The sequence below is a fragment of the Pteronotus mesoamericanus genome, unplaced genomic scaffold, assembly GCF_021234165.1.
Source record: "Pteronotus mesoamericanus isolate MK-2021 breed Mesoamerican mustached bat unplaced genomic scaffold, CSHL_Meso_final contig_73, whole genome shotgun sequence".
NCBI lineage: Eukaryota > Metazoa > Chordata > Mammalia > Chiroptera > Mormoopidae > Pteronotus > Pteronotus mesoamericanus.
The window spans coordinates 22,457,486-22,570,299 of NW_026555245.1; the positions used below are offsets into that span (position 1 = coordinate 22,457,486).

Below are 112,814 nucleotides of genomic sequence, written 5' to 3' on the forward strand. Positions count from 1 at the left end.
AAACTCTGGGCCCAGGCCCAGAGTTCTGTGTTAACACATCCTCCCAGCAATCTCGACAGACTAAGGTTTGAAAAACCACTGTCCTAGGAAACATCTCTGAGCTGCGCAATGTCTAAGCCAAGATGTCTGTCCTGAAGCCCTGGGAGCCTCTGAAAGCGCTAACATCTCAGCTTCCAAACTACTTGTCCCAGATAACTTCTTGCACCCAACAGTGACAACTACATACTTTATTTGGATGAAAGGCACCAGTCTTGTCATTAGAAAAAATCACCCCTGTATGTGTCTAGAGCTTTATGGGGTTTCCAGACTGGGCCCATGCCCTTTATCACTCACCTGCAAGGATGGTTCTCTGTGTCCTGTGGCCTGTCCCAGGGCAGTGGGCAGGCAGAGGGGATGGCTGAGTCACAAGTCGTGTGTACGCATCTACCTCAGCCCTCTCATCTTCAAATCTGGGTCAAGGGCACATCCTGCACCACATTGGGAAGATACTGGATGCCACTGAACTGTAGTAGAATTTAAAAAGGTTAAAGTGGTACATGTAATGTATATTTTACTACACAAAAAGAGTGCCGTGAATAAAAACTTTGCAAAAACATAAAAAAGGAGTGGAGCCCTGGCTGGTGCGGCTCAGTGTGGTAAGTGCTGGGCTACAAACAGAAAGGTCACTGGTTGGATTCCTGGTCAGGGAACATGCCTGGGTTGTGGGCCAGGTCCTCACTGGGGGGTGTACAAGAAGCTACATTGATGTTTCTCTCCCTCCCTTCCCCACCTCTCTAAAAGTAAATTAATAAAATCTTTAAGAAAAAAAAAAGAAAGAAAGGAGGGGAGCATCCTACACAAAGTCTGTCCAGAGGTGCTGTTTCAAGGCCCAGTATTTTGTACGTGGCTTGAACAGAATTCACAGAAGGCATTGAAAATACTGGTCTCTGTGTCAGTGTCCCTCTGTGAGGTCAAGGATCATCCCTTTATTGATTCAATGCCTATTTCTTTGTTGAGCTCATATTACAGGTAGGACCCTGGCTCAGCACTGGCAATTCACTATGTCGAGATCTGGTCCCTGCTCTCAAGGAACTTGCTCTAATGAAGCAGACAAAAAATACCTCAGGTCAATAGGATAATTACTAACTGTAATTACTCTATACTCTAAGAGTATAGGGAAAAAAAAACCCTGAGTGCTAAGAAAGGAAATGATAAAGCTCATTTCATGGAAATGTGCAGAAGACCTTTTGGAGAAGATGCTGAAAGATGAACAACCAGGAGCCAGCACAGCAAGGATGGCAGGGAGTGCTCCAGGTGGAGGGCGTCACACAGGTAAGGACCCAAAGGTGGGAAAGTGGCACGCACAAGTGTCAGGTAAAAGGCACGAGTGGCCTAGTGAAGGACAAACAGTTCACTTGGACACTTCATCACTTGCGTTTGCCTCTGATATATTTGGGGGGCAAGCAATGGATGAGCTGTTGTGGAAATAACTTTGCTGTTCAACCACTGATGGTGCAGCCTGACAGACATTAGAAAAATGCTGTTCACTTCCACACTTTGTTTTCACATCCTTGTCCTTCCTCAGAAGGGGCCGCTCCATGCCCTGATGGCCACCTTCTGTTGTGAGCCTGGTTTTCAGCACAGGAACGGCAGTCTCCCAGTGAGCAGTGACCTTGGAAGCGGGATAGCCTGCGGGCACCGGTGCGCACTGGAACTGTTCGGCCTGGGTTCCAGCGGTGGCTCTCACTCACCAGATGTGTGACCTCGAGCATCTCTCCACGCATGCCCGTACTGGGCATAGTGCAATGTTAAGAGGTTGCAATAGTGTAGTTTAAACACTTGATACCTGACACCTGAGAAGTACTCAATGGATAGCAATCATTTAATTATGTTAAAAAGAAGCCATGGGTCCCATCACTTCTCCACTGCTTAGTTAGGCTGAAATAAGTTGTTTTACAAACTTTTTTTAAGAGTGAGAATAAATGGACCACTTGCAGAGCATCCAGTAGAGCACACAGACCTTTTGTCCAGATCGCTATCATAACTTGTGCAAGAGGTGAGGAAGCTGCCACTTGAGGAACCAAGTGGGTGGGCTAGAGCACGTGCTTAAAAACCATCAGGTAAGAACATCTGAAGCATTTGCTATTCCCAGGAAAAAGATTTGTGGCGGACAAGCTATTTGCCTACCTGAAACACATTCTTCCCCTTTCTTCTGATTAACAAACTCCTGATTTCTTTTGGGGCGGTAACATGCCGAGGTAAAAGACCTCCCCATGACCCTTCCAGCAAGGAGTGGCAATTTGAACCAATCCCGGCCAGTTAAAAGCAAGCAGAAGTTACCAGGTGGAATCTCTTGGAAAGCATTGTAAAAGAAGCCAACTTGGATGGAATTTGTCTTTTGCCTCTTGTTTTTCCTCTTTTTTCCTATCTGGAATGGGTATGTGATGCCTGGGTATGCAGCAGCCATCTCAAGACTATGAGGATGAAGACTACATGCAAAGGAAGGCAGAACAGAGACTGAAGAAGCCTTACATGTTGGCTTAATACCTCTGGACTTACTGTTAGATGAGAAAAAATAAACTATTTGATTAAACTTCTGTAGTCGGGTTTCAGTTACCCACAACCTAACACATTATAACAAAAAAGGCCAAAGTGGTATTCACTGCTAAGCAAGACATACACACTATCTCTTCAGCCAGCCAAAGATAAAACTGATAATGTAACAATGGCTATTTGGTTAGGTATTCTCATTACCCTTCCAATCCCTCTGACCCTGTACATGGAAGATTGAAAAAATGAACCAAGAAGGCATTCTTCAAATTGAAATGCTTTTATTAGAATACTAATAATTACAGATAAAAAACCCCACACACATGAAAAAAAGAGAAAGACACTCAAAAGCTATTACAGATTAGGCAAATTAAAGAAAAAGATTTCTGCAGCGCATACAAAATGTAAACATTTGCCCTGGGATTTCCCACAGATGGCACAGTCCATAAGGACTTATTTGGAACAAAAATATGTCTACTGAGTCTCCACTATAGCCTCTACAATGTCTGCAAACTTGCTGCATTGAAAGTTAAAGTTCCTAACATGCCCCAAAATTTCTATGCAAAAAACTAAAAATGGATCCCAATCAAGGCAATTTAAACATCAACTGCTACAAGTGCAAGCAGAGGCACTGAAACAAAGCAATCTTACAACTGTGAGCTCCTACTCACTATGCTAATTGTATTTACACTGACCTTGACAGGGATTACAAAAATATACACAGTATATAAAACCCCTACTTGAGTCTGGGGTGGTGGATGAAATATTTCTTGCTTATCAAATGCTCCAGAGAGATATGAAATCAGTCACTCAAACTCAGGGAGAGAGGACTAAGAAGAGGCCCTCTTCTGTTCAGAAAACGGAGACTCATAAACTTCCATGGGTGGGCAGGTACACACCAGGTGCTGATCTCCATAGATGTCGTCGATCCGGGCAATGGTCGGCCAGAATTTGTTCTCTGGTTTCACAAAGGGCTGTTAAGAACAAAAGATGGCCGTGTTCTGAGACACAGAGGTTTCTCTCCGGAGAGGAGATTGCAGTGACAGCCTCACAGCCTAAGACACCACGAGCCCAACAAGGACTCAAAAAGAATTAGAAGCTAAGCCACCGCTTCACTACCATCCCCCCTAATCCAACTTTCGATGCTTGTCCCCACCCCATAGAACAAACTGCGCAACATTTTCTCTTTCATAAAAGAACCCGAAAAGGAAGGAAAAGTGCCTTCGGGCCCTCTCCCTGTTGGGTGATGGAAGGAAACGTCCACTTGACAGGGAGTCCCCTGCGGTCTTCCCCGACCGTGTGCCCTGCAGACGGCCAGGCCTTTGGCTGACACTCCTACTCTGACTTCAGAGATCTGAAAGCCAGTGCCCGTGTTCTGTGGACTCCCTTCGTCATGACCCGTATTTCTCAAGGTGTCCCACATGTGGTCAATATGAGACTATAAAAGTGGGAGCCCTTCAGAGTAGGCGATGGCCCTTCCCATGGACGTGACCACTATCCCAGCCAGCAGTCAGCTTCAGAGGAGAACTTACGATCGGGAATGCTGCCACCTCTCTAGAATATGGCCGATCCCAGTGCGAGGATGTGACGCAGGTCAGGGAGTGTGGAGACATCTGAGACAGACATGGGTGGGAGAGGGATCAGAGCAGAACACTGCCTTCTCCTCGCTCAGGAGCTTCTGATGAAAGCCCGTGGACAGAGAGGGCTGTTTTGTTTCAATTTGGGGGGAAGGAAATCTTGGTAGGAAATTTTTTATTGTGAAATATTTCAAGTATCAGAAAGTTATGGTAATAAGCACATCTACTGCCCAAACATAAATCAATACTTTGTCAAATCTGCTTAGGCTTTTAAAATAAAAAACATTCGGGGGAGTGGAAACTGTCTGTATTTGCCCTCCTCCCCAGTGATAACCTCTATCTTGAGTTCGGTGTTCACCATTCTTATCATGTTTGTATACTACTACTGCACATATTAATAAACAACACACAGTGTAGTTCGGTACATTTTTAAACCTTATGTCATCCTAAGAGTATTATTCTCTACTTGCTTTTTTAACTTGGTATTATGTTCTTTAGATGCCTATGCCATTTTTAAAAACAGCCTAAATCCTGAAAGAATCAGCAGTATCCAGAGAAAAGTTAAGAGTACAAATGATCGTACTATAACCCTTCATAACCCTGTCAAACTCACACTAAGGTGCCTGCCTTCTACTGCCAGCTTCCCAGAACTTGCCTGAGCTGCTCTGAGCATCTCAGATGTGTTGTTGGCTCGGAGCCACAACAACACAATCACAGCTTTCACAGTACTCTCAATTCATGATACCCCACCTTAATAATATCTGGACTTAATGAGAAACTTAGGGCTTTGACCAGATATAAAATGAACATATTTTGGAAAGAGGCAGGTAATGCCTAACACATTTTTCTCCAACATAAGCTATAAAAGTTGTAAAATGTTCAGGCCAAGTTCCAACCTAGTTGTTCTAAGCAGTAACTCTAATATAAGAACTTATCTTTATCCCAAGTTTGTGAGGTAAATAGTATCACTAGAATGCATCGAACAAAGACACAGAAGACTTCCTCAACTAAAAAGAGCCCTTCAGCCCCTGCTCCCTCTTTAGCAACCAGTTGGGTGCCTGTGGTGTGTAGTTCTCACAACCCCCAAACAATTACATAAACAAATTTAAGATATAGAAAATATCTACATTATACCTGGGTAACTTCCAAGTAATAAATGAATCTTCTTCTCAGAAGAATGACCTTAATTCTAGGTAAGAATATCATCTTCTCATGAGAGAGTTCAGGGGTTGCTGACACACTGACCCAAACACTCTTCCCCTCTGTGGGACGTTTGGAATGAAGCACCAGCGCCTACACACCTTAAGCGGGTTGACCCTAGGGTCGATGCGGCCCTCCTCAATGTCAGCGATTTCCTGCCGAATGCTGATCATGGCGTCACAGAACCTGTCCAGCTCTGCCTTGTCTTCCGACTCAGTGGGCTCAATCATGAGAGTTCCTGCCACCGGCCAGGACATCGTAGGGGCATGAAATCCTGCAAGGGAGACCAGGCAACATGTGTCACTAATTATGACCTCCCCAGTTTGGAAGAGGCTTCCCCTATCTTGTAAGTTATTCCAAGGAAATTATTGGATACACTTGTTTATATGTGTATCTGGGTATTCATTTCAGTACTCTTTATGAAAGAAAACTTAGGAAATTGTTTAACATCCAACAGTAGAAGATCAGTTAAGCAAATTTTACAGGTTATCCACACAATAAATATGCAACCATCCAAAGTATATAAATATATATTTGTTAAATTGGGCAAACATTCAAAAATATTAAGAGAAAAAAACAAGCCATATAATGATATTATCCCATTTTATTTAAGAAAATGACTAAGTATTTATATATGTATATTTATGTATATGTATATTATGAGAACACACCTTGAAGAATAAATTCTAAAGAACACCAAAGAATAAGTATTAAAATACTAAAAAATAAATACTAAAGAAGAATAGTAAAATTTTAACAGGTTATCGCCAGAAAATGAGACAGGAATTTTTATTTCTTTGTGTTTTAGAATCATTCTATAATGCTCATGTATTATTACTTGCAATTAAGAGAAATTACAACATTAAAGCCTATCAAAAGTTGGATAATGAGGTAACAGGCAGTAGCAGCCTGGAGTGAGTGTCACTGTCCCCAGGATTTGGGCACTGCATGGGGTGCTTTTGCCCCTGCACTGAACACAGGCTGAGGGTGTTTCTACATTTTCTTAAGTTTTCACATGTAAGGCAGATGCACAAGAAACGTGGTCAAGAGAGATTTCCTGGACAAAAGCCAAAGACAACTTTTGCCTTATTTTATACTTTTTCTGCAAATTTTTAAAAGACGAAGAACAGCTCCGAGGTTAATATACCTGTCAGTTATGTTTGTTCTAGAGAGCAATAGTTTCCAATTCTGGTGCATCATTATGTGGGTACTTAAGCTAAAAATTGTCTCCTCGACATTTTATTACAAAAATTTTCAAATACTCTGATAAGTTAGAAGGAGTGAACACCCAAATACCTTCCACCTAGATTCTACCTACAACAGCAATGTTTCCTTTAGCACATATCTATTCATCCATCCATCCATCCATCCATCCATCTTATTTTTGATCCTTTTCAAAGCATGTTGCTGTCATAAGTATACTTCTCCTTTAAATACTTCAGTGTGCATATCATTAACTACAATTCAATCTCTGGTTCACATATTTTTGTAATAAAATTTACAAAGAGTGAAATGCACAAATCTTAAGCATACCATTTAATGAATTTTGACAAATGCATAACACTATCACCCAAACCAGAAAGGGATTTGATTTTTTTAAAACAAATAGTTGGTATCATGAAGTCTGACCTCAATCCATGTGAGCAAATTCAGCCCAACATATCCTGCTGTAGTGGTTTCCATATATGGAACCATCTGAATTGTGTTGGAAACACAAATTCCTGGATCTTGACCCTCATTCAGTCCATCCAAAGTAGGGCTCAGAAATCTGGGTTTAGAAACTCTCCAGGCAGCCCTGGCTGGTGTGGCTCAGTGCACTGAGTGCCAGCCTGCAAACTGAAAGGTCACTGGTGCAATTCCCGATGAGGGCACACGCCTGGGTTGCAGACCAGGTCTCCAGCTGGGGGCGTGAGAGAGGCAACTGATTGATTGATGTCTTTTCACATATGAATGTTTCTCTTTCTCCCTCTCTTTCCTTCTCTCTCTAAAAATAAATAATTAAAAAAAAGACTCTCCAGGTGATTCCAATCATTAATTGTTTGAAAACTGTGGCCCTAAGACAGTGAACCCCATGCTTCTCTGTTAAGACTCATCCATGAAGTGCTTGTTAAATATACAGATTACTAGGCCTTTAACCAATGAATGCATAAATAAGTGGAACAACAAATTGATGTTTCTTCCTCTCTCCCCTTTCTCTAAAAAAAAAAAAGTCCATAAAAAAAAGAATTTCCAGGGGATTCTTTTTTATATGTGCCCTGACTGAGGATTGAACCAGTTACCCTGGCACGTCAGGACATTTCAACTCAATCCACTGAGCCACACCAGGCAAGGCTACCCAGAGAGTTTTAAACCCAGATTTCTGAGCCCTACTTTGGATGGACTGAATGAGGGTCAAGATCCAGGAATTTGTGTTTCCAATACAATTCAGATGGTTCCACATATGGAAACCACTACAGCAGGATATGTTGGGCTGAATTTGCTCACGTTGATTGAGGTCAGACTTCATGATACCAACTATTTGTTTTAAAAAAAATCAAATCCCTTTCTGGTTTGGGTGATAGTGTTATGCACTTGTCAAAATTCATTAAATGGTATGCTTAAGATTTGTGCATTTCACTCTTTGTAAATTTTATTACAAAAATATGTGAACCAGAGATTGAATTGTAGTTAATGATATGCACACTGAAGTATTTAAAGGAGAAGTATACTTATGACAGCAACATGCTTTGAAATGGGTCAAAAATAAGATGGATGGATGGATGGATGGATGGATGGATGGATGGATGGATGGATGGATGGATAGCTACTTGCCAGAGCCCCCCTGGAAATTCTGATTCAGTAGGTATGACTAAGATCCAGAATGTGCGTCGTCATTTTCATCGTTGTTTTTTTACTACGTCATTCATTCATTCGTTCATTCTCTCACTCATTAAACACATATATTCTGAGTGCCTACTCTGTGCCAGGCTCCTGGACAATTCTGGACTTAGGGCAAGTGTGGCAATCACTCCACCAAATATCAAAATAACATCAAGGTTGAATAGAAAAGGACCTGGAGGGTCTGAGTGGGAACTTCAATCACCAACTCCCTGACGGCCCCTTCACTCCCCCTCCACATGCTGCTGCCATCAGGTGTGATGTCAGAACTGAGCCACGTTACAGGGACAATCAAGGGGACGCTTTGATAAGGTAACTGCTCATTTCATTAATGAAGCCACTCTCTAGCTTCCCATTTATTATCAATGTAACTTTGCATAATAAGATCATTCATTCAAAAGAGAGTGAGTCACACACATGGGACCCCCATTATGATGCAGTAGTAAACCTACTAAATTATTAATGTTCTCACTTTATTTAAAGAAGTCACTCAAATCATCATTAAAATTGAAACAGGACTCCACATCCATTGAAAGGCAAGGTTCTCTACAACAGCGTTTTTGAGAACTGAATGGTCTTTGATATTATTAATAATATGACTAAGAAAATGTATTTTAATAAGGGCTGTGCTGAATGAATATCCAGTAACATACAAAGGGCCCATGTCTCTTACAATCCTTCAAATAAAACTGTATCATCACTGTGAAAACATGTGCCTATTCCTTCATCTCTAGAGGCAGCTGAAACAGCTGTGTCATGACTGCAATGGTTATAAATATGAATCTAGCCCTGGCTGCATGGCTCAGTTGGTTGGAGCATTGTCCCCGCACACCAGAAAAGGTGCGGGTTCCATCCCCGGTCAGAGCATGTACAGGGGGCAACCAATAGCTGTTTCTCACATTGATGTCTCTCTCTCCCTTCTCTCTCTCTAAAAATCAATAAGCATATCTTCAGTGAGGACTTAAAAAAATATATATATATGAATATAAAAGGCCATTCATCTCTAACACTTATACAGGTTACTTGCTCCATCTTTTTTCCCATTACACCAACTTAACCTCCTCATGGACCTCTTTGTTTACCAGGTGGAGAGCAACAATTATTTTCTTTGGGATTTTTTAAAAAGATTTTATTTATTTATTTTTAGAGAGAAGAGAAGGGAGGGAGAAAGAGAGGGAGAGAAACATCAATGTGTGCCTGCCTTTCACACACCCCCAACTGGGGACCTGGCCTGTAACCCAGGCCTGTGCCTGGGAATTGAACCAGCAACCCTTTGGTTTGCAGGTTGGCACTCAATACTCTGAGCCATACAAGCCAAGGTTTCTTTGGGATTTTAATTTTGTTAAATATACAGACTTCTTTTCTTGGCTGCATGGAGTCAAGATGTGTGATTTAGTATCTTTCAATGGTCAGTACAAATGCAGTCATACGGGAGAGTTTTTTCTCTATCACTCTGAAAGTTGCGTAGAACCCTGGGCTCCCCATTTAGCCTATGGCAACTGCACATTTGGTTTGTGCCTCCAGGAGGTGGTCCACATCCAACATGGGCAGAAGGTCAAAGCCCAAGTTCCTCTCCCTACAAGGGGTTGCTCTCATGAGACCACTCACCATAATCCTGAAGTCTCTTGGCCACATCCACAGCCTCAATATTTGCAGACTTTTTGAAGGGTCTTATATCCAAAATAAATTCATGAGCCACATAACCTGTTTGGGAAAATTGTTTCATCTCAAGATTAGCATCAGCTTGTTGTTTTACCCAAACAAATGAGCAAATAAATCAGCTTTTTAATGCATATTAAAATGCATTTTAAGTTTATAGTTGGAAACAAAAGACTTCCTATGATCTTATTACAGATGACAATTTCTAACATGTCAGGCCATTGTATCCAATCCTCAGTGCATAACACACCCAGGAGCCAAGAAGTTAATGGGAGGTGGGACTTTGGTGCCAAGGCACCGCTAGAACATTCAACAGAGATTTCTGGGGGTGAGATTATTTCTAACTCTGAGGCACTAAAATCTACTTGCAATAGTCATCACAGGCCTGATCCTTCTATACAAAATGTTTCTAAAGCTAAAGATCCATTGGTACCCTTTTTTCACCAACTTTGCCCTTAACATCAAAAACCTGTTTCTTCTGTGTATATATAAATATACTAAACGTATCTCCATAAGATACAGAATTTTATGTGATTCTTCAAAGAGGCTTTTGAATTTTTGGTTCCAGACTGAGAATTAGAAATAGGGGCTGTCAAGGAGCACACAATAAAGTGCCAAGAAGTTGTCGAGGCCAGAAATCCCTGTAAACTGATTGCCTCTCTATGCCCAGGCCGCCATCTCCAAAGTGTGAGCTACTGACCAATGATCCATTGTCCAAAATAAATCACCAAGGAAGTCAGCATTTTCATAAAAGAACAACATTCCTGGGAGCTTCCCAAATTCCATGGCCCACACAACTGATGAATTTCCTTTGAGGAAAGTCTCTACCCATGAGATAATAATGTACTCTTTCTTATGCTGCTTTCCCTACTTTCAGCAAACAATGAATCTGCTTACAGGTTCTTGGAGCAGAGGACTCCTCAAGCCTGAGAAGAATAGCTCCAGTCTTTAGCAGCCCCTGAAGATAGTCTGTGAACTGCTCTGCTTTTTATGCAGTGAATACACATGAATGGATTGGTTTTGTTTGAATATAAAAGTTTGAGATCCTGAGACTTTGACTATCATGTCACTGCATGTTTTTAAAACACACTTTCTAACAATGATGATTAAATTTGTGAGGGGTGGACTTCCGGCCAAGACGGAGGCATAGGTAGACATGCTTTGCTTCCTCACACAACCAAAAAAGGACAACAACAAATTAAAAACAAAAACCAACGAGAATTTCTAGAAAATTGAACTGTATGGAAGTCTGACAACCAAGGAGTTACAGAAGAAACATTCATCCAGACCGTTAGAATGGGCAGAGACAAACAGCTGCGTTAGAGGGAATTCACAGCAAGGCAGCGGCTGGAGGGCCAGGCAGGCAAGACAGCAGCTGGTGGACCCGGCAGTCCCACATGTGGCTGTGGATAACCAGAAGGAACAACTGGGGAATGAGACAGACAGCACAACCCAGGGTTCCAGTGCAGGACATAAAGCCTCTAAAAACCTCTGGCTGTAGAAATCTGTGGGGGTTGCAGCAGTGGGAGAAACTACCAGCCTCACAGGAGAGTCCTTTGGAGAGACCCACAAGGTCCTAGGAATATACACAAACCCACCCACTTGGAAATCAGCACTAAAAGGGCCCAATTTACTTGTGAGTAGTGAGGGAAGTGACTGAAAGCTGGCTGGGAGCCAAGCAAGTGGCATTATTCCCTTTCTGACTCCTCTCCCACGTACAGTGCCCCAACACAGCAATGTGCATTGCCCCACCCTGTAGAATACCTGAGGCTCCGCCCCTTACAACGGAACAGGTGCACCGAGACTCCAAAAAAAGAACTAAGTGACAAAGAGATAGCCAACCCATTAGACACAGAGTTCAAAATATGTAATCAGGATGCTCACAGAAATGGTTGAGTATGGATGCAAAATAGAGGAAAAGGTGAAGCCTACAAAAAGTGAAATAAAGAAAAATATACAGGGAACCAACAGTGAAGGGAAGGAAACCCACGATTCAAATCAATGATTTGGAACAAAAGGAAGAAATAAACATTCGACCAGAATAGAATGAAGAAACAAGAATTCAAAAACACGAGGAGGGGCTTAGGAACCTCTGGAACATCTTTAAACAATCCAACATCCAAATCAGGGGTGCCAGAAGGAGAAAGAAAAAGAGCAAGAAATTGAAAACTTATTTGAAAAATAATGAAGGAGAACTTCCCCAGTCTGGCCAAGGAAATAGACTTCCAGGAGATCCAGGAAGCTCAGAGAGTCCCAAAGAAGTTGGACCCAAGGGTGCACACACCCCAGATTAAGATACCCAAGATTAAAGATAAGGAGAGAATCTTAAAAGCAGCAAGAGAGAAGGAAACAGTTACCTACAAAGGAGTTCCCATAAGACTACCAGCCGATTTCTCAAAAGAAACCTTACAGACAAGAAAGAGCTGGCAAGAAGTATTCAAAGTCAGAAAATGCAAGAATCTACACCCAAGATGACTCTATCCAGCGAAGCTATTATTTAGAATCGAAGGGCAGATAAAGTGCTCCCCAGATAAGGTCAAATTAAAGGAGTTCATCATCACCAAGCAGTTATTATATGAAATGTTAAAGGGACTTAGCTAAGAAAAAGATGAAGATCAGAAACTATGAACAGTAAAATGACAACAAACTCACAATTATCAACAACTGAATCTAAAAACAAAAACAAAAGCAAACTAACTAGAACAGGAAAAGAATCACAGAAATGGAGATCACATGGAGGGTTATCAGCAGGGAGGGAGTGGGGAGAGAATGGGAAAAAGGTACAGGGAATAAGGAGCATAATTGGTAGGAACAAAATAGATGGAGAAGCTCAGAACAGTATAGGAAATGGAGAAGCCTAAGAACTTACATGTACGACCCATGGACATGAACTAAGTGGGGGGGAATGTTGAAGTGGGATGCAAGGCTGAGGGGAATAAAGGGAAGAATAAAATGGGACAACTGTAATAGCATAATCAATAAAATAGACTTAAAATAAATTGTTAAGAGTGTTACATAGCCAATATATCTCCTAGGGCTAGGGAAACAAAGGAATAAACTAATGGGACAACATCAAATTAAAAATCTACGTAGCAAAACAAACCATCAACAAAATGAAAATGGAACACACTGTATGGGAGGACATATTCACCAATGACACATCTGAACTTCTACAACTCAATACCAGGAAGGCAAACAACCCAATTAAATAATGGACAAAGGACCTGAATAGACACTTCCCCAAAGCGGACACACAGATGGCCAACAGACAGGTAAAATATGCTCAGCGTTACTAATCATCAGAGAGATGCAAATTATAATCACAACGACATATCACCACACACCTGCCAGAATGTCTACTATCAATAAATTAACAAACAGCAAGTGCTGGCGAGGATGTGGAGAAAAGGGAACCCTAATACACTGTTGGTGGGAATGCCAATTGGTGCAGCCACTGTGGAAAACAGTATGGAGTTTCCTCAAAAAAACTAAAAATGGAGCATTTTGACCCAGCAATCCCACTTCTAAAAATATATCCTAAGAATCCCAAAACACCAATCAGAAAGAATATATACACCCTTATGCTGACAGCAGCATTATTTACAATAGCCGCAATCTGGAAATAGCTGGTGTCCACTTACACAGTGGTGCATTTACCCTTTGCAACAGCATGGATGGACCTGGAGAACATTATGCTGAGTGAAATAAGCCAGGCAGAGAAAGACAAATACCATATGATCTCACTAATATGAGGAATCTAATGAACAAAATAAGCTGACACATGAAATAAAACCAGAGGCAGGGACACTCGGAACAGACTGACAGGTCTTCGAGGGCAGGGGGAGCAGGGGGAGGACTGGGAAAGATCAGCTCAGGGGCACAGAAGACCATGTGGCAAAGGCGGGGGGAGGGCGAGGCCTGAGGGGAGGGGGACGGAGGGAAGGAAATGGGAGTGTATCTGCAATAGTGTCAACAATAAAACACATTGTGAGGAGTGTGATTCAAAAGTAGAAAGTTGTCTTTGTAGGTAGGTAAACTCGGGGGGGGGGGGAAGAGTGCCAGTTGGAATGTCCTGGGGGAAAATCAGGAGATTACAGTCCTCATCAGCTATTAATTCCAAGGATCCTAAATGCCCTACTATGCTACTCCATTTTGGGAGCCCAACCTTTGACCTTCTTTGGGCTTCTGGCATCCGACCCAGCATGGTGACAATGACTTAAGAAAGAAGGCGAATGGAGCTCACTGTTCTGAAGGACACTCAGCAGCAGGAGGGGAGGTGGGGAGGGACCCATGACAGCAGAGCGGACTTGCTCTTGCAGGTGGGCAGAGAGCAGAATCTTTCAGAGATCCAGTAATAGCTGAAAGGCCCCATCAAGCCAAACCCAGCCCAAAGCTGCTAATACCAAGGCTTCATCTGCAGAGGCCCCACCACAGCCGGTGGTTTGGGAAGAGCTCCACTTTCAAAATGAGGTTCAGATGTTATTTTCTAAATCCATAGTCTAGTGCATTCAAATAGAAACTGTAGTGGAATTTCGGCATCTCTCTCTCTCTCTCTCTCTCTCTCTCTCTCTCTCTGAGGCCTGAAAGGGATGAAATTTAAACTTAGTGGCTTTGGAGGCCAAATCCCAAGATGTTCATCTTTGTTTGCAATTTCTAAGGAGAAAAGATATACAAACCTTTTATGGCATATGGTGAGTCAAGGCAATCTGAAGTAGAAATTGTATAAACTGATCAGCGCAAGTATTAATTTTCACTGAGTAGGTGTTTCCGCTGGGCCCAACCATAGGACTCTAACTAACAGTGTGAATAGACACCAAGTCAAGAGAGCAAGGAGAGGAGGGGGTGGGATGATGGAAAAGCAAAATGGAAATGGCTTTGTTCTAGGATTGCGACATCCTCGCTCCCAACCCCCCAGAAGTTTATTATTATCTTCTGAAGTTACAGAATGTGCTCCAGAGAAAGAAGACTTCTCAAAACCTACCTTGAGAGCAGACTTATCCCTAAGCCTCAGAGTGACTGCCTAGAAATACATGGCCTCACTAGCTGATTACTTTATATAGCTTCGGTGGGGAATCAATGCTCAGTCAAGCTTTTGGGTTGCAGCCCAGGGACTACAACTAGCAGAATCAAAACCCCTGACTGCTTCCCTGGGACTGAGGTGGGTTAGGCAGGGACCCTGGCCTCAGGAGGGGTCTCTTCCTAGCCTGGAATGTGAGGGCCCAGCTCCTGAGGCCCATGTCCACCCACTGAAGGTCACTGGAAAGCCTCTTCAGGGACAAGAATTTCCAAGCAGAGTTAGGTTTGTCCAAGGTCAAAACAGAATAGGCATTTAAGAATTTAAAACATAAATAAAACACTGGGATATGAACAAAGTTGTCTAACCCATGAACAGGAACTCCAATTAGCTCGAAAAGTGAGCTTAGCCTCCACAAGAGTAGATAGACACGTGAATTTTTACATTTTTTTTTAAATTTAATGATTTTAGAGACAAAGAGAGAGGAAAGGTGAGAGAAAAACATCAGTTTGTTGTTCTACTTATTTATGCATTCATTGGTTGATTCTTACATGTGACCTAACGGTGATCAAACCCACAACCTTGGTTGTATCAGGATGACGCTGTAACCACCTGGGCTACCCAGCCAGGGCAAAATTTTTTAAGCTCATCCTTTGAAAAGGTATCATTTTACCTGAGGTAATTCCTTTCTTTCCACAGCTTAGCAGAATAAATACGACTGCTGCTCCTCATCCCAATTCTTGCCTGTCGCTTCTTTGCTTTGCAAAACCATAAGCCTCAACTGTTTAGCTCATATTTTTATATCTCTCCAAGAACTGGTTCATAAAGACAGGCCTGGAGTTCATTAAAATTATTGCCTCATAGTTATCGGTAATTCTTAAGTCTTACTTAGAGCTAGTAAATAGAATTAAGATGAATAATGGACTTAGAATATTGCCTTTAGACATTTTGGAATACAATGTGTTTCAAAACATTTCCATTTTGGGCCCTTGGGAGGTACAGTGATAATTCTTTTCTAGGCTCTAAAATACAAAGACTCAAATTGTGTGAGTGTGTTTACCAGGTCAAACATGAGACAATTTTTAGTTTCATGAACTTTGGGGTTGGGTAATAAGGTCTGTGATCACCAATCTTCTGCTTGGGATGAAAAACAGGATTCATTATTTAATCCTGGGGTAAAATGTCTAAACAAATGGAAATTTTATCTGTCTTTTTTGTGCAAATCCCTTTGGACTGGGACCATCTCTGCTGAAAGCAGTCACTTAAATGCTAAGCACGTGGGGGGCACCCGAGAAACACCAGCTCACTTTCCTCGCCCGGGAGCCGCCCGCCCCCTCACAGGCCAGGTCACACTCAGTGCTGCTTTGGAGAAGTGAACCGCTCATCACACAACCCTGGCTCCTACTAAAAATCACTGAACTGTGCATTTTACGCGGGGGGTTTGTGTGTTATATGAATTCTCTCTCAGTGAAGTTGTCAAATACAGTTAATCATAAAGAAATTTTCAATATAAAAAATTTTAAAAATAGGAAAGAACCCCATAAATCTTGTCTGAATTAAAGCAAAAAGATTATTTTTGACTCATCAAATTGGCAAAGCCATTTTGGTTTCGGTTAGTGTTGTGTTTTCGTGCTCACTAGGCCCTGGTGTGATGGTCACTCTCATCTGCTAACAACGGGAAATGAATTGGTATGAAGTCTCTGCGGGGGACAACCCGGCCACATGTATCAAGAGCTTAAATGAATTCATAGAATTCATATCCTCTGACACAATAATTTCTCCTCTACGACTCTAACCTAAGGAAACAACCAGAGATGTTATTTAAAAATCTAAGTAAAGGACATTCATTCATTGCAGCATAGTTAGAAATGCAAACTGAGGGGAAAAGCCTATAGAATTGCTTAAATCACGGCACACTCAAAGAGCCACTCTCAAAGAGCATTTCATGGCACGGGGAAATGCTGACAATATAAGATAAAGTTAAAAAACAGGATACAAACTGTGTTTATAATATGATCTCGACTGTCGAAAACTGAGGTGAGAAGAAATACAGCAACATATTAATAGCAGTTATATCTGCTGGATAGAACCATGGATCATTTACATTTTCTTCCCCATACTTTTTTATCTGCCAACTTTTTCCTGTTGAGTGTCTATATATCATTATGTAACCAGACAAAACAAATACTGGAGCTATCCCTGAAAATCAATACACGGGGAGGATGCAATTCTCAGCACAAGAGCTGTATTTGAATTAGTTAGTAGCTCTAGTAGCTTCTTTAATATCCACTTCAGAAGCATTTCATTGCACTGCTTAGAGGCATGCTGCCCACAACTTTCTTTCCTCCTCTCTGGGGAGCTTTCCTACACAGGTCTTCTGGTTATTTAATTCTTTTCTATTCTTGAGGTCTCGAACCATCCCGTTGGGTACATATTTTTAAGGAAAGACCAGACTTTAAATTAAAAAAATCATACATGTCAATGTACTTTCCTCCTGGGCCAGAGAAACCCAAAGCCAAAGAGGGGCCTCATTCCTATGGCCAAGGGCTGGGCTCACTGCTCATTGACCGCTGCCTCTCTGCTCCAAATCCCCTCTGTTTCTGCTCTTGGGTTCTGAGCCCACAGCCACTGCACTGTGTCTACCTGGCACCACCCCCTCCCGTCACCTCTGGGGTGACTTTGTTCCTCCATCTATTATTCCCTCTCTCACAAGCCTAAGAGACTTAGAGGTTTACCTAAAATTTCTTTTTACTCTCAACTCATTACTAACTCTCACTGATTTTTTTTTTTTAATCTTCACCAGAAGACATTTTCATTTGCTTTTTTAGAGGGAGAGAGGGGAATGGAGAGAAAGAAACATCAATGCAAGAGAAGCATCTATTGGTTGCCTTCCTATGCACCCAGACTGGGGATCCGCACCAGGACTGAGGATCGTGCACGCCAGCACATGGATTGGGGGTGAACCCGCAACCCAGGTATACGCCTTGGCTGGGAATTGAACCCACAACCTTGTGGTTACAGGATGATGCTCTAACCTCCTAGCCACACCAGCCATGGATGATTCTACTTCTAATAGCATGTTCATCCCATGCCACTACCTTAACAATGTCCACATTCTCTTAATCTTCTCATTCCTCTCTTCAAAAACCTTTCTGGCTCAGAGGTAAAGTCTGGAGCATCCAAGACCTTCAAGGCCCCATGACACATCTCCAACCCGATCTTCATCTGCTCCCTCTCCTCCTGTCCCACCCTTCCGCCCACCCAGCACTCCCACACGCAGACCACTCCTGTGTCCCTGGCTTCCTCCTGGGTCTCTGTTTACTTGGACTCTGCTACACTTCCTTTCAGACTCATCTCAAGTGGCTCCTCCCAGAAGCTGTCTCTGCTACTCCATCCTGCCTCTGCCCCATCTGAATTTCTCCACTCTTTGGGGGCATGCCCATATCACTTTGTGAGGTAAGGAGCTTGTGGCATTTATGTGCATACCTCTCACTAACATTGGCCTGGGCCGTGTAGACTAACTTCATCACAGAGCCTTGCTGATGCTGATACCACTGAACTGTTCACTCAATTGAAGTAATCTCTAGTAACTCTACACTTTTCTATTGTATACACTAAGAAACATATGTCTTCCACCCACTTCAGAAAACCACATCTACTAGTTCAAACTTGGTTTGACCAAGGAAAAAACAAAGTGACAGTAGACTAAAGTTAATACTTGCCTCTTGCACCACGGAAAAGAACTCTGTAGTATTTTTCTAATCGCTTGGCCATGTAGTTGGCATTTAAAATAGCAATTTCCGTAGCTTGTTTTAGGCCTTTGCCTCCCATCATCTGCAACAAAGGGGAAAAGAGCCATCAACCATGGAACAGGTAAACCCAGTGGGCACTAAACAAAGACACCCCTGAGAAATCCCCCACAGAGGAAGTCAGCCCACCACCACTCTGTAAGTTGCAGATGAATGGGAAATACTAACAAAAACATCTGTCAGTCCTCCCTAAGCCTAAAATAATTTTTGGTTTTCTTCTTTGAACAGTAATCTCACATTTCTTATTATAATAACAAAGCCTAAAGCAGGGCAAAATTGACTGCTGACTATCGTGCTCATCTGAAAAGGAAAAAGAATTAGTTTTAGGTTAAAGTCATTTAGGGGAGTTTTTGTTTGTTTACTGTGAATTTGAGATGTCTTGATAATTACCAAGAATCTCATGGGATCTTGGCCAAAATCCCCACTGAATCAATTTTGTATGGTTTGTCTTCCAACTGTCAACAGTCAAGGCCATTGAACAAGTGCTTGGTTCAGTCGTACCCTTTTCTGGTGATTCGGAAGTCTCTGTGATTATACGGGGTGAACATCATCACCAGTAAAAGCTTAAAGTCAAGACTGCACAATTTTTATTGCCTACTTTCTCCCCTGAATACATCATGTACGATGGAAGCTTGATACGTATTAAATACAAAACTAATGTAAAGCACATGAGAAAGCATCAGATAAAATATCAGGCACACTGAAGTCCAAAGTAAGGAGAGAATACATTTTGCCAGGTTGGTCAAAGAAAGGTTCCTAGAATAAGAGTTAGAACTTGAGTGGAAACTTAAAAATGGGTAGAATTTGGATAGATGAGAAAGTGGAGTTACTCCAGGTGAGAAAAATGGCAAAAAAGCAAGGTGTAGAAGGGAAGGCACGTGGCTGCAGTCTGGGAGTTACTGTAGAGCATGGTGAATTGTGACCACCTCTTGCAAGCCTCAAACCTTCGCTAGGAAGGACTTGGCCTTGGTTCTGCCAGCCACTGGCTCTCGAGTTGTGCATCAGAGTTAGAGCAGCCTGATGGCCCAAGCTCTACCCCACATATGCTGAATTTGATTCTCTCTGCAGCCTAGGCATGTGAATTTTGGGAGAATCCCCTAAGGATTCCACATAGGCTAGTGAGACCCAGTGGCAACGGCAAAGGGAAACAAGGAGTGGATCTGGGCCCTTGGGGGAGAGAGCAGTCTTGTAGGGAGTATCCAAGATGGACTGAAGCTTGGTGAGGAAAGATAGTTCTCCGGGTGATATGTAACAACAGCCTGAAAATAAGAAAGGGCCCAACGGCAAAGGGGTGTCTGAAACCCTATTTCATTTACAATACTTCACTTTTAAACTGAGGCTCTGTCTGGTGTTCCTGGCCTATGGCCAAATCAGCCTGGGGCATTTGTTTTCAATATGTGGGAAATCATCTCCAACCCAAATAGGTCCGTAACAAATAACCCAGGTTTACAGGACCTTGGCACCAAAAGGAAACTGGGAATTATATTGTTTGCAAAGGAGCAGGCCTTTACTGTGACTGTTTTGGTTGTAGGTATTTGCAAAACAACTTGAGGATCATTTTAGAAAGCAGGTTTTAGCCTCTGAAGTACAGAATTGTTGTTCCAGCTTCCTGGAAAGCTTTCTCTAAGTATCATAAATGCCACACTGCTTAAGAATAACAGGCAGCCCCAGAGAGTCATCCGGCATGATTTGCATAGCTGGGTTTGGGGTTTTGTTTCATCAGAAGCCACCCTTCCTTTAAGGAGGGAAGCCAGTGTGGGAAGGCTGCTCTCATCAGCGGCCAAGCAAGTGTTCCTATCCAATGCACAGCCTTGTCAGCCCAGCAGACAGGCGGGCCAGCGCGAACAAGAGCTGTGTAAACTCTGGCCCTCGTGTTTTTTAGAGAAACACATAGGAAGGAAGCCTGTTCCCTGACAGTCTAATTACCCCTGAGAGTACAGTTCCACAGGCTGTAAAGGCAAAGGGTTTTGGGAAACCACCACATAAATGAATTTCTGCTACGTCTCATCTTATCCTCCATGCTTCCAAGAAATACAAAGCGAGAAGAGACGGATTTCTAAAATTTATCCCAGGATCTCAACCAAGTGTAATAATTAGTATGCACGCTGTTTTTTCACTTGCAAGAGGAGGTACAAATCCTACAGGAAACCAAATGACGTGGCCAGAACATCCACATGACTCATAGAACTTAACTCTGTCTGGAAAAATATGTCTGGTGTGTTAACTTCTCTGACGTTAAACCCACTATGAGAACCCAAAGGAAATAGCATAATGAGGACAAGATAAAATGAATTTCAGCTGAACTCTGTAGGAAGGTTTCATCCATCCGAAATCATCAGCAGTCTTCACTAACCACATCTCAGATCATGGACTTTTTACTTTTTTTTTTTAAAGATTTTATTTATTTTTAGAGAAAGGAGAATGGAGGGAGAAAGAAAGGGGGAGAATCATCAATGTGTGGTTGCCTCTCGCACGCCCCTACTGCGTTCCTGGCCCGCAACCGAGGCCTGTGCCCGAACTGGGAATCCAACCAATGACCCTTTGGTTCACAAGCTGGCACTCAATGCACTGAGCCACACCAGCCAGGGTGACTTTTTACATTTTTAAGTTAAGAAGGAAGTCTGTGATCTCAGTTCCCCACCAACACATTCACAACCCCCACCCCCACCCCGCCACCTAACACACACCCACAGGTCTCACCTTAATATAAGCCCATGAGATGGGCAAGATAGAACTGGAACCCCACGGGGCTGCGCTGACAGTACCCACGGGCCGGGCATCCTCATCTGCCTTTACCGAAATGATAGGATGATCAGGAAGAAAAGGGGCAAGATGCTTCTTCCTGTAGTTTTTAAACACAAATTCAGAAGATGAAAAAAGACCCAGTCCAACTGAACAGGTAAGTGTTGGGCCCTCTCAGGAAGCTCTGTTCCTAACAGAGGAACTCTGCCAGTGGAAGGAGCTGACATCAACGAACAGGCAGCTGTTCAGGAAGTGCTCCTTCCTTCCTCCTTCACTGAAAGTGTGGCTCACCCAAGAACTGTGGCAGAGGATTTAACAGAGGCAGGCAGCCATGAGGCAGCCTGCAGAGCCACGCGCTCCCCAGGATGTGGGGACTTCCAGCCCCACACCCGACACCCCACAGTTTCCCGAGGCATCTAAGGGATTCAGACGAGTGCTGCTGAGAAGAAGCCCATGCGGCTGCACAGCAGAGGCCTGCATGTGAACATTATTCACCCCACTTCCCCGGAGCTGAGGTACTGGGGCTCTTCCACTTACAGTAAATAAAAATCATCAAAAAGGAAAGCGGAGAAAAGGGGGCCAGGATCCCAGCAACCCTGGAGACTGGCCCCTTTGGCACATTTTTTGAAGACTGAAGCTCAGGATATGGCTACTCAGCCTCATTTTCATAAGATGATTCAATTTCACAGTGTAAAAAGACATAAGAGCTACAGTGTATTCCTTTGGTCTTATTCTGACTTCATCCAATTATTTCCAGTAATAAGTTTTGTTTCCTTCTTACTTATCTCAGATCTAATAAGAATTGAGGCTACAAAGTGTTTAACACCTCATATCCTATTAATTTGGGGGAAAGGGGAATAAGAACATTTAAGTTTCACTCTCTTAGCAAATTTCAATTATATAATAATATTGGGTTAGCCAAAAAGTTTTTAGTTTTTTCTGTATAATAGCTCTGGTTGTGCTTAGTTGTCTTTAACTAACAAACATTTGAAACAATTTTGTTAGATTGTATTGTGACAGCTGTCATATCAGTGTGCATTTAAAAAAAAAATTATCACCCTGGCTGGTGTAGCTCTGTGGATTGAGTCCTCGCCTGTGAACCAAAGGGTCACTGGTTTGATTCCCATCCAGGGCACATGCCTGGGTTGCAGGCCAGGTCCCCCGTAGGGGGCATGTGGGAGGCAACCACATATTGATGTTTCTCTCCCACTCTCTCACTCCCTTCCCCTTTGTCTAAAAAAATAAATAAATAAAATACTTAAAAAATAAATAAAATCTGCATTAAAAAAATTTACCAAGTTGGTGAATTTTTGTGCAGCCATTTTAATATTGAAGATGGAAGAAGATATGCAACATTTTTGGCATATTATGCTTTATTGTTTTGAGAAAGTTAAAAAATACAACTGAAAGAAACAAAGGTTTACACAGTGTATGGAGAAGGTGCTGTAACTGATGGAATGTGTCAAAAGTGGTTTGTGAAGTTTCTTGGTACTATTGACATTCTGGTCAAATAATTCTTTGCTGTGGGGCTGCCTTATGCACTGAGAGATATTTAGCAGCTCCCCTGGCCTCTACCCACTAGAAGCCAATAGTGAGAGATAGCCAACATATTCTAAATATCCAAATCAATAAAGTTATTGGTGAAAATGAAAAATGTGTTTGTTATTTTATGGAAAAAACTAAACGAGCTTTTTGGCCAATGCAATACAGTGTTATCACACTGCAGTCACCATATTATACATTGGGTCCTCAGACCTGACTCCTCTTACAGCTGAAAGTTTGTACCTTCTAACCAACCTCTCTCTACCCCTCAACCTACCCTGCCCCACAGCTCCTGGCAGCCACTTTTTTTTACTGAGTTCTGTTGTTGTTGTTGTCGAAGTTAGATAATTCACGTGCAGTGTAACCATCAGCTAATTTTAAAGAGAAAGAAAAAAAAGCTGTTTGGAAGCCTAAGTCTGAAAAGCACTTCCAGCTGCTAATATGCCAGTTCTGATCTATGACACTAGTAAAGCTCCCTCTTCATTACTGTTAATAAATGTGTCCGCTCTGAGAATGAACGGGAGCTTACTGGGGCCAAACACTGCAGTTAATAAGATTTAATTTTGGTCCTCTTTGGACATACCCTAAAAACATCCCTTTCACTGCTCCTCCCCAGTCCCTATAGGCACACCGCTTAGGAAGGTGACCTCAACACTTGAAGACCTCAGTGGGAATAACAGCGAGTTTGGCCCTCCTCTCATTCTCAGCCTCCAAAGCCAAGCTGAAAGCAGCGGCCCAGAACTCACACTCCGATGGGCCCCATGCCAGGGCCGCCACCTCCGTGGGGAATGCAGAAGGTCTTGTGAAGATTTAGGTGTGAGACATCAGACCCAAAGTCTCCAGGACGGCAGATTCCCACCTACCCCAAAAGGAAAGAGCCAAAAGCAAAAGTCAAGAACTTGAAAGGGTGCTGTGGAGAGGCAGCCATGCTGTTTGCCGCGCCCCTCCCCCAGAGGAAAGGCCGGCAGAGCTATTCACAGACATATCCTCAATACTGGCCAAGTTCTGCAGGCAAAGCCTGGCATTCCATAGGCGGCGTGGCTTGTGGTTTCTGTGGAAACAGCAACTGACCATTTAACCTAATTTAGATTCTAAAATACAGATTTGAATATATAGTCAATTCCTAATTACCCACCCCGAGAGCGAGGAAAGAAAGTGCCTCAGCACAAGAATGGAGAGTTTGAAACAGGCCACCACGCCCCCCCATCCCCGGCCCCGCCCGGGGCAGTTCTATCTCCCCCTAAACGGCTGGTTTCAGGAGCCCTGTTAGAACGGGACTGAGGGCTTCCCATGAGGATGCGGAGCCCAGGGAAAGGGAAGCTGACAGTTTTCCTGAGGCCACCCTGATGCCAAGGACAACATTCAACAGATGTCCTAGGCACTTTGGCATTAGGGCTGATTTTGAATATAGTCAAAGATAAAGAATGTATTTATGCTATCGACGCTATAAACAGTCCCTGGACCACACTTACACAGCGAATCAGAAAGAAGCAAAAAAAAAAAAAAAAAAAAAAAAAAAAGAAAGGGAAAAAAAAGGTAGAGTCGGAAATAGTAAAACAAACAAAAAATGAGAAATAAATTAAGAAGAGTCTCAAAGAGATAATAACACGCCTCTGCTCCAATGGCTCCCTGTAACATTCACTCAGAGGCGCACATGACACAGACCACCCACCACAGCACCCCCTTCCCCCCATAATCAGAATCTGCCCTTCAGGACAGGACTGTTCAGCTGTTTCATACTGATGAAGCTGAAGCCAGGTTAATGGCAGATCAACATTCACCTGTGGCCAGAAATGGGCTCTGAATTCCCTCAGGAAGGCAGCCAGGCGAACTTCTTGCCGATACACACGCAGAGGGATCACACCCCTGACAAGCTAAGGGCATTCAGTTCATTCCCTGTTTCCTTTTAACCTCCTTGCCTCCCCCCAGAATCCCCCATCACCTTGTTTAGGATCTGTAAACTCAGTGAAAATGGGCTACTTTCTTTGAAATTGGCAATAAAGTTAGCCTCAATTCTGAATTCAGTGTCATGCTTTAAGGCAACTGTCAACAAGTGAGAGAAAAAACATTTTTTTCACTTAACAGTTTTCTCAGAGAGCCCATCTCATGTTGCCCACCTGAGCGTTCATATTTGCCCCGTCTAGGTAGACCTGGCCCCCATGTTGGTGAATCAGATCACACACATCGCTGATGTTCTCTTCAAACACCCCATTTGTGGATGGGTATGTAATCATGATCGCTGCCAGGTGCTCCTTGTGTTTATCCACCTGTGGGATAGAAAAGGGCACATGGACACAAAGAAGGAGACGTTCTTTCTGGGTCAAACCCTTGCTTTTTATTTTAAAGGATTAAGAAAGATGAAGTCTTAGTCTTTTCACTTCTGAAACTGTCTCAGGGTATAACAACAATGAAAGATCCACAGCCATTGCTCCCTTCATTAGGCATTCCAAAGAAATAACTAGATCCCTGCAGACCAGATCTCTCCGATCTAGACCAAAAAGACTGTTAGGGTGTTTCAGATATTTTGGGCTCAACTCTCCTAAGTGGTTTTCCTTTGATTCAAGTCATCTCAGGAATTATTTCAGATCTTTTTGATTCCAGGCGTGTCTATTCTCACAGCTAATCCCCCCTGCTCATCTTGCCATATCCACCCTTATTCCCTTTCCCTCCTGTTCTGCTGAAGTTAGAATTCCAACAAGGACTGTTCCTGCTCTGATTAAAATAAAATATTTATATATACACCTATATATGTTTTATGTATACCTATATATATCTTCATATGTATTTTATTATATACATATAATTTCCCTCATTTTACTTTTTGACAGAAGGCAAGCATATATAAAAACAAGCATATAAAGACATTCATTTTTCTGGCCAGCAAATCAGAGAGGGCTTGTGAAAAAAATTTTTTTTAAATGTTTTAAGGTCATAACTTATATTGGAGAGACTTAATAGTTACAACTACTGGCCCAGAATATTTGTCAGTAAAAACTTTGTGAGTTGAGGCAACTGGAATAGAATAAACATGATTTAAAAAAAAAAAAAACTTTGTGAAGTGATGGGAGAGGGGAGGCGGATGAGAGAGATGAGCACAGTGTTGCGTATTTTCGGTTTCCCTTTGAAATCAGTTACTTGAAGTTCCCAGACTCCATGCCTAATAACCCTGACAAAATCACATTGCTATTCAACTGATTTCCTTCTCTCTTAAGATGCAGCCTCCAGTCCACCAGTGGAAAGCAGATACGGTTGCTAGGCAACCTCTTCCTGGAGGTTGGGAGGTTGGGAGTGGGGGTTGGTGTTTCAGGAAGGAGGGTGGAATGCCTCCGGAAATTCATCAGGTTATGGCTGGGATGGCCACAGATATTTGCAAAATCTACACTTAAGTTTTATTTCCCAACACAAAGATTGAGAAAAACTGTGACTGCCAGTCTGATTATTTATGGAGGAAGGAGGGGTGGGTTGGGCAGGAATAGGCAGGTCCTGCAAGGAATACCCTTACTACTACCACCACCATGAATAATTCATTCAGTTTCTTACCCATGCATAAATTAGAGGATGGAATTTCAATTTAAAGAACCTTCTCCCTGCGGATGAAGGAAGTGGTAAACTAGACTATGGTCAGCTTTATTCTGGGTCAAAATGTGACTGTTGCTTTTTATTTTTCTTACAGGAACAGTTAGGTTTTCTGATTTTATGTCATTTCTCCCAGACTCACTCAGGAGGAATTGCAGCCTTTTCATTATAATGCAACAAAAGATAATGTTGATATAAACCATCCAGTCCCTGATCCCCACCACCTCTTCCCAACCCAGACATCCCCCATCTGTTAAATGGAAGACCGGTACCATGGCCTTAAGGTGAGCTGTGTCAATATTTCCGTATTTATCCACCTCCACAGGCTGAATCTTCATGCCTGCCATGTAGGCACTTGCAGGATTGGTCCCATGAGCTGATTTCGGAATGAGGCAAAGCTTAGGAATGGAATGAAAGGAAAGAAGGAGAAATAATAATCACAAGGCTATTCATAATGACAGTAAAGTCCTACAACATGCTTGGAGCACAAACTAAATAGGCACCACATCTTTTATTTAAACTGACCACTAGTGCTTTAAAATCTGCTATAATTTCATTGTTACTGTGTTGTAAAACAATGTCCATAAGAGGAGTTTCCATTTGGATCCCCCAAAAATGTTTCCTAAGTACTCTCCTCTCTCATCACAGCACACCAAAATTGATCTGGGCTTATTCTAACTTAGTCTCAGTTATAATATGCACAAACCACTTTACAAGAACAAAAGACTGCAAGCTCAACTCTAGGACTCAGATGCCCACATCACAGCATCGGTGCTCTGCTTGGCGCTGCTGAGAACAAGGAGACGTGATAATGGTAGCAGAATTCCAAGGCCTCCCAGTGTCAGCACACCAATTATGTCATCATTTATGGGCTGCTCATTCTGTGCAACGAATTGTTAGTTTCCATGAGAATCATAAACTAAGCACAAAATCTGGTTCACCCATGCCCCGAGCTCACGTGACTTGCTCACTGACAACACTGCCACACGTATAAATCAGTCTGAAGCCCACAGGTGCTGGAGGAACTTGGAATGAGGGAAGGGGTCACTTCAAGTTGAAAAGATCAAGAAAAAGTGTCTCAAGAGCTAGAGCTTAAAAGTGTATTGAATTCTTATGGAAAGGGGGTTAGGGGTGCAATGCTAGAATTCCCAGATTTAAATCATTTTTATTTACTTCCCCAAATCACATGAACACAGGCCAAAACACATGCTCTGGTACATCTGCCAATGTCCCACTACAGGAAAATGCATTACGGACTTTTTCTAAAGGAAAACAACAAAAAAAGAAGTAAAAAGCACCCTAAAAAAACCCTCCTGTTTTGTTTTGTTTTATCCCAGCACCAATATTGCAACCCCTTGAAAAGAAATGCATGCACATTATAAATGGGCGTACAAAAGGAAAACTTAGCTTGCAACTGTTCCTCAAACACAGCAAAGTCGTCTACTTAGTAAAAATACATGTGTACAAAAAGGGAATTGTAGCCAGAGGCACACGTGAAATTACTTTGTCACTCTTCTGCTGACAGAAAGTTTGTGCCTCTTTCAAATGTCTACTGGTTTCATGCTGGTTATGCTGTGTTGTCCTCAAATCCTTTTTCTTATTTAAATGCTTCCTGTTCGTATTGAATTCTCTTTGATTTCTCAGGACCAAAGCTAGAGTCACTTCTCCTTTCTCACAAAGTATTTTTATTCTACCAAAGGATCTTTGGATGAAAGGATCCTTAGGGACAGGACATTTATCAAGGAACAGAAAGGCGAAAGGCGAATGTTAAAAGTGAATATAAAATATTTGTTAAAGGCCTAAGTTAAGAATTCATATGAGGGAAGTTCTGCTGAAACAAAAACATTCAAGCTAAAAGCATCAGCTGTCCTGTGGTACATTGAATAATGGGCTCCAAAGATGCCCACACCCGAATCGCCAGCACCCATGAATGTTAGCTCACATGGGGCAAATGGGACTTTGCGGCTATGACTAAGTTAGGGATCTTGAGATGAGAGATTAAGGATCTTAATATGGGATCTTGAAATCTGGATTATAAATTGGGCTTCAAATGCATTCACAAGTGTTCTCATCAGAGGGAGGCAGGAGAGATAGGACGATAAAGGAAGTAGGAGATGTGACAACTTAGCAGAGGTTGGCGTGATGGAGGGAAGGGGGCAGGGGCCAAGGAGTGCAGGCCCCTCCTGAACTGGGGCGGGAAGGCAAAGAAACAGATTCTCTCCTGGTTCCTTCAGAAGGAACCAGCCCTGCCAATACCTCAGCTTTAGCCAAGCGAAACCCCGTTCAGACTTCTGGCCTCCATTAACTGTAAGAAAATAAATCTGTGTTATTTTAAGCTACTAACTTTGTAGTAATTTGTTACAGTAGCCACTGAAAACTAATGCATATTCTGACACAAGGAGTCCTAGAAGGAAAAGCCTCAGTGGTTTTGTCAATGATTCTTTTCTATGTTGTTGTTAGACATTTCTAGTTTTCTATATAGGTTTAGGAAACTAATTCTTTTTTAATGTTAATTTTTTCACATTTAGAATTGCGGTGTTATGAGGCACATGAAACAAGAGGACCCAAATTTGATGTTTTAGCTTATCCAAAACGAATCCACTTTGGTACATTTATGCCCGTTTAGAGATGCTGTGTTTTTCTAAGTTCCCAATGTGTCTGGTGTAGACCCAACAAAGCTCATCCTTGAAGGATTCAGGGCAACGCTCCGTTGCAGAGAATTCAATTTCTCACTGACGGTAAAAATCGAACCAAAAGCCATTACTTTGCCTCAAGCACTTAGGAAGAGAAAAATATCATACAAGTTTTGGGGAGGTGTTTTTTGGTGGGTGTGTGTTTGTTTTGTTTTGGGGTTTGTTTGGTTTTTTTGTCAATGTTTCTCCTTTGTATAGGAAACTCAGTCTTTGATTAGCAAACCTGACTAGCAAACTGAGTCATTACAAAGTGTTTAGGACAGTGCCACGCACATAGTGCTTGCAACATAAGAATTTATTAAACAAATTTGTGTTCTCCCAAATTAAACTGATAAATCAAGAACTTGGCCATTGTATTTTAGGAACCCCTGAAGTTTAACTGAAAAGCAAAGTGAAAACAACTTCCAAAAACTGCTTAAAACAAGAGAAATGTCAGGAGCCTGGATGGCTCCATAGCACATGATTTCCTCACATTTCTTATCTTACTGTATTCCATTCGAGTCTATTGTGCAGGAGCAGCTGTCTCAGCCTTCTCTGATGTAAATACGTCATTTTCTTTTCATCTAACTAAAAAAGTTGGCTTTAATTAAAATCTTTAATCTCAAAAGGATGCCAGCATTTCCAAAGGTGTGTGTTCTGTATTTCTACAATCTCAGTGACTGGGCAGCCTTCCCTGCCTCTTCCTCCTCTTCCTGAAAGGTGGGGCGGGTCCCTCTCCATCCTTCAGAATGGAAGAGTCCTCACGCAGTCGGTGATAGCACTGCGGACAATGGGGCCAGAAGAAACACCACAAGCAAGGAAACAGAGAGAGAAGGGAGGACTGGAAAACACAAAGAGAGGGAAAAGGAGTTGAAAAGAATCTGTGGGTCACAGAAGAACTCTCTTCGGGCCCCGTCAAAAGGTCTCTCAGTCTTTTTCTTTGGCCTTTCCAGACCTTTCCAGCCTGGCCCCCAACTCATGAACAGTCTCAGATACTTCTGGGTGTCAGGCTGGAGAACTGGGAATCGATCAGGGGTGAGAAGCATCACAGAGTGATGGAACCTGGATTTTACTGGCCCTTTGTCATTACCTCTTTGCCAGCATCCTACAAATACCATAAAGCAGGGGCAGAGCGGGGTCTGGGAGGGGAGCATCGTGGAGCTGGCCGCACAGGATGAGCAGATCCTTCCCCAGAATCCCCAGGCATCCCGTGGTTAAAGAGCATAACAACTGGTGCGGAGCTTCAGGGGCTACCTCCGTACATGGAGGCCAAGGAGGAAAAACAGAAGAGGGAACTTTTAACATCAGTCATCTGTTATTATCCTTTCACTGGACAACTGGAGCCTCGACATTTCCTTTCTGACTCTACGACAGTGCTGAGACTCTGTGGTCCAGAAACAATTATATACTTCTAACCTAACCCTTCCTTAGGAAGCTGAAGAATTCAAAACCACAAGAAAATGCAAGTAAAAAAAAAACAGGTTGGAATGTGAGGGGACTGTGTCTCTGGACTGGTGCACACAGTGCCTTGCATGTAGCCAGTATTCAATAACTTGTTCAATTAGAGAATGTCTTGGTTTTCAAAGATCTTTGAAAATAAATTCCCCAACCAGGTCAAATGTCTGTGAAAACACACCTGTGGAATCAGAATAAATAAGCAAGGGAACAAGAGAGAAAATGTTCTTATTTCCACCCCCACCCCCAACACTTTTTGAAAGGGAAGTGAAACAGTTTTTAGATTCTCTCATTGCAAAATCCAGGCAACTAGCCATAAACAATCCCAGTTTTAATAAAACCAGAAATGGACTACAATCGGGCCACCACCTATCATATCATATCCCACTTATTTAGGCAGCCAGAGCCACCCGAGCACCATTCTCTCTCTCTCTCCTGGGATGGGCAGGCAGTTTTGTCCTGCTCTTGACTCCTAACCACTGCTCCTTCTCCAAATCCCACCTCTGAACTCGGTGGAAGTTCTAGCTTAGTATTATTGGTCATCACCAGAATGAAGGCCCCAGAACACAGACCTCCTTCACCCACAACGCAAAGCCTGTATCAGATCAACTGCTAAAAGCACTGCTTCTGGAGATCAGGGGGCTCTGTTGAGCCCAGTACTACCTGCTGGAACCTACGAGGACGCCCAAGAATGGTTTGGACCCTGGAGACTAGACTCTCATACATAAAAGCAAATGTTAAAGCAGAACCAGGAACTCTGTTCCATGTCTTATTTGGTGCTTAGAGCTGACAGTCATTTATTAGAGCATTTATTGACTCAATAAATATTTTTTGAGCATACGTATGACCAGAACTGTGCTCTGGCACAGTAGGAGTTACAGAAGAATTGACGCGCAGTCTTTGCCCTCTGTCCAGGCCCGGGGCCAGGGCTGAGCCAGCGAGAGAAGGCCTGGAATGGCAACACTCTGGCCCTTACTCCCTCCACTCCCTCAGGGGAGCGGTTTCACAGCCAACTGGCTGACTTTTGCAGGCAGGGTTGAGCAAAAGCCTTTTATCTCTGCATGTTTCCCCTCAAAAAGGTCCAGTGAAGTGTTTGGAGGCAAGAATCATAATGGCCAACCCACAGAAATTTGTTTCCTGATTATATGTTCCTGCAGCTGCTTCCAAGAAGTCTTGGAGGGAGCGTGCCCCAGAACGAAAGGGACCCCGGGAGGTAGACCCACTGCCACCCGGTGGTGAGCAAGCACCACCTGTCCATACTCACCGTTCTATGTCCCTCTCCTTTCCCTTCTAGGTAAGCTCGGATAGTGGCCAGCCCAGCATATTCCCCCTGGGCTCCGCTGCGAAGACAAGGAGAGAAGGATCAGGGCTTTGGGCCTTTTTGCTTTCATTTATTCATTCAATATTCACCGGACACTGGCTGCATACTCACCAACATGTGACAAAAAGTCACTCGCGGACACCATGGACGGCTCACAGGCGTTTCTGCCTAAGCCTACAGGCCTTGAACCGCACCCAGTCTGCACACTAAAGCTCACCCACTCCTACTCAGAGATGGGCCTTTCGACGCTCGCTCAGAACCATGAACCTAAAAAATCTTTTCTGTTATGGAAAATTTCAAAATTATACAAAAACAGAGGAGAATATTAGGAACCACCATGTACCTGTCACCCAGTTTTAACAGCAGTTATTGGATTATGACCAATCTTGTTTCCAACTCTGGCCTTCGCTAACCCTCCTCACTCCAAACTAGATTATTTTGAAACAAAACTCAATCATATCATCAATTCAAACTTCAATATGCATCTTTCAAAGGTAAGTATTTTTTTTAAAATGTAACTATACATTATCATACCTAAAGCCGTAAACTATGATTTCTTAATATCACCAAGCACTTAGTCAATGATCAGATTGCTCCATATAACTATTCACTTTGAATGTGGCACCATTCCTGCCAGTCTAGGGGCCGGCTTTCCCAGGTCCCACATGCACACAGCTGCTAGCGGCTGTCCCTACCCATCAAAACAGTCCTTAAGGCACCGCTTTTAGAGCACACTTAATGACTAACATCCAGTGAGCGGTGCTGAGTCAACCATAAACTGTTACTTAATTTTCTCAGTAGACTCTGCAGGAAGGAGAGGGAAGTGAGTAATAGGCTTTTTAATCCCATTCAAAACATACATATTTCCTTCATTTGCGAAACTACACCATCCTTTGATTCTGTGGGAGACCCAGTGGCTTGGCATTCATCCCTTCTGGTCACCCAGTAATACTGAGATCATACTCTAAAAGCACAAGGCTTAAGAATAAATTAGAGAAACTTTCTTTTATTTAACTAAAAGCTAAAATTTTGAGCATTGGAAAGTTCTTTTAAATCTTATTTTTCTATTACAGTTTACAATATTATTACAATATTGTAACAATAGTATTATTACAATAATAATAAAATCCAGTATTATTTTGTGTTAGCTTCAGGTATACAGCATAGTGGCGAGACAAGAATCTTATTTTGAGAGAAGCTGACATGAAACAAGCCGGACCTGAAATGTTTGCGAACTAGTATGGTAGGGACATTGATGGCCTGGTGTGAGCAGACGGCAGAACTGACAGCCAGGCGTTCAGCAAGGAATAAGCACAGGTAAATGGTAGCCATGTTTTTGTTGCCACCAACATTTTATGTCATCCTATCTAATCCTCCCAATACTCCCATGAGGTAGGTACCATTACTCCCATTGTGCAAATGAAGCAACTGAGGTCTGAGTACCATACACCCAAATAAGCAGCAGTGACAACCGGAGTCCTTGGTACAGGCAGCCTGTCTCAAGGAGCCTCATACCTCCCCTGTGAGCAGTGCAGCCCCTCTGAGAATTGCGGGGGCAACCACGGGCTTCCTTTCAGAGAACCGTTGTCTAACTGATGGAACGAGGAGGCTCAGGCACGTATAAAAGAAGGTCTGACTTCAAACGACCAGGGGCACTCAGTTCCTTGTCTCGCCCACACCAAGTGAGCTTTGCTTTGCCTCTCTGTGCTGTCTTCCAGGGAGAGAATAAACACTGATGTTCTATTTTCTAGGCTTCGGACAAACTGGTTTTAGCTCAGTTGGTGTTTTTTATTTTGAAAACAGGAAAACAAATATGCCACGCGTCAGCAAACCCCTCACACCACTAGTTACTCAGGCTTTCTGCGCCTCTGTGTTCTCATCTCTAAGACAGGGACAAGTGCACCCATATCAAAGGGCAGGTGTGACGAGCAATGAGAGGATCACAGTGCCTAGCACAAGGGAAACATTCATCAAGTACCAGCAACTGTCAGCACTGTCGTCATCCTCAGCCTCATCTCCATCACTACCTCCTTCATCGTCTTCAGGAAAGCAACCCTGACCTTTTGGAAACGCAGGCACTGTGCGTTCCCTCAGCGTTTGAACGAGCACTTCCACCACCCTCAGCCTGGATCGCCCTCCCTTGACCCTCCCACCAGCCGGACTCCACCCCTTCTTCAACTAGTCCCAACTCACTACCTGTCTGTCCCATAAAGCCTTCCCCCAAAGTCATCCTTTCCTCTATGGGAAGGGGTTTCCACAAAAGGATTTTGTATTTCCCTCGGTGTTTTTCTCATGACTTGTAGTCATCTTCTTTTGCTGGAACACTAATCAAGGTGTTTAAAGTGGGAATAAAAGAAGAGACTACACTAGATCTATGAGCCAGTAATCCAAGAGAGTTAATATGCTAAAGACTTGATCAGAAATACTGGATTTTTCCCCCCTGAGACTTCTAAAATCAGCTGTTTTGACTCAGAAAGTGTGAAAGATCTAAATGTCACACACAGCTTCCTACTAGTAAATTAAAGGGAATTATTAGTGCCACCTGTTGGTGAAAAAGTATTACAAATGATAAGTGCTTATTTTTGAGATTTTATTTATTTTTAGAGAAAGAGGAAGGGAGGGAGAAAGAGAGGGAGAGAAACATCAATGTGTGGTTGCCTCTCGCATGCCCCCTACTAGGGACCTGGTCCACAACTGAGGCATGTGCTCTGACTGGGAATTGAACCAGCAACCCTTTGCTTCGCAGTGTGGCGCTCAATCTACTGAGCCACACCAGCCAGGGCTCTATAAGTACTTATTTTCATAACACAGATTAAGAGACCATCATAAAACTACGCCACGTGGATTTCTGACATCTCTTTAATATGAAGCAGTTAGGGGCCTGGACATCAGAGCCAGCCACAGCGAGGAGGACTTCAGTAGATAGAGAGCCTCAGACCCACAGAAATCCCAAGTGAACAGAAGATTAAGCTATTTTAGAAAAGCAAGGCCCTCCAGTCATGGCATTTCCTCAGGCTGGTGAAAGAACTGCTACATGTGACACTGTTTAACACAGAACAAATGAAAACTAACAGACAACTTTTTCTATAACGCAGAATCATTCCACACAGAATCCAGAGAATTCCTGTAGACTAAAAGAAGCTAGAACAAGTACAATGACTCCCAGGGAAAATACTGGAGTTGATTCAACAGTGTTGTGATGATTTAAACCTAGACCCTATTAGTAGTTCAGTGTAAAACCCTAAGCATGGCAATTAAGCCCTAGCTCGTGTGGCTCAGTGGACTGAGCCCGGCCTGCAAACCAAAAGGTATGGGTTTGATTCCCAGTCAGGGCACATGACTGGGTTGCAGGTCGGGTCACCAGTTGGGGGCTTGTGAAAGGCAACCAATCAATGTTTCTCTTGCACATCAACTTTTCTCCCTCCTTTCCTCTCTCTCTAAAAATAAATAAATAAATAAATATTTTTTTTAAAAAAATATGTGGGAATTCAGGGCAGCCAGTCAATGTAAATTTAGGGGGGAAAAAAAGAAAAAAAATGGGTGGAGGATAGGGAGTGTATGGTGGAATCTGAAGATCCCATGACAGGTCTAAGATCATATTTCAGCTCTTTCGCCAAGAACAAAAGTTTAAATGCACAATAAACTTCAAAGATTTTATCATTTTACCTTACCTTTGTTAAGAACCTGGGCAAATAGTTTGCGATTTAGAAATACTGCAATTTAGTCCTAAGCATTAAATTTTCTAACCTTTAGAACAAATTTTCATTGGACTATCACACAAGCTCAAACCCAAGGGACATTTGGAACTTTCTGCTAGATTAAGAAATATGATTGCAGATGATATGTCTATCCGTGATGAACAAGGAACATGGCAGTTTCCTCTAGATGATTTTGCAGAATATGCATGGCCAATGGAAAGCATAGCACTTCTTAAGCATACAACTTTAGGTAGATTAAGATTATAAATGAACTGCATCCTATAAATAAGACTTTTTGGCCAGTTCCTGTGTGTATTTGTCACTGATGTACACATAGCAGAAATCATCCTTGATCTCATGAAATAAACTCTTTATATTCTGCTTAAGGAACATGGTGACTTACTTCATAGACACCATAAGAAATTCCTCAGAAGTTGACTGCATCAGAATATTTGGCGATAGAGTATTATAGCTGCAATTTTTACTGAAAAAGTAACAGAAACCATAGACTGCAGAACATGCTATAATTCATGGTTGAAGGTAAGTCTCAGCAGTCACCAAAACAATTGCTGAATTTTATTTTAATTGTACTGAGAAAATAGTATTTCTGTTCTCAGATAGAATGTTGTATTTATACTCATCAAAGGGTGTTAAAAATGGACGCTAAAGAAAATGATCATGTTACAGATCCTAACGTTTTAAAATTTTGGTGCCAGTAATTCAATATTTATGTAATAAAAAAATTATCTACTATCTAGGTTTACCAGATCTATTCTTGTTTTAATTTTCTCTAGATATTCCACTGAAAATCATTTTATAGTTTTTAACACATCATTACAGTGTGCACACTGATGGCCACATTTAGTGTGTGACTTCAAAGAAGTTTTTTAAAGCTGTTTACAGGTCAGTGGGCCAATTTTATTTCTAGTAATGTTTTAAACTTCCTAAGAAGTTTCTTATAGGATGTTGTTTTAAAAAAAAAAAAGTTTTATTGCCCTGGCTGGTGTGGCTCAGTAAATTGAGTGTCAGCATGAACCAAAGGCCACTGGTTCAATTCCCAGCCAGGGCACATGCCTGGGTTGTGGGCCAGGTCCCCAGGTCGGGGATTGCAAAGAGGCAACCAATCAATGTTTCTCTCACACATTAATGTTTCTTTCCCTATCTTTCTCCCTCCCCACCTCTCTCTAAAAAAATAAAATCTTTAAGAACTTTTCTTAAAAAGTTTTAATAAATGACAAAGTATAAATTTAAATATGAAGTAAATCAATTTATTCATCCATCTATAATATGTATATTGACTGGCATCTAGCCCATTGTACAAATTATAAATTTGGAAGCTAAAATATACATTATACAATAAACCAAGATTTTTGTAGATATAGATAAGATTATTCTAAAACTTACATGTAAAGACAAAGTAACTGAAATAGCTATACTCTGAAAAGAAGAAAATGAGAGGAATCAGTCTATCTGGTGCCTTACTCTACAGCTATGCTAATCAAGAGGCGTGTATTACTGATGGAGGGATATGCATAGATCAATGGAATAAAATATAGACTCCAGAGATAGATTCACATAAATAAATCCAACCAGTTTTTGACAAAGTTGCAAAAGCAATGCAATGGAGGAAAGAACTTTTCAATGAACAGTGCTGGAGCAATCAGACAACAATGTCAGCCCTAGGTCTCAAACCTCATACAAAAATCATCTCAAAATAGATAATGAATTTAAATGTAAAATATAAATCTTTGGAATCTAGGGCTAGACAAAGAGTTCTTAGACTTGAAATCAAAAGCACAATTCATAAAAGAAAATAATTGTTAAATTGTACTTCATTATAATGAAAAACTTTTGCTCTAAAAAAGACCCTGTCAAAAGGATGAAAAGACAAGCTACAGCCCTGGGCTGGTGTGGCTCAGAGGACTGAGCACTGGCCTGTGAACCATAAGGCCACCAGTTCGATTCCCAGTCAGGGCACATGCCTGGGTTGCGGGCCAGGTCCCCAGTTGGTGGCTTGCAAGAGGTAACCAGTCGATGTTTCTCTCACACATTGATGTTTCTCTCCCTTTCTCCCCGCCTTTCCTTCTCTCTAAAAATAAACAAATAAATTTTCTTTAAAAAAAGAAGACTACAAACTAGGAGAATGTATCTGCAATCCTTATATCCAACAAACAGTAAAAAACACAAACAACCCAATTAGAAAATGGTGCTGTGGTGATCAGGTATGTAAATGTGCTTAGAAATACAAAGAATGGATTACATTAGGATATCGGAGATTTGTTGGGTTTTCATTGTTGCTCTTTTAATGGATGTGTATGTGGGAAATGCACAACCTTTTATTCCCTTACTCTTTGAGCGCATTTTCCCCTTTTAGGGGAAAAGCCACGGTTTTAAATGTCATTCCCAATCACTACAAGTTAACAAGGTGCTGGGTGTGTGACCCAGTCTCAGCGCATAGGATACATCAGCCTGGGACCTAATGAATCTGGGGAGAGTGATCCAAGGAATGGACAGTCACAGATTATCCAGAGAGGTAGTGGGTACTCTTACTCTTCCCCTGGAGTGACCCTGATTTGGCCTTTGCTGCCAGCCTCCCTTGGGTCTTGCTCACTTTTGAAGCCTCATTCTCTGGCTTTTCCATTTATTCTGCAAAGCACTCAATATCTCCCCTGTAAATTGCTCTTCTGCTTAAATTAGCCCAAAGTATTTTCTGTTGTTTGCAACCAGGAATTGTATGCGGGGTTATCAGATCTTCCCTACAACGCAGCATCTTAAAGTCATGCATTCCAAGGCAGGTCTAACAAAGAGATAGTTGCTATAGCCAGCCTGGTGCTTCTCCTGCCTCTAACATCAAAGCCTTCCTTGAGTCGCCATCCCTTTGCAAGCAGTTGGGCAAGGAGCAAATCTCTCCTCTGGATCTTAGTTGCCTCATCTGTCCCATGAGGATATGCCACCTAATTCACAGGTGCAATTAATACTTTTATTATAAAAGTAATACATTTAAGTGATTTTAAAATTTGCATCAGTGCCAAAGAATATGAAATTTAAGGCAAAAAAAACCCCCCCAAAAAACCCAAAACAAAAACCAACAAAAGCAACCCCTCCTATTGTTCCTAGTTTCATTCTCCAGATAGAAACACTATTACATTTCTTATGATAAATAATGTTTTGATGTTGGACATTTTGATGCCAAACTCCCCTCATCCAGACCCTTCTTTATTTTAAAAATACCATCATCAAGTGGTCAGGAACAAAAATGATCTAAGTGAAACATTAGCTAAAAAACTGACATTATGGGTAGAAGTAAAATGATCAATGTAGCCACTGTGTTGAAATGACCCACATCAGTTTATGGTAATTTCATTAGACTACTCCCAAGAAAATTAAGTAAAGATTGGTGCCTGGTTCCCTTATTTTAAAAAATTTCTTGAGAAAGAAAGGGGGTAAGGGAGAGGGAGAGCAGTACAGAGAGAGAGAGAGAAACATCCAAGTGCTCGCTGGTTGACCCTTGCATGTGTCCAGATTGAAAATTGAACCTGAAACTACATTGGGACAACGCTCCAACCAACTGAACTGGCAGGGCCTGATTCCTATCTTACAGGTCGGGAAAACAGGGTGACTGATAATTTACCAGTGCACGTACCTTGGAAGGAGCATGACTTTAATCAAATTGTTGCCTCCCTTAAGAACCCCAAACACTACCTGGGTATCTACGCCTATAAGCTTAATATAAAACACCCTCAACAGGTCATTCTGAAATGTTTTTACCAAGCTGAATCTAATTTGATATAAGCTAAATGCTATATTTAACCTTTGAATTCTGGTCAAGAAACATCTGGATAAATCCAGTGGCTCTAACCCTTCCGATACCTGAAGACTACCTTAAAAGCTTCTCAAACTGGAGATCCCCAAACAAAAGCATCAGCATCACCTGGGACCCTGCTGAAATGCAAATTCTCGGCTCCCGCCCAGTCATGCTAAATCAGAATTCTGGAGATGCAGGCAAGTGTGAGAGCCTCTGCTTCACAGCCTTATCAACTACAAACATCAAATTATACTTTTGAGAGTTAAGGAAATTGGGGAAGGCAAGACCCTTCTACCATTGTACCAAATACTATGTTGCTTTGTATTTCCCCCCAAACAGCTCTTCTTCCTGAACCATTCTTTCTCTTCTTCCTGGCATTCTGAGTGTTTCTTGGAAAACCAGTTTCTAACAAGGGGTCTCTAGTATCTGAGTCCTCAGAGCTCTGTAGGGGAGGATTCTGAAGTTGCACGAGGCTCAGTAGGAAAGCATATCAGAGGGGATCAGTGATGTCAACCATGAGCTCAGGAAAGGAACGGAGATGGCAATTATCAGGCGTTTGACTCTCTGCTGTAAATATGCATATGACCTGTGGTGGACTCAAAGGCCAGTTTCAAAATTCAGTCCTCTTCGGGGTTCCTCCAGGCCAATATGCTCTCTAACTCAACGGTGCACTTGAGAATCAACTGGGGAGCTGTGATGCCCGGGCTCCACCACAGGAGATTCTGATGTAACTAGTTTGGGATGTGGGGAAGGGGTGGGGGGAGGGGGCAGGGTGGAGTATCAGTGCCCTTCAAGGCTCCCCATTTCATTCAAACACACAGCCTGGACTGAGAACCCCGCAGCCCTAGTGGTTTCACAGTGTGGTGGCCAAACAGCGCGTCAGCACTGTCAGGGAATCTGTTAGAAATGCAAATTCTCAGGCCCCATCCCAGAAACTGAATCAGAAACACTGGAGGAGGGGCTTAGGCATTTAACAATCACCACCCCTCCCCCTCGCCAGCTGATGCACAATACAGTTTGAGGGCCATTAACGATGCCTGTTCACACCTTTGTTTAAGAACCTCCTGGGAGGAGGTTCTGGGGAAGCAACTGCCAGGTCTGTCTACATTCACGATTACAGCTTGCAGTATTTAAACATAAAAACAACTTCTTCACTCTTAAAAGCCAAGTGAGCTAATAATAATTTTAGACTGTCTTTCATTTTGGATATCCTTGGAAGATGTTAATTACTGTTTCTGTGTGCCTTAAACATTGCATTATACATAATTCTAACCTACCAATTCCTAGAGTGTGTTTGTGAGCTGCTGAATGAATTTGAGAGTGTCACAGTGTTGTGAGAAACTAGTCAAAACCACCACCATGCTGGGCGCAATAGGAAATGGAAAAGTAATTAAATATTGTTTGATTATGTACTCCACTGAGCTGGAAAAGCTGTCTGGGTTTGTAGATTAAGCAAATAAACAGGAAAAATAGGGACAAGCTTCCTGACATTTTTGTTTCAAACCTTTAAACTCCCTTCAGATCTAACTATCCCAGAAAATAGAAAGACCATGTGAAGGCTTGGCTACAGGAACAAAGGTTTTCATGCCACTATTTGTGGATATAAAATCTTATCCTCATCCATATTTATTGGCCATTCCTCAATTACAGCATTAACATAGCATTCCCGTTGTTGCTGTACCAAAGAGAAACCTACATCACTACTTAAGAAGGAAGCCGCATTAACAGAGCTTTCTTTACAGGCCTCATATGTTTCCAGTTCTAACCTTTCCTTTGAGGAGCCGAATTCCCTCCCAGAAAAAAATCCACTGAAGAGAAAGGCCTTGCGGCAGTCTATACTTCGGCAGGAACTGTTAGAGAAAGGGAGAAAGAATAAAAGCCTTCTGTGAGCATAACATGGAACCACACTGGATCAGAAGACAGTATATGGAAGGGTCCAGCAGTGGGAAGCAGAGGCATTAAGGCCACATGCAGAAACATGCAGGTTCATGCCTGAAAATTGCTCTTCTCTGACTGAGGCATTTTGGAGCCAGAGAGTTGTATGTTGAATTCATTTGATGTTAAGTATCACTTTATTCTACAGAACTTGAACTGAGCATGACTCCTGGGTCCTCGCTTTACTTTTGAGTACTGGTTGCTGCTAAAGCAGGAGAAGGCACCCGCCTCCAAACCCAGGGCACACCTCGGAGCCGTCACCTTCCAGCCATCAGCTGGTGGAGGAGCCTCCGACATCAGGACACCCAGCGTGGAGATCAACCTGTAAAGCCTCTCATCATACCTTTCATTGTTCCACGATATGTATGTTCTCCACAATAAAAATAACTTTTTGTTGTATAAATAACATGTATCACAGTTTAAATTTTTTTTGGCAATCTAAAAAAAACATAAGGACAAAAAGTAAAATCATCTGAAACTGCCACCTAGAGATAAATACTTATGAGTGTCTATCCTTTCGTATATCTACTTCCATCTATGTCCCTGCATAGGTGTGTATAGGAGTATGGCAGTTTCTCAAAAAAATTAAACAGAGAATCATGATATGTCCAACAGTTTCACCTCTAAGTATATACCCAAAATAATTGAAAGTAGAGGCTCAGACAGGTATTTGTGCACCAGTGTTTAGAGCAGCATCATCCTCGGCAGTCAAATGGTTAAAATATCCATTGATGAATGCACAAAATGTGGCACATACATACAATGAGCAATTACTCACCTTAAAAATGAAAAAAACAAAGAAAAAATGAAGGAAATACTGACACAGGCTGCAACATGGATGAACCTTGAAGACATGCTAGATTAAATAAGCCAGACACAAAAGAACAAATATTGCATGATTTCATTTATATGATGTACCTAAAAAGTCAAATTAATAGATACAGAAAATAGAATTGTGGATGCTGGGAGCTGGGGGAAGGGGGAAATGAAGAGTTATTGTTTAGTGGGAGCAGAGCTTCGATTAAAGAAGATAACATTCTGGAGAAGGCAGGTGGCAATGGCTGCAAACAAAGTCAATGTACTTTGTGCCATTGAGTCGTACGCTTAAAAGTGGTTATAAAGTGGTAAATTTTATGGTATGTATACTTTACCACAATAAAAAAATATTACTTCCTAAAAATTACCCCATATTTATCTTTTCATTTTCACAAAATAACAAAAAAAGAAATAAAATATTTTTAGATTCAAAATCGTTTTGGTGGCTCCACTTGTGGAGAGAACATTAGCAAAAGCAAACCAAGACAGAGTTGTAACGAGCTAAAAATAAAATCGCTCACATACAGAATAGGTAGTGCATTCCGTCCTCTTTTCCCCAAATGATGACATCAAATCACCCCACTCACTGAAAGCAGGGCCCCTTGTTTTTCAACAAATAAGGCAGCATTTCCCCATCTGTCACAGCACCCACTGCTCAGGACCAGAAACATGCCTCACCCAAGCCATAACAGCTCGTCACTCTCCTGGAAATGGGGCTTCTATCTGTGAATTGCTGGAGCTGGAGAAGGCACCACTGCCAGGAGCTACACGCTAATAAAGATCTCTTTCCCTCCTGCAAGGCTGACATGGGTTACTGAATCTTGCTGCCAATCCTATGAGTGAGGAGAGCAGGACAGAGAAAGGACATTGGGTGTCCTGAGGAAAACAACAGAGAAACCCCTGAGATAGTGGTTCTCAACCTTGTCTACAAGTTGGAATCCACTGGAGAGCTTTAAATACTCCCGCTTGGTTCCCTTTCCTCAATGTCTTTCCCAATTGAGGTTATGATTGAATCTGGAATTGTGATCTGAACATCAGAATTTTTATAAACTCACCATGTGAGTCTAATTTCCAGACAGGGTTGGGAACCATTGCTTTAAGGGAAGGCAACTTTCCTCATCCTTAGGTCAACCTACTGGCTGGGACCTCAGACCTCAATTTACTGCAACAGGAATGACTTAAAAGTTAGTCTTAAAAAATTACTCTCCAATATGACACTGAAGATGTGATCCTATTCCATCACTAGAAGGCAAAGTTTCTTCATTGTCAACATTTAATAAAATATTATTGCCTGAGGTTAAGAATTCAATCAGGTTCCTCTCATACTTAAAAAAAAAACAACTGACTGATGACATTTTAATGAAAATATGCCAAAGTCTGACTTTCATGAATGTCAGTTCCTTCCTATTTGTGTAATGAGGTTGAGAGGCTATTATTAAGAGAGCTCCATGTCCTTTCATTTGCCATGTGCCCTTTCTCAATGGTTTGTGTTTTATAGGGTACATTATTTTTACAAAGTACATGGTTTTATCACAAAACAGGAGGAAGAACTTGATTATATCTAATTAAGACCTGATTACATTGTTTCAGAAAGTAAGACAATAAATGTCTCCATTTTTAAATCATTTGATTTTTGTAGCATACGGTCATAATTCTGCTTTTCTAACAAGCTCCTAGGTGATGCCAATGCTTAGTCTACCAGTGGAGAATTACACTCTGAGTTGTGGGAGGTAGAGAACCTAGGGGCAGGTACCAGCTCCTCTTCTGAAAGTATCCTAAGATATTAATTGACACACTGATATCACGTCTGCCTGCCTGTCTATTTATCTATGTATTCCCATGAAGACAGAGTGCTCACAAACACAATGGATCGCAAATAGGCTGTATTTCAGAATCACTTGGTTCCTTCTTAAAAATATTTTTCATCTTAGCCTCTGAAGATTATAATTCCTAGTTCTGGAGCAGGGCCCAGGAATTTGTATTTTTAACAAGTACCAGGGAGATATTGCTGTTTGAAAATCACTGTTCTTCAAAGTTTTACTTTGCAGACAAAAAGACCAAGGCCAGAAGAGGGGAAGGGAACTTTCAAAATGAGTGAGAGAACAAGCCAGGATCCAGGTTCTCCTTGCCCTACTAGATTGAGACATTGCTGCTTCATAGGAATTGACATGTGTGCTTAATCTATGTCATTGATGGGTGTAGTAACCAGTTTCCAAAGATGTCCCACAAGGAACCATGACTCTCACTATTCACACCCAGGAGTTCTCCCCTTCAATATTCAAGCTGGGCTGGCACTGTAACTTGCTTTAACAGACAGAATGCTCTGGAAGTAAAGCTGAGTAACTTCAGAAGCTGAGCCTTGAAGTTTGCAGCTTCCACATCCTTCCATTGGGGAGCACTCTCTTTTGAATCCTGGCCTCATTCCGTGAGGAGGGTCAAGCAGCCACATGGAGAGGCCCACAGAGAGAAGACCCAAGACCCCAGTCAATGTCCTCAACTAACTTCTCCCAGCCGACAGCCGTCACTAACTCGACAATGTGGATGAGGCCACTTCAGACCTTCAGTCATCTACCCCAGTGGAGTGGAACTGCCCACTCAGCTCTCAGAATGATTTGAAATTATTTGTTATTTCAAACCTCTAAGTTTTAAGATGGATGTTATACCACAAGCAATAACTAACAGAACAGAAGAAATCCCCTTACCTGTTAGGTTGTAAACAGATTCGGTCATAACCTGTGAGCTCACACAAATCCTTCTCAAGCTCTCGGAAAAGCTGCTGGTACCCTTGCGCTTGGTCCAAAGGTACAAAGGGGTGGATGTTTGCAAATTCACTCCATGTAATTGGCTGAAGAGCAAGAAAGGAGAAAACATTGTAACAGCAGTAACAATATTAAATTCAAGGAGGAGGAGGAAGAATAGGAGGAAGAGGAGGAAGAGGATAATGATGAAAGCGGTATCTAACAGAGTGCTTACTATGTGCCAGCACTGTTCTCAGCACTTAAAATATCCTCCTTCATTTAACTCTCACCACAATCTTACAGGATAAGTGCCATTGCTGTTTTCATCTTACGAGTGGGTCACCGAGTCCCAGAAAGGGAGCATGTGCAAAATATAACCTTTTTCTATCTTTTTAGGGGCAATAAGGCTGGAAAATAGATTTATATGCATGAAACCCAGTGAGTTGTTTCAAGTATAGTTTATTCAAACTCTTAATAGCACATATATTATTGTCTCTTCATTAAGCAGAACAAAACGACAGAAAAGCAAATGGAGGAAATCTTCCTGTCACAAAATAAAATAACTTATTTTGCCTGATGTGATTTGTCAATCTTGTGAAATAAAAAGAACAATGTAACTTTGCTAAATGGATCCTAGGAGAGGTCTCCTAACCTAGGAGAGATGCTTACCAACCACGGCAGCAGGTTACACAAATCCTCTGTTGACACAATAAATTAAAACTTCAAATCTCTACCCTTTCTAGAAAGAAGGCTTAAGATTCTTCTGAGCTGAACAACTCAAATTAATAAAAATAAAAGCCTTTAATATGGCAGGTTTAACAAAAGAGGGTGGAGAGGGTAGAAAGGTATAATACTATATAGTTATTTTAATATTTAAAAATAATTTGACTCATAAATTTAAATGATCAGGTTGTGGTAAAATTAGGGTTTCTGCCAAGATTGTTGAACAGCAAGGTAAAGGATTATTAAAGTAGTTATTAGACCACAGTCCCAGTAGCAGTTTTCTCTAGCTGTATGCAAGCTGGAACAAGTTCCTTTTTAATAGACGTGACCTACTTACCGTGAGTTCAGATGCACTGTTGAGCTTCATGGTACAGGACCCCTTTAAGAAGCACAGCCAAAATGTTATGTTAGTGATTTCTTATGGCCCATATGATCAGCCTATTGATCTGCCCACATGGCCATCCATCCCTCTCGTAGCATCTTAGATGTGACCCAAAGAGGTGGGATTACGTTGGAGTTGAAAGGGGGGATAAAAGTAATAATTACCAGTGGAATCATACTGTGAACAAGGGAAATGTCTTTGTTTTCCAATTTCTTCATGTATCGAACAATATTAGTTTCTGAATGATAGCTGTGAACACAAAACACATGACTTGGGCCAATACAGTTAGATCAGAATCCACACATATCCTCCTGAGAGATCAGACACACTGAAATTGACCTTTAACAAACGGATCAAATTGGGCCATGCCAGCCTGCCAACAAAGCATCACAGGGAAGGGTATGGAACCCCCACGAACCTCAGCTTATGTCCCAGGACAAAAAGCTGTCTTTGGGCATGAGGGGAAGGTTGGAAAGAAGAAAATGTTGACTTCCCGGGTATGCTCTCCAGCCTGGTAACTGTGCATCTACATTCCCTTCTTCCTGATGAGTAGAATTAGGGGTTACATTGCCAAGGGAGCAGGGCCAAGAGGAAATAACATGCGCTTTGCCCAGATCAGCAATGGGATCCTTATGGTGATGATTTATTAGTAAGCCACAGTGACCTGGCCATATCACCTGAAGTCAGAAGCCATGCAATACAGAAGTCACTCTAGCCACACAAACCTGTTGAACACTTGATTTGTGAGGAACGGGCTGGTTCTCTTGAAGGCCGTGGCTAGAATACCTCTCCGTTCCTCACCCATGCTTTCAGCAACCAGCTCCTGCATGGAGAGACCACCGAAACTAAAGGGCAAGAATTGTGCGTAGAACCACATGTGGATACCCACACCTCTGATCAGTGTCTATTCTGACAGAGCATCAGAAATACCCTAGCACAGCCCCTCCACCCAGTCATCCCCCGCACCCCAGGCATCTGGTATGGGTGTGTTGACCGGTGTCAGGAGTTATGAATTGTGGCAATTCCCCAGAGCACTGGTTTTAAGTTCTGTTGACCTCAGCCACAGAAAATAAGAAAAACTGCACAATTTTTACTGCAAAAAAGGTGACATCTCCATCATGTTCCTTGAATAATGAAGGAAGTTCCAGTAAATTATTTTAAAAGGCTATCAAAAAAGTTACCAAGATAAGACTCATGTAAGTATTCTCAGTTCACGCTGCTCTTATCTTTGAGAAGTCTAATAAAATACAAGTACCAAGACCATTTAATGGGGAAAAGGACAATCTACTTGACAAACAGTGCTAAGAAAACTGGGTATACACATGCAAGAGAATGAAGTGGCATCCTTATCTTACATCATATACAAAAAGTAAATTAAAATGGGTCAAGGACCTAAATTTAAAAGCTAAAACTCTCAGAAGAAAACAGGGGCAATTCTGCACAACCTTCGGTTTGGCAATGGTTTCTTAAATACAAAACCAAAAGCATGAGCAACAAAAACTAGACTCATTAAAATTAAAAACTTTTGCATATCAAAGGACACTATCAGAGTTAAGAGAAAACTCACAGTATGGGAGAAACTATTTGTAAATCATATGAGTATATCTAATAAGTGTTTAATATATAGAATATATAATTAAATTGATGGCTTAATCCTCATTCTGCCCCAGTGGTATTATAGCCATCTAAAGGCTCCCGTGGGCTCTCATAAATATTCCTCAAACATGTGGAATGAATAAATGTGATTAAATTTAGTGCAGAGTTCTAGAGGAAAGACACTTACTCAGTCTTGTTTGTTAATTAAAGTTTAAAAGAGAATAATGTGATTTACACTTATCATTTGATACTGATGTGCTCTCTCAAAGGGGATATATACAACCAGAATAGCAACATTCAGCACTCTCGAACCTATTTCAACTTCCTTAGTAAAAGCATTTACTAATCCTTTCATGGATTCATTCAACAAATATTTATTGAGTACTTTTTATACACCAGGCTGTGTACAGTGTTATGATTAACAGCTGGCCACAGGTCTAGGTAGGTACTGACAGCTCTCTCTTTCATTCTCATTCCATGGGATTGTAAACTCTCACATCTCCCTGTTGTTTCATTTTCTAGAAACCAACTCAGTCACACTGAACTGCTTCTAATTCTCAGTAATCTCTCATCTCCTAGCCTTTGTGTCTGTTTTTCCCAGTCTGGGACATCTCTGGCCTCATGCTCCTACTCAATTATGCCATCTAAGTCTAGATAACTCCTACTCATCTTTCAGATTCAGGACAATTTCTTCCAAATCTTGGTGCAAAGTCCCTCCTCATGCTCAAAGAGCATCCTCAGACATCACCCATCATAAAATCATATGGATTGGAATCTTGAGCTTGTTTGAATCCTCATTAGAATATAAGCTCCATGAGTGCAGGAATCATGTCTAATTAACCACTATCCTCAGGGCCTAGCATAGTACCTGGAACTTATTAGGTTTTCAATAAATATCTGTTGCATGAGTATCATAATTTTCCCAGAATCGACATAACCAATGTGCCAATGTCATAAATCTCTGTATTAGGGGCAATATTTATTAGTGCCATTAACCATCCTTCCAACTAGCCTAGGTGCATGGTCCTAGCCAGGCACATAGCAGTGACCTCTATCAGCAGTCACGGCATAATTTCAAGGGATAGTCAGTGGCATAATTTCAACAGCAGGCCACCCAATGCCATACCTACCCCCCTCCTCACACACTCAGGCCAACAAAAGGCAAACCTATCTTTGACACCACCTCAAATAGTCATGAGAAATTCATGTTATTATTTTACTTACTGCAGATGATTCACAGCCAAAGATCCACAACAAGTCATCCAGATCTTTTTCATTGACTGTTTCATCAAGAGAAATACCAAGCTATGGAAATGAAAACAAAAAAGAAAACATAAGCTCTAAACACCAAGATCAGTGGAGAAACCCTAAAGAGGTCAAAGGGGAGAAGGTGCTGGACAAAATTCCCAGTTATTTTAAAATATCAGGATACCAAGTTGGTTACCAAATTGGCCTTTCGGTGAAGGGGGCTTAGACCAGCCCCAGACTTCACAGGGTTTATAGTTTTATAAGCCATTTCTGGACTCTTTAATACTCTGATGCTTGCAGGGTACTCTTGTTGGTACTGAATATGCTCAACAGTTTCTTCCTCGACTGCTTTATTATTTCATTTATCACAGCCTTTACCTTGAAAAGTCATGTTGTGAAGAGAGGAGTAAGAAAATATGTGCCTAACAGCCCCATATATGAAAACACAAAGTCTTAAGGAGAGGCGACGATGAAACATCCTTTGAAGAGACATAATGTTCCAAACTGGAAATAAAAATTGTTTATAAAAATAAATTGTGCCCAAAGTTCCACTATTGGTTTTTTTTAATAAAGAGGAAAACTTATAGTGATAAAAGTCATGAAAATATAGAGAATTCATTATTTTTTTAAAAAAAAGGAAACTGTGGGGTTGACTTACTGTGCCATCTGCAAAAAGCCGAAAATTGATTTTCCTCTGAGCAGCCCTGCCCAAAACCTCCTTCAGTGAGCAGCCACACTGAATCTTCAAAGTGTCAAAGAACAAGTCATGCTGCAGTTGATGCCCGGCTCGCTTGAGACCTAGAGAAGAGAGGAGATCCACCAGTTTCCAAAACAGAAAACGGCTCCTTTGCCACTGACATTTCAGAGAGATAAAGAGGTAAATCCTTCTATAACATAGTCTGTTCCTGCTATTGATATCATTATTTTTAATGGCTGTATATGGTCAAACTTACAGATGTACAATAATTTAACTAATTACTTATTATTGGACATTTAGGCTATTTCCAAGATTGTGCTATTGTAAACAGTGTTTCAATGGAAACCTATTACTTCTCTATTTGATTATTTCCTTTGGATATATTCCTGGAAGTAGAACTTCTGGATCAAATTATAGGTGCATTTTAAAAGATTTTGATACATATTAATTATGTAAGTGCCCCTATGTAAGTCATACCAATATCAGCATTCCTTTTAATCTTTGCCAGTGTAATGGGAGAAAAACTATTTTATTGTTTCAATTTACATTTGAGTAATAGTGAAGTTGAAATTATATATGATCATTGACCATTTATTTGTGTACTTACTTCTTTTAAAATTACATTTAATGTCCTTTGCCCATTTTTCTCTCAGGGTATTCATCCTTTTTGGGTATGGGATGGAGAGGTAAGTAAGAGCTCTATATATTAAAAGTATTAATTTGGTCAATCACAGAAGTTGAAAATATTCTTCCCAGTTTTTTATTTGACTTTCAATTCTGTGTAATATTGAACATGTAGTCCAGTTTCACTTCCTCATGTTTATCGGTCTTGTTATGCCCAAAAGTTTTAAAAAAGATATATGACTCACTCACCTTCAGACAAAATCAAAGTGGCATTATGCACCCTCCTAGCGATATGCTCCAGCCCATGGGAGCCATGGTAGATTGCAAACATGGCGGCCATATTCGCCAAGAGAGCCTAAGAAGACAAGGGCATTTAAAGAATCAACTTCAACAATGTGAGAGAAGACAATTAGTAGAAGGGACTATTATTTTGACTTGAAGTGCCAAAATTAAAAACAGGGACAAAGCAAAATAATCACATTTCCTGCATTCTCTGTGATAGTCGGGGACCATTTATAACATGCCTGGACACCTGAGGGGGAAACATGGCATCCCAGGTACCATGGACTCACTGTATTAAACCTTGAAATGGGACCATTATAAAGGGGTTCTCCATGGATAAAAGCAACAAACTTTTCAAAAACAAAAGAACTCAGGGAATATAATTCTCCTGAGGCCTTAAATAAAGCAGGAGAAGCTGAATTTCAACAACCAAGAGATAAATGTGGCAAAGAATTACTAAAAATGAAAATTCAGGATGGCAGGGGAATAAAACCAAAATGAGTTGGCAGGAGTATATTAGAAAAGGAAAACCAGAACCTATTGGCTATTCCCTTCTGACAGCAAGGTCACTTACTGAGGTAAATATATATCTTTTGATCATTGGATTGAGAGTTCATGAAACTATTTACACATAAATATATGTCCTCATGTGACAGAAAACCTAAAGGAATGCCATTGGAATCTCCTGGAGGTAAGGAACACAGAGAGCTCCAGGGGTGTTTCAGTGAGGAAGATCGACGTGGGGAGCAAGAAAGGGACCACCAAGATGGCACCTTGGGCTGGGGGTGAGGATAAAATGAAGATGGTTAGGGTCAGAAACCAAAATGAGTGTCAACTTGGGGGAAGGGAGGAAGGCTCACCTCCTGCTTCTCCTCCTCTTGGCTCCATACCTAATCTGTTTTTTCACCTTAGATCCTGCCAATAAGTGGTCTCCTAATGATACAATATCACACTAGCAACTTGTCCAAATTCAAGTCTCAGGCTCCTCATCTGTCTAGTCCACTTGATTGTCTCACAGCAGCCCCCACGCCATGATGCAGACCAGGGTTTCTCTGAGATTTCTAGTCCCACTAGACTGGCTTTGTCCTAATGTGCTAGGTCAGCAGTTCAAGATCCACCTTAACAGCCAATTACCCACAGTAGGAAGGGGCACCACACGGAACACATTCTACCCAACTGAGAAACACAGTGCTTTCAAGTTGGTTGGTGTTCAATATCAGATCAATTTTGTTAGGTACACATGTTCTCTGCTAGGCTGCTAAAAGGAATCTCTGTGGGGCCACTGCAAAACAAGAAACTCTGAGAGAGAACGTTCAGCAGTCAAAGCAGAAAATTAGGAGTAAAAGATTATCAGAGCCCAGGAATTGACTTTCTTACACCAAAAATCCCATAGACACTTTTGTGGACTCTGTAGAATAATTAGAAATAAGCGCAGAAACACCACAACACCTTACAGCCATGGAGAGGTCAAGTCTGAAGTAAACTGTCCATGACACAGTATATCCAAATGTTCATGGCTGTGCTGCTGGGGAACAGAAATGCAGGTTCTGTGGAAGCTTCCCATCACAGTCGCCTTGTGGAGGTTGGTTCAGGTCCCTTTTTAACCTAGAGGTCATTCTTTCCACAAACTAGAGACTCCATTAAGTGACTGGAGACTCTATTAAGTTCTCAACAAACTGATAAGAAGTAAAATATTACTTTAAAAAGTCTTGGAAAAGTATTAGAACATCAAAGGAAGTTCAGAAAAACAAAGATAGAAACCAAGAAAACTCAAATTTCTTTGATAATTTGAACAAACTATAAAATCAGGGTACATAAAGCAATCAGAAGTTAATAATGAAAAGATGCTCAAAATAATTTATTAGGAAAATACAAATCAATACCACAATGAGATATAACTTTATACCCACTAGGAAGACTATAACCAAAAAGATGGGCAATAACAAGTATTAATGAAAATGTGGAGCCATTAGAACCCTCATACACTGGGGGTGGGAATATAAAATGGTGCAGCCACTTTGGAAAACAGTCTGGAAATTCCTCAAACATTCAACATAAAGTTACCATATGACCCTGCAATTCTATTCCTAGATGTATACCCAAGACAACTGAAAAAAATATGTCCCCACAAAATCTTATACATGAATGTGTGTAGCTGCCTTATTCAAAATACCCTGAAGTGGAAACAACCCAAACATCCATCAATTGATCAATGGATAAACAAAAGGTGGTATGTCCATACAGTGGAATATTTATTCAGCCATAAAAAAGAATACAGCACTGATTCAAGCTAAAGTATGGATGAACCTGAAAACATGATGTTAAGTGAAAGAAACCAGGCACTAAAAGGTAACATATTGTACGATCTCATTTATATAAAAATATCCAGAATAGGCAAATCAATAGACACAGAAAAACAAGTGGTTGCCAGAGGCTTTGGGGAGGGGAGAAGATGGGGAGTGGTTGTATAATGGGAATGAGTTTCTTTTGGGCATGATGAAAATGCTCAGAAATGAAATTCTGGTGATGGTTGCAAACATCATGAAAATACTATCAACAGTTGAACTGCATACTTTAAATAGGTAAATTTCATGGGGAGCCATGTCTCAATAAAAGTGCTAATAAAATGCAAATTATGCCTCAATACACCAGGCTTTATAAAAGGTAATAAAAAAAATGCTTGTTGGGGTAGAAGCTGAGAAACAGGGACTATAAAGAAGACATGATGCAAATTCAGACATCTGTAGAAATGTCGCAAGTTTATGTAAAGATGTTTTAAATAGAATTCAGTAACATACTTTCAGAGATTTAAAAAAATTAGCTCTGCACCATCAATGATGCAAAACTAATAGAATTCAAGTGTAGACCTTCACGCTCAAGAGGAAGAGGGAGCCTGGAGCAGAACATAGAACAGCTGCTACAAGAAGTAAAATCTGGAGTCAAAGACACAGAGTGTTCAAGGAGCAACTCGAAAGACAGCAGTCATCTTTAAACAAAAGAGAATAATTTCAAGCTTACAAAGAGAATCACACTGGAGTTACAAGCAATTGTTTCATGAAAGCAATCTTGAAAAGGAAACATATGGAATGGAATAGACAATAGAGAGTTAAACGATCTCCAGAATGAGAAGCTGAAAATCAGAGAAGACAGAGTACGGCTATCTCCAGGGAAAACATTGCTTTAATAATTGCTGAAAAAGAAATCTTTTATAATCAAGTTAAATAATGAAATATTAGCTCTACGTGAACTGGAAAAGTAAAAAAACATGGACACAATTTGTTCATTGTAGACAGCCCAAGTTCACTGCAAAAATTAGAGAATCCTAATGCACTTATAATCAGACAGACACTTTTTGGAAGAACATGAACAGAAAGGGTAAGACAGGAGCACAGTCAGCTTCAGTGGAAAGGAAAATATGCAAGCAGAGAATTCAACAAGGGGAAACTAAAAAAGGTAAAGGCATCATGTAAAGATCCATTAGATGTCAACAGAGGAAATGTCTTTGATAACTGCCTCCTTCCTGTGAGACTAGATGAGCTCTTACCTGAAAACAAGCAGCCACCTTCCTGAGGCAAAAAACAATACAAGAAAACAAACTGAAGAAACAGCCCCAAAGACCAATGGCTTTAAGAACTAACTATAAGAAGCCCTTATCATCTACCTCCCTGGAGAGGCTTTCTAGAACCTGGTGGTGCTTTGAGAGGAAAGAGCACTGTTCCGCCCATGGAGGCATCAGTGAGATCTCTCCTTCTCTGAGCCTGAAGGAAAGAGCCAGACCCAGAATATAGTATATGCTCAGAAGTGGCCCTCCATCTGATCCAAGAAGTTGGCTGGATATTGGAAAGTACTGCTCCCTCTAACCTGAGCCCTTGGGCAACTTCCCGTTAACTCCTCTTCTTTTAACCCATCCACTTCAGGAATGTCTTCCATGAGCTCCCAGTAAGAGTACCCCAAGACCACCAAAAGCTGCTGATAAGGACCATCCCCTCACGTACAGTCACCTCAAGCACCCTCACATTGACTTCTTTGCTCCAGCCTGCAGGGCCTCCATCTCAGCCCAAAGAGAAGGTGCTCAGTCACCCCCTATAATAAACCTGCCCTGTGGACAAGAATGCTAGAGACGCTGAAAGGTGAAGTGTGCGCACACACAGAGTACCAGTAAAATATACTGTATTTTGGTTCTTACAAGACCACAGGGCTTCTCTACCAATAAGATCTTAATGTTTCTGGTTGCACACTGCTCAGTGGGTTGTGCATAAATTAATGAACAACTCAGTGAATGAATGAGGAGCTCATTTCTGTAGACTGTAAAGCATTCAGGGGGCAGGCAGGTCAGGTAGGTGACCTACCTGAGCTGTGCAGATGTTGCTGGTAGCCTTGTCTCTCCGGATGTGTTGCTCCCTAGTTTGAAGAGCAAGACGATACACTTCTTTCCCAGTGGCATCTCTGGGCCAAGAATAAAACATCCAATTAGCACAGGTAACCATAGCGCCAGAAATTATCATAAATGGACCTGCTATTTTGCTTCCCCGCTTGAAGTGAATTTAGCAAATTTACTTGGGTACAAGGCCATAAAGAAACAATTTCCAAATCATCCTCTTCTAAATAGGACTACTAATTTTTAGTTTGTACTTTGAGGAGTTGAGGCACCGAGATATATAGAATAAGGCTGGGACCTTGAAAAGACAATCTCCAGGAATTACCCAGCCTACCATAATGATGGTGATGAGGATTAACTTTCACTCTGAGCTTCTTGGCAGACTCAGAAAGAAGGGAAATATCTGGCAAAACAAACAGCATCTCTGTACTAGAAATCTGAAGTGATTATATGGCTGTAAATTAGAATGATGTTAATCAACTTACCACTTGTCTCTAATAAACATTTCCCCTAATACAATTTAAAATTTAGATCAACACAAATATTTAGCAGTCTTATCCTTTATTTCATCAAACTCTGGGGTCCATTTTCCAGCAAGGTAAGAAGTTCAATATAAAAATAAGCAGACAATAACTGATACATTAATTTTTTTGATAAAAAAAAAAAACCCTGTGCCTCATCTTCTTTGGTGAAGAGACATCACTGAAAAAAGCTAATGGAAGAATTCTTGAAGAAAAGAAACTTATTTTACACTAAAAAACAAGGAGTCTTTTGCTATCCTGTGGCAAATTGAGAGAACTTTCAAACCTCACATCATGATCACATCATTCATTACTTCACACTATTAACTTACATTTGATAGATCAGCTTTCATGAAGGGTCAAAAGATCATGCTAAATTTACCAATAATAATCATGGCATTCATCTAAATTCTTAATCTGAGGAGAAGCCCTCAAGAAAGTGCTTTTGGAAACTACTCCAAAGACCAAGTGGCAGGCCTCTAGGATATCGTGTGCGTGATAATGGCTCATTGCACGTGTCTTTACATAACCCTGTGGCATGATAATACTTTCAAGAATGAAGCTAGTAAGATATAAAGTACACCTAAAATATTCAGTCTCTCAAGGCACTTCTTAAACCTAAATAAATTCATTTATGTAACCTCAGAACAAATACGTTATGAATTACACTCATACATTTTCAAATATGTACAAACTCATGGCATTTTAGAAGAGGTACTAACCAGTTCATACCCCAAACAGATTGTCTCTTCTGAATCTATGTTATACATTTTTTTTTAATCAACTCCAAATGACCCAGGTACGTTTAAAGACCGCAACTTTTGTGATCAACTAACAGAGCAGGGGAAACCACAGCCACAATAAAAGGGGAGAAACATGAGCTGCCTTACCTTGTTACTCCCACCATTCTTCCAGGCATCAACCTCACCAAGCTTTCTCTAACCGCAAAAAAGGCTGCATGTGGTCCTCCATAGCCCAGTGGCACCCCAAATCTCTGTGAGCTGCCCAGGGCAATGTCTACCCCAAATTCTCCAGGAGGCTTCAAGATACACAGAGCTAAAAGGTCAGTAGCACAGCAAGCCAAGGTCTAGAGAGGAAACAAGAGAAAATGGACAAAGTTGTTACTGTCCTTGAGAACAGTGAGAGAGTAGCAAATTACATCTATTGTAGACAGACTAGCAGAGTTGGTTCATATGTGTGAACTTCACTTATTCCATTCACTTAAAATATTTACCAAGTGTCTATTATGTGCCAGGAATCAATAAAAAAAAAAAAAAGAAAGAAAGAACTTGAAGAAAGGAGGAAGGAAGGAAGGAGTTTTACTATTCCAGGTAATACAGGTATGTGAATTAAGATACAACCAAAATAATAATAATAATTCGAAGTTGAGACACACCTCCATGGGCCCCACAAGGAGAGGCTTGCCTACCCCAGTCTGATGGGCTCTCTCCACAAGTTCAGTGAAGTCTTCCACCTTCCCCTCGGTGTCCGGGTACTGGAACAGCACTCCACTGACGTCTTTTCCACTGAAGTCCATTTCATGGAGTAACTTCAGCTCAATGAGGACTCCAGCATATCTGGAAAGAGATAAGACAAAAAATAATCATGTTTTTGGTTTACAAGGGAAAAATCAAATTACCTACAGTTTCTTTTCCCTAACAGCATTCATATTCTGTGTCCTTTCTCAATGCCCACTAGCTACCTCAATCCAATACACACACTCATGTGATACCCAGACCTTCAGTGGTAAGTGTTTCACACCAGTTCAGTTGCATCCAACAGCTCAGCTTCTGTTTTTCTCGTCCACCCTTACCATTCCCCCTTTCCTGTCAGAACCAGCTCCTGAGAAGGCCAGAAACATCGCCTCCCAGGGCCGAAGAACCAATACTTATAACAGCAGTGTCATCACCACTTTCCCCTTGCATCGTTCTCAGGTGAACAGAAAGAAAGCCATCAGTAAGACAAGAAAGAGACCTTCCTTAGGTTCCTAAAACAAACATCTAATTCCAGCATCTGTGAGAGACCGCTTCTGAAGGGGATGGCGGTATGGGTAAGAGGAAGATTACCCAGCTTTTACAAGGAGGAAGCAAATAAACACACCCACAAGTGGTAACTGTGCTATATTTGTTTTATCTGATTGCAGTACTAAAGTACAATATGCTGTCTTCTACATTCTTCACCAACAACAGACTACAACTCTGTTCGCAGGAATACAAGTAAAATCTTAACAGTTGTGTGAGAGTTCCATTTTTTCCCTCTATTTTTCAGTTTCCACAATGTTGTTGAAATTATTTTAATAAATTTCTTTTCACAAAAAGAAAACAGCCCTGGCCTGTAGCCCGTTAGGTTAGAGTGTCATCCCAATACGCCAAGGTTGAGGGTTCAATCCCCCATCAGAGCACATACAAGAATCAACCAATGAATACATAAATAAGTGGACCAACACATCAATGTTTCTCTCTCTCAGATCAATCAATAAATTTTTTTTTAAAAAACATGATAATATAAAGCAAAGGCAACTAAAGGCATTGTGTATTTTCTCCTCAATTCTAACACATTTTACTTACCAGCAAGATCCTGAGAAGAGGAAGGGAAAGTAAACCTCAACAACCCCAATTAAAATCAGGCTGACCTCCAGTCAGTTTGGAAGTAAGGGAGAAAATCAGCTGAGATGAGCATGACATTATCGCTGGGTTCAAAATATGAATAAAAGTAATTACCTGGCTCGAGTCTGGATGACAGCTATTGTCTGTGGGTGACAACGAGGGTCAACAAAAAATTTCCTCCTTTTGTTGTGTCTGTTAAAAAGGAAAATCACATTCAAACATGAACATTAAAGGAATCAGAGTATCTTCTAAGAATGCAAAGTAAAGATGGTCCTTAGGGAGAGCCTGAGCATAGCACTGTGGACCACATAAGGGGTTCTATGGAAAGTAACCTCACACAGCGAGCTGATCATAAATTCCTAACTGGGCACATCATGGTTGGAGTCACACTCCAGGCGTGTAACTTTTTTAGTTAAAAGGTTTATCTTTGCCTTAAGCAATCCCTGTCCATTGTTTCTGTGCATCTAGGTTAACACACCTTTGAAATAAGCCCTGACCTACGTTAAGAAAGCATAATATTTTGTTAACTATGCTGTAATCCATTCCCACCTTGCTCTCTCCCACCTCCATGTGATCTTCCTTATATCCCCTCCTCAATGTCAAATGCATAAAACGAGCTGCAAAACTGTTATTCTCCTGAACATTTGAGATCTTGTTCCCTGGCATATATCCCAGCAGTTTGACTCAAATAAACTCATAAAAATTCTTTACAGGCTTGGACATTTGTGATTTCAACAGTATAAAAAATACTGGGTCATTAATGACTAATAATGACATTTACTGAATTGATTTCCACGGAAATTCAATTCCCATCCTGTTTAGCAAAATCTGTTGCGGTAGATGGGAGAGCAGAGAGATGAGGAAGAAACGACGAAAATAAGTGAAAAGCGCCCTAGCTGAGTGACTCAGTTGGTTGGAGCATCATCCCAAACACCAAAATAAGTAAAAAGTTAATAATAACAGCCAGAGGGGTGGGTGGACAGCATTCCTGTGCAGCTGTCCATCCATGACAGGGGGAAGACCCTCAACCCACCCCCGCCCAGGGCTATTTGGAAAACAAATGGGCCAGTGGCTACAGCTTAGAAACCTCCACACCTGCTGAGCAAGTTCGGGGCTCACCACTCCTCAAATTTGTGGGAGCCAAAAAAGAGAGTTACATGGGCATTCAAGACCAGAGGCACAAAACTTCAGACAGATCCACCATAAAAGTGGGCAGATTGCCCAACCAGATGACCATCAACATAAGAATTCTGCCAGGAAGGTACTTACAAGGCAAAGAAAGAAAAAAGATGAGGAAACAGAGCAATCGTTAACTAGCTACACAACATGAGCCGGCAATTCAACCTCTAAAAATGCATCCTCAGGGAATAATCAGAGCTTTTGACACAGAGGAAGATGTCCCTTACCCCAAAAGAGTCTTGTGCTGGGCCTCTCACCTGTGGCACAGCTGCACGGCTTCTGCAGCCGCGGTCGCCTCATCCAGCAGGGATGCGTTGGCCATGTCCATGCCTGTGATATCACACACCATGGTCTGGTAATTCAGTAAACTCTCCAGTCTCCCCTGAGACACCTCTGGCTGGTATGGAGTGTACTGGGTGATCCTGTGCGGGACGCGAAAGGCCATGTCCATACTGTGACTCCACTATTCAGAAAAGTTCACAAACTGTCTTCATCTTAGAATTCACTACCTGATATTAAGTTTCCCTCTCTTGAGAATTATATAGTAGATCAGTAAGATTCCTTTTTGGCCTCTTTAGGAAGCTCAGAATTAAATCATAGTAATTATGTTGTTCTTCGGGGATAATCAGTATTTACTTCTCTATTCCTCTAAGTGATTTCTTTTAATTTTACATTCCTATTTTAATGATCTTATTGTATGTGTGTGTGTGTTATTGTAAGCTGGCTCTTACTACCCACTTGAGCCTACCTATGATATTATAAACAGAAATCTGACTTCCTATTATCTTTCTTCTACCTAAAAAGCTCACCCCATTCACAGTTCACAATAAGAAAGAATTCAAGGATCTCATATCTAATACTCAAAATTTGTTTTTTGGGGGAAGAATCTTTGTTTAATACTAACCAGAAGTTCTATGTGCTCCTCAGAAATTAATAAAGGTGGTTTCTTTTTAATTCTCACTATCCAATTATTGAGTCTATGAACATTAACTCCACTGCTATCAAAATTCAAGGATAAAAATGGTTAGAAGGCATAGTAATCATGAATTCTAATCTTATCTCCTCCATTTATTAACCAAAAATTTATCTTTAGGTATATAAGGTAACCCACTCAGTACCTTCATCCTTTTTTTAATCCTTCATTCATTCACTCATCCTACAAATATTTACCACATGCCTGCTTAGAGAAATATAATGACATTGAATGTCGCAATGCCAATTATCATAGCGAGCATTCCACCACAAACAGCTGGTGGCCCATAATGAGCACAACGGATAAGAGTCCCTGATCTCCTGTAATGAGGGAAAGGAGACAATAAATAAATGAAATTATTTCAGAATGATGAATATTTTAAAGAAAATAAGGTGATAGGATAGAGGGTAACTGAGGATTTATGACAGGGCTGCTGTCTCTCTGACAAGAATCCATTCCACCCAAGTGGATCAGACTGCAGTCCAGGCTCCCGCACGTGACTGACATTGTTTCATGTCTCTGTTGCTTTGCCTTTCCAAGCCAGAGGAGTATTAGGAAAAAAAATTTAGGTTTTTTTTTTGTTTTGTTTTCGTTTTTTCAAGCCCTTTTCCTTTCTCTCCTATTCTGGTAATCACGTTTAGGATATTTCCATCCATCTTTTATTTTTCTTTTTGGAAGGCTTTGAAATCACTGTATAATCTTACCTCTGAGTAGTGGGATGGGGAAGCTTGCCTTACCAAGCAGTACAATGTCAAGACTGAAATAATTTTCCTGAAACTTTTATTAGTTCCTTTTATTAGGAGTGTGTGTATGTGTATGTGTGCGTGTGCACGCGCACACTGGCACACACACAGCACAGTAAATTTTTGCTTCAGTTAACTCCTTGAACAGCCTGGCTTAGGAACTGTCCGTTCGCCAGATTCTAAGTGGGTGGTGAACTGGAATGAATGAGGCGCACAATACATGATGCAGAAAAAGTAGAAATGGACTCAGCAGAAATGGAGTCACACAAAAGGCATAGACAAGGGGCAATTGTGACCTCAGATCAGATAAGACTTACACACAGCAGGGCCTGCCACCATGAAGATGTATTTAGACTACCTGACTAAGCACAAAACTTTCATTTTACTCAGAATCACTATTTGACAAATAGATGTACATGCTTGCACACACATGCACATGCACGTACCAGCTAATCCATCTAACAAATGCAGAAGATTTAGTATACCATGAATACAAATATAGAATATACAATAGGGAGAGAGCAATGCTCCAAAGAATTCATCACAACACTAAATACAATATTGAAAAATAAGCAACAAACTAAATGTCCACTAGAAGGATAATGATTAAATAGACAACTGCTCATAATATTATCCATTTATTGAAAATGATATATAAAAGAATGTATTTGCTGACATGGAAGATGCTCATGATATATATATTTTAAAAGTTAAGTGTAAAAGAAATGTTAATGGTAAATACTATGACACCATTTTTGTAAACTTGTAAAAAAAATCAAGGAAAATGTAAATAGTAGTTTTCTCTGGGTGATAAGATTAACCATTATTTTTACTTTCTTTTTATCACATGTTCTAAATGTTAAAAACATCAGCTACCATTTAGTAACCACTTCTATGTGTCAGATACATATTCACAAACTTTTTTCTGACTACCTTATGCATGTTCAGTTTAAAAAGTTGGAAAACTCAGATAACTATCAAGAAAATAAAATGACCCATAATGCCAAAACGCCAAGATATAACAGTAAACATTTAAGTGACTTTCTTTTTGGTCTTTTTCTCTTTTGTGATGGGTACACTCAAGTGTACTGCCCATTTTTCTGTTATGTTGTCTGTCCCCTTTCTTCTTGATTTATGACCTTTTTTGTACATTCTTTTTTTTCTCCAGCTTTATTGGGGTATAATTAACTAATAAAATTACATATTTTTAAAGTATAAAATGTGATGATTTGATACATGCATATTTTGTGAAATACATACCACAGTCAGGTTAATTGATTTTAGCCTCTTTTCTACATCATAATCATATTTACATTTAAAGTAAGATTACACTGTATGTAAAATTTTATATTCTGATTTTTCCCCATTAATGTTTTTCCATGGGCAGTTTGTGATTGCAAATATTATTCAAGTGGTATTAAATCATTTAGTTTATCATTATTTATTTAACAATTCCCCTCAAGTTGAATACTACTTTTGGTTTTAAATATTAGAAATAGCATGATGGTGAACAGCCTTATTCACGAAAATTTCACTTCTAGAAATTAATCTAAACTCTAAGTTGAAAGTAAACTTGGAGTTTGGATTAATTTCTAGAAGTGAAATTTTCAGTCATGTAATACTTATTTTTAAAGCTTTCAGTAAATATTGCTGTGTTCCTCTCTGGAAAGATCATATCAGTTTGTAAGCCCTTAGTGCTTCACAGGTTTCCCTGAATGTTCACAATACCAAGAAGCCCTGGGTTTCAACCTTAATTCTCTAACTTGCTCGCTGTGAGCTGAGACAAGTAACTAAAATGCTCTCCTTATGTGTGTTTTATCAGTTTCTCTTGGTGACCAATGGAGTTAGCATCACCTGTATTTTCTAAGTACTGAAATGAAATTAATATACTATATAGTGCACTTAAAAATGGTAAAATCCTGCCCAAATGTTGGCTGTTTTAAAAAGTTGCTTTTCCCCCTCTGTTTTGGTCCTTTAAAAAACTTAAAAAGTAAACATACTTCTCTCTGAAAAATTTACTTATAGTTCTATTCAGATCTTATTACTAGATATTTCCACCTGGAAACTATTTGTTCCTGGATATTCATCATGTCCCATTGTCAACTTCACATTCCCTATATTTCATCCCAAACAAACTAGTTCCTGAATATTCTTATTCCTTGAAAAGTATCATTATTCTGCCAATTCTCAAAGAAGAAACTCTAGATATTTCTTAGCTCTAAATAATGACCACTGCCATTAGTCTTCCTTCTGGCTCCCTGTACCACTCCTTTCTTCTTTGTTGCCAAACTAGCCAGCAGTGCTTAAAATAGAAAATTATCAAATATTTGTGGTACAAGTGTGTATTTGACTCTCTTGCCCAAATAGGATGGCTCCCCATTACCTGCAGGAGGAAGCCCCAAACCTCTCAAGCATCGCCCTCCATACTTGAGACGGTGTTATTGCTTCTATCACAGCCTTGGGATTTATTATTCCCCCCTCCTTTGCTGAGCCTTTTTCTCCTTGTTCAGCCTCTATATAAGCCCAAGCTTATGCTGGTGCTCATTAGAGAGCTTTAAAATTGTTTCCTTGCAAAGTAGACAAATACATGAATCCACTTCTTTCACTTGTAAACTTTTTTTAATAATCTACAGGCTTTTACACTACTAAAGTAAACTCATACCCTTCACTACTATTTATTAAAGGACCCTTACATCAGTGACTCTCAAGCTGGGAGATAACAAATAAACCCTCATTTGAGGAGAAAAATGGTAGCACAGGGCCTGCCATCTTGCATACAAGGGTTTAGTTGCCTCAATAATTAGGCAAAATATAGTGATTAAGAAAATATGTCTATCATCTACAATGTCTATATTCCAACTGACTGTTTAACTCAGTTTGTGTCTCTAGATATGTTTTAATGTTAAAAAAACTAGAAGTCTGCATATCCAAGAAGGCACTTTGTCCCATTTAAATAGGGTGCTTGATTCAACATGGCATTAATAATTATTCCAAAATAATCAGTATTCTCTATGATTTTGGCTGTGGCTTTCTTTTGGAATTGAGAAAGAGGGAGGTAGTGGGGGGTTTTGCAGTACGAAAAACATTCATGAGATTCTCTCATTTTACTCTCTGTGCCAAAGTTACACAAAACAGAAACAGGCACAAAGCAAATGTAGATGTTTTAATATTAGTTACTGATGTTATCAGCAGTCAAAAATCTGGAATGGTGAACCCCATAAAATAAATTCTAGACCTGATATACATTTTCTTGTAAGAGCCCAAATGTTTGTATTCTTTCTAGGCTACGTTGTACATTTATTTTCACCTCACGTCACCGGAATTTGTTGGTTCCGTCTCTATGGAAACCATTCAGAGGAGTGGTGAGGTCTACCACCCGCATGTGCAGAGCTCTCCCTATCAGCGCTGGCGCGGTGCACTAGCACCCTCCAATTCAGATCCGCTTTCGGAGAACGGAGAGGAAAAATATTTAAAATGCACCCAAAAACCAGGACTGAAAAGCAAAGAACATTGTCTCCCTCTCACATTGCTGGCAGCTCCTAAGGTAAATTGAGACATCAGCCCACAGCCAGGAAGCAATATGGTGAATATCTGCATGGCCATGGAGAGCGAAGGCCCCTGGCCGGTATCAGATGTCTGCAATGCTGTAGCCCGTTTGTGTACTTCTGCAGCTTATTTTGTAATGGGGAAGAAAGGCCATTTGCTTTTGAAATTAAACTTGGAGTTTACCACTCAAACTTTTACCGACACCACAGTGGAAAGATGCCCTCAAAAACGCTAATACTTACACACACACACACAGCCGCCAACACACACACCCCAAAAGAAGAAACACTATTTTGTTGATGTTTCTTTCCTGTTCTGTTTTTAATAAAGAAATGGAGCATATTGTAACTGAGAGCTCCGGACAGGGATGGCAAGGCAGGAATGATTATGTCGACAGATCTGACTCCTATAATGATGGGACAGGAATAACTGCATCTAGGACAAAGCACTCTCGCCAATCAGGCCTATCGTTGCACTTACGCAAAAGCAGACAAAAGATGCAAAAGTGTTGCGCTTCCCACCCAGCCTAAACTATGCCCTGGGCTAAACAAATGCCTTGGTCCTCAGAACTACAGGTCTGGACTTGAAGCAGCAGGTGAGGGCTGGCTGTACTGATGGCCAAACATATTCACTTGCTCAGACCCAAATACGCAGAAACTGATTACGCTTGTGGATGATAAAGAGCAAGTATAAGTTCCCATTTCATAAGCAGTTGCTGCCACACATCCATTCCTAGTGTACCGAGAACACTTTGTGTAAAATGTGAAATGAAGTAGAGTATGAGGTTTACTTTTGAAAATGTCAAAATTGTCAAAATTTGTATTCTTAGATGGGCCTGCATCTCCCTGTCCCTCTCTTTCTCCTTATGTGTGTTTTAGAGGTAACTGAATATTTTAAAGATGGAATGAAGGCATGAGGAGGTGAATGAGCGATGGCTCAGTAGAATAAGGGAAATAAAAGAGCACAAAAACCAGGAAGAAGGAGCCTGGTCCCTGGGAAACCCATCTGGGTTTGCTAGCTGACACTCATAAAAGTTAGGCTCCTGCTCTCAAAGAGGCTGGGAGACAGGGACCCTATCTTCAGGTGTTGCCTAGAAAAAACAGTAAGACTTTTGGCATCATAGAATTTTATCAGACAGGCAATTATTTCTGCTTTTAAGATTAAAAAAATGGACTAATGAATGTCTCAGTACTCTGTCTGAGGCTAGTGGGTAGACTAATAAATGTCTCAATACTCTGAGGCTGGTGGGTGGAGAGCTCTTTAAATGAGGCAGCTATACAGAAATGAGAATATTGGTCACTCAGAACTGAAATTAATTCTGACTAAATTTTATTAATTTTTTAAAAAAGATGCAAGGTGTTCAGCAAATGTTCAAGGTTTATTGCTTGAGAGCAAGCACTTGATATTTCAAAAGCTCATGTGGAGACAAATACTACTATTTCCTATAGGGAAGCCTACCTTCCCTTTAGCAAAGTTTTTAATATATGCTAACCTAAAAGACAATCTCTGCATCTTGTCATAAATGTCTTTCAATTGCAGAGGCAACACCCTGTCCTCACATAATAACAGTCTACTAGAAATTAAAATTACCTCATACACTACAAAAAAAAGAAAAAATCACCAACAACTGTCATTGCCTACCCATCCATCATTTGTTTCTGTGCTAGAAATAAGCATATACATTCCTTTGGAGACTAAGGCATCAGTCTGAATAAAGTTTCAGTTCAAAGATACTGGTGTATACAATGACACTGATCTAAAAACAAGGGAAAGAAAAGCCCAGGGGTCCCCATTCTTCCTCCTTCACAGTTAGGCAATATTTCCCAATGGGCAGAAGAAGCAGATGCCCCTAAGCAGGTCTCAGGTACTTTTGAAGCCATGGCCTCCGTCTCTCAAGAAATATCCAAGATGTTTTCTTGTTTAGTATTGGAATGTGAACCTGTTTCATTAGTTATATCATACAGCAAATGGCAATAGAAAATAGCAAAATAGTACTGAAGTGGCCTTGGGAAGTTTTCCTCCAAGTGCAGGAGAAACACTTTCAGTACGGTGCAGTCAGTGGGAGCCAGAGTGGCAGGGACAAAGACGGACAGCCATCTCTCTCTCTCTCTCTCTCTCTCTCTCTCTCACACACACACACACACACACACACACACACACACACACACACCATAGAAGACTAGGAATGAGTTACTTAATAGGTAAGGTAAAAACAGAACAAGTAACTGAGCATGCACAGTTTAGCTCCTTCTTTTACCGTTTTTATAAAAGCCTGTTTAGCCCTGGCTGGGTGACTTGGTTGGAGCATCTTCCTGTGCACCAAAGTGTTGCAAGTTTGATTCCCAGCCATGGCACTTTATTTCAGCATCCTCCTGTGCACCAAAATGCTACAGGTTTGATCCTCGTTCAGAGCACATACTTAGGTTGCAGGTTGGATTCTCATTGGGACACATAAGGGAGGCAAGCAATTGATGTTCATCTCTGACAAAGACGTTCCTCCCTCTCTTTCCCTCTCTCCCATTCTCTTTCTCCCTTCCCCTCTCTCTAAAAATCAATAAACATATCCTTGGGTGACGATTTTTTTTTAACCCTAATCACAGAATACACATGTTCTCCTTCTTTACAAAGTGCTAAGTGATAAAGCTAATATTTTTATCTCCATTTACCTGACATTGTCTTTTTTTTTTTTTGGTTGTAAATCCAGAACATTGGGCATGGGCACTCCTAAAATCCTGACATAAGAAAATGGACCAAGATTTTGAATCACTGAGTAAGTTCTAAGGCCATTTAGAGGCCCAAATCCCACTGTTTCCAAAGAATAAAGCCCTGAACCTGCTCTGCTGCAGGTTGAACATCTTGCTCAAATATGCTTACAAAGATAGAATAGACATTAAGCCAGAGAGAGAAAGAGATTAACAGCACCCACAACTTAAGTGCTCTAGAATGTTTTATGGGCATAAAAGCAGGAAGAAGCTCCTATTTCCTCTACATTTGAATCAGGAAATTTTCCAAGCTCCTATTTCCTCTACATTTGAATCAGGAAATTTTCCAAGAGAAAGCCATGTAGATTCCTGGAGGTTAGAGACAAGTGTAGGTGTTAGTGGGTAAGTTCTGAGGTGCTAAGGGATAGGGGACATGGGAAAATGGGGAGAATCATGCAAATTAAATCATAATACTTCTGATTTTAGCTTCCAAGATCAGATGAGATTAGGTACGTTCAGGGTCATATGTTCCTGGCCATAGACTAAATCATGATACTTTTGTTTTTAAACAAGTAATATATTACCATCCTGAGTTCTCCAGTAAGTTCCTCAAAATAGTCTGTGGCACTGAGCAGTTATAATAGCCCATGCCAATATATGATCTCCAGATCTGGTTCTTCCTGGAAATTGCACGTAGAGTTGCAAGGATTTCATTTTCACCTGATTGTAGGAAAGAGAGAAATGTTAGAGTGAAAATATCTCAAAATAGAGCTCTAATTACAGTTTTAAACTCCCTTTTTGTTTGGATATTTATATAAAAAGAACAGCTATATGGCAAACATAAGAATCATCCCTCCCGCAACACTAAGCACTATTTGCAGAAATCTGAAAATTCCCAAAACAGCACTCAATTACTCCTCAAGGGTGGGTCCTCATAGTTTTATTATTTTATTTTATTTTATTTTACTTTACTTTACTTTACTTTATTTTTGGCTCTTCTTTTTTTTGGGTTTGTCAGAATTGCCCGATTTTAACACTTGTCTAGTTTTTTTCTATAGCTTTTAAATAAAAAATTGCACTTTCTCTTAGTAAAATATTTTTTTCTGCCCTGTTTGGTGTGGCTCAGTGGGTTGAGCTCCAGCTTGCAAACCAGTTTGGTTCCCAGTCAGGACACATGCCTGTATTGCAGGCCAGGTCCCCGGCTGGGGGTATGCAAGAGGCCAATGGTTCTCTCCCTCTCATTTTCCCTCCCTTCCCCTCTCTCTAAAATAAAATCTTTTAAAAATAGTTTTCCCCTTTAAATTGTCTTAGAACAATTGTTGATACAAGTCTTAAATAACACATGGCCCACATTTTTCTCTAAAATTGTTCTATACCCCTAACACTTTTTCCTTCGTGTCACTGAGTTACTTATGAAAAGCCCTTCACCCAACAATGTAAAATATCAGTTTAATAAAATATTCATGTGTAGTTTTAACCAACATTCCCATTAGGGTGCTTAGATAATTAGGTAGAAATTATAATAAAGTTTTTGGATGCAAGTGAGATCCTATTTGGGGTCATTCATATAATAATAGCATCTGACATTTTTTGTATTTACTCATTGTCAGGAATTGAACCAAATGCTTTTCATGCAGCTTAGAAAAATAAGGCTTGAAGAGGATCACTCACCCAAGGCTACAACGCTTTAAACTAAAAGGGTTACAACCCCGGTCTGTCTAACTTCAGCTTCCACACTCCCCACGGGACCAGGTTCAGTCCTGTTAAACATATAGCACTTATACTGAAAGATACTTTCTAGATACAAGTGACCTTACATGGCTTTTTCTTTGCCCCTCGGCATCTAGATAGATCATGCTACCAAAATTTAACTGAGATTTAACTACCTGGGCAAATTTATGGCCCTTTTAAGATCTTAGGGACTCAGTCACTTAAATTGTGGAACTGATTGATTTTATTGTTACTACAGCAGAGAAAAATCTAGGTACAGCCGTCTCTAAGATGGCAAACTGGCTAAAAATATGTTTCATATTTTCTCTTTTTTCTTACCCTACAGAATTCTATGTGAATATTATTCTCTTTAATCCTTCTTTATCCTCAGTGAATACACCTTCACCTTCCATCCCACCCTCCCACTCCACATGCTTTCACAGGAAATAAATTCACAAGAGATGCACCATTTTGCCAGACTGAGTTAAGGAAAGAGAGGACAGTTTTGTAAGTTTCAGTTTCATGCATAAGTATAATCCAACTGCCTTATGATGGGAAATCTTATCTTCTTCCACTGAAAGCTGAGGAAATAAAAGTGAAAGTGCAATATAATAAACCAGTGTCTGAGGAAATACCCAAGTACAGCATCCCTAGGAACAATCATGCAAGAAATCCAACCACTTCCCAAAGTCTTCTTAGGGCAGGGTGATTGAGAAACCCAGTAGGAGGCAAGATTAATTAGTTCCTGGCAGGCACATGATTCAGCAAGACCAGCTTCAATTAAGATCCTGTGCAAAAGGGACAGGTTCCTATTTCGTATTAAGCCATGAGGGAAAAATGTCCAGCTCTCAAGTGAGAACAGCCTGCGAAGTGCTTTCTCAAATCACAAGTTTAACCTTTGGAAGTCATAGGGAATAAAGTAGAATGGTTTTCCCCCTACATTATAGAAAGGTAATTCTATTGGTAGTGTAGATAGGTCAGAGCAGAGGCCCTGGAAACAGGGAGTTACAATAAGAGGCCAGCACAATAGTCCAGCAGGGAAGTGGGCAAGGGAGTGTTGTAGGTTGAACTGTGTCCTCTAAAATAATATGCTGCCCTGGCTGGTGTGGCTCGGTGGACTGAGCGCCAGCCTGTGAATCGAAAGGTCGCTGGTTCAATTCCCCATCAGGGCACATGCCTGAGTTGCAGGCCAAGTCCCCAGTTGGGGGCAGGCTAGAGGCAATTGATCGATGTATCTCTTGCACATTGATGTTTCTCTTCCTCTCTTTCTCTTTCCCTTCCCCTCTCTAAAAAAAAAGTAAATAAAAAAAATCTTAAAATGATATGCTGAAGTCCTAACCCCACGTATCTGTGTATGTGACCTTATTTGGAAATGGGGTTTTACCGATGTGCTCAAGTTAAGATGAAGTTGTGCTGTGTTAGGGTCAGCCTTTATATAATGACCGGTGTCCCTACAAGAAAGGAGAAATTTGGACACAGCACACAGACGAGGAGAACACCATGTGATGACAGAACCGCTACAGGATCAGCAAGCCTTGCTTCTCAAGCTTGACTTTTCCTGTTATAATTCTTTTGAGTGATTAAAACGTTTTCATTTTTGTTATTAATATAAAGTCATGGGCATGCGAGATACAACACAGAAAACAGTCAATAATATCATCATAACTTTATAAGTTGACAGATGGGTACTAGACTTACTGTGATCACTTCGTAAGGTAAATAGATGTTGAATCAATATATTATCCACCTGAAACTCATAGAATATTGCATGTCAACTATATTTTAATAAAATTGAATTTTAAAAGAGGTTTTTCATTTTTATCCCTTAAGAGATTGGACTCTGGCAAGTAAGTTCATGGAAACTGAGAAAAGGAAAGAACCCCCTGAGGCACAAGGAGCCGGCTGCCATGGACCGGGTGCTGCCCCTCTGCTCCTAAGATCTCCCCCTGGAGCTCTCTCAGCGGGACACATCTGTGTCTGTATTGGTCATTTTTATGCTTCCAGGTGTTATCTATCATTAATTATTTAGTTCTTTATTTAGATACAATCGGCCTTTAAAAATTTTGTTCTTTATTTAGATACGATTGGCCTTTAACAATTTTGCAGGTATTTCATTCACGTGCATGAAACATCAGTGGCTGCAATGAGGGGAATACTGATATGTATCTGGAGACCTAGACTCTCAGCTAGAATGAAGGAGGGATCTGGTTTCTCATTTTACAAAAAAAAAAAAAACCAAACCGTTTTCTCGTATCTCCCAGCAAGGCTGTCCAGGAAGGCCCCCCACAAGAGAGCCCCTTCTGCAGCCCAGCCCCCCCCCCCCCCTTCAGCAGTATCCTGCCACCCGGGCCTGTCCTGCCTGTATGCTTTCAACAGTAAGGAAAAGAAGACACCAAACCAGACCAGCCAGGAGCCCGCTGGTGCCTTCCACATCAGTTCAGAGTCTCCAGATACATACCAGCAACCCTCACAGCTGCCACTATATCTTACACACTTGAACTGAAACACTTGAAAAAAATTAAAGGTCAATTAGCATAAATGAAGAGCAAATAGTTAATTACAGATAAGACCCAGAAGCATAAAAATGGTCCGATATGAGACACAGAAGTTTCTAATCCTATGACACATATACTGTAGTTCCTGCAGAACCAAACTTCCCAGGCACCTGAGGGGTCTGCCCTTACCTAGTCTGGGGCTATTTTGAATATTCTCTGACTGGCCCCATCTTAGCCTAAGCATTACGACCAATTTTACTTTATACTGGGAACAAAGTGAGTTAATAGAATGAGCCGTTCTGTACACCAAGCTAATGAACACTCCTGAGCCATCAAGAGTAGGGTAGGTACTTGGCCACGCTTCTGAAGGTGAGAACGCTTTGAGAAGCCTTTCCCATCCACTCATCCATTGTTCATTATGACCAAACTTCCCACCACAGTTAAGCTGCTTCTTACTCTGACAAAATCAAGACCTCGGGCTTTTCCTATCACATACAATAAAAACATCCCCCAAACACACAGCTTAATGAGTGTCTGAATTGTTTCAAATGTCTGTTCACTGGATGCTATTTCTCATACCCACTAATGAAATCTTACTTTTGGCCCAGTAGCAGAATAGCCAACCAGGGTATTTAGGAGCCAGAGTTTGTGTTACTATATTCAATGATGCCAATGGACATGGAGAAAAGGACAGAAGAGGGAAAAGTCCACATCAGAGATCCAGCTGCTAAATCTAGTTGACATGGAACACAGCAGAATCAGTCTCTAAGAGCCAGCTGGGGATGGGGGGGCGTAATTCATCTAAACAGAAGCCCTGATCTTAGCCACACAATGTCTGCCACTGTACTTCACAGTGCATTGAGATTTCTTCCTCCCTGGGAAAATAATTCTTTTCTACAGAAAATAGTTCTAGGGACCCTTTTCCAAAGTGGTAACTTTTTTACCCTACCTAGTAAGAGAAGTATTAAAAGAAGGCAACACCTGTCATGAAAACCCGGGGCAGCTCAAGAAAAGCTGTGTGGGAAAAGGGGAGAAAGGAAAGAGTTCAGGCTCTCCCCAAAGCAAATCCCACAGCACATTCCTCACACTTTTCCCCCAACTTGACAAACAGCTTCCTCTTGTGAACATGTCCAATTCCAGTAACTCTCTACCTTGTGAACAATAAGGAAACCAAGCCAGGGGAAAATGAGACTGAGAAATGGAGTGTCCATTAAAACACTCACTGATACAGAGGTCAGACTGACGGTTGCCAGTGGGGAGGGGTTGGGCGACTGGGTGAAAAAAAGCAAAGGAATTAGGAAGCACAAATTTGTAACTACAAAAGGCAAAGGAAGTAAGAAGCACAAATTATAAATTTACTACAAATTAATAAATTACAAATTTGTGCTTCTTAATGTAAAGGATGTAAAGTACAGTATGGAGAACATGGCCAATAATATTCTAATAACTATGTATGGTGCCAAGAGGGTACTTAAATATCAGGGGCCACTTTGTAAAGTATGTGACTGTCTAACCACGATGCTGTACACCTGAAATGAAAACAAAATACTATTGAATATAAGCTGTAATTAAAAAAGAAAACTTTAAAAAATATATACAACACTTGGAGACAACGGTCGTTCTCCAGATGCCTGCTTGTGCACGCCAGGCCATGGAAACCCTCACGCTCTCCTTCAGGAATCTCAGCAGTAAGCTCTTTCTGGTGGAAAAATAGCCTGCTTCTGACCTTATTTATCTCTGCCTCAGGGCATTGCGTAATGCTCAGGTCCTCCTGTACCAAGGACAGAGTTCAGTGGCCTTGGCACCACTCCACAAGAATCCACAGGTGGGTCTCACGCTGTCTCTGCTTCTCAGAATCCAGAAGAAACGTTTCCTTCTTATATAATCCCACATAACAGCCTTGCCAGCAGCCACTCCCTTGTCACTTGCATCTAAAATATCAAGGAAACTTTGTACCAACTACTCCATCAAATAAACACTTTCCAATGGGAATAAACCAATTTTGCTGTTAGATATTCAATGCACCACTGGGCCTAGGTTTTAATTTCCCATATATGTGAATTTTGACAAGATCTGGAAAAATATCATTAGAATGAACAAGCAGGTTGTATGGGTCAAGATACCTGCTATATCAAAACACACATTATGTATACATTGTTCCCCACCCTAAACCCATTACCCTAAACATATTGTGACTTTTTTTGTCTCAATTATGTGGATAAATGTAACTGTTGTTTGCTTTTGCTTTTTTTTTAACAATCTAAGAAATTATGCCTAATTTTCCACAGAGCATATATAGGAGTGGGCAAAAGTAGTTTTACAACTGTAATACAAATAAATAATAAAATAGTTAATAACTAATTGTACAAGAATAAACTGTTTTTGGGTACTCACAACTGTGAACCTACTTTTGCCCATGCCTGTATTATTCTGCCATTTTTATTTTTAAAAAGAATAACTATATATGCGTATATTGTATGTTAAAAGAATATCTCTGGCTAATTCTCAAGAAACTGATAATCAGGAAGGAGTCTTGCTTTTCTCTGTATTTTTTGTGTTTTTGAAGTTTGAACAATGTACTTATTTTATGTATATGAAAATGTAAATTAAATTAAAATGTTATGCCCAGAACAAAATCCTTCCTATGAAACATATGGGCGCAGAAACCTGTCAGTCCACACAGTGCCTGGCCATCCAAAGAGTATTTTCTGGACAGCCCAGTAGCTCCCAGCACTGAGTAAACACCCAACTTGCCTTAGTGTGCTTGGCAAGACGCTCAGAAAAGTTCTCCAAGGAAATCGTCAGGACGGAAAACCAGCCCACTCATGTTTGAATTTGCCCAGAAAGGCCTTTTTCTACCAGAGGCTGAAGAGGAAAGTTGGGTCCATAGTATGAGAACAGAGCCTGCCTGGGCACATTCTTCATGCTGACATGTAGATCTTTGGATTTAAAGCTGCTCAGGAAACCATGCAGTGGGGCTGAAGGTCTCAATCAAGGATAGACAGAGCATGACTGATAGCATTTATCAGGATTCTCTGATTTTCGAGTGGAAGCCAGATTTTGTGTACAAATTCCATCCTAATGTGTAGCCTTTTCATGACTTCACCTAATCATTTGCCCCGCCCTTCTCTCTCCCCCATCACAGCCTGGCTTAACCCCACTTACCCAGAGCCCAAACCCTACTTCCTTAGGTGTCCTTTCCCTGAAAAGGAGGGTTTCACAACCAAAGTCTGTGAATCACAGATTTTGTTCAGTCCAGGAAGGCAAGCCAATCCATAAGCTTTGTGTAGTGTAGAATAATGGCATGGCAACCCTTTGCATTGAAAACCCTTTAGGACTGGAAGGGGCACCCACCCCATATGACAGGATGTGGTCAGACAGTAGCACCCAGGCCTGACTCTGACTCACTTTGCCCTATTCTGCCAGGTTCTTCCCTGTCTTCCTGCTCAGCCAGTTAACACCCCACTGATCCCAGCCCCAAATGGCTCTCAGGGATTAGGCCCTTCACTGGGCATCTCATGATAAAGGAGCTGAGGCATGGCCAATCTGTGTTTCTAATGGCTCCTTGGTCCCTCATCTCCAAAGAAGTGTACAGTCCCTATAGCTCTTCCTGTCCTCCCAAAAGATACACAGATTCAAGGTCTTATAGCACCTATAGGAAAACCAGAACTGCACCCCACAGCAGGGAAGCTAGAATGAGAGGCACCATGTCAGTTATTTACTCCTTGAACTTAGGTCATACTACTTTCTAGGGGAGGCCTCCTCCACTGCCTCTCTTCATTCAATCTATGAAAATTTTCTAAAGATACTTACAGAGAAACACTACAATTCATAATATTTACCAAAACAGCAGTAGACCTACAAAATCAGGTCAAATGATCAGTTTGAAATGAGAATCTAGGTGGAAGTTCTGGAGTATTTGTTTTTCTTCTTTGCTGCCCTGTGGATACATTGCTATGGCCAGCAGAGCAAGAACAGAAAGGGAAGGATATGTTCTAAGAGTCCAGCTCAAACAATCCAATATGCTTGCAGGAAAGAGATAATTGTTTATAGCTCAAAGGAATAAGCATATGGAGAAATTTGTAGTCCATCCCAGAATCTCAACAACTAAATTATCTCTATGTGGGCAGGGGCATACTGAGTTGTTAGGCACATAGTAGGTGCTCAGAAAATACAAGCGAATCAAGGTGCTGAAATGAAAACTCACTTAAACTCCCACATAAGGCTTAGCTCAATATGCACAATAACTCATGCATCACAGAATGCATGACAAATCAATGTACAAATTGCTCTCACATCTCTAAAAGCATGAGCTTCAGAGAAACATTTATAAATGGAAACTTGCATTTATTAAACAACTTCTGTGAAATAATGCAGTGCCTACAATAATTTCATCTTTTTCAAACTTTTGTTTCCTTGTTGTTTAATCAAATAGTATGGTGATAATACAGACATTGAGAATCCTTACTAAAATTCCTGGTTTAGACTTTGATAAAAATGCTTTGGGTTAAATAAGTAAAACAAACCTAATAAGTCAAAATGAGATCTGTTATTCACACATCACATGAGGGAGACATTAAATCAAGGTCCAGTGCCATTTGAGGGGGTGGAATGAGTACATAGGGAGCAGAAGTCAAAACACAGACCTCTCCCCTGCCAGGAGCTCACAACCTCCTTAGTCCAGCACCCGCCCCAAAGATCCTAAGCTGATTCAGAGGTAAGCAGCTTGGAGAAGGGGGTGGGGTGGGGTCACTCCCAGTCCAATGAGGACTGGCCACACTGCCTCACCTCTCTCCCACCCTGGCCAGCCTGGGCCAGCAGACCTTGAAACCCTTGGTCTCTTGGCTGCCAATCTTCACCCTCAGCTAAATTCAGTCACCACATGTCTCTGTTCTTGCTCCCAGGTCACTAAATGATGCTGGGGTGAGGGGATCCTAACAGACCTTGCAATTCAAGCCATTCAATTTCAGCAAGTTCTTCACACAGGTTGATCTAGGTTCCTCATTACCCAGATGTTCGAAATAGATTTTTTTTTTTTCACAATAGCTCTTCCGAAACTTTTCCAATTTTCTCTAATGCCCAGTGTCAACCTTCCTGCCTCTCAGATTATCAGACAGGTAGCCCCTAAGCTCCTCTGATCTTAGAGTGTCCTTATGTGTTCCAATGGACTTTCTTCCCTCTCATGCCTAAGGAAGGTCTAGACTGTGACACTAGATGACACTAGGACCCACAACCTCCTGCCTGAAAACTGATCATCCAGCCTCTTGGGTTACTCCATCTCAGTCTGTTCTGTCTCCCTCCTTTTTATTTCCTCCATTTCCCAACACCCTGGCTTCCACATTCTTCACCATTCTCCATGTCTAGGATATCTCGCTCATTCCCATGTATTCATGCAGAAGACTCCCTGCATCTGCAACTCTACCTCTTGTCTCTCTTGAGCTCTAGACTCAATATTTCCAACTATTGCTTCAAGTTTTCCGAATGATGTTCCATGAGCACTTCACACTGCATTCTACTCAAACAAGGCTCATGATCTTGCCTTCCTCTAGGACACTCTACATCTCCCTATGCCCTTTCTATTAATGACATTACCATCAATCACCCCAAGACACTGAGCTTAGAAAGTGGCCGAAAGCCACACATGCTGCCCTTCTGGATCAAGCACCATATTTGTACAGAAACCATACTTCCCACAGGCTGCTCCCAGACAGTTACTAAGCCCAGCAGGAGAACTAATGCAAACCCATTCCTACAAGACATGGGACTCCTGCCATGGGCAACTTTAGCTCAAGGACTCCCCAACTTTCTTGTATCTGTGCTGCAGTCTAAGATTTCTCCTACCCAACCCTCCTGCCATCTGTCTTCCCTCCTTCCACCAGAGTCAGAATTGCATCACTGTTGAAAGGCTCCCCTGCCTTCTCCTGCTCCCACCCTCAACAAATTCCTCGCATATCTAATGTTGTCTTGGTGACTGCTTCCTGGTAGTCCTGAACTAATGGTATTTAACATCTCGCCTCTAGAGTCTCCAGCAACCTCTCAACTTGCCTCCTTGCCTCTGACCTCAGAGGCACTTTACAAAACACAGTGAATCATGTTCCTTCCCTCTGTAATAACTGTTAATGTCGCCCTATTGCATAGAGGAAAACAAATCTCTTATCAAGTTCTGAGCCCTCCATACCTTGTTTTCCATGCCGCTCTGCAGCCTAGTGTTCTATATGCCATTCCTCATCTAATTATGTATGTCCATATTTCCATGCCCAAGTTCATGCCATAACCTCAGCCAAACCATTCATTTTATTTACAGACCTACAGAGCTATTAAATATCTATCTCCCTATCAGTTGTAACCTACAGTTACTCAGGGATCACATCTTTATCATCTTTTACCTCCTAAGGTACCCTTATACTCTCAGTGTCTAAAACAGTGTCTTATTTTCCATAGAAACCTCTCAGTAAATGAGGAATGAAAACAGAGGATGTTGTAAAAATAGATTTGGTGATAGTTCATAGCTCAGTGGCGATAGCTTATAACTCAATGGTAACATTTAGTATATGGGCAAATGGCCCTACGTACCTTAATAGTCCTTATGAGTAACACGATATTTATAATACAGTATAGCTGATTTCATTTTGATAGCATTGAATATTAAAGTTAGATAAAACTCAATGTAATTTAACATTGATGAATGTGGTAGTTAAAAAAAAAAAAAAAAAGTCTGCAGCCCTGGCCAGGTGGCCCAGTTGGTTGGAGCACTGTCCAATACGCCAAAAGGTTTTGGGTTCAATCCCCAGTCAGAGTGTGTACAAGAAGCAACCGATCAATGTTTCTCACATCAATGTCTCTCACTCGCTCCCTCCCTAAAAAAAAAAAAAAAATCAATGAAGACATATCCTTGGGCAGCGAAACTATCTGTATGATACTATAATGATAGATATATGTCATTGTACATTTGTCCAAACCCATGGAATGTATGACACCAAAAGTGAATCTTAATGTAAACATGGAAAGTATGGACTTCAAATGATAATGAAGTGTCAATGTAGGTTCATCAGTTGTAAAAAAATGTACTACTTTTGTGGGAGCTGTTGATAATGAAAGAGGCGATATATACATATGAGGGTTAAGAGTATTTAGGAACTCTGTACCTTCCCTTCAATTTTGCTGCGATCCTAAAACTGCTCTAAAAAGTAAAGTCTATTTAAAAAAATATGTGTGCAATTTTTACACTCCTCCTTTCAAAAGGTGGAAACAAACTGCCCTTCTCTTGGGTCATAATTTAGTGACTCTCTAGTGAGTAAAATATGGTCTAAGAGATGCTATAGGACTTTTAAGTCCAGGTCATAAAAAGGATAGCTTTTGCCTGGCTTTCCTTCTCTCTAGAATCACTGGCTCCGAGGGAATCCAGCTGCCGTGTATTGAGGATACTCAGGCAGCCTGTGGAGAAGCCCATGGGAGAAGGCACTAAGGCTGCCCACTCACAGCCAGCACCAGCTTGCCAGCAATCGGAGTGAGCCACCTTGGAGAGGCTCCTCCAGCCCTGGTTGAACATCCACCAATGTCTGACTGCACCCTCATGAGAGACTCCAAGCCAGAACCACCCTGCTTAGTTGCTCCTGGATTCCTCACACACAAGAACTTACTCTAAGCCACAGAGTTTCACAGTAATTTCTTATACAGCAAAAGATAATTGACACAATGGCTGTTCCAAAAGAGTCAATTTAAAAAATATTGTTAAATTAGTGGTTTCATTTATATAAAATGTCTTTGATAATGCTGGATGAATTCCATGACCCTTTAATAAAATGAAGATAAAACAAAGATACTGTTTTACACATTATATTCTTTGTCCCAATCTCATGGCCTCTTTGCTCTCTCATCACGTCAGCATGGTTGTGTCCTTTGCATATCCAAAGAGAAGAAAGCCCTGTGAAAAGATTCCAATCTAAAATGGAACCAGAGGATATGAAACGGAGAGTCTCACACCTGCTCCCCTTCAGAAGAATGGAAGTGAGAGACAGATTTCCCATAAATGCCTCCCCTGCAGAAGACCGACACTTACCCCCTGACAACTGAACTTCCTGCTTGCACTCTGGCTTTGACTTCCCCCTTCGTGCTCCTTGCCCATGAAAACAGCCTGCTTGAAACCTGCAACGGACTGAACTCGCCTATGGTTGACACAGCACGTGTTCCCGGAATTGCAATTCTGCTATTCATTCCCAAATAAACTCAAATTTCTGGTCATTTAAGCTTACCTCAGTTTACCTCCTTATTTAGGTTTACTGTCCAAAACCTTTTAATGTTAAAAATGATACTTTATAAAGACTGGTATTTCTAGTTTGGTGTTCTAAATTTAAAAGGGGGGAAATAAATATAACTTATTTTCAGATTCATCTCTTTTAAAATCAATATTTTTACTTTTCCACTTCTATCAGGATATACCACCACATATTTATCTGAAATATCCCTATGGTATAATAGGAATATATTTGGTCTTTGTCTTTGGAATTTCCTGGGTAACAGGAATCTTTTGTTACTATTATAAACCCTTTTGATCACACAGGAGTTTCTGATAATGAAGTGATTTAAGGTGGGGATCCTAACTGGCCTCAAGATAGGATTGATCACCAGAAAGACCAAGCGATTAGAGGGTTGGAACTTTCAGCCCAACCCACAGACCTCTGGGAAGGGGAAGAGGGGGAAGTTTCAGATTAAGCTCTATAAAAATTCTTGAACAGATTTGATGAGTCTCTGGGATGGCTGCTGGGAGAATGGCTTACCTCCCTTCCACAGGGACAGGAGGTCCTGTACTCAGGACCCTTCCAGGCCTCGCCCTGTGTACCTCTCCATTTGGGTGTCCACCAGTATCTTTTATGATATCCTTTATAGTAAATCGGTAAACTTCAGGAGATGTTTCTGAGTTCTGTGAGCTACTCCAGCAAATTAATCAAACGCAAGGAGTAGGTCATGGAAACGTTCAACTTACATAGTTTGTTGGTCAGAAGTACAGATGACAGGCCCTGGCTGGACAGCTTAGTTGGTCAGAGTGTCCTCCTGATATGCCAAGGTTGTGGGGATCAACCAATGAATGCATAAATGAGTGAAACAACAAATCGATGTTTCTCCCACTGTAAGGATTACCCCTACTCCTCTGCCAAACAAAAGGTTAACTCCTACAGCAAGTTCAGAAGCTTTCATCATTCAGTCAGTCTTTGTTTATTTCCACAATTGTATAATGAAAATCCTAGTTAAAGATGAAATAATAATTCATTTAAGCCAGGAACTGAAGGAGCAAGGAATGGCCAAGGGAGAGCCCTGCCATAGGCTGAGGAGTCTACAGGCACGACCTGTTGGCAGACATCATCTGGCTGGAAGACAACTGACATCCACAGCCTAGGGAACAGCTACTCCATCCATGCAGGTGTCCTTGGGGTCAGTTCAGGAGAGTGCCCAACTCCGCTGGGGTGAGGGTCACCACCTGCAGCTGCATTACACAACACCCCTTCCCTCTGTTCACTACCTTCCATTAAAAATCACTGAAAGTGATGTAGCGTAGAACGTTCAAGTTCTCACAAGTCTATCAGAAGTCTCATTCAGACAGCTCAGATGCTCGGTTCTCATTGACCAGTTTAGGTTGTTTAGTTTCTCCTCTCTTTCTAAGCATGCTCACAATAAGCAAGGTACAATTTTGTGTAAGTTTCAAACCCTGCAGCTTCTGTGAAACTGGACTAGTTCAGTCTGGTTAATTTGAGGTGATTTCTCTGAAAATACTAAATGATGAGGCATTCCATATCTAAAACTGATAGGCTTCATCTTGAAAGTACTTTTAAATTTTGTATGAATTACATGATGAAAACATAGTTATTGTAGAAAACCTCAAAAAAGCAAAGTTACAAAAAGAAAGCTAAAATCATCCATAATGACCATCCAGAGAAACAAATGTTCCTTCTTATTTTTTTTTTTCCCTTGTATAAAAATGAGGGAGGAGGGACTCAATAGGATGAAACTGTTAGGGTTTTGAACTGAGTAGCTTTGCTTCTCTCTCTGAAGTATGACTTACTCTGAAGTCAACTGATAATCAAGGTATTCTTTCAAGGCACTTCCTGAAGTGCCCAAGGGGAGGGCGAGGCTCCTGCATAACAGATGGACCATCTGTACTTCCCTGATGCCATCTGACCACTCTGTCATGTGCATGCTGGTCCCTCTGCCTGCAGCAGCCTCCCCCAGCCTCGCCCAGCAGGACAGCACTCCTCATCCTTCAATACCCAGCTCCAGTTCTGCACCCTGAGAGCAGGCAGAGTGTTCCCATTCCTGTGCTCTCAGCGTGCTGCTGCCTTTCCACTAGCGCAGGTGGCAAAGGGCAGTGATTCCAGTGTGACTGGATTTGTGCACATCCGTAAACTGGATACGTCAGAGTTAGGACAGAAATTTTCTACTTTGTACAAACACCCCCTTGCAGAGGACACACTGAAGACTGTGTTAACTGGTGTTTGGAGTGTGGATAGTGGAGATGCACTGCCTGGTTTGAGTTAATTTCTATCTTCACCAGTTAAAAGCTATGACCCTGAGCAAGTTACGTGTCCACCATATACCACGGTTTCTTTATCTTTAAAAGAGAGGTGATATGGTATTTACCTCACAGGGTTATAATAAGGACTAAATTAATACATGAAAGTGCCTTACAAAGTGCCTGGTACATGGCAAGCACTGCATGAACTCTTGAGATTATGAAGTTATTCCTAAGAACTAACCCAAATGTGTTCATGCTGCTTACAGTTCTCAGTCTTTTTACTCATCTATAGGGGCACTGAGTACTCATAACTAACTAGCTCTTATTAGTTTTTTCTATACATGGCAAACAAATATTTGGTCTAGAATTCCTCTCTGACTACAATAGAACACAGCCACGCATGTGAAACAAAACTTGCATATTGCTGCCCCGCTATTAAATGGAGATGCTACTATTGGAAGTTACCTGTACCAATATACTCATGCTATGGGGAGAATATTCATTACCCATGACATGCACACACCTGAGTAAAACATTGAAGCCCTTCTGATGTATGCTGCATACTGCCCCTCACCTCCCCCAGTCCCAGCTCACTCTTCCAAAAAACAAGCTTCGCTGGACAGCCAGTCCACTTCAGGTCAAGGGAAGACTCCTGACCATGCAATGTTTTCCGAGTCACCTCAGACCAACCAGATGGCACCATGCCCAAATCTGACAGAGGCTGCTGAGTTTAAAGTTTACATTTAAGCTGCTAATTACTTATCAGGAGTTTGCTTCCAGGGAGAGAGACAGACAGAGAGAGAGAGAAGAAATGGCACCCCCTGATCGTCAAATTATTCAACTGTTTAACAAGTAGCTTAACTAAAAAAGGATAGACAAGTTTCACACATTTCCTAGGCTTTAATGCTTTTAAAGAACAGCATATTTTAGATTATATTATAAAAAGAGCTAATCTAAACATTCTCTGACTTTGAAAGTCTCAGAAAGGCATTTACTGGGTTAGCCCAAAAGTTCATTTCGTTTTTTCCATATGTGGCTCTAGTAGTGCTTGGTTGTCTTTAACATCATTCAAAACAATTATTTTTAGATTGTATTATACAGATGTCATATCAGTGTACATTTAAAAAACATATCAAAATTGATAAATATTTGTGCAGCCGTTTTAATATTGAAGATGAAAGAAGGTATGCACCATTTTCAGCATATTATGCTTTATTATTTCAAGAAAGGTAAAAATGCAACTGAAACACAAAAAAGTTTGAGGAGTGTATGGAGAAGGTGCTATGTAGGACTGATGGAACATGTCAAAAGTGGTTTATGAAGTTTCTTGGTACTGACATTTTAGCCAAATAATTCTTTGCTGTGCGGTTGTCTTATGCATTGGAAGGTGTTGAGCAGCCCCCCGGCCTCTACCCACTAGAAGCCAATAGTAGAAGATAGTCGACATATTCAAAATATTCAAATCAATAGTTATTGGTGCAAATGAAAAATGTGTCTTTTATTTTATGGAAAAAACTAAACGGACTTTTTGGCCTATCCAATACTTGCTGATACATTCACCTGAAGCTTGCTTTACAAATACACAGTTCTTCATTCCTTAAACATCCAATGAATCAGGATTCTGATTTCCTTAAATTGAAATAGACAAGGCTTCCAGCTGTCCCTAGTTCTGAATCAATTCAACAGAACAAAATGTCCAGATTTTTTTCTATGATCAAGGTTCCTGCCATTAGGGGAACCAGTTCAGATCTGAAATCAGCAAGGGGAGCAGTCATCAGCATAGTTTAACTTACAGTAGCCAGCAAGAGCTAGACTGGCTCCATACTTCAAGTTCCCTACTTTAAAACAAAATAAAGCATGCCTTCTGTATATCCTCTCTGTCCTAAAACCTAAAACAAAACAAAACAATTGACTTATCTTCATTGACTCCTTAAATAAAAGAGATAATAGCATCTCCATGAACCAAAATCAGATAACTCCATGAGAATTCTTTCCTGGTTTTTTTTTTTTTAAGAGCTTTTTTTCAGTTCTATCTGTCCCTTGGACTTGTGAATTCTCACCTCAGTCCTGGAAAAATCTGACAGTCTTCAGACCATTAAAAACATTTAAAATATAAAATAAAATCCTAAGAAAATCTGTGTCAACTAAGCTCTCTGAACCAAGTATTAACCTCATTTGTATGTTTCTCTGTAAAAAACATTCAGACTTAAAAAAGTACTACCGTCTTTCAGTAGGTATAAATAATAAAATCTGGGTGTAAGATAATAAAACAATTAAAATCTGTTGTGGTATAAAGAACTTTGGGCTTCGAGTCCAGATGTCTGGGTCTTCCCTTTTTTTGTTTTGTTTTCTTTTGTTTTTGTGACTCTCTAATTGCATGACTGTAGGCGATTCCTTTGTCCCTTCAGAGCCTCTTCCTTGATCTGGAGAGGTAATAAAACCTCTCCACCCAAAGGATGATAGAACCGTGGTCCCTGTCGGGTGCCTGAGAAGACATCCTCCCATGTGTTTGCGCGCTGCCTTCCCTGGGAAGTTTGCAGGCACCTCTCAGAGCCCTGATAAAGACCTAGAAAGGTGCTGCATAGACTCCATCCTAGGTTACAAAACTGACTGCTTATGGAGCTCAATGCTCCACCCTCTTGAGGTATCCGCCGCTATTTTATTTTAATAAACATACTCATTCCCCGTCTTGAGCAATCCTAACCTAGAGCTGGTCTCTCAGAGACCACAGAAGACAAATACGCCAGAGCAAGCGGCGTCTAAGGAGCCCTCCCGGCCACTTACAAACAGGGTCTTCCATTTTCAAGGGCTTTTTCAAACGGATGCTGGCGGGGACCGTTTTCTCCATCAATTCATCAATGCTCTAAAATTGAAACGCAAGTCGGTGAACATGAAAGCAAGAAGAAAATGCTTCTGAGTTAAAAGAATCACTTCTGTGTTTTGTATCTACAAAGACTTGTGGGAACCTCATTTAAATCGCCTAATGACGATTTCTTTTTAAAAAGAAAAGAACAACTTTGAGCAATCTAGAAATTGCTTGGAGGAAAGAAAATAATGAAGCAGGGCAGTGATTGAGCCCCTCCCGGTTGGATTTCAGTAGGCAACAGGAGATAATCGGATAAACTAGGAGGTCCTCCTCCCCCAAAGTTAGGGCTCATCAGCAGGGCGACTTGGGTTGAAAACAAACAGTTTTGAGGCGCGAAGAGCGGGTGGAGGACAAAAACTACGCGATGGGGAAAAGCGTGGGGCACGGGGACCGAGAGCACGGACTCGCTTCCGCGCCAGGGCCCGGGACCGGGGCGCGGGTCCCACGCAGAGCAAAGCAGCGCTTGTGCGGGGGCAGGAGGCAAAGCCGGCAGAACCCGGACAGGTCGCAGTGAGGTCCGGAGGGCCGGGTGGGGGTCCTTACCGCCAGCCCCAGGGTCTGTAGCATCTCCTTCTGGTCTTTGTCCCCAGGTCCGATGTGCCTCCGGGCGAAGTCGTCGTGTCTGGGCAGGAGGCGCTCGAGAAGGCGCGAGGCCCCAGCCCTGCCACTGTCCCCACCGCCGCTACTGTTGTCACGGCTCTGCCGCACCCAAAGCGGGCCCGCGCCTCCCGCCAGGCGGCGGCCGCCCCCGACTCCGCAGCCCAGACGCAGCCCCCAGGCCTTGGCGCAGGTCTGCATGGTCGCTGCCACAGTCTCCAGCCCCGGACCGCTGGAGTCGGTTGCGCTCCTATCCCCTCGTCTGGTCTCGGTCCCCCGGGTGGCAGCTGCCTCCGGCCTGGAGTCCCTTCCCACAGGATGACCGGCGCGACAGATGGTTGTACGCTCCGGGGTGATGAATGGGAAGAGGACTCACGGGGGACACGCGCGCAAAGTTGTTGCTGCACACTAGGCACCTGCTCCGCACACTTTAAGCGTTGCCCTGGGGGGCGGGCGGTGGGATGGGGCCAGCAAACGCTCGGCGAATGGTAGTGAATGGAGGGGAGGGGGCGGGGCAGGCAGGACCCCGCCCCTCTCCCTACCCACTTCGGGCCCCTGCTCCCGGCATCCTCAGTTACTCCTACTCCATCTCTGGTTCGTGCAGACGCTGGGGAGCACCTTGTGCCAGACGTCAGTCCTGGACCTCCCTCGGGAAGGATCCGGGACAGCCGCGGGCAAAGAGCCTGGGGGACTGAGATGGAAGGTGACCGGCTGAGATGGAAGGTGACCCTGACTGGGAGACCAGACACTTTGAGCTGGTTAGTCTCCATTTATTAATTTTGGAGTATCTTTCTCTGTCATATCTCATGGAAACCGATATGAGCAGACCAGTGTTCTTTTATAGTTGTAGGATGGTGGGCAAGTTACTCAACTTCTGGATTTCAGTTTTCTCATTTTACAGAGTTGAATGGGAAGTAAAAATAGGTTAATACATTGAAAGCACTGTCATAACAAAGGGCTTGATATCTCTATCTATCTACACATACATGTATTTGCATGTATATATGTTATGGAAAAAATACAAAAGATATTAAGGTACACATTTACACTATAATCTTAGTTGGAAAATTATTTATACCTACGTCTTTTGTAAATTTAAGCTCTCTTAGCTATCTCTTGAGAGTTTTATTAAAAGTATAAACTTTCAAAATTCCAATTGTCCTAATATGAAGAAAAGAGAGGGACCAAAGTCATCAAAACATACTTGCAGTTAGACAAGGGAAAAAGAAAACCTGTCCTCCTTCTCCTCCTCTAAGTTTCTTCCTTTAATCATGCTCTGCATACTCTGGGTTCTGTAGCTGACAGGCACAGAGACTAGTGGAGAGGCAGTAAAGCATAAAACCTAGAATGGTAGGCAAAATGTGTGTCTATGGCAGGCAGGATGGATGGTGAGCAAAAAGGATTGGGTTGAATGTCTGAAGTTTTTTCCATCCATTTGGAATTGGAATTACAGCCTTCATAAAAGGTGCTAGATGTCATATGAGAAGACCAATCTGCATTTATTCCCATTACTGTCTATGTTCTTTCTCTGTACCACAGGGACAGGAAGCCAAAGAACTATAATTCCCAGATTCCTTTGGCTCCAAAGCTCTGGATGTTATTAGTCTTCTGACAACAAGATATGTTTGTGTGAGAACTGGAAAATGGGATAAAAGTAGAAACCATTTTCCTGTTTCTCTGACAGCAGCAGACAAATACATGGGTGGTAGCAGACATGAAGTACTTCCTTACCAGTCACTCACAATGCAACAGCAGGGCAGCTGTGTCCCACAATGGAAATGTCCTATGGTTTTCCAATCTAGGAAGCAGCAAGAATTTCTCCCTGTCCTGAATTACAGATGGCTTCAGTGGGCGACCTAAAGATAGTGGTGATCTATCTACCCTGTCTTGCTCTTCAAATTCTTCAAGTGTCTTTATATGTACCTATTACTGGCATTGTAATCTTCTTGTGTTTGAAATACTATGAGCATTTTTATTTGTTTTTTTCCTAAATAATCTTTAACAGACACAGTAACTGAGGCCAAAAGTGGCTTTAGGAAACTGACCCCCGAAGATAGGAAACTAGGATTAGTTATCTGACCTGGTTCTGACTGAAGTCAGTAATAGTATTATCACTAGAGGAAAATGAGATCATGACAGTCTTAGGCATGAAATAGAAAAAATCACTTAAATTATTAGTGGGGCAGAAAGTGCCTATTGAACACAGGTCTTTGCTAGTTTAGTCCCTTCTGAGAGGAATGATACCTACAAGGACCACTGAGAGAGCTAGTAGCTTCTGAATACCCTGGAGAGTTCCCAGAATAAAATGACAATTCAGAGAGCTAGAAAGCTCCAATGTTCTATAAGAATTTCTTAACTTCTATAGCTGCATAGAGAAAGTGTTTATATATCACACACAATGTTTGATCTTGCAGATTGCCAAATTATCACACAAGTTGAATTCACAGCCTTATTGCATCTTATATATTAAAGTTTGGGATTAATTCTAAAACCCTAGGTCTTGGAATGGGGACATTTTAGTAGTTTGGGTTAAACTTGATTACCCTGAACCCCCAAATCCCACTGAGTCCCCCTTGCTGGCTGACACAGTTTTGTTAATTAGGTTCCACTTACAGGTGAGATCATATGGTATTTGTCTTTCACCCCCTGGCTTATTTCGCTTAGCTAAATGCTCTCTGGTTCCATCCATGCTGTCATGAAGGGTACTAGCTCTTTCTTTCTTTCAGCTACATAGTATTCCATTGTGTAAATGTTCCATAGTTTTTTGATCCACTCATTTATTGATGGGCACTTAGGTTGCTTCCAGCATTTGGCTATTGTAAATTGTGCTGCTCTGAACATTGGGGTGCATAGGTTCTTTTGAATTGGTATTTTTGGATTCCTAGGGTATAATCTCAGCAGTGGAATCACTGGGTCAAAAAACAGTATAACAGGATTTCTTATCTTTATTACAAACTACTGCATGAGTATAATCTTTCTTTTTTATAAAAAAGATTTTTTTAATTTATTTTTAGAAAGATAGGAAAGGAGGGAGAAAAAGAGGGAAACATCAATGTGTGGTTGCCTCTCACGTGGCCCCTGCTGGGGACCTGGCCGGCAACCCAGGCATGTGCCCTGACTGTGAATTGAACCAGTGACCTTATGTTGGCAGGCCAGGTCTCAATCCACTGAGGCACACCGGCCAAGGCTGATTTCTTAAAATCTCATAGAAATATAGATGAAATTTTATATACAATTGATAACTGTAAATCAATTATATAAAAATTATATATAATTTATATATATCATTATATATAAAAGTTACATATTATATATAATGCACATATAAAAATTATCAATATTGGTATATATTGATTCCGTTTCTCTGGAGAACCTTCACCAAGGAAAGTAAAATACCCAGACTTTTTCTTTTAAAGCTCTCATAGGAAAAAGCAGACAATATGTAAGAAGAGATGGCCACTATAAACAGAGATGGCCCTGGCTTGGTAGCTCGGTAAGAGCATCATCACAATTCACCGAAGTTGCAGGTTTGATCCCTGGTCAGGGCACATACAAGAAGTAACCAATGAATGCATAAATAAGTGGAACAACACATTGATGTTTCTCTTCTCTCTCTCTCTTTCTCTCTCTTTCAAATCAATCAATAAAAAAATGTTTTAAACATGTATAAAGGACCCATGGACAAAGCCAGAGTGGGGAAGGATTGAGGGTGGGAGGTGGGGGTGGGTGGGTCAGGGGAAAGTAGTGGCGGGAAAATGGAGACAAATGTATTTGAACAATTCTAAAAAATGTTTTGAACAATATGAACAGAGATGAAAACTCAAGAAATAATCAAAAGGAAATTATAGAAATCAAAACACTATAATAGAAATGAAGAATGCTTTCTAAGTAATTATGAGTAGACTTGACAAAAAAAAAAAATTCCAACATCCAAGAACTGTAGGACAATATAGGTATAATTGGAATTCTAGAAGAAAAAACAGAGCAGAAGGTAATAATAGTTTACGGTAATAATAATGGAAAATAATCATGGAAAACTTTAAAAAATTAAAATAGACACCAAACCACAGATCCAGGAAGATCAGAAAACATTAAGCAAGAGAAATACAGCAACACTTAGGCATATCATATTCAAGCTACATAAAACCAAAGACAAAGAGAAAATCTTCTTAAAAACCAGGGGAAGAAAACAAACGCCTTACCTACAAAAAAACAAGGATAAAAGTTACCAAAGATTACTTGTTTTAAAAAATATGAGCAAGTAAAAAGAGAGTGGAGTGAAATATTTTAAATACTTAAAAAAAATTAGCCTAGAATTCTGTACAGTCTTCACAGACAAAAACTGAGGGAACTTATAAATAGCAGATATTACCTATATTTTTGCTCTTTCCATTGTTCTCTCTTCCTGATGTTCCAAGCATCTTATTTCATCATTTTGTTTTTGTTTAGGGAACTTCTTTCAGTCATTTTTTTTAAGGCAAGTCTCTAATTCTCTTAGTTTCCCTTCATCTGGGTATGACCTGATTTCCCCTTAATTTCTTAAGGATATTTTCACAAGATATAGTATACTGGGTCAATGGTTCTTTTTTCCATCACTTGAAAAATGTGTTGCCCTGAACAGTGTGGTTCAACTGGTTGAGCGTCATTCCACAAAGTGAAAGGTCAGTGGTTCAATTCCTAGTCAGGGCACATGCCTAGGTTTTGGGTTTGGTATGAGAGACAACAGACTGACGTTTCTCTCACATCAATGTTTCTCTTCCTTTCTTTCTCCTTCTCTTACCCTCTCTTTAAAAATAAATAAATAAAATCTTTAAAAAGAAAAATGTGTTGCCATTCCTTTCTGGTGTTTTGGTTTCTCATGAGAAATCTGTTATCATTCAAATATTTTCCCCCTGTAAATGTCATTTCTCTTGCTTCTTTCAGCATTTTTGTCTTTAGTATTCAGGATTTGCACTATGATATGTCTTGGCATGTCCATAACACTGAGCTTCTTAAATATGTAAGCTTGCATTTGTTGCCAAATTTGGAAAATTGTCATAAGTTATTTTTCTTCAGCCCTTCCCTCTTTTTTTCCTCTCCTTCTGGAACTTCAATGACATGAGTATCAGATCTTTTGTCATATCTCATGTCCCTGGAGCTCTGTTCATTTTTTTTTTCACTATTTTTTCTCTGTTCAGATAAGATAACTTATTGTTCTACCTTTAAGTCCACTAATTGTTTCCTCTCTCCTTTCCATTCTTCTGGCAAGCACAGCCATTGATTTTTTTTTAATTTTTAATCAAATTTTTCAGTTCTAAAAATTTCCATACAGTTCCTCTTTATATCTCTCACTCAGGGTGAGGATGTTCCTTGTTTTTGATGAGTAATTTTGCATTGTATACAAGCCATTGTGAATATTATAACATTCTGGTTCCTATTTAAATCTTCCATTTTAGAAGACAGTCACTGTTTAGGTTCAGAATGCATTTCCTAGACCACTTTTGTGGACTGTTTTTAAAATGTCAATTAGTTTTCAAAGCCTTTGCAGTGCTCTCCTGGTCTGCCACACTTGGGTGCCACCCCAAAGCCAATCTGAAACCTGGGCAGTAGCCCACACATAGTTCATTTTGCTGTGTTGATTATGATTAGTTTAATGCATAGTCCATCAGGAGGTCTGCCCAGGACTTTATACACAGATTGAAAGAATCCCATTTTCCAGTTCCCTTTTCTGATTCTCACTCAGTCACTGGTTGGGATGGAATGAGATGAGATGCTGCCTTTTTGCCGCTACTTGGTGTTGTACAGCGATGGTCAAAAGTGCACAACCTTATAGTCTCTGCAGTGCCAGGCTAGGGGAGTGCTGCCTCTGCTTCTGTTAGTGCAGGGTGGGGATGGCAGACAGGGCTCCATCCCACGATTATGGCCAGACCCAGCAACAAGTGTGGCTTGGTGTGACTTTTTTCATGGTGTTTACCTGGAATAGGATTGATATAGTCAAATGGGTTTTGTTCTGTAGAGTCAACCTTTTCTCATTAATTTGGCTAGTGAAAGCAGGCTTCTCTTGCACTGAGGCCCAGATACATAGAAGGCAAAATAAAAACTCATAGCCTCCAAAGAGAGAATCAAGATGGCAGTGGAGTGAGTAGAAGTCACACTGACCTCCTCTCAGTACCAACCTGGAATTACAACTAAATTGTGGAGAAATCACCTGGAACAAACACCTGAACAATAGCGAGAGAGGAGCCTTGTAACCTCAGAGACAGAAGAATCAGCTTTAGCACAATTTAATGGGTAAGGAGTGTGGTACAGACTCAAGAAGACAGGCAGGGTGCCCATGGGCGGCAGCACTAGATGGATATTGAAATGGCCAGTTGGATATTGAAATGGCCAGTTGGATCCCCCTGAGAAGACAGGGTCTAAACCATAAACGGGGATCCCAGCCTACAGCACCAGAGCCCAAAAAGTACACATATAACAGCCAGCTGTGAAAAGCGGCAGGGTTGCTCTCTGCCAGAGACAGGTGGCTAGAGATGCAAAGAGCCGTTTAAAGGGCCAACGCGTAAATTTTTATTTGCAGCCACTTACCCTGGGCTTCGGCAAAGGTGGGGACAGAGTGGGCTAGAGACACCTGAGGAGAGACTGGGGAAGGAGGCTTTGGGGAGAGAATTGAGAGTAGCCAGCGGGATCCCAGTGCTGACTCATTCCCCATATGGCAGCAGCCATCTTGCTCAGGCAGACCATTCCCCTGAGCAGCATCAGAAGTGTGATAGAACCAAATAACCCCACCCCCAGGAGGGACTCAGCCCTGCCCTGTGGTGCCTCTAAGCTTGCTGACTGCAGAGTGACTAGATTAACAGCTGAAGGAGACAGCCACAGACAGTAGATTCCTGAAAGTCTTGAACAGACTGCCTAAGGTCAGACAGGGTCAACATCTGACATCATCGGAGGCAGATCCAGAGGGAAAAAACAGTGGTCTCCTACCATAGAAGTCCATACCACAAAGTCAGGAAATCAAGACAGATCAACTTAAGAAGCAGAAGCAAAAGGGAAGAGCCTCACAAATAATGGGAAGACAAAGAAACAACCCCCCAGTTGGAGGGAAAGGAGGAATCCCCAGAAAGAGAACTAAATAAAATAGAGACAAGTAAACTATGAGATATTGAGTTCCAAACAATGGTTCTAAGGAAGCTCAATGAGCACGGTGAGCTCAGAGAGTATTACCAAAAACTGCAGGGAAACTATGAGGAACTTATTGCAAACTATATCAGCATGAAAAAGGACATAGAAACTATCAATAAGAGACAAGAGGAAATGAAGAATACAATTTCTCAGTTGAAGAACACACTAGAAGGAATCAAAAGCAGGCTAGATGAAGCAGAGAATTGAATCAGCAAGCTGGAGGACAAGATAGAAAAAAGCCCCAGAAAGAGCAAGAAAATGAAAAAAGACTCAAAAAGAATGAAGAGGCATTTAGGGAAATGCAGGACAACCTGAAACGTAATAATATCCATATAATAGGGATACCAGAAGGAGAAATAGAGGAGCAAGGGATAGGAAACCTGTTTGAAAAAGTCATGATGGAAAACTTCCCTAATTGGAGGAGAGAAAAAGTCACACAAGGCCAGGAAGCACAGAGGGTGCCATTCAAGAGGAACCGAATGAGGCCCACTCCAAGACACATCATCATTAAAATGACAAATATCAAAGACAGAGAGAGAATCCTAAAGGAAGCAAGGGAGAAACAGGTAGAAACATAAAGGAGCCCCCATACGGCTAGCAGCTGACTTCTCAACAGAAACACAAGCCAGAAGGGAATGGCAAGAAATATTCCAAGTATTGAAAGGCAAAGGCCTGCAACCAAGGCTGCTCTACCCAGTAAGGCTCTCAATTAAAATGGAAGGTGAAATAAGGAGTTTCACAGACAAAAGAAGGCTAAAAAAATACACCTCCACCAAACCAGGATTTCAAGACACGCTAAAGGGACTGCTTTAAGAAGATGAAGAAAAAGAGTCTATGAAATACCCAGTTCCTTTCACAGTCACCAATACTTGATATTACCAATATTTTATAATACTTATTAATCTGATTGTGACACTGATGTGTTATTTTACGTGTTTATTATTTGTTGAAACTAAACCTGTTTTTGTATATTTCTTGCCTATTTTTATTATATTTAAAAAGCTTTTCATGACTTTTTGGTATTCTTTATCCATTTTTTGATTAAATGTTTGTAGGATTTTTGCCCTAAAAAAAACTATTAACCCTTTTTTAGATGTGTTGCAAATATTTTCCTATTTTATTACTTGTCCTTTAACTTTTTTTATATGTATATTACTATATAATTTTAAATGATTAATAGAGTCATATTGTCCATATTTAACTTTGTAGCTTCTGGGTTTGAATATGTTACTTCAGGGTAAGAAAAATATTATTTTGAATTTTCTTCAAAAACTGCTTAGATTTTAGGGCTCTATATTTATTTTATTCCAAGTAATAAAGATCCATGCACCTTCTTTGTTGAATAAGCTTTTTTTCCCCATTGATTTGAAATATCAATTGAATCATATATTACATTGTTAGACAGATATATTCATTTGTTTTTAGAATGCTTATTTTATTTCATTGATCTACTTGATTATTTCTGTGCTGGTGTCATGTTGGTTTAATTGCTGAGACTTTATAATGGATTTAAATTCTTTAATATTTTATAATGGATCTTGACATTTCAATAAATAAATAAAATCAATCTGCATTTTTTTAAAAAAGAAAGAAAGAAGGAACTCCTACCTTTTGCAACATAATGGATGGAACTGGAGAATGTTATGCTAAGTGAAATAAGCCAGTTGGTGAAAGACAAATACCATATGATCTCACCTATAAGAGGAATCTATTCAACAAAATAAACTAACGAACAAAATAAACCACAAGCAAGGAAACCTGGAACAGACTGAAAGTGACCAGAGGGGATGGGGAAGGAGGACAATGGTGGAAAGAAGGAGAAGGGACTAAACAATGAACATGTATGAATGACACATGGACATGGACAACAGAGTGGGAATTGACTGTGGGAGTGGGGATGGAGGGTGGGATGGGTGTAGGAGGGTAAGGGGGGGGAATTGAGACAACTGTAATAGAATAAACATGATTTTAGAATAAAATTTTTTAAAAATTCATAGCCTCCAGTCCTTCAATCCATATGTATTGTGGAAGGATGAATTTGGGTTTGATATATAACTGGTTCTTCATGATACAAGACACAAACAAGAAGGAACTGGTATAAAACTCTTCTCTTCAGGAGTTGCCTTGAAGGAGACAGATAAGAGAAATTCTCCACATGAACAAAACTTGAAATAGTTCATTTGGAAGGAGAGATATCCATAGATACAGATCTCTCTGATTCTGGGATAGTGGTTAATGGTCTTGCATAGCCAGACCAGAGGATCAGTGATAAGGAGAAAGGTATGTGGATGGATTTCTTAGAACGGCATGGACTGAGAAGATGTTAGCTTTCCATGTGAACATTCACCAAAGAGCACCAACTGAGGACGAGGGTCCTATAATCACTTGATTATTCATTTTTTCACTTTAACAAGACCACCTACTCCGTGTATGTCAGCCAGAATCATTCCCCAGCCACCTCAGTACTTGCTTAGTGAGTTCATATTGAAAATGGCCATGGAGTTAAATATGGGCCATTTATGAAGTTTTTCTCATTCCACAGGTTGTGGTTCTGTTGATTTAGAGAACTTAGTTCCAAAGAAAGAAATGCTTTTTCCAGGAAATACAAGGATCCCATTGAACTAGAAGTTAAAACTGCCACCTGGACATTATGCCATTGAATTCACAAGCAAAGAGATTGCTTTACCAACTGGAGCAATTGATACCAATTATAAATGGAAAATAGCTTTATTGCTTGGGAATAAATAGGAGTATATCTAGAATTCGGGGTATTTTCTAAAGCACCTCTGAGTAGTTCCATGTCTAGTGGCTAAAAAGTAATGAAAAACTGTAGCAACCCAATAAAGACAGAGCCAGTAAGAGTTCAGACCCTTCAGAAATGGAAGTTTAGGTCATTCCACTACTGGTAAAGAACCATGACCAGCTACGGTAAAGTACTGGCTGAGTAAATAGAGAATAGGGAATAGGTAGAGGATGAAGAAGGTTCTAAACACAAGTTATAGTCCAATAGTTGCAGAAACAAGGATGAATTCCTATGTATGCTTTTCCATGTTTTATTATGTATATACTTTATTTATCAATCTATTTCTTTTTTTCTTGCCCCTTTCCCCTTTTATATAAGGTATGTTGGTTGGAGTTAATGTTATAAATTAATGAGTGCAGTGTATACAGATTTTCAAAGGGGGATTATGACTAAACTGCAAATACCATTCAGAAATAGTATGATGACTTATGAGACTTTGGCTGTCCTCTTCTGGGGGAAAAAGTGGTCATTGCTTTCCTTTGTTTAAGGGATAGTTGCATTAAATTAGGAGGAAGCACGTTATTTTTCCCATTGGTTTTTTTGTTTTGTTTTCTAAGCTTAAATATAGATAGAAAACTCTGTACAGTTGCAGAGTAGCCAAAGAGATGAACTGGGTTTGGTTTTGTTTTGTTTTGTTTTTTTAACCCAAGATGCATTCCCACTCCCTTCTAAGCTCTTCTCTATATCACATATGCTGGACTCTTGGAACTATATTTCTCAGACCCCATTGCCTACAGGCTCTTAGATGCAATTTATACTCAGCCACAAGGTCCAGTTTTCAATATTTATAAAGCAGAAGAGAGGCAGAAGCTATTTCTCCTTCTGGCAGAGGAGGCAGGTGTGTGAGATGAGGCAGATGGGAAGTGCTGTAATGATCACAGGCGTTGGTTCCACTGTTAGTCACTCAGCTCTGTGCAACAAAACAACAATGATGATTGGTTCCTCTAATTTCCCGACCTGTGTGGCAGCCACAACTTATTGATTTGTGGGTCCACAGCAACAGTGCAAACCTGGAAGCCAGTGGCAGCTTTCCCTGACTTGCTCTTCTTCAGTGTTGTTGTATACACTTGATTCCCAATATTAACTCTCTGCCTGAAATGGTCAGAGTGATTTGTTTTCCTGGTTGAACTTTGATGGAATCTCTGTCTCATGTCAAGCCAGCACACCTAGTTCATTATAGCCATGATTTGGAGAAGTAACTCCTGTAGCTGACAGTTTCTACATAGGTTTCAAAATCCTATCTGCTTGCATACTAACAGCCCCTGACTGAGCCTTTAGGTTAAGACGTATACATGTTTTAATCTAGAAGAAAGAAAGTAGACTAACTCTACCATAGAGTTAAGTGATGTGAGTTTGTCAACAAAATACATATAATTTTCATGTACCACTACCATGTCCTTATAAATTGTCATATTCTTATGGCTAGAAGAAAGTATCTCAATGTTGATCCAAGTTTGTCCTCTTTTGTATAGTTGCTTCCTTACATTCAACTATTTAGATGGTGTGTAAATATGACATATATGAACCATTCCTATAAACATATAAGTTCAGTCAAGTATTTTTTTCAGAGCAGGTATAAGGGGAATAAATAGTAGTGGAAAAATACAATAAAAAAGTATTTTTCAGAAGTGGAATTACTAAAGATACTTGTAAGCTAATCAATTAGATAAAAGGATATTTTGACCAAAAAAGATATCCTCCATGGAGTGGAGAAAATAAGGATTAGTTACAAAGAGTAAACATCTCAAATGATTATGAAACAAATTCAGAAATAAGCCAGGATGCCCACAATCAACATGTTTAATAACATTAACATTTGGAAACCACAGCTCCTGTATTAGAGCTTGAAACTGCATTAAGTAAAGTATTGAATAGGAGGAGCCAAATATCATTATTTGTGAACTATTTATAAACAACAAAATATTCAACTGAGCAAACAGCCAAAGGTCACACTTCAACTCTGGTGTCAGTTTCACTAGTGGTCAGAAAGGCACGGAGTCCTAAAAGTCAATGGAAGTTTTCTGGTTTCTTTGGGGATATTGATCTGGAATGATGCAAAGGGACAGTGATCCCCACTGTGTGTCTGGAAGCCAGTAAGTTGTTTCCAAAAACACTTAAGTCACCGTTGGTCTTCTCACTGGATTCCTGATTTCACATCACTTGGGCAGCCCTCTGCCTCCATTCCTGTCCCTTCTCTGTTAGTGCATTTCTGTTAGTATCAAATCTGTCCCTTTAGTCATAGGGATCTCATAGATTTGTTCAATCACTCTATCACTTCACAGAAATTTTAGTTCAAACACCCATGAAAGCATGGAACAAATGCCATCTTACATTAATTCGTCTGTATCTCCACAAGCAAAGACTATGCATCCTAATCATGAGAGAGAATCACTATCCTTATTCGGTCACTTAATTTAGCCGATGCTGGGACTCCAGAGAGAATGTATCCCAGGATAGAAGCAGGGTTTAAAGTCTCACTCCATGTTCTCCCTCCAGGCATTACGTGATTTACTCTCTCCTCATCACATCTGCCCTCTTTTTTACCATCATTGATATCACTCTTCATCCTCCTCCACACTCTCTATCTCATGGGCAGCATTGGATTAGACATTCTCAAAGGACTTTCAGACATTGACCCAGAGTAACCCAGAACCTCCCTGAGGAATATAACTGGAGTCAAGTACCATCCTGGCTCTGCCTTTAATCATACCTCAAACGAGTGACGCCAGCTCTGAAATCCTCCCTCATCCTTGTAATCATCTGAGAATGTTCCTAGACTATTGGGAAGAAGTCCTGCACAACAGGGCTGGACATAGGAGCTTTGTTTAAAATATGCTTTGTGGGGAAATGCCCCATCTGGTTTCAGGAACTGTAGCCCCGCTAACAGGTGAGAGGGTCCCAAGGCTGGAGCTAATCAAGGACTCCTTGGGAAAACAGGCCACTGAGGAGACAAAACCTGTCCCCCTGGCAGGGACACAGCCCCTGCCTCTCTCACATCACCCTGCTTGGCCCTGGAGGATGGCTGGTTAGTCAATGATGAGTAAGACCCCTTGAGGGTAGGGGCAACCTAAGACAGGCATAGCCACAGTGGGCATCAGGGAAAAACTTGGAGGACACAGAGAAAGGGCGAATGATCCTCACCCCTCGGCTTTGATATGGCTGGGGTCCTCATTCTATCTGAAAGAAGTCTCCTTATTTCCGGGCTGCCTTGCCCTCCCCCGCCTGGCTCAGGTTTGAAACAATATTGGAGACAGCCCCAAACTGGATCTGGTGGTTCCCAGGGGGAAATCAGACCTGGAAGTCAATTCCTTGAAGCATCCTTTGTTTTTCCCTCAAAAGCTATGATAACCATCTCATTCTGGGAATGAAATTTATATTATTTATAGACCCTAACCCTAAACCCTTTGGTGTTCTTATGTTTACACTCTCATGTTTACTCGTCTCCTCTCATACCCATGTAAATCAGTGTGGTCCTGCCATTTGTTTCCCTCAACATCATCTATTCTCTGTGAACATTAACATACTGATGTAATGAGATTACCTGTACATTCCTATTAACTAGCCCCATTGATAACCCTTTCAATAAAAGCCTTTGGACAAAGAGGCTCAGGGCCTTCTCCGCTACAGGGAAGAACCATACCCCTCTCCTGGCAAACAGAGAAGTTTTCTGGGACATCTCATTTTATTACCCTCATCCATGGCAACCCCAGGACGGGCTCTACAGGATCAGAGCCCACGCTCCCACCTCAGCTGGCATCTGAACAAGGACCCTCAGATCCAGAGTCTGGAATCCTTCCCGCAGTACTCTTGAGTTCCTCATGAAGTTTCCAGGCAGAAGACAATCAGGCAAAAAGTTTGGCTATTGTTAATATAACAGTAATGGTTTACGTGACATCAATGTAAATGGTTTACGTGGCATCCGGCAGCCAAGGAGAGCGGACTGGAATGCACATTGTGAACAACGACGACTTCACTGTACTAGTCAGTGGGGGTGGTAGATGCTGCTGAGTGAGCATGTGTACTGTGTGGCTGTTGCATTCAAAATTACTGAGCAAATACAGCAACAAATCTGCACCAAATTTTGTGTTAAGCTTGAACATTCATCCATGGAAACTGTTCAGATGATTTAGAAGGCGGCAGCTATGGGCAACTGGTGATTGGCAGCTTTATCACAACAATCCACCCACTCATGTGTCATGTCTTTTGCAAAGTATTTTGGCAAAACATCAAACCAAAAATAAAAAAAAATTTAAAAATCAGCTGAAAGCAATCTGAACTAATGAGACTTTCCAGATATCTCATGAGTTTCAATACCTTTTCCTTTATATCAGCAATGATATCTAAGAAAATAAAAAAATTATTCATAACAATGAAATAAAATGCTTGGAAACAATCTTAACATTTAATATTCAAGGTTCAAATATTCTAATAACTATGTATGGTGTCAGATGGGTACGAGATTTATTGGGATGCTCACTTAGTAAGTTATATAATGTCTAAAAAAGTAATATAATGTCTAGTCATGAGGATGTTCACCTGAACCGAATATAATACTTTATGTCAACTGTAATTGGAAAGAAATGATTTTAAAACATATTCAAGATTTAACAAAACATACAAATGAACAAAGCAGAACCAGAAGCATGGAAACAAGGAACAGACTGACAGCAATCAGACAATAGGGGGAGTGGGATAAAGGGGTAAAGAAGAGGAAGGGTCTAGTCAAGGAACAAGTATAAATGACCCATGGACAACAGGGTGGGGACTGATTGTGGGAGTCGGGGTGGGCGGGTCGGGGAGAGCAATGGGGGAAAATTGGGACAACTGTAATAGGACAACAACTGAAAAAATATTCAAGACTTATATTATAAAAACATAAAACTTTACTGAGACATTAAATAATATTTTAATAAATATTGAGACACCAGGCAATCCTAGAAGAAAAATTTCTATATAGTAAAAATGATAACTTCTGCACAAAATAATGTATAGGTTTAACTGAAATCTAGTAAAAATCTGATAGTAATTTTTAGAACTTTACAAAATAGGTCTAAATTTTATCTGAAATAATGAACGGGAGTTGTTAGTGTTTTTTATCATAATGAGGATAATAGAACTTTAAAAATTGCAACAGTATGATATACACAAGATGTCTGATTCAATTCTGGCTCTAAACATTAACTATAAAAGACAAGGCAGGATACTACATGACATCAAAGAATTTTTGTTAACTATCTTAGGTGTGATAATGGTTATTTAGGACGATGTTCTTATTCTTAGGAGATGTGTACAAAATATTTAGAGAGAGATTTTATGATGTCTGTAATTTATTTTGAAGTGGTACAAAAATTTTTAAAAGAGAGCCATATAAAGCAAATATGGCAAATGGTATATAACTGCTGAATGAAGGCAAAAATATAGGCATTATTATTTTTCTTTTATTGGCATGTTTATTTTTCTTTTATTTGGAAACTTGTCTTAATAAAGCAGGGGTGGGGCGGGGGGAAGCAATGGGACACTGGCCTAAGACACAATAGTCAGACGAATGGAGCCAAGATCCCAAAGACTAGCCTAGTATATCTAAAAACTTAATACATAAAAAAGAGGAAGAATTTGGGAAAATGTTCAAGGCAGAGTTTCACTTCACACCAAATTAAATTCCAGATAAATAAAAGAAATATGAAAATATAGCTACACGAAAAAATAAAGGTGAATACATAATCTCTGGTAGGGGAAAGGCCTTGTATATGTTAAAATGATGAATTAATTAAATAACTGTGTAAGAGTAATAATTAATAGTTATATGATATTCTAACATATAACATAATTGATTTAGCCATTTTCCTATCTGTAGATATGCATCTCTACCACAGATCTTTTGGCTCCAGCTTTCTTGCTTTCACTTGCTGTTCCCTCTGCCTAGAATATTCTTCCCCTAATATGACTTGCTCCCTCAGTGTCATATCATTCAAGAGACCTGTCCTTGACAGCTGATCTAAAATAGCACTAATACAAGTCACGCTATATCCTCCTTCCTTTAGTGTTCATCATCACACTTATATTTTTACTTGTCATAATCTTATGTTTATTTCCCAACCTTCTTCCGTAAGCTCCATGAGGTCAGGAACAACTGCTTTTTCACTGATGTATCCCCAAAGATTTTAAAATGCTTCCTTGCTCCAATATGTGCTTAATATAATACATTTATATTATATTATATATATTATAATACAAATTCTGGTAATCAGTCAAAAGAAAAGAAGTGCTATGAGAGACAAACAAGGGAAACAATTTAGGCAGAGAATGCATTGAAGGCTTTACTAAGGAAGCCATATTTAAACTGGAATCTAAATATCAAATCAGAGGACAAGTAGGGGGAAGGCATCTTCTAGACAGAGGAAACGACGTGGGCAAAGGTTCAAAGGTCTGGGTGATGGGCCCTGCAAAGAAGACCATTTTCATTGGCGTCCATTATCATGTCAGCTCATCAGGCTGAGTCAGCCGGGGATGTCAGTGGGAACTACTGAGTAAGTTAGGGTTATATTCAATTCATTTGAATCCCCACAATTGACTTAATCACAGAGAAAAGGACAAAGAAAAAGAAATATCCAGTTCTAATGACATCATTTGAGAACCTGGACCCAACCATAACTGAAAGCAAGATCCCTTTAAACTGTGAGCCAAAAACTTCTCCCTCTAACTAAAAATGTTTCTCCCAAAAATCTCATGTCCTTTATGATCCTCTGGTATCTTCCAAACCAAATGATATGGTAATGCTTAGACATGAAAGATATATATGAGCAGGAATTCAGCATTGACATTAGGGAAATAATATGCCTTAGGAGTCAGATACACATTTTGAAGTCATATTGCCCAAATTCAAATCCTGCCTCCATTGCTCACTACTTTGGTGACCTTGGAAGAGTTTAAACTCCAGACTCTTCAAAGCAGAGATGAACATAGTCCCCAGCTCATATAGTTGCTGTGAGAAGTAAATGAGATATTGCAAGTAGAACCATTGATGAATCTAATTTCTATAATGAGGGACAAAATCTGAGAAATACAGAAGCAATATTATTTGGCAGTGTGGGCTAAGGAACAATTTGTCTCTTTTGAGCATTTCTATGCCCAAAGCCACTTTATGATTGGGAAGGGGGAACTGTCTTGAAGAATGTGTAATTCCCACAAAAATGGGCTCATGATCATCTGTAGAGCAATATGGGAACATCTATGTAGAAATAGAAAGGAATATACTGCTGGGGTTTGAGGGGCTTAGAGAGAAGCATTTGGGAAAATGCTTTGAAATATTTTGCCCTCTTCTCCTCCACTGCATTATAATTTGCTATTAAATCCACAGAAATCACAAAGCAGAATAAATGCGGAGCTGCATCTTTGACATGTCCCATACAGAACTTAGCACACAATCAACATTGTGCCTTGGCCAGGTAGCTCAGTTGGTTAGAGCATTCTCCCAATACACCAAGGTTGTGGGTTTGATCCGCAATCAGAGCACATAACAATCAACCAATGAATCCGTAAATAAGTGGGACAACAAATCTCTCCCTACCCCCTACCTCACTCCTCTCTCTTTCTCTCAAATCAATTTAAAAATTTTTTTTTAAGCATTGAGTAAACATCCTTCAACCCCTATGAGAGCTTAGACCTATAAATATTACATGCTTGGATCCACATTCAGAATTTGCTCTTGTAACTAAATGACACCCTGATTTACCATCTATCTTGTTTCAAAGGAAACCAGGAGGGACTAATTGTATTATTTGAAGGACTCACCACCTCCAAATCCCTGCTTTTGGGGATATACAGACCTTGTTTTTGAGGTTAGGATAGGTTATGAATGACAGAAAACCTGAAATAACAGTGGCATATTTCTTATCTATATGAGGTCTAGATATTGGCACTGTAAGTGCTAACGTTGTAGTACTGGGTTTAATGCTTTGCTGGGAACCCACAGGCTTCTCCACTTAAGATAGAATTAAGTAGTTTATGAATTCTAAATTTCCAGTTAAGAACAAAGCAGTCCTGGCTCCCAGGAGATGCTTTGTTTTCCAAGAGAAGCAGAATTGTCCAGGGATTTAGGCACAAGCTTGGTACCTGAATTTTCTTTCCTAGCTGACTAAGGGTGGAGTGGGGGAGCAGGGAACACAGGGATACCAGTGGCCCCTGTCCAAAAATATTCCTTCCCACTATACAGTAGTTAGAGATACATTTGCATTAACCACTTTCTGTACAAACAATTACTGCCATGCCAAGCTTCATTAACAACTCAGTGTGAATTCCTTTAAATGGACAATCTGCTTGCCTCTCAGCTGAGGCCCAACAAATGTCTGGTTAGAGTCCCTAGATTTACCAAAGAGTAAATTTATGAAGTAGATGCATGTCTTCATTTATTATGATTGACGAAGACTGGCTGGTGTGGTTCAGTGGACTGAGTGCCGACCTGCAAACTGAAAGGTTGCCAGTTCAATTCCCTGTCCTGGCACATGCGTGGGTTGTGAGCCAGGTCCCCAGCTGGGGGCACGCGAGAGACAGCCAATCAACCTATGTATCTCTTGCACATGTTTCTCCCCCTTTCTCCCTCACTTCTCCTCTCTCTGAAAATAAATAAATAAATAAGTAAGTTAATTAATTAATTCATTGAATCTTTTAAAAATAAGAAGAAAGTGAATTCAGAAAAATGGCTGTGGCAGCAGATGGTAGAGAAAACACACTCTAAGAGGATCATTCTTCAAGTTTTTCTCATTGACCAGCACAGCAGGGTGGAAGGACAGAAATCAAAAGGCTGACTGATACAAAGCCTAAAAGAGCAATAATTGACTATTAGGAACAGGCAATGTGCACACAGCATTTGCTTCCAGACCTGAGCTGTTTTTGTATTTGTAACAGAACTTCAAAGCAAGGTTGGCCACCAACTCAACATAACCACTTGGCTCTGAATGACCTTGTTCAGACTGTAAATTTTATCACAAAAATAATAAATACTGTTCTGTCCTATAAAACCAATAGAAAATACAGTTTTTTCTTGTTCCGTTTCTTCTCTTTGAAGTTAATTTTTTTAATTAAACTTTTTTTTTAAATGCCATGTGTTTTATAATGGAAAAAATGTCACACAGGAGACATTAGTACTCTGAGCAAGCAAGGGGGAGCCAACTCCAGCAAATAACCAGAGGGAAGCAGAAACTCAACTCTCTGACCACAGTCCCTGTGACTTAGTCCTGGCTCTGCTACTTAATGAAAGTGTGTGTTGTAGCAGACCTTAACCTTGTTCTACCTCTATCCCTCACATGCAGTCATTGTGGCTTATGAATAAATGAAAAGTTTGTTTCCCTTCCTTTTCTCTTCTCCTACTGACAAAGTGTTCTTTACAAATCTAAATATTTACAGAGATTGCTATTTTATTGCTTGCATCACAATTTCCTAACTTCACTAAATCAACATGATGCAATAGGAACAAGACCTCCTTGGTCATTTAGTAGGCAGAAATCTTTTTTTTTTTAATTGGTTCTTTTTTTTTTCTTGAGAGATAAAGAAACATCGATTTATTGTCCCACTTACTTATGTATGCCTTGGTTGATTTCTGTATGTTCCCTGAATGGGGATTGAAGCTGCAACCTTGGTGTCTTTGGACAAGGCTCTAACCAGCTGAGCTACAGGGCCAGGGCTTATCATTCATGCCCACAGGATTCAAAATGGCAAAAGCCATATCATTCAAAAGACCTGATAAATATGATTTTTAAAAAAAAGACCTGAATATATGATAAATTCAGAGTAATGTCAGGTATAGAATAATGGATGTCAGGGAGACATTGGTAGGGAATTTGGGTACTTTGTCACCCTGCCCCTTAGCCCTAATGCATGTCTTTATTATTAAATGCCATGGATGGGCAGCCTTGTAACTGATTTGATGCCAATTACAAGTTTTGTTTAGTCTCTTAAGCACTAAACAAGACGTAAAGCCTCTCCAAGCTACTCCTGCAAGATCAGAGGCAGGTCACTCAAGCCATGACCTGAGCACCAATCCTGGAAAATTGAACCCCAAGAATGAGCCAGCACCAGAGCACCCTGTCATACAGGTTTCCATGAGGAACCATTTACACACCTGCCAAAACCCACTGGTTTCACACCTGGAGTTAGAATTAAAAGAACTCCAACAGCAAACATTAAATAAATGTTGAAAAAATATCAAAAGGAGCTCCAAATTATTAGCTTGCAAGAGGTGCCACCATGTCTTAGACAGTCCCTCCATGCCCAAAGTTTGGAATTGTCCCCGGGCCTGAAATCCCAAGCTGAGCCTGCAGGTACAGGGCAGCTGGTCCCAGCTGTCGCAAGAAGAGGCCCAAAAGTTTTAGTTCTGTCAGGACCATCCTTTCAGCATGGAGGGACCTTTTGCAAACAGTCTCTTCGTAAAAGAAAATGATCTGGCAGTCCGCGGAACAGTTGAGTCTTTCCAATGATTCAAAGTAAAGGCTTCAGAGAGTGGTCTCAGTGCTATGAGTAAAAGAGCAATTATGGCAGTGATTTTTCTAAGGGAATTGCTGAAACCCTCTTTCTCAGAATTACACAAGCCAGAACATTATTTGGGAATACTGTTTTTAAGAATAAGAATAAAAACAGCTGTATGACAACAAACTTCTAGGTTTGTATCAGGTAACTCTTGACTCATATGTATTTTATGCCAGTCTTCAGGATAATGGAATTATTTTTTTATGACATGCTTCTCATAGGTTACCACAGACTTTTTTTTTCCTCCTGGGTCTGATGTGAGGCCATCTCAGTCAATACCCCTGAGTAAAACATCGGAAAGGGGAAGGAAAGAAGGTAGAGAATTCTTGGTCCTTATCAGTTTGTGACTCATTTATCTATATGCCGCTTCTACCACACTGACCCCCATCCCTCCTCTTTCTAGGAAGAACAATTAGGCAGGATAATGTTTCTGCTAACTGAACTCTTTATTTTTTTTTAATTGAGGTGAAGTGCACATAATATAAAATTAACCATTTTAAAGTAACCAATTCAGTGACATTTAGGACAATCACAATGTGTACAAAACCCACCACCATCTAGTTCCAAAACATTTTCGTCACTCCTAAAGAAAACCTCATATCCATTAAGTATTTATTTCCTTTTTTTAAATTTTGAGAATACAAAAAAAAATTTTTTTAAGTAAATTTTGAGAATTCATTCATTAAAGTGGGGACAGTGAAACAAGGGAGGGCTTAGGACAGAAGGAGCAACAGGAGAGCTAGTCAGGGCTGCTATTGGCTCACTGAAAAGTCAGAGAAAAGAGGCCTTGGAGACAGGTGCAGAGGTTTTGCTGCTCACTGCTCTCCTGGTTGCAAGCCCATAGCGACTCCCAGAATTTAAAAAACCCGAAAGAAGAGCGTGGGCACACTCCGGGGAGGGCAGAAAGTAGTTACTTCTTTTTCCTACCTCCCCCCAGACGTTGGAAACCAACAATCTGCTTTCTGTGTCCATGGGACTCTGCTTGGTCACTTATTCCCTACAAAAATCCATGGAGATGTACAGGTGGTAAAGTCATCTCTCTGCCCTCAAGAGACACCAAAATGTAAACCACCCTGAGAAGATGGTTCAAGTGAAGACCTCCCTTGGGGAAAATACTCTGTATCTTTAATAAGAAAATATAAGTGAAACAACCTAAGTGTCCATCAACAGATGAATAGATAAAGATAATGTGGTGTATATTTGGAATATTATTCCAATGGAATATTCTTTAGCCATAAAAAGAAAATCCTCCTATTTATGACAACATGAGTGAATGTTGAGGGCACTATACTGAGTGGAATAAGTAAAATAAAGAAAAACAAATACTGTATGGTCTCACTTATATGTGAAATCTAAAAAAAAAGAAAAGAGAAAAAGAGGAACTCATAGATACAGAGAACAGATTGGTGGTTGCCAGAGGTGGGAGGTAGGTGAAATGAGTGAAGGTATTCCATTCCAAAGATATAAACTTCTAGTTATAAGATAAGTAAGTCCTGGGGCTGTACTATATAGCATAGTGACTATAGTTTATAATACTGCATTGTATGTTTAAAAATTATTAAGAGAATAGATCTTAAAAGTTCTTACTACAATAAAAAAATTGTAAGTATGCGTGGTGTTGGATCATTGTGGTGATCATTTTGCAATATATACATATATCAAATCATTATGTTATACACCTAAAATTAATATAGTAGTATATGTCAATTATATCTCAACTTAAAAAAAGGAAATACAGAAACTGAATTAAGAAATCAAGTCATCATATATATAAAGCCTCACCTAATGGATGAATCAACAGACCTCCTCTTGAATTTCATTGGTCAAAATCAGTCACACAGCTACTTCTGCATGCTAAGAAGCTCCACTTTTCTCTTTATTTGTGAACAAACTAAGCAGAAGGGACTTGAGGCACCTTACAGTCAGAACAAGAAGTACATATGGTTTTATTTCATTGTTAATAATCCAATAATTTAAAAAGGAGACAGTAACCCAGTAACAAATTAAATGTATATAATTAAGGCTAATATTAGTAGAGGAGGATTGTGGTGGGGAAATACACACCTGAAAAAACTTTAAATATTTTTTAAGACAAAAATAGTTCTTAATATTGGTAAGATATGATGAAGACCCTTACTATTTACAGGTAAGAAACAGGATAAAGGGAATAATAAAAGGTCACTCCAGAGTTTTAAGTCTAGAAAAATGGAAGGATGTTGGCAGACATAATGAAATAAAACTGTCCAGGAGGAGAGCAAGTTCAGAGTGTAGAAAGTTGACTTTGCCTCCCAAAAATGAGTTCGTGGTGGCAGGGAGGGGTACTCAAGGGAAGGACAGAGCAGGCCAGTAATAATGTAAGGCTGAGGTCAGAAGTCTGGTCTAGGGATCTGAGCCTGAAAACCATTTATTTCCATGAGGAAGCAGCTTTCTGAAAAGGGATTTGACCAAACAGACCTGTCCAAACCTTGAGGATCACTCATATTTGAAGAGAAAGCGAGGTCCCTGAAGGAAGCAAAGAAGTCTTGAAAAAAAAAGAAGCAACATACGATGGCCTGGAGTTCTGGCAACTGAGAACTGAGACTCTGAGGGAGGAGATATCAGGCACGAGTGCAGACACTGTGCCCAGGTTCTCCAGAGAGGAGAGGAGAAAGGGAAATAGGGAAAAATTCATTTAAGTTTGCACTGAGGAGACTCCTGTGACCTCTGAGAGAGTGATCACCCCAGGTCTAAAACTTGTCAGGCAGGGCTGGAGTTGAGAGAGTGATAAGGAGAGGAATGCAGCAGATTCTAGTCATCTGCTTGAGACGTCTGATGATGAAAGAAGGGAGGAAAGTCCTGCGGTGGTTTGAGTGAACAGCAACAGAGAGTTTTAAAAATACGAAAACCCTGACCCTCATGGCATTGGGTGATACATTAACATAGGTCACCCCTCTGAGCCTTTCCATGTGCGGGAGGTATCCAACCTGCAGTCCACAGGCTGCATACAGCCCAGGATGGCTGTGAATGCGGCCCAACAAGAAACTGTAAATTTACTTAAAGTGTTATATGATTTTTTTGTGTGTGATTATATGTCACAATGTATTTCATGTGTGGCCCAAGACAACTCCTCTTCTTCCAGTGGGGCACAGAGATGCCAAAAGGTTGGACATGTCTGATGGAGGTTTCTGGATTGTTGGCCAAGGTGGTGTAATAGAGCACTTTCTGGTCAGAGTTTTACACCAGCAGGTATCAGAATCAATTCCAAAGGTCACTTGGTGGCTAGCTTGTGCAAAGAGCAAATAGACCATGGGTGCTTTTTTCCATTAAATCCCATTATCTCTACAAAAATGACCTCTGGAACAGCACATAGAACTTCCTCTACCCATTTTGGAAAAGAAGTATATTAAATATAGAGACACTGCATCAGAAAATGAACAGCCCTTCCATTTGTCTGGAGGAGGTGGAGCCCAGACAAATACAAACCCTGAGGGGGAAAAAAAAAACCAAAGGGGAAGGAGACTGAGTAGAGACACACACACACACACACACACACACACACACACACACACACACACACACACACACACACACACACTCTGAAAACCCCTAACTTCATCTGGCTGGCACTGACCGGTGCTGGTGGTGCCTCTGAAGAGAAGCTTGGAGAGCCTGCGAAATGGGAAGGGTCATGAGTCCAGTTCATAGTTCAGAACGAGGCATAAGCGTGGGAAGGAGGACCTCTTAGGAGGTTGGAATGTGGGTGGTTGAGCTGTTAGCAACAGCCACTGTGGGGTGGGCAGAGGATCTTTCACAACCAGAAGCCAGAACTTGGCCTCAGGCAACTTTTTTTTTTTTTTTTTTTTAACTCTTGTAGGCAAAGGTTCCAGGAGGCAATAACTCCAAAGAAAGCTCCATTCACTTGAATTTGAGAATAAACTCCAATACCATAAGGACCTAGAGACACTGGTATAATAGAAAATCCACTTGGAACTTAAAATAATTTGGGCGGGAGAGTCAATGAATGATATGGGATACATATTACTAAAATTCCAAGCAAAATCCCAGTTACTGAATTAAGGAATAGAGTTGATTACCACTCACCCCCATCCCAAGCTAAGCAGGAAAACTAAGCTCCTAAATATTTACCCTGCTTAGAGACCAGATTTGTGGATTACTCTCAGTCAGGGATAAATCAAGGACTGCAGCAAAGGAGGAAGTGAGAGGAATTTGGGACCAGAACCAGATCAGTCATTGCCAAAACTCTGTGTCCAGCTCAGCCTTGGGCACCAACTCCTAAAGTGATTTTGCGACACCACCATGCAATTTAGGGGTTCAGAACAAGTCATCTCAAAATGTACCTCTGTGGTTGTGGATTATTTTGAGCTAAAGGCAACCAACAACCTGTGGGTTCAAGAGAAACTTCTGCCCAGTCCCCCTGCCCTGCACTTTAATTACCTAGATAATCTTTTTAAAAATATTTTATTTTACTTTTTTAAATTTAACCTTTTTTCTTTTTCTTTTTCTTTTTCTTTTTTTAGTAAGCAAAGGTTTAAATAGAAAATTACAGAGGCCCTGACTGGTGTGACTCAGTGGATTGAGCACCGGCCTGCGAACCAGAAGGTCACTGGTTTGATTCCTGGTCAGGGTACATGCCTGGGTTGCAGGCCAAGTCTCCAGTTGGGGGCATGTGAGAGGCAATCGATGTTTCTCTTGCACATCTATGTTTCTCTCCCTCTTTTTCTCCCTCCTTTCCCATCTCTCTAAAAATAATAAATAGAATCTTAAAAAAAAAAAAAAAGAAAAAAAAGGAAGTTACAGAGGTTGTAGAAGTGAGCCAGCTGGCCTGTGTAGGCTCAGGAAACAAGTTACAGAGACAGAAGAAGGGCACTTGGAATTTGGGAGAGAGAAAGGCAAAGGTAATGTACCTTGGGGGAAGGAGAGGGGAAAGGAGAGCTTGTTTAGATAACCCTTTTTTGACCTATCTATATGGCAGGGAAAACTACTAATTACTGAACTTCTGCTCTTTTTATCATCCTGCAATGACCCTTTGAAGCACCAAGGCACCTTATCATACATATCCTTAGCCCAGAACACTATATATTCCTCATTTTAACTTTATATCCCTGAACCCCTCCTATATGCGGAGTCTCTGAGTCTCTCATGAATGTGGGGTTCCCATGCATTCATATGTATTTGAATTTGGTTATTTTTTTCTTCTTAATCTGTCTCATGGAGACCAACCAAAAGAAACTTGAGGGTAGAAGAAATTTTCTTTCTCCTGCATACCATTATCTAATTCTCAGGGGACATCAATGAGGTATTCTACAATTTAACTCAACTCTGGCATTATCTATCTGGAGATAGCCTCAGATCCTGAAACAGGTAGAATAAAATATTCCCAGAAATTGCTCCACTGAGTTAAGCCCTGCCAGAACTATGGTAGTTGGCACTTAGGTAGCTATAAAGCAATAGTCCAGGAACTACCTGACTCCTTTGGTTTTTTTAAATTCTTACTTATTGATTTTAGAGAGAGGGGAAGGGATAGAGAGAGATAGAAACATCAATTTGCTGTTCCATGTGTTTATGCATTCACTGGTTGATTCTTGTGTGTGATCTGGTGGGGATCAAGTGCACAACCTTAGCATATCAGGGTGATGCTCTAACTATTTGGCCAGGGCCTTACTATTTTTTAAAAAATTTTATCTATTGATTTTATTTATTTAAAAAAATTTTTATTGATTGGTTTTTAGAGAGAGAGAGAAACATTCATTGGTCGTTCCACACATTTATGCACTCATTTGTTGCATCTTGTATGTGTCCCGATGATGGATAGAACCTTCAAACTTGGTGTATGAAGACCATACTCTAACCAACTGAACTGCCTGCCTAGAGCCTGACTTCTTTCAAGTTTGTTTTTCAGATTTAAAGCCAAGTCACAAACCCCAAAGACAAACTCAGTACCTGTTAGGGGAATTCCCTTCCTGAATCCTATAATAAGCCTTATACAAATCCCAGAATGCCTAATACAGATGCATATCTGGACTTCAGTGGGATCACAGTATTCCTAAAAAAGCAAAAGCCAACTGATTGGTTAATCCCAGCAACTTCCATGTTCCCAAGGAGTAAAACACCCTAAGCCCCACAGAACCTGGGACCCTATCTCAGTGTTCTCACCCTCTGCAGAGCCTCAATTAATCTGCCTTTGCTTTTATCAGTTTCTCAGGTTTAAATTATTTTACTTCAGGAGACAAGAATCCAAACTTGTCAGTAACAATCCCACATGTGACGGGCTCAGTCCACATGACTGCCCTGCCCCCTCCCCACTTCAGATGCCAATTGCAAGTCCAGGTTTCACCTGTGCTTCTGACTGATCAGCTATACACTGGAGGTTCCCATGACCTCCTCCTCATCTTTGATGTATTTACTAGAGTGGCTCACAGAACTTCCTTATATTTATCAGTTTATTATAAAGGTTATTATAGAAGATATAGATGAACACCCAATTGAAAAGGCACAGAGGGTAAAGTGCAGGAGGATCCTGAGTGTAAGAGCTTCTCTCTCTATGGAACTGGCGTGTGCCACCCTCCCAGTACATGAATGCATTCACCGACCCAGAAGCTCATCAAATCTTGTTGTTCAAGACTTTTTGGAAAGCCCTGACTGGTGTTGCTCAGTGGGTTGGGCATTGTTACCCAAAGCTAAAGGTCACTGCTTCAATTCCTGAAGCACATGCCTGAGTTGTACAACAGGTCCCTGGTTGGGGCATGCAAGAAACTGACTGAATTTTCTCTCACACATCAACATTTCTCTCCCTCTCTTCCCTCCCTTCCCCCGCTCTAAAAATAAAATAATAAAAATAAAAAATCCACCTGGCTCAGTGGATTGAGTGCCAGCCAGCAAACCAAAAGGTTGCTAGTTCAATTCCAGTCAAAGCACGTGCCTGGGTTGTGGGCCAGGTTGGATGTTTCTCTCCCTCTCTTTCTCCTTCCTTTCCCCCTCCTCTAAAAGCAAAT

The 112,814-nt window shown here is 40.8% G+C and overlaps 1 protein-coding gene across 2 annotated transcripts; it reads right to left on the bottom strand.

The window, feature by feature from the left end:
* Nucleotides 1-2,909: 2,909 nt before the first annotated feature.
* GLDC (glycine decarboxylase) lies at nucleotides 2,910-85,734 on the bottom strand. 2 transcript variants are annotated; one of them, XM_054583125.1, is made up of 25 exons: nucleotides 85,287-85,734; nucleotides 84,662-84,740; nucleotides 67,750-67,885; nucleotides 59,459-59,623; nucleotides 58,137-58,214; nucleotides 56,846-56,993; nucleotides 56,307-56,503; nucleotides 54,867-54,963; nucleotides 50,485-50,590; nucleotides 49,573-49,712; nucleotides 48,891-48,971; nucleotides 46,796-46,893; nucleotides 46,235-46,319; nucleotides 46,026-46,067; nucleotides 44,930-45,072; nucleotides 31,917-31,992; nucleotides 26,798-26,923; nucleotides 25,067-25,216; nucleotides 23,696-23,808; nucleotides 21,366-21,507; nucleotides 18,579-18,690; nucleotides 9,792-9,887; nucleotides 5,408-5,580; nucleotides 4,062-4,142; nucleotides 2,910-3,503 (listed from the first exon to the last, which is right to left on the bottom strand). In XM_054583125.1, the coding sequence occupies exons 1-25, from the start codon at nucleotides 85,539-85,541 to the stop codon at nucleotides 3,360-3,362; spliced, it is 3,063 nt and encodes a 1,020-aa protein (XP_054439100.1). In that variant the 5' UTR covers nucleotides 85,542-85,734; the 3' UTR covers nucleotides 2,910-3,359. The 2 variants fall into 2 exon arrangements, with proteins under 2 accessions (XP_054439100.1, XP_054439101.1); XM_054583126.1 differs by lacking the exons at nucleotides 21,366-21,507; nucleotides 23,696-23,808.
* Between the last annotated feature and the right edge of the window lie 27,080 nt (nucleotides 85,735-112,814).

What these genes read in the sequence shown, in the direction of transcription:
- GLDC (XM_054583125.1), bottom strand. Translation starts at nt 85,541, where the DNA reads ATGCAGACCTGCGCCAAGGCCTGGGGGCTGCGTCTGGGCTGCGGAGTC. An exon ending in CAGCTCACCTTAAGGCCATG is followed by an intron (nt 25,217 to 26,797) that starts GTACCGGTCTTC and finishes TCTATCCCACAG; the next exon opens with GTGGATAAACACAAGGAGCA. An exon ending in CAAGAGACTTCAGGATTATG is followed by an intron (nt 5,581 to 9,791) that starts GTGAGTGGTCTC and finishes TCTCCCTTGCAG; the next exon opens with GATTTCATGCCCCTACGATG.